The 127,058-nt window shown below is 38.6% G+C and overlaps 6 protein-coding genes and 1 long non-coding RNA gene across 10 annotated transcripts; 5 read left to right on the forward strand and 2 right to left on the reverse strand.

Annotated features, from left to right (window-relative positions):
* Positions 1-335: 335 nt before the first annotated feature.
* On the forward strand, positions 336-13,814 carry LOC143889387 (uncharacterized). 2 transcript variants are annotated; one of them, XR_013254827.1, is made up of 4 exons: positions 337-499; positions 893-923; positions 11,087-11,173; positions 12,484-13,814. It is a non-coding gene; the product is annotated as an uncharacterized LOC143889387 (long non-coding RNA). The 2 variants fall into 2 exon arrangements; XR_013254828.1 differs by lacking the exon at positions 893-923 and having other exon boundaries at positions 336-499.
* Positions 13,541-22,686, reverse strand: LOC143889385 (RING/FYVE/PHD zinc finger superfamily protein). Its single transcript, XM_077393558.1, has 5 exons — positions 22,010-22,686; positions 20,830-20,959; positions 17,732-17,947; positions 14,985-15,590; positions 13,541-14,536 (listed from the first exon to the last, which is right to left on the reverse strand). The coding sequence occupies exons 1-5, from the start codon at positions 22,344-22,346 to the stop codon at positions 13,690-13,692; spliced, it is 2,136 nt and encodes a 711-aa protein (XP_077249673.1). The 5' UTR covers positions 22,347-22,686; the 3' UTR covers positions 13,541-13,689.
* A 9,582-nt stretch (positions 22,687-32,268) lies between these two features.
* Positions 32,269-37,133, reverse strand: LOC143890658 (Major facilitator superfamily protein). The gene is made up of 5 exons (XM_077395343.1): positions 36,771-37,133; positions 36,084-36,301; positions 35,220-35,660; positions 34,320-34,474; positions 32,269-33,482 (listed from the first exon to the last, which is right to left on the reverse strand). Exons 1-5 carry the CDS (start codon positions 36,895-36,897, stop codon positions 32,597-32,599), a joined length of 1,827 nt encoding a protein of 608 aa, XP_077251458.1. The 5' UTR covers positions 36,898-37,133; the 3' UTR covers positions 32,269-32,596.
* Positions 37,134-53,943: 16,810 nt separating this feature from the next.
* On the forward strand, positions 53,944-58,977 carry LOC143890659 (GDSL esterase/lipase At1g71250-like). Its single transcript, XM_077395344.1, has 5 exons — positions 53,944-54,409; positions 54,704-54,831; positions 55,405-55,647; positions 57,382-57,637; positions 58,604-58,977. The coding sequence occupies exons 1-5, from the start codon at positions 54,142-54,144 to the stop codon at positions 58,822-58,824; spliced, it is 1,116 nt and encodes a 371-aa protein (XP_077251459.1). The 5' UTR covers positions 53,944-54,141; the 3' UTR covers positions 58,825-58,977.
* Positions 58,978-59,897: 920 nt separating this feature from the next.
* Positions 59,898-71,454, forward strand: RAD52-1 (cobalt ion binding protein). 2 transcript variants are annotated; one of them, XM_077393562.1, is made up of 5 exons: positions 59,898-60,302; positions 62,546-62,583; positions 62,717-62,811; positions 67,434-67,599; positions 71,158-71,454. In XM_077393562.1, exons 1-4 carry the CDS (start codon positions 60,010-60,012, stop codon positions 67,575-67,577), a joined length of 570 nt encoding a protein of 189 aa, XP_077249677.1. In that variant the 5' UTR covers positions 59,898-60,009; the 3' UTR covers positions 67,578-67,599; positions 71,158-71,454. The 2 variants fall into 2 exon arrangements, with proteins under 2 accessions (XP_077249677.1, XP_077249676.1); XM_077393561.1 differs by having other exon boundaries at positions 67,434-67,571.
* An 11,776-nt stretch (positions 71,455-83,230) lies between these two features.
* Positions 83,231-91,314, forward strand: LOC143889389 (uncharacterized). Of its 2 annotated transcripts, none has more exons than XM_077393565.1 (6): positions 83,231-83,708; positions 84,015-84,147; positions 86,175-86,304; positions 87,480-87,519; positions 88,504-88,777; positions 89,878-91,314. In XM_077393565.1, the coding sequence occupies exons 1-6, from the start codon at positions 83,526-83,528 to the stop codon at positions 89,901-89,903; spliced, it is 786 nt and encodes a 261-aa protein (XP_077249680.1). In that variant the 5' UTR covers positions 83,231-83,525; the 3' UTR covers positions 89,904-91,314. The 2 variants fall into 2 exon arrangements, with proteins under 2 accessions (XP_077249680.1, XP_077249679.1); XM_077393564.1 differs by having other exon boundaries at positions 89,898-91,314.
* A 6,758-nt stretch (positions 91,315-98,072) lies between these two features.
* On the forward strand, positions 98,073-110,392 carry LOC143889392 (protein SUPPRESSOR OF GENE SILENCING 3 homolog). Its single transcript, XM_077393573.1, has 6 exons — positions 98,073-98,204; positions 102,601-103,659; positions 106,720-107,014; positions 107,633-107,877; positions 109,061-109,218; positions 109,965-110,392. The coding sequence occupies exons 2-6, from the start codon at positions 102,622-102,624 to the stop codon at positions 110,188-110,190; spliced, it is 1,962 nt and encodes a 653-aa protein (XP_077249688.1). The 5' UTR covers positions 98,073-98,204; positions 102,601-102,621; the 3' UTR covers positions 110,191-110,392.
* The last annotated feature ends 16,666 nt before the right edge of the window (positions 110,393-127,058 follow it).

A 127,058-nucleotide genomic window follows, 5' to 3' on the forward strand; every position in this document is an offset into this window, starting at 1 on the left:
GGCTCAACCCGAACCTGTCGGGTTGGGTTGAATTCAGGTCGGGTTCGGGTCGAGGGCTTGGCAAACCAACCCGACATTTTAAATATTTTTTTCTTACTTTTTAAGCTTAAAATTTCGGATTGGGTTGGGTTGGGTCGGGTCGGGTTGGCAAAAAGGTTCCTCAGGTTGGGTCGGGTTGGAACTCACGTCGGGTCGGGTTTGGGCTGAGTAAATGGTTCCTCGGGGTTGGGAAGGTTCCTAACCCGATCCGAGTTGCACTCCCATTCGCGCAACTAGTTTTAAGTTTTAACAATATGTTGATGAGAAGGACATATTTGGTTTTCCATTTTTACCCCTCATTCCCGCGAAAATAACATTTTTCTTCGCGGTCGCTCGATGCCTCGATATCTCTTCTCCACCCACCAATCTAAATACAGAGAGAGAGAGAGAGAGAGAGAGAGAATTCTCGTCTTCTCCTCTTACTTTCTAGGGTTTTCTCGATCGAATTCGCCATCAAAAGGTCTGCAATTCTCTCTCTCTCTTCTCTTTTCTCGTCCTTTCATGGCGTCTTAACTTCTTTTTTTTCTTCTTCTTCTCTCATTTACCTTTTTATTAATGAAAACTCAATAGATTCTAAGGCTTATGTTCTGCTTATAGTCGATTTATTTGGATTTCGATAATTATCTTATTTGATTTGTTGTAATTTAGGATTTCACTTGACATGAATTTGCTCTTCTACTCTAGGGTTTCCAGGGTTTGTAGTTTTTTTTTTCTCTGGGGGGATTGCCGGATTGGTTTTCTATTTTTTCCTTCGTTTCATTATCGTTTTTGAGAATTAGGTTTTTTTTTCTTTTTTTTTTTTAATGTATGAGAATTAGGGTTTATCTGGTTCTTTTATTATTTGGATATGCAGGCGGTTACTTTTCACAAGTTTAAGCTTGTAGGTAATTCCTTTCCTCTCTTTTAGTTTTAGGTCAATGTGGTGAATAATGAATGCATCAAATCTGATTATGGTTTGTGATGCATTTTCGTTTTGGTTCTTGGTAATTTAGAACTTAAGTTCTTTTATTTATTTACCATTCAAAAAAAATAAAAATTCTTTCATTTATTTATTTATTTATTTTTGGTTTATAAGTTGGTTGTTTCAATCCTGAGATCCAATGATTAGTTGTTTGCTTATGATGGAATGAGCAGAAAAGAATAGATACTGTGTTAACTTCTCTATTATGGTGATGATACATATGGTTATAATAATGATGGCATAAGGTATATACAATCACAATGCTCTTTTACTTAGGTTGCTTTAGGAACTATTAGCTTGTTTTATCTGTTTGCTGCTGTTTTGGTAATTTGTTTGAGTTAGCATTCTTGCAATACGGTGACTGAGTGGGTGGAGAATCTTTTGGCTTTATGGAGATGGTAGTTTTTCCCCTCATCAATGTGGATTTGTCTTAGAAAGTGGCATTTTCTAAATTGAAAATTAAATAGATGCAAATTTTCAGGATGCTTTTTATAGATTTTGTTTAGATTGGAGTAGGTCTAGGTATCTTATTTATGGAAAGGAGGATTGCGATGGGGTTGAGTTTATAGGAGGCTGTCACTGTCTAAAGGGGCTGGATTAATATTTAGGATTATGAAAGATTTAGGGGCCGTTTGGATATGCGGATTTTAGAATCTTGGGTTTCCTCAAAATTGTAGTTGCGAGAAGACAGAAGAAGTAGACCGTCCGTTTCGCTTCTCTTTAGAATCTTGGATTTTAAGTAAGAAATCCAGGTGTTAGAAATCTCTCCCCCATCCTGAGATTTCTAAAACTTGGAAACATGGGATGATCTCCTGCTCTCTTGCTGATGGAAAGAAGGGCGAGAAATCAGAGAACGATGGCTGGTCTCCTTATTCTCTTGTCTCCCAACTACGATTTTGAGGAAATCCAAGATTCTAAAATTCGCGTATCCAAACGGCCCCTTAATGCGAACAACAATATCTAGAAATTTAATTCTTGAGATCAAGCATTATCCAATCCCCATTGCCTGGTAAAGGTTACATCATGAGTGAACAAGCATAAAACCGTTTCATAACTCCCACAAAAATAGCATAGTGATCAAAAGACAAAGCAAAAAATAATGGGAAATGATATTTTCACCCACTTTTTCGTCTTGGGCCACACCCCTTCCAGTGTATTTAGGACTACTCTTTTGACACTAGAAGGGGTGTGGCCCAAGGACGAAAAGGGGGTGAAAATATCACTTCCCAAAATAATTTAATTTTCATAAATGTTCTATTAAAGCATATAACGTCAAATCCGACATCCAACATATTTTACATGAGGTGTGAATGAACTCACCCCATGGTAAAATATGTTATTCAATCATTATAAAGACTGAGTTGGAATTATTGGCATACATTTCCCCCTACCAAAACCAAGACCATGAAGGATGGGTTATATGGTCTTTCCTCATTTGTCCAAGATACTTGTGTGTGATTTCTTGATCTTATTTTGCATAAGAACAAGTTCTTAGGCACTATATATCTTCATCCACCTAAGTGTCACCATCTCATTCTCAAGATGCTGCCACCTCATGTTGTTTTTCCATTCGAAAATCTTCTCTTGATTGACCTTTTGGTCTTCGGCATCTCTGATGTGTTCCGTGTGGTCATTGTTGTCACCATTCTTTCTAGCTTTCCATCAACCCTTCTTAGAACTCTCTCTGGTATCACTAGTAGGCTTGTGTTCTATAGTGACAATCATTTTGTGCCACTATAAATATCCGCCATTGTTGCAGATGTTGCAGCCATGTCCTTCGTAAGCGGTACTGGTCTCTTAGTTACTACCATATAAGATATTGCAAACCAAGGATAAACTTGAGGCCTTGTTCACCTTCAGAAAATGATGAAGCTTTTATCCTCATAAATTAGGAGGCTAGTGGTCTTCACCCCCCATTGAATTTCCTAAAATGTTTTCTCGGTTTCTCCTGCAAATTACCCAAAAAAGAAAATAAAATTCCTATGACCATGTCCGTCAATGCTGAGCTTTTGTTACCCCTTGAAATGCGATTTTTAATTCTTTGCTTTGTACTCCATATTTTTTGTTGTTTTCATGTAAATTCTGTTATGTATGAAATGGTGCATGCCTAGGGTTCGTAGATTACACTCTGGGAAATTTGGAGCATAAAATGGTTATTTTTTTTGAATGATATTAAATATGTTTTAATTCAATAAAAAGCAATTTGCAATCTCAAATCAGATTAAAAAACATAATAATCAAATTCACTAGGGTTTTCATTGAAAATAACATAATAATCAAAATCAGCTGGGTTGCTTTAGAATTTGTTTATCAACCAGGAATTAATTAAACCCAGACAGGTTTCATAAAATAATTGTTAAAAATAGCTAAATAAAAGAAAATAAAATCAGATCTCAACTAAATATGTGACAAAAATCGGATCTATAAAAATCTACTTAGCTATGAACCAAATGATATCCAATAGGGTAATGGAATTAATAGTGGATGATATGATTAGAGCTGGGTGTTAAGGGTGACAAGGGTTGGGTCTGATTACATCAAATAAAGGTGTAAAGATGATGGGAAAGGTTCAAAGGGTGGAATATGGGTAGCCTTCTGGGTCTTCTCTAAGATTACAAAGGTTAACCTTGAAAAGCTTGGATACCATGGCAACTTTAGCACCTATGCGTGAATGATAAAGGAAAGACACCAAAATGGAGGAATGAGAGAGCACAAGCCCACGACTTGTCTCTTGATGTCATATATTAAGAGTGCAAATGTTACGTGTAGAGAAGTACTGCTAGTGCAATATAAGAAAAAATTGGTATATTTGTGGGTATAAAAGGAAACTTCTATTCCTAAACACTTAAGTAATGTATAATACTAACACACAATAAGTATCTTACCACAATACCAACTAAAATTTATCTGTCTTTAAGATGGATCATATTTATTTGCATTGTTTCAAAACTCCCCGTGCCAATCATTGACTTCCCCAATTCGACTACTTTACCTTCGCCTAGTTCTTGTCGGAGTCTGTGTTTTGCCCTACCAAGTCAATCAAAACTCCTTTGACTTTCCTGAGTTATGTCCGCGTCAACTGACTACTAGGCCGTCACACCGAGCTAACTAGGATTTGCTTTGGCCGCATTGTGGCCCGCATGTGCGTTCTGAAACTCTAGTTTTTCATCAAACTCAAGGATATATGATAGAATGGCTTGATTAGAATTTCGTAGTGATTCTCCACACGTGAGCTATTCCAAAATCCTGCTTCGGAGAGCATAATATTACAACTTATGAAGGCACCAATGCAAATGCATCTCTTCAAGTCACACAAGGTTCTCACTACTAAAGCTAAATACCATAGGAACTAATGCGAATTTAGTGCTAAGTTTGAAAATAAGAACTATTAAGGCTAAATAACATAAGAAATTAATGCAATTTTAGTGGTAAGTTTGAAAATAAGTAGAGAAATTAGAGAAAACAAGAAAAACAACTGGTCATAGACCATGATCAAAGAGAAAGAACTCTCAATTTCTTCAATTCTCAAAACATAGCAACGTAATATCTAAGAGTCCCGCAAAATTCGATATATAATCTCTAAGCAACCCTAAACTCTTTAATCTCACTTTGTTATCATCTAATCTTTGTCTTTCAATTTAACCCAATTAACCCTTCCCTAAAACATAATAACTTCTACAAATAAAACTAGAAACTAAAACAATCAAAACTCTAATTTTCATCACTAATCTTATCACTAAATTTTGGGTTAATTCTAAGGATTGAAAAGATAGAATCTTAAAAAATATATTGAAATAATGTTTCTAGGCCTCAAAGAGATCTTCAAAGCAAGATATAAATTGCTTAATATGTATACTCATATACAATGTTAACACCCTCTTAGCCAAGGGATCTGGACATGTCTCGACTTGGATTTTATACTGCATTAGAACTCAGGTCTAGTGAACACAACAACTACATTAAACAAAATAGACATATCCCGGTGAAAAGAGTCAAGTATAAATATCATCTGTTCATGAACATTTTGCATAAAATTGATTCTAGTCAAGTAAAATATAACCAACCATCCCGGTGATATGAGTTTTTTCATTAAGGAGCATAAGGTCAAAAGGCCACATCAGATGTAAAACAAGTACATCCATGCTCATAGTTGAATAACATAGAATGACCAACCAGATGTGTAAGAATTTAATGGAAAAAACATGTATAATAGCATTATTGTAATACAAACGATGGCATGGGTAATAAAAATGATAGCTTCTAATAAGATTTTAGGATCGGAGATAACCCCATGCTAACTAGTAGATGACCTGTGCACTTTTTCTTGTGATTTCACCATACCTAATGAATGCAAATAAGGTGCAAATGGCATTTACTAGTCCTTGTAATCCTTGCATCATCGTAGATGCAGGCTTCTATAACATGTTACATATCCTATCTAATTTTGTCCTTTCATCTCTTTGCCTTGGGCCATTTCATCACTCTGCAAAGCAGCGTGCATTCATTTATTGAGTGAAAAGCAGTTAAAAACTTAATAGTTTTTATGTGGACCTTGGGCTATCAATGTCTAGGTATCAATGGGATTTTAAGGCCCATGGATGAGATTATAGATATGTGTTTGTATGGTGTTTGCTCTTTTTCTCTTATTCCTAGAAGTGCCAACGATTTGGCTGATTGCCCTGCCAAATCAGGAGCTTCTTGCGGATCCTTTTATATGGAGCAAACGGTACCCCCAAAAATGCACTTGTAATTCGTTATTATTGAATAAAATTGTTATCTTTATAAGTTTTTTAAGGCCCAATCCATTTTGGGTTGGATTTGGGCCTGAGCAGTCCATGGGGCAGGCATGGGTTTAGTAGCTTTGAAAGCCTAGGATAGACTGATCTAGAGGAATGAACTTAGATACATGAATCTTCCTCATGGGTGCTCCCGCGCTAGAACCGCAATTCGGCACTCCTTAACTAATTGTTATCTTTATAAAATATTTTTTTAATGACTAACCCATGTTGGGTTGGATTTGGGCCTGAGCAGCCCATGGGCCAGGCATGGGTTTAGTACCTTTGAAAGCTAAGGATAGACTGACTCCGAGGCATGAGCTTAGATACATGAATCTCCATCATGGGTGCCGTTCCCGCACTAGAACCGCAATTCGGCGCTCCTCAGTTACGAAACCGGTCTCAAAGCGTGTCTAACCTGCTCCTATTACTCCATCAGTCCCATCATCACCAACTTCCTTTCATCAAACTCTCCCAACTCTTCAAAGTACTTCATTGGAACAAGCACAAAGATGTCTTTAGAATACATGAGGAAAGAGGGCACGAAAATGAAGATGGCTAGAAATTACTATTTTTTGATATACTTAATTTTAAAAGATATATATGAAGATAGTTAGAAATTACTATATTTTGATGTACTTGAATTTTGAAAAACATATAAAGAAAATATTGCATAAACGCTCCCAAGCTTATACTCTTCTAGACCCCACGCTTCTCCGCCCCCGCAACTGCTCTGTGCTTCTAAGGCCATGAACCAAAATCACATTTTTTTTTTGTTATTATTAAGTTTAATTTTATTGTATCCATCTATTTGTATAATGAATGCATATTTATATTCTCACAGGCAGACGTTTTACATTGGTATAAAGTGAAAAATGTTGCCATCTTCATGGACCAAGTGTCTAGGAATGCAAAATCTAACTTAATTTTTTTATCTCTATCACCGTAAAACCATAAGCAACCAAAGTTGGATATGCTTATCATCTCATTCTCTTGTCTTCCTAACATTCTCATCTCTCTTACTTCACCTCACTGTCCCATCAGTAGCTGTCTCCTCTCTTCTCTATCTCTATATCACCTATGTTAAAGTAAAGCCAGTGAGTTTCTTAGGTACACCAGATTTTTCAGCAGTTGGATTTATAAAAAACTGTGTTCACTTGTGCAATGTTGAAAATTAAATAAAATGCTATCTGCACTAGTATATGCAAAGGGAGAAAACAGATGGCCTTAGGTTGAGAGATAAAGACTACTATAAAAAGGGTTTTTCTTCAATGGAAGAATTTATTGCATTTCTGTAATTTCAATAGTTAGATACTTATGCAGGCCCAACGTACTGTGTCTGACATGTTACGATACCGATACTCGTACTCACATAATAGGTATTTCTATTGGTGAAAATCACTATAATGTCTGAAACATGTCACTCCTAAATAATTATAATGCTTTTGGCTTGTTAGCGTCACATATTTGCACTCATGATTTTAAACATGCGAGTCCTTTTTTTTTTTTTTGGAAAATGATTAAACATGCGAGTCTTGTAGATGTTATTTTAAATCTATTATTAGTTCCATAAAATATAGTTTATGCATGTCTTATATCTTAGGTTCTTATCTCATGGTGTGGGGCACCCATATCCATATTCATGTCCTAGATCTGGCTTGCAATCTTTCCATATCGATACAAGACCTCTAAAACCCATACTTTTATCATTACCGATCTTGCAAAATTAAGCCTACAACCCTCACAACTCTATAAACACTTTTTATATACCTAGAGTCGTTTTCCCACTCCTTCAATCCGTTAAAGATCTGCGACCATTTCAGCCCTGTTTCTTTTGATTTACCATACCTGGAACTTACCTAAACCTGTCTTGGTATCCCTTGAATCCTTAGATTATTATATCTGTACTTTAAACATCTAAAAACATGCTACAATTATCATACTGATTGTTACCGTCCCTGCATAAACCTATAACTATCCCTATTTCTTTCACATAGAGCCCCACCCTATATATCTGTCCTATTATCTCAGAGATTTATAGACTTGACTTACCTAAAATAAACCCAATTGACCTATCATTAAATATCTGTCCAGAACCCTATCGGTCTACCTTTTCTCTGTTGAAAAAAGTTCCTGTTACAGAATTTTTGTCTGTTAAGCCATTCAAAAAAAAAAAGAAGAGAATTTTTGTCTGTTGTAGAATAATTTTTCTGCAACTATCTTTAAAACTTGTAACTCTTAGTCAAATTCACCAACCCAGAAACTTGCCTGAAACCTATGTCCTTTACCTTAGAATGATTCTTTATCCATACTCTTTAAAACTGTTTTCCTGAAACTTTCTACAACATTTTTTTTGAATGATAGCCAAGAATATATTAAGCATAAAAAGACTGAGATGGTCAAAAAACTTTCTACAACATTATAGTCCACTGTTTACCTTTCCTGTGCAACAGCTTATCCAGTACCCATTCCCTTTTGAGACTGATCTGTATCTCAATGATAGTCTGGTGTGTTAGTATCCGTCCTACATGATCTCTGTGGCATCAATGATTAAGTCGTCCGCATAGAGAGACTCTGTTCTACATTAAAGTCTGGACTTGTCAGGAATAAAATGTTTTTTCTACTGTTTCTTCTTTGTCTTCACATTGTAATTCTTGTTTCCTAGTTAAAAATAATTAGTTATCCTTTCCCATACGCACCTATGATACAATGCACTGTTTGATTTGGTTCACAGTGATGTATAGGGACTGACACTTGTGCCATCGCTCCAAGGAGATCGCTATTTTGCCACGTTTATTAGCGAGCATGCACGATTTACGTATGTGGCTATATCTCTTGCGAAAGATATCTGATGTTGTCAACTTTTCTAGAAAGTTTTTAGACAAAATGGTGAAAAGTTGATTCCAATCTGCCATTAAAATCCTATGTTTCGATTCAGGGGAAAAGTACCTTTCACACAACTTTCAAATCGTACTTCAAGATGAAGGAATTGTATCTAACAAAAGCTGTTTCGAACACCCCAACATAATGAGGTTGCTAACATGAAAAATTGTCAACTTTCCATATTTTACGCTCCCTTGATTGAATTCCATGCTCTAGATTTTCTTTGGAATAAAGCAGCTCTCACAATTGTCCGCATCATAAACTGTCAATTTTCTGATGTCCTAAACCAGTCATCCCACCATTGTCTCTTTTGAAAACCCCATACTATATATCTTTGGATGTGTTTTTTTCTTCTGTTCATCTTCTTCCACATGAGCGGTATAAACTTTTTTGAAGAATGATGGAATAAATGAATCTTTTGAAAGTCTTTTTCTCAATAACTTGCCATTCGAGGTGTGAAGCCTTCTCAGTGTGTTGCCCTGTCTCTAGATGTAAATCTTAGAACATACTAGAGTGATTCTAGTATACTTATCTGTTGTGATTCTTTGATTAAGGTATTTATTTCCTTCAATTTTTCTTTTATTTGACCTGAGATCCATTGATCAGCCTTGTTTTTCTTGATTTTAAAACCCTAAAAAATCCCCTCAACAGCCATAAATCAACATTAAAACCTCACAACAGTCCTTTCCCTTTGTTCCTTAATTATTCCCCAAGCCCATCCTACACCAGCATGAAAACAAGTGAAAAAAAACAGTGCTATCCAACACAGCTATCTAAGGCAGGGTCGCATCCGATGTTAATGCAATTATGCAAGAGTGGCACTATTAGCAGAAGCTTTATGAGTCTACATTCTGTTTGCTCATTTTCTTGCTGTGAAACAAAATTCAATGATTTTATTCAAGAGGCCGTTTCACATGCGTCGCGACGCAATATAAAGTCATTCGTCGCCCATATCATAGCCACACGATTAAATCTGCAGCTCAGATTTAATAAAGGTAAGAGACAGTATCAAAGGTATCCGGTTACCAACTCTTTCCCTTTCCTATTTTTTAGGAAGGAAATCATGGAATCATGATCTCCAATCCCGGGGAAAAATGGGTCCCAGTGCCTCGTCTCCTTCTCACTTAGTTCTTGGATTTTTCAACAGTTCTTCGATATTTCAATGGCCGATTGATGCCAAAAATTAAAAAAATCCTCATTCTGGCGTTCATGGAAACCCGTCCCTTTTCCTCCGAAAACAGGATCAGTTGGTGCCAAAAAATGTGATTTAAAACACCCAAATTCCACCAAAGTAAATTATTGAAGCTCTTCGTATGAAATCATCATCCGAAGGGTCTATCGCTCAATCTCTCTTCATCATAACTGCCAGATGGATAAATTGAAGCTGTAGGACAAAAAACCCAACAAAAAATACCCATAGAAACTAAGGGTTTATTATGACAAAATAAGAAGGAAAATTATCCAAAGGGGTTTTCATGTAGATTTTCAGCAGTCTGACTTTCCTTCCCTCAATTGATTGATAGAAAATTTGAAATCTCTCTCTATCACATTTTCTTCCGAGGCTTCGTCAAGATAGACATAGACAAAAGGGGTGAATCAAAACTTGGCGCTGTTATTTTGACGCAATTTACGTCCTGAAAAATCAGAAAAGGGGAAGAGAGGAGAAGAAGAGGGATTAGCAGAAATGGAAATGGCGCTGTTATTTTGACGCAATTTTCGTCCTGAAAAATCGGCAGAGGGGAAAAGAGGTACCAGATAGCCTTTTTGACGGGTTTTTTACCCTGACAAATCTCCACCGTTTAGTGCATCCAACGGCCGTGGGTGGGCGACGAAGGGCATTCTCCTGCGTCGCGACGCTTGTGAAACGGCCTCTTTATTCAAAGGAAAGCAAGGCCTTCCATCTTTCTATTTCTTTTGTTTGCTCTATCCTGATCCTTTGTTATATTTCATTTGGTTCTTTTGAGTACTAGTTAGGAATTGTGAGGGTTTTTAATCAGTTTTAATTTTCTTTTGAAAGTCATGACATTCAATAGGGAACACTGACTTCCATGAAATTTCAAACGACTTTCCATTTTAAAAACAAGACAACTCAATTGATGTTATTAGGCTATTCATATAGAGTATCCAAATGTATCCAATATATGACTCTACAACTGATGGGCTGAGCCATACTCAACTTGGCAACTAGTCACTCAATTCTTATTTCGACTCTCGAGTCAATGAAAAAATTGCTAATTTTCATTAAACAAAGGTCTGGAACTTAGTTTTCTTCTAAAACAAAGCACTTGGGAACTCAATCAACAATTTGTTGATCATCCTCTGAACTCTCTGCATATTATTTGACTGATGTCGTTTCAGTTGAATCATTTATTGTTGGCTTAGGTGCCAATTTTCTCTCCATTAATAAAAATGAGTTTCATCCTTTCAGGAGAGCATGCGAGTGCCAAGTCAGTGTTGTCTGCTGATCCAGCCTCCACCCTGAGAAGGCATGATGACAAGGATGCCAGTATAAGTGGTAAGTTCTTAAATGCCTGTATCATGAAAAATACCCAGAGTGCTTTTGTTATTTTCTTAAGATAACGACATGCATCCCTACCAAAGGAAAGAAACTAACAAGGCAATTGGGCTTCTTGCCAGTGTTATAATTATTCAAGGTTTCAATTTGTGGTAAATTGTCCTCAATGACCTGGTGCTGTGTTCATTATAACCCCTGAGCCATTATACCCTGGGGGGCTAAAGTCCATTTTAACAATTGTTATGCATTGCCGCCTTTAGAATCAGCACACATTTTTTAAACTCTCAAAAAAAGGTGCCAATACCAACCCCCATATGTATTAGCAAAGGAATGCTAAGAACAAGCAGATAACTATAATAGGCACCTTGTGCAGGCACTTTTATACATGAAACTGCCACATCACAGGCACACAAAATGGTTTCCTTATTAGCATGTCATATTAGCACTTACAATTAGCTTTTCTCATATCAGCATGTACAACTACTATGCATCATTATATGATGCCTTGACAGATGTGTGGTTTTGATGATATAGACCAACATAGATAAAAAAACTAGATAATGATAACCATTAGATCCATGATTTTTAGCCGTTAAATGTGCACATTGTTGCCCATGTTTTTTTTGGCTGTCAAATTGTGTTCTTTTTTTATTGGAGAGTTATGGTTTTGTTTGTTTGACTTGGGCAATTTTTTTGGGACATGAGCAATCATAGGTTGGGTCTGTAAATGGAAGGTCTAAATTATCATGGTGAGCTTTGCGCGTCCGGTAGGATGGACTGCTTGTGTTGCATCATATCATGACACACAAGAGCTGTATAGCTTGTATTGGACATTCATATGTTGTGGACCCCATTTAATGGTTTGTTTGGACCTTGGATACTGTGGGGTCTTCTTGTTACAAAGGGATTCCGTAGTTTCTAAGAGTGAGCGGGTGGACTACAATCCATAATATGAGCTTATAACTGTTGTATTGCGGATATCTTTGCTAGATAAATATACTGGCATGTAGAGTACAATATTAGTGTACACATTGTAGACACATTTAGCTGAAGTGCATCTATAGGTCGGCATGTATTCGTATTTTATTTTATTTGCACCATCACTCAAAGCCCAACATCTAGGGTAACTCTCTAATCGACTCTAGGAACATAGCCATAGCCAGACTTGTCTCAGTTTGACTAGGATTTTGTAACAAAATCATTTAGATTTTTTTCATTGGTTTAGACAAGTTGAATCCAAACAGCTATTCCCAGACTCAGCTATGTGATTTCCAAGTTTACTAACCCATCAATCATTATGAGTTGTGCAGATGAGAAGCATCCCTACGGGCGAGAGTAGTTAGTCAATGCTCTCTATTCTAAGGCAGTGAAAGGTGTATCTGTAGCCAAGAGTATGCATTGCCTCTTGTTTTTAAACAAAGACCCCATCTATTGTAGCAGAGTTTGTGGCCTTGAGCGCTGTCCAGCGTGAAAATTCCGGATCAAGTCAGTGAGTTAAAAGATGAAAACGTAAGTGCTTCACTGTCTATTGTAGTCTTCATAATCTTATAATCTCTTCTTTGTAATCTTTCTACACGATTTAACGCACACAGAAAACTAATACCAATGTTGGGGTTTTGTCACATTCTCGGGCCATCATAGAATGGTAAGTCAAGGCACCTTAGGGCATTTTGGATAACATCAAAGCCGGTCAGATTTTTATGTGCAAATGAAGTCTTCATAAAATAATTTTATTAGGAAATGAGAGATGAAAGCTACTTTGTAGAACATTAATAACAACATAGATAAGAAACTTCTATAAGATAATGATATACAAATTACTGCATATAAACCTATTTGTAAATAATTTATGAGTATCAGAAAGACCCCTTATGCTCTGTATGGTTGCCGGGTTTTTTTTTGTTCCTGGGAGTTATGTGGGAGAAAAAAAACCCTGGGAGATAGGTGGGAAAAAAAAAGTCTTAGAAGTATCCTGGTAAAATAAAAATCCCATGTTTGGTTATGTAGGAGAAAAAAATACCCTGGGAGATATGGTGGGAAAAAAAAAACCTTTGTTTGGTTGCTTGAACTGTTAGGTAGAAAAAAATTCTTCTCAAGCTTATTTTTGGTTCCTGAGTTTATTTTTGTTCCTAGGGCTATCTTGGGATGGGATGAAAAGGCAATCATTACAAAAGTGGGATTAAAAAATTCACCCCACAAGTAATCATTACAAGAGTGGGATTAAAAAAAACCTAATGCTAAAAGGCAACCAAACATGGGATGGGACCAAAATTTAACTTACTCTCCCACATAACTCCCAGGAACAAAAAAAAAACCCGGCAACCAAACAAAGTTTTAAGGATTCAGACCAAGAATTAGATTTGGAGAACCGATTATGAGTCCACAAAAAAAAAAAAACTTTTATAAACTGCTTCCTCTGAACTCTCCAGACAGTTACAACTATACAACCTTTTCAAGGCCAAAAAAAAACCCTAAAAAACAAAACAAACACTATACAGGTACAAAACAACCCCTCCTCATCCAACACTGAATGATGCCGTCATTTCATTGCTGCTGGGAGCCATCAGTGACATTTCATCCTTACAGCAGCCCCCTCCTCTTGACCCCCTTCCTTGTAAAACATCACACCTACGGCAAACAAATCGGAGCGGTACCGGTTCAAAATCATGGATACCAACACATCTAGTGTGTTGCCAGACGCCACACAAGTCACACGCCAGCATCTTCTCCCCATCATCATCCCTCGCTCCACACAGACAGTCCACCGTCCAGTTCTCTGTCCCCCTCTCCATTCGAAACTCGTTTAGCCACCCATCATGGTTCTCAGCCCCACACTGGCCACGGATCCTAACCCATCCTTGTAATCCGACCAGCAACGTGACCAACATCGAGTCCTTTACATCTTCATAGTCAACTAGTTTCTCAACTTGGAACCTTTTGAAGAGAACATATGCTTCCTGGAAGGCTTTCTCCGCTTCCAGCTTGAGGTCATACACAGTGGCATTGATGGGCAGGACTACAAGCTCCGGCGGTGGGGCCGTGTAGCCTTCCGGTTGGTCGTCCAGCTCAACCTGGCACAACACATGAACTGCAATTGGGTTTGGGTTCAAGACCTTGAGATGGGTTGACTCGTAGTCCTTCACAAACTGCTTACAGTCCAGGAGTTTTGCTGCCGAGCTGTGGGCAAGTTCCCGGACCAACCGTGATCTATATTTTAGCATTGTTTCAGGGTTGAGAATTGCATCGTATAACAGTTTGAGATCACGGAGAAGGTGATCTTCAGATGGATAGTTCAAACTCATCGCCAGCCCTCGGTTCTCGCAAGAACCTGCATCTTCTGAAACTGATTTTCCCGTCTCCAACCTGGAGGAAAGAATGTAAATACAATGAGCCAGGATTCTCTACTTTATGTTAAAAATAATTCTCTACTTTCTTTTAAAATTAATTTAAAAAATATTTGAAGCTTTACTGAGGCAATTATTTTTCTGAAAATACGATGAGTCCGGATTCTCCACTTACCAAAAAATTTCACACTAAAAGATTATTTTAGCCTATTATCCCTAGGTTTGATTAATGGGTTCTTTTGTACTTGTTTAAATGCATATTGGATAAGGATTGATTATTAAAGTAGGTTGTGTGTCATTCAAAGGTGATCACGGGCTTGGTCGACCTCAATAACCATACATATAACGATGAATGGTTGATTTATGTGTTTGAATATTTTAAATTGTTGTTTGCTATTACTACTGTCCATGGGTTGTGAAAAATCTAAAATGAAACAAGTTATGATAATATGATATTGATTACAAACCTGTATTCAAGCACATCTGTTTCGGGGTTGCATCGGACGTGCACAATCATACCATCAACAGGCACCCTACCCAAATCCTTCAGGCAGTAATCTAGTAGCTTTGGCAGTCCGGTCCGATAGACAGCACCCCTGAGTGTTCGCCATGAGACCCACTGGGACTCGCCAACGGCTCGGAGTACCTTGATCATGGCACACTCCACAGGCCTAACGTCATCCTCCGGCCATGGAGAGGACACCACGGCAGCATAGTTGCCGGGCTTCTTCTGGACAGATCCTCCGGCAAGGCTATGGATGTCATGGAGCAAAGCCATGATGAAGCGAAAGAGATCTCTCACAGTGGCAATTCGGCGCTCTGAGAGGGACCAATACAATGCAACAGCATCTTGGAGGTTCGTCCTGGGGGCACGCATGTGGGTAAAGAAGCGTGAGAGTGGCATATCGGAGAGTACATTGACCGCCGTCTTGTAAGCATCTGCAGTGAGCGCAAAACTTCCGGCACCAAACTCATAGCCCCAATCACCGTACCACGGGCGGCCATTGGTAACGGCATGTAATAGCCGATATTCTAAGCCATATTTCTTTGATACATCCATCACAGTAACCTTCCTGTAAATCAGAAAAACTAATCATTTTATGAAGTATACAAGAAAAAAAAAAAGGAGGGAAAAAAAGGTCATGCATGCCATAAACATCAACTAACACACATCCAAAACTTGAAAACCTTAGATCTATAGACGTTTCCATAAGTAACAAAGTATTTTAAAGAAATAAATTTCTCTATTCCAGATTATTTCAATGAAAGCTTGCATGCATGCATGCATGCAGCAGGCACTTGATAAAGTCACAAACGTTAATCGTAAAGAAAAACTGAAACAAATGAGAAACCTATAACGTTTAAATTTTAATAACACGAATTTCCGATCACATATTCACAATCTATTTTTAAGTGCCAATAAAAGAAAACCCTAGTCTGAGTCAGCATGTCACGATCGAGTACTCGGTTGTTGATAAGGTCATGATTCGAGAGGGAGTTTTGAAACTAGGGGCAAAACATTACAAACTCTTTTGTTACTATTAAAACCGAACAAAGGGCTACAACCCAACAGATAAGAGATACAAACACAAGTTTTGCCCAAGGAGTCCGCCAAAGAGTTAGCAGTATGGAGAACCTGAAAATTTCCCATTGAAGGGAGAAAATCACGGGTAATGGAGACAATAACGTTGATGACACAGATTCCCTTCAGGAACTAATTCAATTTGATGGGGCGGCAAGAATATTTGTAAATGAGATAAACCTAATATTGTATATGTATGTCGGGGTTCGCTGGGGACTTTAACAGAAAGGCATTCCGCAGCCGACCGTTACATCATAGAACAGCCACCTTAGATGAATTAAATGATCACCACAAACCTGCTGAAAAGTGAGCTTGTGCCCGTTCTCTCACGCAACACTCAGCCACGAAATGCTTTTCTGCAAAATTCCCAAGCAAATCCCATGAATACATTACATTATATATAGGGAAATGATTTCAGTGCTCCAATGTTTTGATAAACATGCGCTCACTTGTTTGTCGTGTAGTATTTAAAGGGTTTTAAGAGCTTTTGAGAACACATCCCTTTAAATAAATATTACACGACAAACAAGTGGAGCGCAAGTTTATCAAAACATTGGAGCGCATAAATCATTTCCCTATATATAATGTAGTCAGGTCAGTTCCAGTAGGGGTTTTGGGATGTCAAAAAAGCTCAACCAGGACCAAAGAAAGTTAGGCCTGCGTCGTATTTTGACCAGCGGAACCCAGAACCTGCATGCCTTCATGAGTCTCTCTCTCCCTCTCTCTCAATATCCCATTCTCTCCTAAGCTCCTCTTTCCCGCTCACTGTCCATATCCCTCCCTCCCTCTCAATATCCCACTCTCCTAAGCTCTCTCTCTCTCTCTCTCTCAATATCCCACTCTCCTAAGCTCTCTCTCTCTCTCTCTCTCTCTCTCTCTCTCTCTCTCTCAATATCCCACTCTCCTAAGCTCTCTCTGTCTCAACATATTCCTCTCTCAGTATCCCCCACTTTCCTACGCTCTCTCACTCTCTCTCCCTCTCAATATCCCACTCTCCATGTTCTCGACACAGTGCATTGCTTAAGAAATCTTGGTTTGACATCTGACAAACAAGCACCATGGTAGACCTTCACACATTTGAGCTACCAGCTACAAATACTCCATCTGACCAAGCCATACTCCATTTAAGCCTCAAAAAGGTTTAGGACATTTTAGAGGATGCAGGATGAAGAACCGAAACTTATATGGAGTATGGCTAAAATGCCCTTGATTTCAAATGCCAACCTTGGAAATGACAGACACTTGAAGCTAAAGCATAATATCTAGATGTTATTTACTAATGCGGATGACTTGGGCATTCTTTTTTTCCACGACTAGAGCCCTCACCCATGAAACTAAACATCCTGTAATAGCAACTGAACTGAATGCCCTGCAAATGTGGATCAATTCTTGGTTCAAACTTCAAAATCGAAACATATATTTGCTAATATCTGAAATAGATATGAACAATAAAAAAAAAAAAACAATGCAAGATGATATCAAATGTTTAGTAGCATAGCAGATGAACATCTCAATGATAATTTAGATACAGAAAAGAACTAACAAATCAAGTTTTCACATCTAGTGATCACCACCATATACAAATAAGTAACCTAACAAAATGGGTGTAGTATGTGCAAACAAGATCCTTACCTGACTCTGAGTGCTTTACATAGCCGATCCCAGAAATCCATAATATCACAACCAGAGAGAAACTTCGAGCCACCTTCCCTCCCATTAACTCTAAGAAGGTGGCCATAGCCATTTGTGTGCACAACACCATGCAACAGATGAGTAGTGTCTTCCAACTGGAGATACACCCAATCTTCTATATCATCTGCAGTAATCTCATAGTTGCATGTCTTGCACCTGTAAAATAGCCATCATCAGAGGAGGAAATATGAGTACTCAAAACCATCAATTAGTTACAGAGGAGGCATCTTTATTGGAGGAAGGCAAGTTACTTCTGGAAATGCTTGCACATCAAACATGATACCATACAAACAAAGTTATGATTCAATGGTCTTTTCCAAATACCGTATCAACATCCAGAAATTCCTAGCCAGCACCACCATATATCATCACAAAGCAAAACGAGAAACATACCACTTGATGTAAATAAGATGCAACCAAAAATTAAAGCTGCTTCCTAGATTTCTTCCATATTTCTCTGAACTAAGTCCTTGCTCTAGAATTGTAATGACTATCAACTATAAAGACTGCCAAGCATTAAATAGAACTTCTACAATTATATGGCTAACATGCCTAGCCAATAACAAGAGTCGACCTGAGAGATCCTTTTTAATTATATCATTACATCGTAGTTTGATCAATGCTGATTTACAGTTTCCTACATCAGTAAAATTTTATTAACATAATAACGATCACAAAGACAGAGGACAAGGAGTCCCCCACAATGTAAAACTGAACAAAACATGTGCAAAAATTACCCAACTAGATACTTAAGAACCACAATTCTTCCCTTTCTAACCCTTCTTTTGCCAATCTATCCACGATAGAATTTGCTGTCCGCTTCACATGATTGAACTTAAGTTGAACTATCCAACAAAGGTCGTGAATCTCCATGATTATGCTGGCCAAATTCTGTGGTACAGTTTCCTACAATGCTTCTTGTGTTCACAAGGTAACAAGTCATTTGAGCCGGAAGATTTGTTCCACGCATTGACGCATACGCACAGAGATGCTGCCAGTTCTGCCCACAACCAAATATACAATATGCACAGATGGTGATCTAGCTTTAGAGGCTATTGAATTTGAAACACAAAACTGGAACACACTTTGTTGGTAAGCTGCAATTCCGAATCAACGTAATCAAGAAATTATAAACCATTAAGATTACTCAATATTAATATATATGAAATGCTAAAGGCAAGTAGTACATGTAACACAAAGATGAATATGCCTGGAGGGCATTCACTGTTGGGAGTAAACGTTACACACCTGGCTCTCAGTCAATCAAGAAATGCTGGGGCATTTTCTCTAGGAAACATTTCATAATCTCTACGAATGATTAGTTTTGATGTCCAATATATTTCTTGCACAATGCGACCAGGTTCTGAGCCCCATACTGTAATGCAACCAAAATCGTCCTTGAAGAAAAAACCCTGCCAGACAGAAATCCCTGGGGCTAAAGTCATAAGCTGCCCAGTAGCTATAAAACATAACCTTGCAAAAGATGGCCACGAAATTGCTTTCTTTACAGCAGCCTATAATCCTTTTCTGTTGGATTGGAACTGAAAAATCTTTCAAAACAGGCCCACCATATTACACCCAGAAAGCTTGCTACATCTGTCACTACAGATCGCAAACTAAGGGTGTTTGGTTGCCAAAAGGCCAGGATAGTTTAGGGGTTTTGCTTTGCATTTGAGTGGCATATCAGCAAAATCTCTTGGTTGGTTGCCAATGTAGCATCCAAATCCTTGGAGACCACTTGACAAATTTCATAGGTAATTATTGCATGTCTATATTGGCAATGACACCGCCTCCCACTACTCTATGAGGTTGGCAACCAAACCTAACTTATCACTATTCTACAAGGTAAATTCTAGGTAAATCAAATGTTTGTCTCCTTACTATTAACAATATACATAGTAAGAAAAATTTGAAAGTGAATCGGTAAAGATGATTTAGATAAATCCTAACCTTCCCATGTAGAATGGACACAGTGTATTAAGTCTCTCAGACAGATCCATTAGTTATATAATCACGCAAGTTTCTGGTTTCCCCTGATTTTGGATATCTTTATTTCACAATTTTGTACATTTTTACTCCAGCCTCTCTGTATAGCCACCTCAGAATACAAGCATCTACGAATCACCACATCTAACACCCCCAACATCCATGCTGAACAGCAACCAAATGGCCACATTCATATCGCATAGCTTTTCAAAGCATGTCCAACGAAGAAACTTCATAGGAGCAACACCATATACTAACGGAAGAAACAAGGAGGATTTGAAAGGCATTACCGAATTAATCTTTCCAAGGTAAAGCGAAGGTTTGCTCAGGACGCCTCTACTCTTTGTATTTAGTTTGGTATTACTACCACACATTCTTTGGGGACTCATGATGATATTACAGGGGAACGTCTTTATCACAACATTTTTTTTGCTTTCACTTCGGGCAGTGAACAATAATCTTTTTGCAGACTTCTGGAAATACGTTTCATGTAACCTGGCAAGGAATTTTTGAGTCATGGGTACATGACCCTTTACATATAAGACCTATTGATCATGCTATTTGGGAATTGGGATCCTCACTTTTGTCGCAACGGGATCCAACAAGGCATAAAAACTGCATACAATGAGGCAACCATCCTCCTACTGATTTTGGACAAGTGAGTGGACAATGCAAACATCCTCCTATGTAATACAGAAGGTGCTTGAAAAGATACACTTGTCCTAAAAATTCTTACGCAAATCAAGTCACTCATACTGTAAAATATGCACAATATAACAGACATGCTTTACTGCTGTCATGAAATCCTACATAGTTTCTTCCATTTCAATATAATCAATTTCAGCATTTCCAACTTAGGAAATCTGTAAACCTATTATCTGTACCCAACATAGACACACATCCATATCCATGTACCATAGAAGACAATCAATACCAAGTATTTTTATTTATTTTTTATTTTTTGAATGATCAATACAAGTATTTTAAATAGAAAACATTTACATGTATACAATGAAAAAAGGAAAACCCGAACATAAGTACTATGTTATCACCTAGAATCTGATGAATGGAACAACGTTCCACAACTTGTACATGTTTGATGATGCCCATCGATAGAAGAGTAGTTGTCTGCTCGAATTATGAAGTGGTAACGCTTCCCACATACAGGATGACCACTCCAACCTGGAGAAAATATAAATCAATCATATTCTTAGGATCGTATACAAGGGCAGTGTAATGAAATATCGAGTTATCCAAAAACATAGTATAACATTTCACCATCTAAAAAGGAACTGATAAATACCCATTTGACAAAAATTGCCCAGTTTGATAATAATAAGAATATGATAACTAAAAGAGCCCAGTTATCATTAATAAAATCTCAGCTTCTCTCATAAAATTGAAGGCACACACAAGTGGAATGTACAACTGACATTTTGACAAAGCAAGCAAGAAATGCCTTCTGTAGGTGCCGCCAATTGTAAAAATAAAAACATCAATAATTCTTAAGGCATTAATCTTTGCAAAACCATCAAAATAATTTTGAGTGCAATAATCAGTTTTGGACTCACAATCGGTTCTCAAAATCAAAACAAACAGAGCCTTAGGAACTTCCACTATGTTAGTTTCTCCTATTTAATATGCTTTTAGTTTTTTTTTTTTTTAGATAATACCAACTGACATAGGTAGAAGTCCCTGGTTATAAGAGCTGCAATACCTGGATGAGAATGTCTCCTTGTTGAACATCAAAAACTGACATAGGTGGAAGTGACTAATTACGAAGGATGGCAAAAGCCACCTCCTCCCTTAGGATAAAAAGTAAATCCATGTTCAGTAGCCATTGGAACACTGTTTTAAAACTCGGGATAGAACCAAGAACTCAGTCCAGGTTAAACATAAAAAAGGAGTCAACTCGGTCGAGTCCAATATTGACTCGTTCCATTTATTATAACTCGGGTGAGTCAAATGGAGTTTTGATTGACTTGACTCGGACTCGGACTCGGACTCTGACTAGGCCAGGTTAATAATTCAGCTAGTGGGAACGAGAAATTCAATATCTCACGAAAAAAAAGTTTTCTTTGGTTTTACCATCAGACGCTACAGAATCTTATATATGGCGGGATCTGATCCGTCCATTCAGATACCAGCGACCAGATCTGACGCCGATCTTACTCAAAACAATTTATTAAAAGGGAAAGAGAGAGAGAGAGAGAGAGAGATCGGGAAACTCACCGACGACTCGGCAGTGGTCGCAATAGACGGATCTGGACCTTGTCACGTCCTCTTCCACTATATCGAGGGAGACGACGGAGGAATCGCCGGCGTCAGGATCGCCGATCCGGAAAGAGATCTGCCAGGTGAGCAGGTGAGGGAAGGAGGTGGGCGAGAAGAGGGAGGAGGGCGGGGGAAGGCACGCGTGCTTCCCGAGGAACGATCGGATGTTAGATCGGAACGGACCGTCGAGATCAACGGTGGATCCGTCTCCGATCGCCGGAAAAGTAAGGAAATCGTATAGATCGGCTGTCACTCGCCTCTTCATCCTCTTCAACGGCCGTCCGTTCACTACCATGGCCCCCAGATCTTGCTTGGATATAAACAGACAGAAGCAGAAAATGGAATCTATAGCTTTCAGATCTTAGGGCTAGGGCTATGGTTAGTGTCTGACGGTGGTACAGATCCGGCCACTTTTTTCCGGCTTCTTTCTTCGTTGCAGAGAGAGAGAGAGAGAGAGAGAGAGAGAGATCGATCTAGGGTTAGGGTTAGGGTTTGGTTTCGATAAAGAAGCGGCGTGCCCTAATTAGGGATTGATTTCTTTCTTTTATTATTATCTTTCCTATTTTCAGGGTTTCTTCTTTTTTTAGATTTGGAAGAGAAAGGCGGTTTCTGAGTTAAAGAGGGAAAGTGAAATCCTTCGCCTTCTCTCTCGCTCGTTTTGAACCGCTTTCCAAAAATATTCAAAGTTACAAAACTACCCTTGTCATCTATGGAAACTATGCTACGTGTTACAGTTCCTGCCTGTAATTTAAATTAAAGATACGGGCTTCTTTGACAAAGAAAAAGTAATAAAGGTCTCTCGTTGAGATTACGAAAATACCCTTACCATTCGGATAGAATTACATAGGCACCCTTTCAGAGTGTTTAAGGTGAAATTTATTTTTACGAAAATACCCTCAAGATAATAGAATGTTTCCAAGAGTTGAATGGGTAAAAGCGTCAAACGAAGGATTCTCGGCGGGTAATTCTGCAGAATTCGAATCCGTCCTGCTTTCCTTTCCTTAGCCATAAAAAGTGGAATTTTACGGTAATAACCTCACCGAGTTACGAATTTGGAACGTCTCTTTCGTAAAGAGTTGAATGGGTAAAAAAGTCCGAGGACTGCTTAGATAGCTGGCCCGACCACCTAAATTTCGTAGCTCGATGCAAGTGTTGGGACCCATACTAAATTTCTCCATAAGCGGTTGTTATCAATGCCCAGTAATCCATTGCCTCTAATCGTTACTAGACCTGGCAAACGGGTGGGTCGGGCCGGGTCAACCCGCTGGTGGTGCGGGTCACACGGGTCAGAATTTTGGTGACCTGCATTTTCGCGGGTCAGAAATTTAGTGACCCGGGCGGCCCGCGGGTGGGCCGGGTCAACCCGCGGGTCACCCGCAAATATAATATGGGATTGTAATTCTCCTGATTTGACGTGATTTGACCGCACCCTAGTTTTTCCCGTAATTGTAATAACTCTATACATGTTTTTCGTATTTTTCTCGTAATTTTATAACTTTATAACCATTTATTCGTAATTTTTTTCATTTAAAACTTTATAACTCAGTTATTTTACTTTGATAGCTCGCAGTCCGCACCCAAAGCTCCCTCAGGGCACGCCTACGAGTTGAGGTATGATTTCCTACTGTGTGCAACAGATGCACAAGCAAGTCCTCTTGCAACCCATGAGCAAGCCACCAAGGCTCCTGCCCACACCTGCTGGGCCTAACGGGGGAGGAGTCAGCAAGTCACGGGGTCAACTCTTCCTATAGAGTTTGGCCAACCAACCAGCTTAGCGGCGAGTGGCGACCAAAGGTGCTATAAACAACGCATTTCCAAGACGCAACGAGACGAGACGAGATGGATTTTAATACCGGTTGTGTCCTGAACTGTTTCCCCGTGACTGTAATGATTACTTTTTTTTACTTTTTGCTTTTGCTAGAAACCTTCGCCTCTGTGCGCATCTTTGCACAGAGTATTACCACCTATTAAAAAAAAAATGAAATGTTACCAACACTACTGAGGGCACTCTCACTTTATTAAAAGTATGGTATGGCCCACACCATCGGATGATCCAAACCGTCCATTAGATGGGCCATAGCCAAAATAGGTTATACTCCAAAAATCATTTCCATCTGATGATTTCTCAAGTGCGGATAACATTCTCCAATAAATTCTTAAAAATTACTTTAAAAATGCAGGTGCCCGCGGGTTTACCCGGCCCAACCCATGTTTTTGTGGGTTGGGTTGCCCGCGGGTCAAATTTTGGCGGGTCACTAAAACCCAGACCCGTGCCCGCAAATTTGCGGGTGGGCCGGGTCGACCCGCGGGCATGGGTCGGTTTTGCCAGGTCTAATCGTTACATATGGATTAGATGAGATTTTTATATGATGGCCGATCGTACATACACGAGCGGCCCAAGAAAAATTGTAGGGCCCACATTGTTTGGGTGATCTAAACTGTTCATTTGTTAGGCCCTGATGTAGATAGGGTTTGCCCATAAAATCCTCCCCGTAGGATGATCCTATTGCTCCGATCAATGGAAGTTTTTATACTGTGCTATTCATTTTAAACCTCAACAAATCAAAGGGTTTGTAACATCCTCAACTCAACTCAACTCAATAAAGCCTTTGTCCCAAACTAGTTGGGGTCAATTAAATGAATCCTTAAGAAAAATTTCATTAAGAAGGTAAAAGGAATCTATTCTGCTCTAATCGTAGGTTCTTCTGCTTGGATCATTTTCTTCCATTCTATCCTATACAAGGTCATGTTCTCTGTTATGCTCCTAGATATCAAGTCTTTCCTCGTTTCTACCCAAGCTGTTTTCAGTCTGCCCCTACCTCTTTTTACTTCATCAACTTGGCACGAATCGCCTCTTCTCACTAGAGCATCCAAAGGCCTACGTTGGATATGTCCAAGCTATCTTAAGCGGTGCTCTCTCTTATCTTCTCCTCGATTGGTGCAGCCCCCACCTTTTTACGAATGTCTTCATTTTTAATTTTATCTAATCTTGTGTGGCCGCACATCAATCTAAGCATTTGCATCTCCGCTACACTCATCTTATGCACATGTTGCTTCTTGGTGGCTTAACATTATGAGCCGTACAGCATGGCTGGCCTCACAGCTGTCTTATAAAACTTTCCCTTCAACTTGATAGGGATTTACGGTCGCACAGAACTCCTGAGGCAAGCTTCCACTTCAACCAACCTGCTCATATTCTATGGTTAAGGTAAGAAACATCCTACATAGAAGATTTTCGAGGCACACCCTATCTACATCAGGGCCCAACAAATGAACGATCTAGATCACCCAAAAATGTGGGCCCCACTCTTTTTGGGGGTTGCACGTGCATGTGCGGCCTTCCACCATATAATTTACTAGGATTAGAGTTTATAGAAAATTATTATTTTTTTATGAAAAGAAAACAAAAAATAAATATAGGCTATTGATATTAGCACCGCCATGTTTTGATAATTGCACAAACTCAGCTTGTATTTTATTACTTAAATGGCTCCCGATGGTTATTACAGTTCCCAAAAGGCTCTTAAAAGCCAAATATTAAAAAAGGACAAGTTGAGTTTGTGCAATTATCAAGCATGGCGTGCCAATATCAGCAGAGGTGAGTTTTCCTTTTGTGAGCCTTTTTTCCACGGAAAATTTTTGTTGAGATTTTTTAAGAGAAATTAATATTAGAAAATTTTCAGTGGTAAATATTTATTGGAAATTTTTCCAAAAGAAAATTTATTTTCTAGCATTTTCTATATTCATTTTACATGGCAATTATTTTTCAAAATTAATATTTTCCCTATTTTCAAGAAAAATCACAAACTTACTAGACTTTGGATTTTTCCAAGTAATATTGTCTACTATGAAATTTTTGGGCAATGATAAATTCTCCTCCTCTTCTAGGATAATTCCTGCCACCCCCATAGGTTGTGGTTGTACCCCCACAACACCACTACAAGCCTCTCTTGCTCCAACATGAACCGCTGGTGGGCCCAACAATTAATTTGTTTAAATCTTTCAACAAGGTAGGCCCAACCCATATTTTTCAAAATGGATTCTGGGGACCACACCAAAGGAAGATCCAAACCATCCATTTGATGGGTCAGGATGTAAATAGGTTGCGTCCTAAAATATCATTCCAGTAGGATGATCCCAACCCTCTGATCTAAAGAGAAATTGCATAATATTAAAACTGATGCAGAACATGTGGTGTGGATCAAATCTTTTATTTTTTATTTTTTATTTTCGTCATTTTATTTGTAGTATTTTTTAGGGCATCAAATCTTGTTCTTTTTTTTTTGAAATGGTATTTTAAAAAGCTTTTTCAATTACCTATCTAAACAGCCTAAGATTACGCGATTTGGATAAGTTATAGGCGATTTACGAATATGGTATAGGGTCATTACGGGATTACTATTTTAGGAATATATTAGTCATATTTCTACCTTTTATTTGTGTTACTTTAGATAAAAGATTAAGATTAATTATTTAGGTAAGTAGTATTTAGGGTTTCTATTCTTAGGTTTTGACTCTCTACATTATGTACTGTCATGAGGAAAGAAAGACAGATTGAATAAAGTTTATTTTTGGAACATCACTTGTGAAGAGAGCATTGGCTATTTCACATGGGTGAAGGAGCTTCGCTCCTTTCACATGTTATATTGGAGTTTTTCTCCAAACCGTTTCATGGGTTTTCAAACTCCCATGAGATTATTTTAGTTGTTGCTTGTGTTGATCTCCATCTTGTGTTGCAGCTCCATGCTCCATGCGTCAGTTGGTATCATAGCATAAGGGATCTCTGACGAATGCCCGATGGAATGAAGAAGTCGTTGCACCTAATGTCGGCCAGCCTGATTAGCTGCGGAGAACGAAGAACTCCAACAACAAGTGAAGACTTTCACACAAAGTTAGCACTACTCGAAGCCCACATCCATGAGAAGACGGCCATGGATCTGCGAGTGCCTTCAAGAGCCCTTTTCATGGCTAAGCGTCATGTAAGGGATCACAAAAAATAAAAATAAAAATAAAGGGGGAATGAAGAATAGAAGATTGATGCGGCGCCAAAAATCAAAATTTGAGAACGATGGCCTAAACTCGAGTATGAGTTTTCTTCAAGCGGGGGTGACTGATGCAGAACGTGTGGTGTGGATCAAATATTTTATTTTTTATTTTCGTCATTTTATTTGTAGTATTTTTTATGGCATCAAATCTTGTTCTTTTAGCATAATTTTGGTATTTTTAGAAAGGTTTTTCAATTACCTATCTAAAGAGCCCAAGATTACGCGATTTGGATTTGATTTGGGTAAGTTATAGGCGTTTTACGGATATGGTACAGGGCTATTACGGGATTACTATTTTAGGAATATTTTAGTCATGTTTCTACCTTTTATTTGTGCTACTTTAGATAAAAGATTAAGATTAATTGTTTAGGTAAGTAGTATTTAGGGTTTCTATTCTTAGGTTTTGACTCTCTATATTATGTAATGTCATGAGGAAACAAAGACAGATTGAATAAAGTTTATTTTTGGGATATCACTTATGAAGAGAGCATTGGCTCTTTCACGTGGGGAAAAGAGCTTCGCTCCTTTCACGTGTTATATTAGAGTTTTTCTCCAACCCGTGGCATGGGTTTTCAAGCCCCCACGAGATTATTTTAGTTGCTGCTTGTGTTGATCGCCATCTTGTGTTGTGGCTCCACGCTCCCTATGTCAGAAACCTCTATAGATTGGAGGGTTACTGTAAGAACCGGTAAAATTACTATGCAAGAAATACTATGCAAGTTTACTATTGAGATGTACTATTTAAAACTACTATTCACAGTAGGACCCACCGAGACTATTCACAGACGGGTCCCACCCTAGGGTTTCTTATCGTCTAATTCTCTTTTGCTATATTTGAAGTAAGGGTCCTCTATTATTGATTCTCTTTTGTTGATGTAAGGGTCCCCTATCATTGATTCTCTTTTGCTGACGTAAGGGTCGTAAGGGTTTTCTTCCATTGATTCTCTTTTGTTGAAGTAAGGGTCCCCTATCATTGATTCTCTTTTGCTGACGTAAGGGTCCCCTATCTTTGATTATGTTTTTGAGGTAAGGATTGCCTATCTTTTGATTCTCTTTTGCTGATGTAAGGGTCCCCTATCTTTGATTATGTTTTTGAGGTAAGGTTTGCCTATCTATTGATTCTCTTTTGCTGAAGTAAGGGTTTCAAGGGTTTCTTATCCATTGATTCTCTTTTATGTAAGGGTTGCCTATCTATTGATTCTCTTTTGCTGATATAAGGGTTTTCTTCCCCGAAACTTGTTTCAATGAGATATGTTTATGTTTAGGGTTTATCTTGTGATACCCTAATTCTGAATATGGACTGAGTTATGATATGATGACGGATGGACGCGTTATAGTCCTCCATGTGCACGTGGGTAATGACGACTCTAGAGAGTGTAAATCTAGAGGATTATGAGCCGAGATATGGCTATGAATGAAAGCATCTATGCTTAATGAAGTCTATATATCATTCTTGATATCAAGTTCTATAAGTTTTCTCTATACGTTTGCAAAGCATGTTGTGCTTATTCTTTCTTTCCATGTGAGATGTCATATCTGCAAAATATCATGTTCTTATGAGCTTGACAATTCTACATCACTTGTTGTTTATACCCTACTGGGCTATTTGAGCTCACCCCTTTTCCCTTGTTTTATGGTTACAAACCCCAGGTGAAGTATAGATGGAAGATGAGGAATGCTAGAGTTGAATGCAGAACTGTTCTAACGGACATTTATGTTTTAAATGTGTATCAACTATGTCTTGAATTACGATGTAATAAGTTAGACCTAATTTCTGTAAATCCTCTAAACGTATTTGAGATCTTGGGAATAATGAAAGTTTTTGAGAATAATGAAAGTTTTTGAGAAAGATGATGTCATATTATTCTACGCACCGAGTTGGTATTTTCAAGAAAAACCGGGGCGTTACAGTTACGATCATCCTATGGAAATGATTTTTGGGGCATAACCTATTTACATTGTGGCCCATCAAATGGATGGTTTGGATCATGCTATGGTGTGGATCGTAGAGTCCATTTTATAAAAACATTTTGATGGGCCAATAAAAAAGGCATTTCCTTGAAAATCATCGCTATATTGAAATATGAGGAAAAAGATTATACGCTTGAAGCGCATTTGGTTATATACGCTTGAAGAGAGAGAAGGCTTGTGATTGGCTGAAATGGTGGGCCAATTAATTTTTTTTTTTAAAAGGAAGCGGCGTTACGGAGGGTGCGTCTTAGACGTAAGACGCACCCTCCAAAAAAAAATTAAAACAAAAACTCATCTCTCTCACTCGTTCTCTCTCTCTTCACTGTGTTTTTTGTTTTAAAAAAAACCCAAACCCATATGGTTCTCTCTCTCTCTCTCTCTCTCTCTCTCTCAACCATATTAGAAAACCCATCGGCTCTTCATCTCTCTCACTCGTTCCGTATTATGTAGAAGAAACCCATTGGAAGCCTGTTCAAATTGAGATATTCCTTCTTTCAGAAATTCTCCCCATTTTTCAAATAACCATGATTTTGTTCAAGACTCCTCCTTCCCATGAATGATCACCATGTAAAAATAGCTTATCTTCTAAATACTTATTAAATCAGGACTGTAGAGATACCTCAGAAAGCCAGTAAATTTGACATCAGAGATAGTTCATAATCAAATGAACCCACATCAGCCGGTAATTCCAACACGTATTTCATCACAGGTTTCCTCTTTTTTTCAACCCCTATTCCATTTTTCCCTAAAAAACCAATCACGAAGAACAAAGAAAGAAAGAAAGAAAGAAAAAAATGTAATCGCAAGAATCGGCTCTGTAGATCTACGGTGTTGTAGATCTACAGATGGGTTTTCTCATATGGTTGAGACAGAGAGAACGAGTGAGAGAGATGAAGAGCCGATGGGTTTTCTCATATGGTTGAGAGAGAGAGAGAGAGAGAGAGAGAGAGAGAGAGAGAGAGAGAGAGAGAGAGGGGTAGGAGAACCATATGGGTTTGGGTTTTTTTTAAAACAAAAAACACAGTGAAGAGAGAGAGAGAACGAGTGAGAGAGATGACTTTTTGTTTTAATTTTTTTTTCGAGGGTACGTCTAAGACGCACCCTCCGTAACGCCGCTTCTTTTAAAAAAAAAAAATTAATTGGGCCCACCATTTCAGCCAATCACAAGGCTTCTCTCTCTTCAAGCATATATAACCAAATGCGCTTCAAGCGTATAATCTTTTTCCTCATTGAAATATATATACGGAAGTGCACATCTTATTTTAAAAAATAAAATGGGCTCCACCTTGTTCAAATATATAAACCATTCAATTCGTAGGTCCCAACGTAAACACTTTGTACCATGAAAATCATCTTCACTCGATGATTTTAACTCTTCAATCTATAGAGATTTCTATGCGGTGTAGTTTATCTGTAGGTCAAAGGGTTAGAATCGGAGCTGATTTTAGGGGCAAAGTCTAGTAACATGAAGGCCCAATTGTAGGCCCCACCCATATTTTCCAAAATGAAGTGTTCGGCCCACACCATAGGATGATTAAGCTGTCTATTTGATGGGCCACAATGTAAATAGGTTGTGCCCCCAAAATCATTTCCATAGGATGATCGCAACCCTCCGATCTATAGAGGTTTCCATAATTTGCATTTTCTCTTTAGATTGGAGGGCTAGGATCATCGTGTGGAAATGATTTTTTGGGACAAAACCTATTTATGATTTGGCCCATGGACACTTTGGATCATCCTATGGTGTGGTCGTACAGTTCATTTTTAAAAATCCAAGGGTGTACATGTGGGTTTTTAATGTCAAGGAGTTGTTGGGTTCTGTCTTTTTAATATCAAGGAGTTGTTGGTTTCTGAACCCAAAACATGCCGTGAGGCAATAGCTCTAACGCCATGTGAAACAACCAATTACTCTGGAAGCTTAAGCTTTTAGAGTTGAAGTTATTTAATTATTTATACTTCAACAAAATTTGTAGAATGTATGATAACTGAATTTTTTCTTTTGCATATTTAGTGTGATTTTAGGGCTATAGGAGATCCTAAGCAAGCTGATGATTTAGATTAATGGAGTTCCTGTACTTAAAAACCGTATTAGCAGTGCGTATATCAATAAAAAAAACAGAATGCCAGCGACAAACATTCGATTTGAAACAAGTGTGCAAGATCAAAGCTCTCTAAGAGGGAGAAGAATTCAAGAGATGTTCCGAAGCTTGGCTTAAATTCTACTGTTCTATGATAAAAGGTGCAGGTGACTTTGGGTCTCCTTGCTATGGTTGATGAACAAAGCCTCCTCTGATCGCCTTCTAATGGATAAGGCTCCTCAGGATAACTGTGCAGTGTTGGGATGACAGTCCTGCCTTTACCCGTACCAAGCAGATCCGTCGACAGAATCTTGATGAATTCCATTGGACTTACAGTAAGCAAACAAGTCTGAGTTAGATCCCACTTCGACGTGAAGTAGACCCAAAAAGGAATCGCAGAACAATTGAACCCTTTTTCTTTTTTCATTTTGTTAAAAAGTTGAGTTGGGTGTGAACCACTGACCTTAAGGCTGCAAAATTGAGCCCTATTGAATGGAGACACGTGCCTGTTCCTTGTTTAAAACTTCCGAGTCAATCATTGACTTAAGTTGACTCTGTTTTACCTTGGCCGAGTTCCCATTGATTTGCCCGAGTTGATTCCTTTTTACTTTGGTCGAGTGCTAGTCCGATTCTGACCCCTTTTAAACATTGTCCTCAACTATAAGAGTACAGATGACTCCATCTTACAGACAAACATATTGCTCATGGTCCATCTTTCTTCCTAATGGCAAACACACTTTCAGTCTAGAGGTGTTAGGTGGATAAAGGTGGTGAGAGGGATCTTGTGAGGGGAGGGCCTAGTTTCAACTTGAAACATGTATGAGACATGTTTTTTTCTGTAAGATAAATGACAGTGAAAGGAAAGAGAACAGGGGAACATTTACAGTAGGAGGCCTTGGAACCATAGCACATTTCCTTTTTCTTTTTTGTTTTTTGCAGAAGTAGGCTCATTCAATTAATCTCCCCAGACATGCATCATATCACAATACACATGGATTTGCTTTTAGAGAGACCTTTCTTTTAACTAACTATGGAAAAAAGCATCACCCCACCACTTCCACCTTCCTCTAATTAAATGATGAGGTCCTCACACATAAAAGAGAATGACATGGCATGAAAAAAATGTATAAAGAACAAGAAACAAGCCAAATGCATTTAATCTTTTATAGATGGGATTAGGCCTAACACCCGTATAGACTTTTACAAATGTAAGGGTCTGATCTAGATCCTTGGAATCAAATCAAAGAGCATGAGACCCTTAAATTCTTCTCCTGAGAGACAGTCAATTATTAAAGAAAGGGGTATTGAGAAAAGAAAGATATAAAAGTTTATCAACCTAGCATTACACTAAAGTGGGTCCAAGACTAACAGGGTATTTTCATGCATTTTTTTTTCCTTTATACAATAGTCAAGATAAAGGTGAAAAAAATCATTAAAGTGATAATATTTCTTTAAGGTATATTGTCAACTTCAATATGCTTTGAAGAGCTAAAGTTGTAGTGGTCTTCTCCATAAGAATCATGTGGTGGAGTAGTTGATAGAGATGGGTTGTAAGAATACCACCCTGACCAAAAGAGATAGTTGAAGAAATTGAGAAGGCTAAGGGCAGCAAGCATCCAATAGAAAAGGTCTAGCCTATCCTTGTTGAGGTCATTGTCACTGAGCCACCCACCAGTAGAAGAATTTGAGGTGATTTTGTTGACTAAAGAGACAAGGAGAGAGCTCAAAAAGAACCCAAAAGAGTATGAGCAATAGGTCATGGCTGTTAGGAAGGATTGCATCCCTGCTAATGACTGTTTGTAGAAAAATTCAATGAGACCAACAGCTGTGAACATCTCTGAGAGCCCAAATATGAGAAATTGTGGTGCAATCCAAAAGATGGATATTTTCTCATTTAAGTCTCTGGATAATTTCTTTCTCTTGTTCTCTACCAGTGCTGCTGAGACCATTGAGAAGGTCACGACGAATAGGCCGACCCCAATTCGTTGAAGGGGAGAAATACCGGACTCCTTGCCAGTGACTTTCCGTGCGAGTGGGACAAAGACGGTCTCATAGAGTGGGACTAGGAAGATGAGGAGGATATAAGGGATGGACTGAAGTGAGGCTGGTGGGATTTGGAAGCTTTTAGTTAGTTGGTTGTTCATGGCACTTCCTTGTTGAACTGAGAATGTTTGGAGCTGAGCTAAGATGGTGTTGAAGATGATGGTGCAGGCAAAAATAGGAATGACAGAGATTATTATTTTCACTTGCTCCACTTGGGTCACAGTGCATAGTCTCCATGGGCTTTCCTTCATGTGATCTCCATCTTGAATTTTGATACAGGCCTTGTCTAAGAACCTGAAAAACAATATATTCTCAGCATCATTAAAATTGAAATGTATATTGAGAGGTTCAAGTTGTAGAAAGCACCACTATCTTTGTGAAACAACCAATTATGCCTGAAGCTTAGGCTGTTAGAGATGGTGCTATTTAATCATTTATACTTCAACTCTCCCCTCAAGTGTGGCCCCTCTTTTTGGGGTTGGCCATACACGTGGCACATGTGGCCCCTCTTTTGGGTTGACCTTACATGTGGACTTTTAAAATCAAGGAGTTGTGAGTTTTGAACCCAGAACCTTTAGCTCTGATACCATGTGAAACAACCAATTACTCCAAAAGCTTAAGCTGTTAGAGTTGGTGTTATTTAATCATTTATACTTCAACAATCTTTATAGTCAGATGTGGCAATCTCGAAAAACCCACTGAAAAATCTTTATATATATATATATATATATATATATATAAGTGTGTGTGTGCAAAAGGGTATTTGAAAGATTCTTTTGAGATGGGCCACACAGATTCAAATCCATTAAAATCTGCAAGGTGGAAGCTGTAATGATTTTAATTAGAACCCACAATCTGTTTTAGTGTGGTCTCTGTGCATAAAACATCACTAAGTTGGGTTTAAAGGGAACTTTTACTCAGAAGCCATGATCTCTTCCGTTGATAGATCTTCAAAATTATTTGGAACATTAATGAGGTTGAGAATTTACAAAACTTGAACACATGCCCATGATTTTTCGTGGTTGATTAGTTTGTGAAATCGTCAACATAAATTTGAAAAATTCAAGAAGAACCTACAGTCTATCAATTCTAAATCTTGTTCAAATCACTCCATAGGGAACACAAACTCACCTAAACTTTTCGGTATGGATGAGGTCTCTGGCATTGGATGAGGGATCAACGCCATGAGCAACGATGTGGTTGGGGACACTGTTTCGGCTTCCATGAAGCATCTCTGAATTAGATGGGCAGACTTGCTTTCTCTTTGAAATTGCAGCTACAAAAACCTTCCAAGGGAAAAGAAAGATACAATCCAATTAGTCATTACAGTAGAACGCTTTTATATCTTAAGAAAGATAAATGGACAAGAAAGGCTATGATACATCAGAAGTCAACTTTTTATATGGCCATGAATCAGTTGCCACTGAAGACCTCATATTAATTAAGCATATGTATGTATGCATATACATATATATTCATTTATAATTATAATTAAATAAACATAAACATCACCCAAAGAAGCAAGACACCAAACGCCAAAAGATAAAAACTAATTTATAAAAAAAAAGGTTAGGGGATATCAGAATAGAATAATTGAAAACAATTCCTAATTTCAATAAAAGAAACCAAAAACTATTTGTATTCATCATAGAATGATCCAGTATCAATTCTTAATTCACCACAAACACAACCCAAGAAGAAAAGAAAAGAATAATCAGCATAACCATAACCAAGAAACCCCATATAGAAGATTCTGAAAGATTTGAGATTAAGTACTTTTAAATATTAAAATAAAAGAAATAAGAAAAGGAATTGTCTCATAATTTCCATAAAAATAACCAAAAAAGTATTTCTAATCAGCATGAAATTACTCCAAAAGAGTTCCCAATGAGCAGAACCATAGCCCGTGGGAAAGCTAGCTAGTCTTAACCAGCATTAAAAAAAATATCCAGAAGTCTACTTTTTTCATAAAACTGAATGTAAGAAAGCCTTCAAACTTTTAATAAGGAGAAAAAAGACTGCTCTTCTTACTTGTGCAATTGGGGTGAAAATGCTGCCTTGGGGAGGCATGTTCCTGTAAAAAAGTGTACCGCAAATCAAGCTTATCAGTCCCATAGCCATGGCTGCAGCCGACACTCCAAACCCGACGTCCATCCCCGACTGAGTCTGGACCCACACGAGAAGGGTGAGGGCGATGAGCTCTCCAGTGCAAAAGCTAAAGTATGCAGTGTTGAAATAGCTAGAGAGCTTCTTAGATTGTTTGGGGTCATCCTTTCTGAATTGATCACCCCCATGAGATATCAAGTTTGGCTTTAGACAACCACTCCCCAAAGCCACCAAGTAGAGAGCTGTGAAGAATATCAATGCCTTGAAGCCCTTAGCCTCAATACATTGCTCCCCTTCAGTTACCATATTGCACTCTGGTGGCCTTAGTTGAGGGAGATGGGCTTGGACTGAGAGTAGTATGAAACCCTGAAAAATCAGATAGAACACCATGTGAGAGATACTCCTGTTAATTTCACACTTTTTCATTTTGTTTGGGTTATATGAATTGACCAAAATCCACAAATCCTTTACTATACATGGTCCTTTTTACTTGTACCTTTTCTCTTTTCCATGTATGAGTTTGATCTCTCTCTCTCTCTCTCTCTCTCTCTCTCTCTCTCTCTCTCTCTCACACACACACACACACACACACACACACACACACACACACACACACACACACACTAACACTAAGAAGAAAAGCTGTCATCTTTTTGGGTATTCTCTCATGGTTTTATTTCTTTCTATGGTTTACTAAAGTGACATCAATTTAAACCCCAGAATTCAAATAATCTTATGGTAAATGGGATTTGAATGACGAGTAGTAGAAAAGGAGAGGAAGAGACTTACTGAGAGCTCCACAAACCCAAATATTAACATAGTCCAAAAGCTCCCAAGATAAGAATCTGAGAGGAACCCACCAACCAGAGACAAGAGAAATACAGTCCCTATAAAGTTGGTCACTATGTTTGCAGATTTTGACAAAGAGAAGTGCATCTCATTGAAGACATATGTTATGAGGTTGTTCCCAACTGCAGCAATTGCCATGATTTCAAATGCTTGAAGGCCTGAAACACCCAGACAAGTAAAAGGAGAAATAATCAAAACCCATGTCAAATCTTCACTCAAAACTAAAAACAATAATCAAATTCCACCGTATGACACTTTCCAAAAAAGATGAGAATTCAGTTTAAAATTCAGTTGACTCATTAAAGCATGAAGTTTCCACCACAATCCAGTTGTTGTTGTTGATGGAAATATGCTCCAAACTGACAAATTAAAAGGCTTAAATAACTCCCTCAAACCACTAGAAAAATGGCAAACAGAGGAGAAACTAAAAGTAAATGAACATCAATTAAGACTAATAAGGATATAAGTTAGAATAATTTGCTATAAACAAGTTTTATATGAAGTATTAAAATTGGTATAGCTCTTCAAACAGAAGTTCAAAAGAATTTCATCCATTTAGCACAATACAGAGAGAGAGAGAGAGAGAGAGAGAGCGAGAGAGAGAGAGAGAGAGAGAGAGAGAGAGACCCAATACAAAGGCTGCAGCTCTCATCCCTCCATGCTTGTTGGGCTTGCAGGGTCTGCCTCTCCAATCAACTGAGACCTCAATTGGCATGGATTCTCCTTTAAAATTCTGTCTTGTCTGAATATCCATTTCCTCTCTCCTCTCCTCTCCTCTCTCTTTCTTTAGAGAAAGAATCTCTTAGAAATACTCAAAAACAAACTAAGCTCTCCTCCCAAGTCCCAAGAGCCCTTTGATGAATATCATACAAGTTGATGGACTTATTTATAATATTTTCACAAGTAGAGAGAGAGGGAGAGGGTTGGTGTGGTGTGCACTTTGGTGAAAGAAATGATGGGTTTTGAACAGTTGTGGATAGTGCAGGTCACTGCTGAGGGGTCAGAGTCTGTTGTGCTCTTAAGTAAACAGAAAGGGGAAGGAAACAGAAAGCTGGTCTCCCACACTGAAAACCATGGACATAGACCATTTTATTCATTTGATTACAACAATTATCATTCATCTATTTACAATCTAAAGCTGCTGATGCAAATAATATGAATAAAAAAATGTCACAAAGCATAAAAGCTGGTCTACCAATGCATCCATGCATACATGTTAGATGGTTATATTTACACATCCATGCACATCTTGTCTAAATATTTATTGTAAAAGACCAAAACAGTGTGCCAACTCTGCACTTTGTAAGAGTATTAGGGCGAGGATAGACATTAATATAAGAGTTTTATAGAAATGAAAAAAGTTAGAGATGATATTTTCACCTACTTTTGTTTGTCTTTCTTACAAATGAAACCATTAATTTCCACCCCTTTTGCTTGTCTTTTCCTAGAAATGAAGTCGTGTATTAGAAAAAAGGCAAATGAAAGGGTCTGGAAATTTCGGAAAATCGGAGAGTCCAAGTACCTTGCATTTTTTATTTTGTACCCTTACCTTTATAGGTGAGATACTACCCGTCTTCAAAAATGATTTTTTATGTGTTGCTTTCTAATTTCTATATGTAAAGGTGGAGACAAAAATGCGAATGGTGGTTAGTCTCTCTCTCTCTCTCTCTCTCTCTCTCTCTCTCTCTCTCTCTCTCTCTCTCTCACTGTGTGTGTGCTGCTTTCTAATTTCCATATGTAAAGGTGAAGAAGGCCAGTCAAAAAGTGAGCTGTTGTTAGATCAAATATCAATGGGATGATGGGTACGTGTTCATATGGCCCTTCATCAGATAATTTCTCCTCTTTACATGTATACATATAAACGCAAAAAGGTATTCCGGGGATGGTATGTTGCGTGTTAGAGAAGCCACCTCGTGAATGAAGACAGAATCTACTGTAAAGAGAGCCTGTGTGGCTGCTCTCACGTGCAACAGACCATCCGTGAAATGCCTTTTGCGATGGACGCTAGCAAATCCATATCTATAATATATATTTATATTTATATAGGGATTTGCTAGCCTCCTTCGCAGAAGCACCTTCGCGCTCAGATGAATTAAATGAATAAAGAAAAAGTCAACATATGAGGCTGTCATTACTTGCAAAGGATGGAGCGTGAATGTGCTTCTGCGAAAGAGGTTAGTAAATCCTCTCCCTCCCACCCAACTCACCCACGCACACACACACACACATATGTGTGAGAAATGATAGATGCAAGGGCTAAAGAAGGGCCGTTGAATAGATCACATCATTCAGTGCAGCCGAATTCAGTTTCTCAACCGACTTTTAAAATGACGTGAATCTATTCAAGGGCCCTTCTCCGGCCCTTGCATCTATCGTTCCTCACACACACACAGGCTACTAGTATTTACACGGCCATATTTTGATAATGAGGCAAACTCATCTTGTCTTTCTTTTTTTAATTGGTTGCTAAGAGCCTTTAGTGAATTGTAATAACTCTTGACAGTTGGTTCCTAAAAAGCTCTTAACAACCAAGAAAGAAGAAACAGACAAGGTGAGTTTGTCTCATTATCAAAACATTGTAGGGCAAATACTAGTAGCTTATATATACATATATAGACACACAGGCGTAGTATCAAGTTTACACAAACTATGAATAGCAAAAGGAAAATATCAAAAGGGTCATCTTATTCAAAACCCCGACATATATTTCTTAGCAGGATCAAGGGAGAAAAGGAGGAAGAAGAATATGAGGAGCGAGGAAGGGGAAGAAGAAGAGGAGGGGAAAGAAAAGATGACGAAGAAGAAGGGAAAAAGAAGAACTAACATCGAAAAAATTGAAGACACAGAAAAAACGAATAAAAAAATGAAGAAGAAAAAAGGAAAGTTAGGATTGACTAGGAAAAATTCGAAAAATTTGGGGACATTTGGGGTCAAGTCGGGAGAAAGATCGGTTGTCTCGGTAAAATAGAGAGTTGTACCACTATATGGAGTTGACCCCCCACAATTTCCGACACGACCCACCATTCTATTGAGACTACTCACCATTTTACTGAGTTAGACCTCCGTCTTACCAAGTTGACCCCCCAAATGTCACCAATTCAACATCAAATCTTACCAACTTTTCCTAATCAACCCTAACTTTCCCTTCTTCATCATTCTTTTTTCATTTTTTCCAGTGTTGATTCTTCTTTTTCCTTCTTTGTTCTCATTTTTTCAGCGTTTTTAATTTTTTCGTCAATGATTCTACTCTGACCTTCTTCCTCTTAGCTTCTTCTTCTTCTCTGTCTTTTTTTGGCCGGCATCTTCATTTATTGGGGGGTCGATTCCTTTTTCTCCTCTTTTCTTCATCTTCCGCTTCCTTCTCTTCCGAATCACATATGGTAGCGGATGGTGGTGGTGGGCTGTGGTGGAGATGAAAAAGCTGAGAAACCTAGTGAAGGAGAAGAGGTTATTTTGGTCTTTTTATTGTACATCGCCAAACCGTTGTGAAATCAATTAAAATGTCATTCTGCCGTAATTTCTGTGTTTTTTAGACAAGGCGATTTAGTGCAATTATCAAAACATGGCAGTGACATACAGACGACGAAGTCTTTGCTGAAGGTATTGGCTTGGGAGATGGGTCCCACGCCAAAAGTACAAAACATTTGTCTTATCATAACTTTGGATGATTACATCTCCATTCATCATCGTAACCGTACGAATAAATGATTTCAAAGGGGGAAGTGATATATTCACCCCTCTCAATTGGGTGTGTATCCCTTGTTTTTACTCGGCACATCCCCATCTAGCGTATCCATGGCTGCTCTTTTACACTAGCGGGGGGCTGTCCCAATCAACAAAAATAGGCGAATATATCATTCTCCTAATTCCCTTTCAGAGATGCGAGAACCGAGAATAGTGTTGGCCACAATAGTTGATGCTCAAGGAGTTGGAAGTCCAGCAATGGGAATGGGGTGAGGAATCAGGATCATCCATCAATGCAAAAACATCGAGAAGATATGTTCTTCTATTTCTATCCGAGTTGACTCTATGGCGATCCGGGTCAACCCGGAAAAATTTCCAAGATTGCAAATTTACTCGTTCCCTATTGGATTGTATATGCCATGCAAGGTAGAAAGATATAGATATCTTTATACCTTTTTATGTTATATTGATATTGTACCAAAAAAACATTAAAATATATAAATCAGAATATAATATTTTATACCTTTTTAGCATAGAAAAGTGTCATTGATGATGTTGGAGAGTCGGTAAAGAGAAGGTTGGTGATCTAAGAGACACTCTGAGACAGGAATTTTAAGAGGGAAATTAAATACTATTTTATTTCTATGCTTATTTAATCTAAGTAGAAGCGTGTGGGACCCACTGCTCCCAAAAACATTAAGAGGAGAATAAAATAATCATTTATCCCCAATGTAATTTAATTTAACTACAAACGTGTGGGGCCACTGCTCACAAAATTTAAGAGGAGAATAAAATAATAATTTATCCCAAGATTTTATAATAGTACTGTCCGGAACACACTGTAGGATGATCCAAACCGTCCATGTGATGGGCCATAACGTAAATAGGTTGTGCCTTAAAAATTATTTCCATAGGATGATCCCAACCCTACGATCTATGGAGGAACTGTATATTATGAAAACCTCTATAGATCAGAGGGCTAGGTCATCCTATGGAGATGAGTTTTGGGGAACAACCTCTTACACTGTGTTCCATCACATGGACGGTTTGGATCATCCTAGAGTGTGCTCCGTACAGTACTTTTTTGAAAAAATACGGGACTGTAAGGGCTTACACTATATAAAATCTCATTTATTTAATTTAACAAGAAGATTGTGGGGCCCACTCCACTTTAGCTTTCTTCTCTTTCTTACTCTTCAAATGAATTTTCCAAACCCCAACACCAAGCATCTACATTCTCTTCTCAAAATTAACACTCAAACCCTAAAATATATGAGATCCTCTTCTTCCTTTTAAAACAAAGGCAGAGAGAGAGAGAGAGAGAGAGAGAGAGGGGTGGTGGGATGGATGGGGTTTGTAGTGGTCTTTGGGTTTTGTTTTTTTGTGTATATGATGGAATATGTCTGGGCTATTTTGAACAGGGGAAGTGGGAGTGCCAATAGTGGAAGATAAAGAGAAATGGGGATGGGGATGGAGATGGAGATTGGGTTAGAGATGGAGGTGACTGGCGGTGCTAGAGGTAGCCGTGAGAAGGTGGAGAGAGGTGGCGGTGGATTTGGGTGGGGGTTGGGAGCACCAAGGAATGCCGGAGGTGATATCTCGGCCTCCTCCTTTCTCCTCTCTCTTGTTTCTCCTTGCAAACCTTAGAAGTCCCATCTTTTAATTGCATTTTGGGTTTTTATATAACCCTGAGTTGGAAAATTGATCCGAGCTGTCCATTTACTATCAATGACCTAGATGGCCTTTTTACTTTAGAATTCTCTAGAAGCTATGCCATGTTCTTTCAATCACCATCATCCATTTGTCTCTTTGATCCTACATCCCACATTTGTTGCTTCATAAAGAAGCCATGTCAAACTCCAAGAATGCCCTTAAAATGAGAGATTACTCCATTTTCCACCCAAAACACTTTTTATTTTTGTTTTTTTTCTAGACAAGAAAATTCACTTTTCTTTTAGAAACAAAAGATAGTGTGTCATTACTAAAAATAAATATTAAGGATATTATTAATAATAAATAAAAAGGATGTACTTCTTGGATTCGGATGTTAAATTGATCGGATATACCATTTACCAAATTCGCATTCGCTAAGAGCCGGATATCTCATAAATGGATTCAGATAATATCCTCTTGAAACGGATTCGGATAATATTCGCTTTAAACGGATTCGGATGCGGACGGTAATCAAATTTTCGAATATCCATTTACACCCCTATTTATACTTCACATGGAAAAATGACCATTTTGCCCTCGAAATGGGTGGAGCATGTGGACACTCTTATTGCTACCTAATTAAACTTTGTCAGATCAGAACTAATCCTCTGTGTAAGTCTTAGTCTATGATAAGTAGGCTCCATTTCTTTCGACGTAAAATGGGCGTAAAACAAATTCTACACACATTTTTTTACTCATTTTACATTGAAATAAACAGATCAAGCCTTAGTTAATCGGTTTGCTTGATTTGGGATCGAGTTCACTGATCAGTCTTATTCGGTGATACCCGATTCATAAGTTCTCTTGATTTGGTTTTTACTACAACTTTTGTTTTGAGAGCATATTCAGTTCTAATTGAGATATGGCTCTGTGGACTTTACTGCTTAGTTATTGTATTTGCACCAAGTACCTCATGTGTAGCTTTTGTCATCTCCATTTATCTATTGACTCTCCCTATGTAAGCATGTTGTTGACCTCACTTTTGTGGTGCGTCATTATGTACTGAACTTTTCAGCTGACTGTGGTTTATCATTTTCAGACATTGACCATCGGGGAACGGACGAGGGAGTGCAGGCGTGACCTTTCAGTTTTAAGCTTTAGTCGATTCTTTTAGTTCCATTAGACAGTGAGTATTTGTTCAGGTATTATTGAGACTATGCTATTTTATTTCATTATTCATTATAAGGGAGAGTGAGAGAAAAGTTAAACATTTGATTATTTGGATCATTTATGCAAATGTGGACCTTATGGATGTTATGATATGACTGGTTTTGTTATCGCTTTGTTAGCCTTGTATGCTTGTAATGTTTCCTTGCAGGAGTAGGGCGTTGTTGTGTTCCCAAGCCTTATGTGTGCGGCTTGGGGGCGTGACACTATTAATGCTTTTTTTTTAAGAAACAAAAGGACTTAAATTTGCCAAAATATATGCCAAATTGAGAGGAATGCATGAGTGCAAGCGGCAATATTCAAGCAATAACCAATCGACATATGACAATGAGGACGAACAACAACCAATGTGTAAATGGTAAGTAAGAAGCTAAAAGGAAACACTCACCATCAGAAATGATCATTTTGTTAGTCTATATGCCCAAAAAGCAAGTATTTATGTAATGAAACTTTATTAATTAATTGATTTCATGACATATATTGGCTAAATTAAAGGAATGTGTAACATGCTTTTTACATCGAACATATATTTCCCTAGATAGCAAAGTAGGAATGCCAAGATTATGAATTCACAGATCCTAAGGTGTAGGGAGATATCATATTCCAGTCCTTTGCAGGCCTAAAACGTTCCTAGTTGGGGTTAATCGACATATTTTGATAATGGGACAAATTCACTTTTGTTTTAAAGTTGGTTGAATAACTTTATCACTCAACATTAAACTTTATTTTTTCTTTGATGCAACTAATATTTATATATTATAATTTTGGGTTTTGCTTAGGGAGCATGAAAATGCTGTTGGAAACATGTTTTTTGATTAAAAAAACTGTCTAAAAACATATTTAAATTGATGTTTGGAAGGGCATTTAAATGTCTTGTTAGCAAGAACCCTTTAATCTTAGCCTTTAACAAAAAGTGAGAGACTGATTTTTGAGCAACAAAGTTCTTCACGACCTCTTATTTTACATTCTCTGGTTGGTTGTTGATAACTTTTTGGGAATTGTAATTGCCTTTGACAGCTAGTTAAACATGTAAAATAGTGTGAGTTTGTCCCATTATCAAAACATGGTCGTGCCTATATTAGCAGCCTTTTAAATTTTGGGAATAATCCTACGCAACCTAGATGCATTGTATTAATTGTAGATAGTAGTACTAAACTTGCTGAGTCAATCTAAATCTTGTCCGAGTTGACACGACTAGCTAGGAAAACGAGTTACTAGCGAGTCAACTCGTCAAGCATGAAAAGTGTAAAATCCGACAAGATATAATTTTCTATCTTGAATTTCAGCCCCTGTTTTCTAAAAAGAACAAAATTTAAAGAATTTGTGTATCTCATTTTTAATGTAACATATAGATAAGGGGGGTGGAAAAGATAATAACGAAATAGTGGCCGACACGGAAATTGGTGGCGAAGAAAACGGCTTTGAACGCCGTAAAAATCGGCATTTGAATCGCCACTAAGTCTCTCTCTCTCTCTCTCTCTCTCTCTCTCTCTCTCTCTCTCTCTCTGTCATGGGTCCCACCTCAATCTCCTTTTATAGGAAACGAAGCTTTTATTAGGAAATGATATATTCACTCCCCTTTTCTTCACCGAGCCAACCCCTTGTAGTGTAAAAAGAGCAGTCACAGACACACTAGGGGAGGAGGTGGCCCAGGGAAGGAACTAGGAAGGATGAATACATCACGTTCTCAAATATTCTACTCATAAAAGTGGCTCCCGGAGGGATGTGGTTTAAGGACTATTCGAATGGACCTCTTTCAATGTAGAAAACTAACAGTAAACCAGTCTTATTTTAAAATTGGAAATGATATTTCCAGCCCTTTTTTTCTACAGTTTTACCTTATTCTGTTTGTCTTTTCTTGAAGGCTCTGTTTCTTTTGATGAAAAAATGGACGTAAAATTTGTCTTATGTTAATTTTTACAACATAAAACATATTTTACATCCATTTTTACGTTGAAAGAATCGGAGCCAAAATGAGTAGGCGTGGGGTGCCAGTCTGATGGATCCAAAGGATCCGAACATTAACGAATAGTATGTGTCTATTGGACCACATCCGACAATCCGAAATAACCAAATGCAGTCACAATCCGAAGGATGGTTAGAAAAAAGGGTGACCCACTGCACGAGGCTCCCGCCATTGCTGGATCTGGGGAGGGCTAGATGTACGCAGCCTTATCCCTACTTTGCAAAGAGGCTGTTTCCGTGACTCGAACCCGTAACCACCAGGTCACAAATGGAGCAACCTTACCGTTGCGTCAAGGCTCGCCCTCTACTTCGATGGATGCTTGAATAGAAAAATTAAGATAAAAGCACTCTGAAAAGGATCTGACCTATAAGAAATCTGAATGGATCGTGACCAAGATCTAGGTGGATCCGATCAAATGTAGACCCATTGACCCTGCTAAAACTGACTATATTTTCACTCCTTTTGTATGACTTTTGTTGAATTATTTTATTTTTATTTTTCAACTGAATCATGATTTACATTTTTGACATTAAGATATTCATCGCCATACATTGATAGTGTGATGATCAATCTTGAACATCGTAAATGATAATAATTAAGGGGTTGATTGGATGTAAAATAAATATATTTTTTATTCTAATACATTTTTTTATTGTAGAGTCAAAGTATAAAAAAAAAATTCATTGTGCATGTTTTGGATGAGAAAATATGTCAAAATAAAGATTTGCCTCCCTTACATTATAATGTGTAATAAAAAATATTTTAGTATGCTTTCAATCAGGCCTTCACTATTTCTTTAATGCCATAAAATCAAATATTGATATTTAAACATCTGCCTATTGAAATTCAAAACGTTTTGGATTAGCAGCATTATATTAATTTAAAAAAATTTATTCAAAATTTGGAGAATGAGAACAAGGGATATGGTGCTAGGTAGTACTGATTATCTTTTCTTTTTTTCTTTTGAGAATGATAACACAATGTAAAACTTTTTTCTCTTAAATTTCTTTTATATGAGAACATTTTACCTTAAAAAGCTTTTACCTAAAGGCATGTTTGGCAACCACGAAAAATTATGGAATATTCATAGAATCAATAGTAAAAGAGGAGCTGAGGAAGGAGGAAGAGAGACTTTTTAGAAGGCACAGGTGGAGAGAGCAGGGATAGAGATGAGAATTACCCTAAAAAACAGTGAAAACAAATACACTACAAATTGGGTTTTTTTTTTCCCTATTTTTTATGGGCTTTTCATGCTCCTTTCACTCCTACTGTGTCAAGTTTCTCCCTGTCCGCCCATCTCTGACAACTTCCCCACTAATATTCCAAAATAATTTTTCATGGTTGCCAAACATGTCCTAGAAGGTGGTTTAATATATCTTGGAAAATTAGTTTAAAAAGGTAAAAATATTTCAAGTTGGAAGTTATATTATATGGTTTAGGGTTGGTCCATCCATTAAATGGACAAACTGTTAAAAAGTTAGAAGTTATATTATATGGTTGACCGTTGGTCGATTTAATGAAATTAAAACTTACTTATTTCCATTGTATCTGATGAAGAAGAAGAAGAAGAAGAAGAATAATAATAATAATAAGAGGGGGCTCATTGAATGGGAGCGTTTTATGGGTTATGAGCACTCGTAAGTGGGCCTCATCATATAACAGGATATCAATATATGCAAAATATACATTGGATTATTCCTTGAAAGATAACCATGAAAAGGGGACTTCACCTTCTTTTTCTTTTTCTTTTTAGTAACGCTTGTATTTGGGTTCTGGGTTGAGCCTAAACTTATAATCAGGCTTAGTTGTGATTGAATCCAATTCAATCATTCTTTCTTTTTTCAATTATAGTTAGGCTGCCCCCTAAACCACCTCTAATCTTGTGATTGTCTTGCAGTTCGTTAATTTTGTTCCTGTAAATTTAGTTCGACAAATGTTGTATATTGTTAACACACAAAATTAAAAATAAATACTTTTATGTTTGGATTGTTAACGGGTCACCTGTCTAAACTGCTAAGCGCCTAAACTTTGGTATTTCCTTGTTATTTGCTGTTAACTTTAGGAATTTCACTAAACTTTAGGATGGATTGCAAAGACAATCAATCGGTGCTCATATAAAGAGCACTGACAAATCTTAACATTTGCCAAACTAAAAAAAGGGAGGGGTTCAATTTATAAATAGTATAGATTAGGATCATCGAATGAGAGCATTTCATGCGTCACGAAAGGGGGCTCCATCACACAACAAGGGAGCAAGATGGAGCCCACATGCATGGTATTCATTGGATCATTCCTAGAAAGATTATAATTAAAAAAAAGGGAATTCACCTTTTCCCTTTTCTTCTTCCTATAGTGATGTAAGCATTCGGGTTCTCATCGAGTCTAAACCTTATAATCAGGCTTAGTCGTGGTTGAACCGGTTAATTTTTCAGCAAAAGTTGGGCTGCCGACTCAACGACCCTGAACCCTAACTCTCTCGCTTTCTCGCTCTTTCTTTTAAGAAAAATAAATAAAAAAGAGTTTTTATATGGTGCCAGAGCATGAGATATTTGATCCAACAGCAGCCCACTTATTTTGTTGGATCAAATATCAAGGGTGGTACGTTTGGTGTACCACCTTCACGGGACTTCATGGGCGGGCACCATATAATTTCTCTAAATAAAAATATTTTGCGTGGCGGCAAGGGAACCATGATTACATTTTAAACCCTCATAGTCAATCCTAGTTTGAATTTTAGTGACCACACACTAGGGTTTGAAAGTCCACCAAGCACAATCATCACCATCCACATTGAAAAGCAAACCTTGGAAATATAAGAATATGTAAGATTAGCCCCCCCCTACCACCATCATACAAACCGACCAAACACTTTCAAAACCCCCTTTCTTGTCCATAAAAATCGGCCAAAACTCCCTTTAGTTGGTCGTTGCACACACACAAGTGTAACATTTTTTCACATTATTTTAACCCCCCCCCTCTTTCTTCTACTAGACAATTGCATTTTATGTTGTTCAACAAAAAGGAACCTCATGCCCCCTTTTGACTTTTGGTTAGGGCATTATTTTCATAAGGAAATAATGCGCTAAAATAAAAATAAATAAAGAAATGTGGCAAGGTGTAGGGTGAGCCACGTACCATGTCTATGACATATTTTTATCCATGGAGTGCGATCCACGTGTCCATTTTTCGTTCATTAACATTTGATTGATGAACTCCCAATCAGTTGAGTGGTCGATATGTGTAATAGAAGCATGAAATATGTATCAATTTAATCTAAAGAAATTACATTGCCAAATTATTTCTTCGGTTGGCCCTCAAGCTATTATCTTTGGACCCCGACACCGATATTGTTTTTAAATCAATAAGTAATCGTATACAGGTCTCTTTGGATGCAGATAATCTTATTACATATACTCATATTTGTGTACGGTATTATACACAAATAATATTTTTTTGATAGGTAAGCTGGGATCGATCTAGGACGTCAAGGTTGAGAAACAAAGCTTCAACCATTGAGCTACAGGTCCGACGACCCCTGTGCAAATATTAGTTAACAGGAAGACACTTACAAAACGGAACTCCCTTTGAAAAATAAGAACAAAAGCGAATTTGATCGATGATTTGGTCATTTCCACAATGATTTTAGCGGTTCATGAGATTTCGAGCTCTCTTCATCGTCTTTGATACCTGTCGTGATAAATAAAAACCTGGTCGTTTTCTTTTACAAAATGGATTTCCGTTTTGCTAGGAGTCCTCTAGCTAATATTTTAAAAATTAATGTGCCACGCCTTGACCCCACTTTGTAAATATTGTCCAGTTCGGGGTCTGATAGCCCCTCCGGTTTAGTTTTCCAACATCACTAACCTAACCGTATCTGACCCACTCCACAAGGCCCGCATAGTTCACATATATATATAGCCTAGGAACTTAATTTCTCTCCCTTTCCAATGTGGGATCTTACAATCCACCCCTCTTATAATATGGGATTTCCTAGGTAAATTTGTAGAAAGCCATTTTGCATCCTACTTTTGCAAGAGACAACAGCCACTTCTGATGAATTAAATGAATAAGACAAAATCTACCAAACGTGAGCCCATGTGTCTGTTGTCTAATGCAAATGTGAGCTGCAAAATGGCTTTCCATGAAATTGACTAGCAAATCCCTTTTCATATTTATCTAGCCGACTTACTCTTATGTGGTCACTAATTATGTGGCGTGCCTTGAAAGCCCACATACGGCATTGTACATATCATGAAATATAGCACCGTCACGTCAAAACATTCTTGTACAAATTTAAATGCTCTCTCTCTCTCTCCCTCTCTCTCCCTCTCCTAGGTTCTTAGCAATTGCAAAAGAAGTCAAAACAAATCAATATGAAAGAAACGTATATGGTGCAAAATGTTGTATGGGGACACAGATTTTGACATTTTTCCAGCTTAAATAGTGCTCTTTCGATAGAAGTTAGAAGTCAAGAGAATAGTCAATATGGGGTTTGGTAAAATGGAAAATGAATATGATAAGTCAATTGGTTTGCAAAAGTCATGTAAGAGGGAGAATATGATGAAAATGGAGGGAGCTTTTGACTGTGACCAAAGATGATGTATCTAGAGTACTCCTGTCTTCAAGGAAACTAATGGGTGATCGAAAGTAGCATTATAGTACTTTGCTCATTTTCATTGTGGGGGAATGGAAAGATTGAAAAAAAAATAATCCTAGGCATGGCATTCGTCAAACCCAGCCCATTCTACTTGTTTCCCTCAATCCTTGATTTTTGATGGGGGTAAATCTGAACGCTTCACAAGATAATGACATGTGACAAAGGGCCGGTGAGCACCCGGGATGACCACTCTCACTCGGAAGAGCTCTGGCTAGGGGATTCCTAAGGCCGAGTGAACGACAACGTTGTACCATATTTACTGCCACCGCTTGTCACAGATCTTGTTAGTTACCAACCATTGTGTTGTCACCATCAAGTACAACGCCTGCACCATACTATATCACATCGCTATTGACCTGCCACACTTTACTCCGCCTCGATATCCCCACTAGCGATAATCACGGTGCCAGATCGCGCCCAGAGCACGGAACCTCTACAAAGGTGAACCCTCCCCGCCACGCCAGAGGATTGGCTTCCCACGGGACTGCTTCCTATGCGAAGCTCTCATTCTGTTGATCTCAAAGCTAACTTGAGCGTCGGAGGGTTCCCCAGGGGATGGATATTTCCCCTATGATTGCAAAGAAGGAGTCCCAACTCCAGGTGGTCTCTAACCAGTTGTCTGTGAGCACAGGTAGCAGGTTGAGCTCCGGACGACGGGCGTGATCGATACCTTCATACGTGTTCGCTCACTCAATTGGATTTGAGCATCAATAGATTGGCGCTCACCATGGGGCCCGACAGAGCCTCTCCAGTAAAGGAGAATGCCATGACTTCTAGCACTAGAAGACGTAGTCGATCCAAACAGAATTACGGGTGCAACTCGCGCGGGTCGGGTTCGGGTTGAGTCCAACCCGAACCCAACCCGAGCAACCATTTACTCAACCCGAACTCGACCCGAGTTCCAACCTGACGAGGTTCAACCTGACTCGATCCGAGCAGCCCTTTTTGCCAACCCGAACCCGACCCGACCCAACCCGAGTTCAACCCGACCCAACCCGAGATTTTAAGCTTAAAAACTAAAAAAATTATTAAAAATTTAGGGTTGAACTCAGGTCGGGTTGCCCAAGCCCTCAACCTGAACCCGACCCGAACTCTACCCGGGTTGAGAAAACCCAACCCTAACCCGAACCTGAAACCGACTTGAACTCAACCCAACCCGAGTTTTTTCCGGGTTGAACCCGTTGGGTTCAGGTTGAGCCCACCCGAGTTGCACCCCTAGACAGAATACACCTGGATCGTACTAAGCGTTTACATGAGCCTAGAAACCATCCTCTGATACCCTACCACGAAAACCTTGACGTTGAAAGTGATTTGAATTCAAATTTGTGCCAATTTATTGATTATTATACATCAATAATCCTTTGCCCCTGTAGCAAATATCTGGCTTTGTCCTTGCTCGCATGTCATTGTTTTTATCAATGATTTTAACACAATCTTAGCCATCAAAATGCGGAAAAAAATTATAAATTTGAACTAAATTCTGACGTAATTTGTGCATGGAATACGGAGACTGTAACACTCTTCTGGTAGGTGGAGCACTCCTCTATGCTTCCTTTTGTTTTGTATATAACCAACCGATAGCCAAACCCAACATCCATGGGAACTAAACAAAGATGGAGCACTCCTCTACCAGATAAAAATAAACTCGTAAAAACTAGTCTACTAGCTACTAGTTAGGTAACAACCCAGCCTCTATTCTTTTGCTGCCAGGACTTCAAAAGCATGAGATAATGTTATATCACATATTAAATCCCTTGTTATGCGATAATGCACAGAGCAATTTCTATGATCTCCAAGTAGAAAGGCTATTCCTTTTAGGACTTGCATCCTATCCATCATCTACAACTAACTTTGTTGGTGTGTTTATCTTTAATCGACACTTCTTTCAAAGTGAGTAGATAAATTCTCTCCAAATCCACTCCACATCATCACCCCTATGCCAAAATAGGCCACCTCATTATGGCCAAAAGGACATATGGCCTTCCTCTGGTTGGCATCTGTGGCCCCCTCAAATTGTGCCCACATCTAGTGGCACTGCCAGTCTTTTAGAGTAAATGGTTGTTTCATAAAAACCACTTGTACATAAGATCATATGCCAATAATTTTTAGAGGTACCCAAATACGGCTGGCAACGGGGCAGGTCGGGGCCGGATGTTGGGGTCCCCTACCCCTTCCCCGCTGCGGGGAATTTTCCCCTCCTCGCCCCTCCCCACTGCGGGGATGGTGGGGAATCCCCCTCCCCTCCTCGCCGGGAATATCTATTCCCCATCTCCTCCCCTTCACCGCCTGGCATCCTTCGGGGACAAAATCCCCGCCCCGCCCGACCCATGCTCTTTAGTCACTGATACACTATTGTTGGGTGTCCCTAATCAAAAGGGGCAGATATATCACTTCCCTTAGACGCTGCTGCTGGGTGTCCCTAATCTATGGATGTTTCTCTTTCTAATCCAACAAATGAAATTTAAGTGAAAACATAACCATGAGATGCATGAACATCATGATACAAAAGGACACACTACAAGAAAAGTGACATTCACCGACGTTTTTGTAGCTGCATGAACATCATGATACAAAAGGACACACTACAAGAAAAGTGACATTCACCGACGTTTTTGTAGCGACATTCCATTAAACCGTGGTTAATAACATATATGCACCGACGTTCATAGAAGAAACGTCGGTGTATGGATGTTACCTCACGAAAGCCTTCACCCGCCTTAAAAGCTCAGAAAATAATGCAATGCCGCATATTAAGCAAGTGACCAAGCTAACATTCTATAGCACAAAGTATTGACTCTCTAGAGCTAAAATTTAAAAACCCAATCCCTTGTTATTTGTTAGCTATAAAACTTAAAAGGTAAAGTTAAAAAGCCCTAAGAAGTTGTTGGCACTCCCATGTTTTGATATCTTCCACTAACTCATCTTGTCTTATTGTCTATTAAGTTTTAATTTTTAATCAGACTTTGTTTGTGCAATTATCAAAATATGGTGGTTCCAAAATCACTTACCTAAAAGAAAGAAATGCAAATGTGAAAATGAAATGTTTAACATTATATTCCTAAGAAAGTTCTCACCAAAAAAAAAAAAAAAAAACACTTAAAAATACTAAAATAAATAATATTGATTAATGGGGCTAGGGCAGGTTGGAGACAACTACATCCCCTTGCCTGCACCGGGTAATTTTTTAAACCCCCGTCCCCTTCCCCATGCCCGCTCAAATTGGGGAATCCCGGCTTTCTCGGGTGAAATTGCCAGCAAGAACACGCGACCCCACATATCACCACTTATGCGACAAGTGGCATTACACTACTAGTGGCACACTGCCAGTCTTTTCAAGTACTAGCTCAAAGGTCTATGTACACTGCATTTCTTGTGTCTATTTGAAGTGAACTTAGTTGTCATTGATCCACATGCAACCTCAGCCATTCAAACCTTCCCCAAACTTCCCCCAACTTGAGTATTATGCCCCCTTTCTTTCAGTAAGATGATTGAAGAAAATATCATTTTCATTGGGAAAAGAGGTGCACCATACTTATCTTGAGACTTTCTTTCCCATGTGAGACAATTGTGCAATTGGGGTTTTGCTGAAAATTTGGGATGCCCTTTTCTTTTGTTATGGGTTCCTTGTGAGAATCCACAATCAGAGGTTCATCTATATCCTCACCTCAAATGGACTTGGGCCCCTTCTCTTCTTTGGTTTTTCTGTTGAAAAATAGAAAACAAGCCTCTATCCTTTGTCATTCATGAATTCTAGAACAATGTTTGTCTTGTTTCAGCCAATCTGATATTAATGGTTTTAGATAGATTTGCTCTGTTTTAGAAACAATAATTGTAAGTCGCAGCATGAAATAGAACCTCAAAGGAGAAGAAACTAGCTCTCTATGGCTACTGTGTTCATCTAATTTAATGCAAGTCTACAATTAAAAGACGGAAATGATAAATGCTCCCCTTCTCATCACTTGGGACACCCAGCAATGGTGCATCAGCAGAGGGGCTGATGTACTTCACGTTTAAAGGATTCAACGGATTTGATTGCCATGTACACTGCAGTTGGGTGTCCCATCTGATTAAAAGGGGCACATTTATCATTTCCCTTAAAAAATAAGAATGACATTTCCACCTTCTTTTGTTAGTCTTTTCCTGATATTAAATTCATTTTAAGGAAATGGCAAACAAAAGGAGGGGTGGAAATGCTACTTTCATTTTTTAGGAAGTGAAGAACCGAAGGGGGTGGAAATATTATTCTCCAATAAAAAAAGGTTTCACACTTGCATTGGTACAAATATTTAGTAGGGAATTGCTAGCATCTATCGCAAAAGGCATTTCGCTGTTGGTCTGTTGCACGTCAGACCAGCCACCTCATGAATGAAGACAACCGCTTTAGTCTCCATTCACGAAGTGGCTGGTCTGACGTGCAACAGACCACCTTCGAGAAGCCTTTTGCAATGGACCTTAGCAAATCCCTATTTAGTATGTCATCTACATTTGCATTGATACAAATATTTAGTACGTCATCTTTCATCTTATAGAAACTGCACCAAACAAAAAGACACACAAAAGGGAAAAATAGTGTAACAAAACAACCCAAAACCTGCAAGAAAATAAGGAAAAAGAGCAACAAAAAAAATAAATTAAACCAGCAATAAAATATGGAAAAAGAGAATAACAAAGCAAGATTTCATGGGTTTACATGCTAGCCGTTTCAAAAGCCTCATCTCTTTCAGGTTCACCACATATATATTCACAACTCAACATCAATTTTTTTTTTGCAAATTAATTAGTCCAAGTCCTTTCTTGATTTAGTATAAAAAATGGAAAAACTAAGATCCGGGCATGCCAATGGAGCTCGTTTTTCCTGCTGGGTTGTTGTCATTTTCGTGTTCCTCCAATGCTCTATCATGGGGGTTGGATCAACTCAAATTCCAGCCATATTTGTGTTTGGAGACTCTTTAGTTGATGATGGAAATAATAACTACTTAAATTCCTTAGCAAAGGCTAATTATCCTCCTTATGGGATTGATTTCTTTCGAGGGCCTACTGGGAGATTCTGCAATGGACGAACTGCAGTAGATTGGTTATGTAAGTTTATATGTATCAATCATCTTGTCTTAGTGGATCATACCCATCTTCTTCTTTTTTTCACCTCATCTCATTAAGATTTTTATTATTATAAAATCTGCATTGCTTTCTCTTTTTTACATTTTTAATGTGATAGATCTTTTAATGCAACCATTTTTTATGTAAATTTGAAATTGATATCTCCCCTCTCCCTTCTATTTATCTACCATTTTTTTTTTTTTTTGTATGGTTTGTTACCAACTTAATTTTTACTTAAATATTTTTTAATTTTACTGTTTTAACTTTATTCTTCAGGTGAGATGTTGGGCCTTCCTTATCCTCCACCTTATGCAGATCCTAACAGTAACGGAAAAAGAATTCTTAGTGGTGTGAATTATGCTTCAGCAGCTGGAGGAATCCTTGAAGAGACAGGCCGATACTTTGTATTTACTCCTCACAGTCCTATTTATAGAAATTAATGTATATTTATCTTTAAAACAACTGAAATCCTAAACTAATAAAATGTCTTTAAAAAGGGAACTTTACCTATAAGTCCATAATATGTAAAGCTTTCCCCAAGTAGTCATCTAAAATTATGAAATATACAAAAAGTTTAATTCTTTGGGGAAAAAATGCTTAAAAGGCCTTGAATTCTCTACCACTAAATTTAAGGGGGGCAACTCATGTTGAGTTGGGCCAAATCCTTAATAAGCCCAACTCAATTGGGGCCAGCCACCCTTAAAATTTGAATGACTGCCCCCCTTATGTACAAGCCTGCATAAGCTTGTCCCCCTTATGCATAAATCCTGGCTCTGCCACTGAACACACAGGTCATGAGACTTGGCGGACTTTAGTGTAGGATGAACTTGACTCGCACTTGAATCGATTTCTGCACAAGACTAGTTAGCCTATGATGGAGGTGGATGAGTGGACATATTCATGCATATATCAGCATTAGAAGGAAAAAAATTATATCTATATCTAATATTGGTATCTTCTATTTGATTTAATGCTAGGTAGAACGTTTCAGCCTAAACCAGCAGGTACTTAATTTCGAAAGCAACTTAGATGACTTGAGAAATCAGATGGGTGGAAGGAACCTAAGTGAGTACCTTGCAAAATCCATTGCTGTGATGGTCCTTGGGAGCAATGACTACATCAACAACTACCTTGTTTTGCCCTTGTATAATACAAGCTTGGTATACACCCCTCAGGCGTATGCTAACCTTCTCCTCAACCATTACTCCAGGCAGTTATCGGTAAAAACCCACATCTAGCTTCTTTTCTGCATACATGAATGCACATGCATACACATACATACATAGATACACGTATATGCATGCATACATACATTCATATAGACATACATACATACAACACATGAGTTTTCCCTTTTGGCTCTGTTTCTTTTGAGGTAAAATGGGTGTAAAACAAATTTTGCTTACAAATTAACAACTGAGCATTTTAGGCCGAAAGATCGTCGCCTTTGTCTCTCATTTTTATTTTTTTTTTTTAGTGGAAATTTTTATATAGAAAATAAATTTTGTCGCATTTTCTAAACTCATTTGAGCTATGAAAGTTTTTTCCAATGAATATTAGTTTATCCGGTGGTGGGAAAAGGGAAGGAGGGTGGGACAGGGAGCGAATTGAGAGAGCATGAATGAGAAGAGGATGACAAGGGGCTGAAAAAACAGGGGGAAGAAAAATTCTACTCAAAATAGAGTTTTTGTTTTCCTTATTTTTCAACCACTCTGGGGTGAACTCTATTCAAAATAGAGTTTTTTTTTGTTTTCCTTATTTTTTCAGCCACTTTGCATCACCTCCTCTCTCATGCCCTCTCAATTCTCTCCCTCTCCCCTTCTGTACCCTTCACTCATCACTTACTTGTAAGCTAATATTCCGTGGAAAAAAAAATTCACGGTTACCAAACATGGCTCAAAATACATATTTTTCCAAGATAAATTCATAGGGCGATGATATTTTCACTCCCCCAGCATGACGCATTATAATGTGATTTGTCGTCAAAAAGCGTTAAAGTTACCCACTTTTCATGTCAAATCATGTTATTAGGGGAGCGTGCGCGTAATGCATGCTTCGTTTGGTTGCACACAAGCTCGGCAGCCGTCGGAATTTAGTTTGGACTTTCATGCCATTCCACGTTTGGTTGCCAAAATGCATTGGAATCCCTTGGATTCCCTTGGATGTCCCTCATGTAATAATTACTTGTCTCTTTCTTGTCCCCTTCTTCCAAAAGCAAAGAATTTGAGTTGAATTTTCTAGGGAATGATGCTCTCTCTTCCCTCTCTCTCCTCTCTCCCTATATTGGTAATGTGCCCCCTACTTTTTCTCCTACTCTCCGAGAAAATGCCACGCAACCAAACGCTACAACACAATTTTCGGAGGTACTTCTTCTAGGCATATCAAAATGCTTGTCTCCTCCCTTTGAGTTCCTATTCCACCACTCTCCGAGCCAATCCAAGCAACCAAACATAGCACTCTAGGGGGAGTGAAAATATCATCTCCCAATTCATATTGTATGTTAGTTGGAAGGGATGGGAAAGATATTAGCCACATGGAGCGCATGTTAGCAAATCCCCAGTTAAATGTTGCTTATCCTTTGAACATCCAACAGTCAAAATAAACCAGAAAATTTTCTTGTGGTTCACTCCAATTTCCTTTAGAAAGATGTAAGCCACCACCCACGGTGCACTGTAGCAACTCTCAGTTTAGCCTTTCCAAGCACTTCACATCTAGTACGAAGGAAGATTTTACTTGAAGGGGTAGGCAGAGATGATACTCCCACGGCGCATGTTATCAAAACCCTAGTTTTGTCTAGTCAATAAACCTAATCTCAAAACTCTTTTATGTACGTACATCTACAGTAGATCATACACCCATGGTGCATGTTAGCAAAACCCTAGTTTTATCCAGTCAAGAACCCTAATCTCAAACTCTCTTATGTACATCTAACAATGTATCTATACCTCTTACAGGCACTTTTCAGTGTAGGGCTAAGGAAATTTGTGTTGGCAGGGGTGGGCCCACTAGGTTGCATCCCCAACCAATTAGCGAGAGGTCTGGCCCCACCGGGCCAATGTGTTGATTATGTGAACCAGATCGTTGGATTATTCAACGTAGGGCTGAGATCGCTCGTTGATAAACTGAACCACAACCACCCCGGGGCGATGTTCGTTTATGGCAACACTTATGGGGTCTTTGGAGACATACTGAATAACCCTTCTGCTTATGGTGAGTTATAATAATTAGTTCTCACAGCAAGGTTAGGGTTTTCAAATTTCAAAGAATGACAACTTTGCCATTGGAATTCAGTAATCACAGGTGCAATATGCTTGGTATGCCAAAAAATCTGTAGTGGCAAAGTAGTCATTTCACCATTCATCCAGTGAATGATAATCTTGCTCTTCATTCAAACTGAGCATTATATGTCACATAGGCAGTGTTTAAAAAAAAAACAGTAGTCATAAATATACTATAGGGCCCGGGAAGAGAAATGGGCGACTATTTCATTTCCCATGTGTTTGCTAGGCAATTTTGCATAAAACCATATCGCGACTTGACTTGCAGAAGAGAACAACCACCTCAGTTGAATTAGCAGATTTTGCCTTGTTCATTTAATTCTAATTTATATGAGGCGACTGTTCTCACCTGCAAAACTGACCCAAAAAAAGCTTTTCGTGAAATTGCCTAGCAAATCTAAGCCCTCTTCGTTTAAGATTCTGACAACCGATTGTAACTCCAATACCGATTATTAGATGTTTTAGACTATGACAACCGATTGTGGAGTCCCCAGCTGATTATTGGACTCAAATTCAGTGCAATTTCCGGTCCAACAATCAGTTGGGGGCTCCACAGTCGGTTATCATAATCGAAAACAAACAGGTCCTAATTGTAATTTTGAGTCCAATAATTGGTATTGGAGTTACAATCGGTTTGACGGAATCTTACACGAATAGGGCCTTAGAAAGTTAATAGAATTTTTTAAAAAAAAGAAAATTTTGTAAAAAATCATGATTTTCAATGAATAATAAAATGCATTTCTATAGATTAGGAATATGTTGGTAAATTCCATTTAAACAAATAGAAGAAGTTAAAATGAGACAGAGACAATCGAAGTCAGAGGATCTGAGTTATTCTAAGGCAATTTGTGATGAAGATGAATCCAACGGCTCAAATCATCCGGATGTGATGTGGCAGGTTTTAGCGTGAGCGATCGAGGGTGTTGTGGGCTAGGAAGAAATGAAGGGCAGATAACATGCCTTCCCCTCTCACTTCCTTGTCCGGACAGGAATCAATACGTTTTCTGGGATGCCTTCCACCCAACACAAGCTGCAAATGCAATACTTGCTCGGAGAGCTTTCTCAGGAGGGCCCAAAGATTGTTATCCAATCAACGTGCAACAGATGGCTCTTATATAGCTCTACACGTCTCCTTTATCTATACATGTGTATGTGCATGCATACGTATATGGATTATGTATGTATGGGTATGAAATCGAAGTCGCATTATCATGGCATTACATCATTTTCCTTTCTGTTTTTACTAAAATTGAAGGAGATCGAAATAAATAATTTCCCTTTTTTTATATATTTTCCTGTTATTATACCCACAAATGAATGTATGCACATGTTATGTATGGAGGTATACTATGCATGTGTGGTATATTTTTCTAAAAAAAAAAAAAAAAGGAATTGAAGAAGCAAAATCTGATTTTTCCTTTTTCTCCTTTATGTTGAGGCGGGATTTAAACCCTGGAAAAATAAATAATAAATAACAACTATTTTTTAATTGGGAATTTATCTAGGAACTTCGCCGGCAGCTTAAATTTTATAAAAATAAACCCTAAAATAATAAATATTTAGTATTTACACTTTCATACACACCTCCGGCATCGATACATGCACATATGTCCAATTTTTTTGGAACAGAGCTAGCTGGTTTTCTCCGAAATGTGTTGAGGCGCAACAGTTGACTGGATATCTAGGGGTAAAGCATTGTTTCGATGCGGGCCGCGAATTTTTCCAATATTTCATATTTTTCTATTTATTTGATTACAAATGAAAATAGTAATTTGTCCCCCCTTCAGTTAAGGATGATGATATACCTAAAAATTTTCATTTTTTCTCTAAATTGTGAATTTGGAAAAAGTTTTCTTAAAAAATATTTGGTAGGCCTAATGGTGGAGAACCAAAATCATAAATTCCATATTAAGGGCCTGTGATTAGTCTGTTTAAACAAAGAAAGAAATGCTTAAGTAGGAGATGGACGAGGGTTCAGATCATTCAAAGGTGGGACCCACTATGCGTCCTCAGCATGCCTCATTGTGTTACCCTAACTACATAAGTTGTTTATGATACACCATCCGTGGGCTAAAGATCAATTGCTTGGACGGACGGATACGATTGCTTGATTGTGCCGATAGTAGTAGTCCCAGCACTTTAGAACCGTTGGATCAAAGAGCGAGAGAGCTATAATTAGAAAACTCCAGCCGGCTCTCGTTTTCTTTTCATTTCTTTCTGACACAAAATACGAGAAAACAGAGAAAGCTCTTAAAACCCTAAACCCTGGAGAGAGGAGAAAAAAGGATCAAAACCCTTCCTTCAATGGCATCTCTGAAGACTCTCTTGCGAACTTCTTCTTCTTGTTCCCCTCGAAATCTTCTTTTGAGCTCTCGTTCTTTCTCTAATAGAGTGTCTGCTTCAGTGCCGAAAAAGACCATCCCGGAATCGGAGTCGGAATCGGAATCGGAGGCTGCTGCTGCTGATATAAATATAATACCTACCTCTGGAATCAGTCGCCCTCTCTCGGAAATCCTGAAAGAACTCAACAGGAAGGTTCCTGATTCATTCATCAGAACTCGAATGGAAGATGGGTTTTCCATCAAATACGTCCCTTGGTGAGAGATTTCTACCTTTCTTCTAAAGTTTCCATCTTTTTTTTATTTAGCTTATCTTTCATCCAATTAATATTATAAGCACTCAGTTGATGAAGATTCCAGTCCTGATTAGTTGCAAGTTGCTTTAACTGCGATCCCCAACCACAATACCCATGCACAGTCCTCATAACACTACACTTGTTGACAACTTTGCCACGAAAATCCAATCTCATCCTACTCAAAGAAATGGAAAAGTAGAAATAAACAAGCCATAAAATGCACACAATGAGATTCACATGGTTCTGCCAAGATGCCGCGAAATCCTCGGGTGGGTGAGAACACAATCTTCACTGTGAGAAAGCAAAATTACAAAGATTACAATTGATTAAACCGAAACCCACAAAGTCGCAACCAAGACACTTCACATAGTGACACAAGTGAAAAAACCCCAAGAGGAGACACACACTCTCTCTCTTTTTGTCTCTCTTTCTCTTACCTCCACCAACAGACAAAACCCTCCCCTCTTAGCCTTCACTGTTTTTCCTCTCTTTAGTCGTATGTTAAAAGGAGACTCTTGTTTCTAATTTGGTTCCCCGCCACAACTATGAAACTTAGTCGTACGAAACAAGAAAATTTTCCTAACAATATCCGCATTGGCTTGTTTCCTAGCCTCCAGAAGATTTTTCATTGACCCTTATATTTTGTTCACGGGACACAGTCTAACACAACCAATTCTTAAGGATGATAGTCACTTTCTGAATCCTTAAGAAATATGAGTGGGCCACATACTGTCGAATTCGTCGTTGGCTGATGAGTACAGTATGTAGCTTGACGTCGAACACTTTCCTTGTTATCAATCCTTGCACACAAGTATGTATTTGAATGGCTAAAGTAACTTGTCTCTTGAGAATATAAAGGCATTTTCCCTCTCTTTCTAGAGGAGTACATAAGATGCAAAAAAGGTCCAGAGAAAAAGATATCTCAAGAGGAAAAAAGCCCTCTCTTCAACAAGGCAATCAAGTACCTAGAGACATCTTCCTAGAAGATCAAGCCAACACACAAGGCCCTTCATCAGAGGAAAGTCACACATCTATTCTTCACAACCGATAAAGCTCGAAGCCCGGAGTGAAGCTCACACATCTTCAAACACCGCGGAACGAGAAATATGCTACAAAAGCCCTCGCATGATGAGTTCAACTATGAGTCTATGACTGCTCGCCCTTAATCTCAGGCATGTTGAACACTGCCAGCATAAAAGCATGCTCATCTGCAATGTGCCTTGATGTTATGATCTATGTAGATTTAAGTGATCAGTACCTCTTCTTTTTTTTATGGAGCAATGGTACCTCTTATGTTCATCACTCTACCAGTCTACCCACAACCATATTGGTACTTGCTTGGATGAGGATTAATCTCATATACAGCCATATGTAATGCCTCTGTCTATGGATGCTGAGGAGCACTATATGGAATAGCATGGAGAGCCCAGAGTCTGTGATATGAAGATATGTTCATTCTGTAACGTTATTTAGGATTGGTGTAACATTATTTGAAGTGAAGATGTTAGGCATGTCACCATTCAAAATAAATTAAAAAAAAGAAGATATTAGGCATGTTCTCCATATCTTCCTCTTCATGCTTTTGCTTCTGGAGTGTTTGTCATTGTGATTCTAGTGCAGCATGGTATTAATGTTCTGATCTACTTCTGCTTAGTTCCGTGTGTCATTTATGTTGGTTTTCATTTGAGGTGGAACTTGACATGCACTGCAGAACAAAACTGATCAGGAGGCTTACAAGGTTTGTTGTTTCTAAGAATGTCCTTGCAATTTTTTTGAATGGTAATATTGTTGCATTTTTGCAACATTTGGAAACGTAGGGCCTGCTAATTTTTGAATTTTCATATTTTTTTCTGCATAATTTCCACAATTTTTTTATTTACTTTAAAAAATTTCTTTACCATCATCCTGTTAACTTACCAACTTCTCCAATAGCTCAAGCTTTTGGAGATAGGCAATATTTAATCTTTTATATTTAACACTCCCCCTCACGTGTGGCCCCACTTTCTAGGGTTGGCCTACACGTGGCACATGTGGCCCCACTTTTGGGTTTAGCCATTGCATGTGGATTTTGCTATCAAGGAGGTTTGAACCCATGCATTTGCTCTGATACCATGTTAACTTACCAACTTCTCCAATAGCTCAAGCTTTTGGAGATAGGCAATATTTAATCTTTTATATTTAACACATCCGATCTGTTACTTGCAGGCATATCGTCAATCGGATTATGAATTTACATGCTCCAGGTCTACGCACTTTCTTTTTCATTTAAATAGCCAGATATGCTACTATGGTTGGCTTTTGAAGTGCTATTTCTCTGATGCACTTAAAATCTTGGAACATTCAAAATGCTTTATTTGCTCCCACTTTTTGTTGTAGAATGGTCTGGCGAGGTTAGAAGCGTCACATATTCTGCTGATGGGAAGTCTGTATCCGTTGTTTATCGTGTAACACTCTACGGCACCGATGCAGAGGTACAGTCTCACTTGAAAATCTCACAGGATTCTGAATCATTATATAATTGGGAAGATAAAAAATAGTACACAAAACTCTGTTACGCATGGGGCATGCTTGCATGTATATATGTCTAAGATTGTGATGTAACAAATATGAGGTTTATATGCATTAATGAATCTTACTAAGATTTTGTTATCATGATCTATATATGCTCTTAAATACGTGTTACTACTTATTGCTATATTTAGCTTTATATATATATCTGTGTGTGTGTGTGTATCTTGAGTCTTTCTTACATTTTCTTTGTGTCTTAGAACCCAAAATTTGAGATTTCTTAGCTGCTCTACTTTACTTCTTTTTTGGTCGATATACATGCATGTATATCTTGCAAGGGTAATTACCTAGGAAGCACGGGTACTCTCCCGGGGCTCCCGTACCCGTACCCGACACGTATGGGGTGCGGGTACGTTCGGGTACACCCCAGGTACGTACGTCCTGGGTACGTACCCCAATTTTTTTTTTAAAAAAACCCAATTTTGGTTCCTGGGTGCGTGTCGGGTGCGTTTAGGGTGCGCACCCACGCGTACCCGACACCTCCTGCTTCTCTTATTGTCAATTTACTATTTTATTGTCCATTTACTTAAGATTTACATGTAAATAACAGAATACCCCTCATTTGGATTTATTAAAAATAGTTTCAAGACCCAAATCTAAAAGGAAAAAAAGTCAACTCTCCTGTTCTAGTACAAAATCCGAAGAAAAAGGGTCGGGTCAAAATTTGAACTTTCTTAACTTCCAAACGGTGGGGTATTTTTCAAATTTTAAAAATTCATAAAATCTATCATGTCCAAACATTATTAAATCCCAAAAGTCCGGTATAAAATATCTCATAATTTGATCTCTAAAAATAATTCATCTTGTCAGGCACTGGTCAACACACCGGTCAACACACTGGCGATAGACTTTTTTTCTAATGAATGATGTATTGATGCCTCATGTTATGAAATATGGAACTTAATCACTTATGAAATGAAAAGTAATATTAGAATTTTCCATTTTGGTGATGTTATTGTTATTTGATTGCTCTCCAATTATTTTTTTTTAAAATTTTTATAAATATATAATAAAATAGTAAAATATATTATTATATTCGGCGTACCCGCAGCCGGTTTTTTGGGAAAATCACGTACCCACGGTACGGGTACGGGGTGCGGGTACCCGTACCCGTACCCATGCTTCATAGGTGACTAATTACTATTAGGTCTTTTGCTCGTTTAGGTTAGTTTAGGTATTTCATTCATTTTATGTATATATTTGATTGTAATGTTGTCATTGATTGTAAGATTGAGTGCAATACAGCAATCACTACATTGAGAATTTTTTTTTTTTGGATGGTGAAGATTTATTAGACAAGAGGGGTGGAGGTGGGGGCAGCATAAGCCCTATGAACAAGATTGTCAAGCTCTACCAAAACAAAAAAGAGGACAAGAAAGAGAAATGCAAAAAAAGTCAATCACAACGAACAAGAAACATCACAAGAGGAGAAAGAAAATCCATACGGAGTTGATCAAACGTTAGAATCACATCTTTGTCAATTCCCAATGGCAAGAAGATCGTCATCACTGTATGAGATCTCTAAAAATGTCTAATCTATATGATGTGGCCCTCAATCATGTCAAGAATCTGCTCGGTAGTGTCTGCCACGGATAGCAAGCCCTGTCTCTCACCCAAGTATTGATGGAGTCACCCTCAATGATAATGTGATCCAACTGCGTCTGATCCATGAGACCGGTTCCATAAAGAAGTGCTTGGATCTTCGCCTCATAAGAATCTCTTCTCACCAATAGGCCCCCCAAAAGTCCATATAACCTTTCTATATGTGCTCCTAAGATATCTGATGCCAGGCAAGCCGGGGCTTTCGAGATTCGAGCCGTTGAATCTTAACTTCAAAATCCCAGAAGGAGGACATTCTGAGGGGGGCAAGGATACTCCTTGCTACATCTGATCAACCGAATCTCCTCCCAAGACCTGTGGAAAGAAGTAACTGAAATACCTTTGAAAATATGATGGTTTGTTGCCCATTGGATAACGACATAGAAGATTTGCTTCTGAATACTTCTCATACACCTAGTTACACCTTTGGAAAACTCTCCTATTCTTTTTCTTCCAAACCAGAAAAGAGAAGCATTAAAGAAAAGGTTTCAGAGCACTCTGCGTGAAGAAGGCCACAGGGCAAAAACTCACAGCTCAAAATTGTCAACAATATATGATCATGAAGAACTCAACCCACTATGAAAAGACCAAGAATGACGTAATAAATCTCACCCATGAAGCTGCAGTGAAACAGAAGGCGATCAACAAACTCAGCATTAGCTATACATAAAGTATAATGATTAACAATGATCTTCTAGTTTGGCAAAGATGATAAACTATGAGAATCTTATCAAGACACGTAGTCCAGTAGAAAGTACTAACTCTATTGGAGTCATAAGAGCTACGATCTCTCTAAGAGGGCAAATGGTTTGCCTAATGTACCGGCTGAGCAAAGCCTTATTCATCAAATCAGCCTAACTTCTCCAAACTTCCACATCCATTTCCTGAGCAAAGCCTTATTCATCAAATTCAGCCTTCTTATGCCAAGGCCTCCCAGCTTTTCATTAGAATTTACATGCTTTTAGAGCCCTCTCTGGGATTTTCTTTTTTGATTATCTTCAATTCTTGGCACTATTCATGGCACTGTTCATGTCAGGCCATTATTTACACAACCTTGTTGAAACCATACGGTTTTGGATTATTTGTTTGTTTTTTAAAGAATTTTGATTAATTTTCTCAGATTTTTAAGGTTGCTCCATTGTGATCTGGTGGTCACAGATTCGAGTCACGGAATGGCCGGAGCCTCGTGCACTGGGCCACCCTTTTTTCTCAGATTTTTAAGCTATTTCTAGTGATTTTTAAAGCCCTTAAAGTTTTCAAGTTCTTCAATCATATCCCGGTTCTTTTTTTTTTTTGAAGCTTGGTTTGTGTACGTGAGTGATGCTCAGGGCTGTATTTAAACTTTGAAGTACCTCTTTTCTTTTTCTTTTGGTCTTTAATTTAGTTTACATTTTAAAGTATTTTCTTATAGTTTTTTGTTGCCAATCCTCATTGAGATGGTTCAATCTTTTCATCTCATCTCTTCTGTGATTGAGACCTATTTGGAAGTGCCGTTTGGGGCCCACAGATTGACCTTGCTCTCGCAGCTTGGTCTACTTGCTTGTTCATATGGCTTCTGACCCATTCAGTCTATTCATGTTAAAATAGACGGAACACACTTAACCCTTTGGTCATTCCTAATGGGGAATTCTCCGGCTGGTCGAATCTTGCGTTGATGGTTTGGTCTCTGCACCTTTCTCTGGTGACAATGATGATGAATATGCTTAATTGATTGATGAATGGGGTGTGGAAAACCGGCAATACTAAGATTTTGTCATGGGTTGCTAATTTTGTGGATCCATCAATTGGAATGGTTTAGCTAAGCGTAAGACTGCCAAGGAAGCGTATGATAATCTCGACAGCCTATACTTGCAACCTAACTGTGTTACGCTTACTAATTGGAGAAATATAATCCAATTAGGAGGATCTTTCTATTCAGAATTGTTATTCTATAATGACTTGTTCCAATGATTGGCTGATAGTGCTCTCAATAGTGCTCTCATCTTTTAGGAGTATAGGAGTCAAACATAACCCTAGCAAATTTTTTTTTTTGAAATGGGACAAACCCTATCAATTTCTCTGACTGCTTATTTCTGCTGTACAGTACAACCACTCTTACAGTCATTAGCTGTGGCCTGTGATGACCCAAACTAGTATTTCGGCTCTCCGCGTCCTCTGATTGATATGTGATTAGTCCAGCATATGAAACTTTAGACAAATCAAGACGTACACTTTATATGTCATGACATCTTTACAGTGATACAATATTTGGGATTTACAATGTGGTTGTCTCCAGGGTCTTTATGATTGCTGGTCAATTAATCTAAGTTGAATAATAACCTCACTTAAAAGGACAACCACGGGTATAAGTAACAACTAGACAGGCCATTCAAAAAAAAAGGTAACAACTGGACCATGTAATAATAGGGCACTTGAGGTGACTTGCTTAGTTTTGTAGGGATGGACATAGCTGACTGATATATTTCAACATAAAAATACCAAGTCATATATAAGAATTTGAAAATACTGAAATTTTAATAAAGTAAAGTAAGCAAAAAAAAAAAAAAAACATCTACATCAACATTTGTGCCTGTGTCAATAGGTATTTGAACAGCTAAAACCTTGTTATGTTGCCAGCATTTGCGGCCAATCTTCCTAACCGTGCACGGGCCGGGCTTAGAACGCGTGGAACTCATCACTGGAAACATTGCAGGAATTTATCAGTCTTTCTTTGTTTCATTTATCACCATATAATTATACTGGAGTTCAAATAAATATAATGACAGAGCTGGGGAAAGTTGACTATGTCTATTTTACATTTATATGCTGGATATGTAGTTTTGGTGAGCTTGGTTCTCACTTGAACTTATGGTTGCAAGTTTTTTTTTATTTCCACAATAAGTTAAAGATGAGAAACTTCCTTACTTAAAAGGCTTGGAGTACATAGATTTACAGGGAATCAACGGGAACTGCCTCAGTTGAAGATACAAATTTTGGAGATCCTGTACAGAAGGCCGAGGCAATGGCATTCCGTCGAGCTTGCGCACGTCTTGGGCTTGGGCTTCACCTTTATCACGAAGATATGGTATAGAAATATGTCAAACCCTTCCGTGGTATGCAATTTTGGCTGCTTTCTTCTTCGTCTTATCAGAAATGCCTTTACGGAATTTAATTTCAGCTCCTGGTTTTTGCCTGTAAACTTAGTGTAAGCATCTATCATTGTATTTATGCCCGCACATATATTATTCACAGTAATGGAACTTAACTTCAGTGTTGAATATGCTTCAATATCTAGATTCATGCGTGCTAATATCCCTTTTGTTGTTTTAATCAAATAATAGAGCTACCCATACATTTTAAGATCCATGCAACTTAGTGCTAATATCCCTACTTGATTAAAATGTCGATATATACATGAGTACATGCACATTTAGGTTATGAACAAGCTTAGAAAATTCTACGCTCAACTGGATTTCTTTGAGGGCTTCCAGTGAAAATCGTTGTAGCACTGGAATCATCGTTTTAAATTTTGGCCGAAATACCGAAGTTTCGGATTTCGGCCGGGACCGAAATTTTAAATCAAAACAGAAATTTAAAAATTTCGGCCGAAATAAGATTTTCACCGAAATTTCCACCGAAACTGAAATTCTAATCCTTGACTGGAATTCATTGCGGGCTTGCGGTGAAAATCGATATCAGTACTCTCAGTCTCTCATGTCTGCTTTCCTTCAAATTGCAGATTTTTTTTTGTTGTTAACCTTTGTTTGTTTCTTCATTGAAATTATTTGTACTCTTCAGGGATTGCATTTTGAACGTCTCTACAATATCAATATCCACTTTGTCAGCTTGCATTTTATATCTGAAAGTCATCCAAATTGCTCATCAGTGGAAATAATTAGCTCCATCTTGCCATCTATGCTGGCTAAAATATTTTGTGAATCCATTGTCTTCACATAGTGAAAAGCCTTATCTTTATAAAATTGTTGTTCCCTATCTTTTCCTTCCTTTTAGTTAGGGGTGCAAGTTTGGCCCTGTCAGCCCTGACCTGCCCTGAGCCCGAACAGGGTCTGGGCTGGATTTTCTAACCCTGAGGGCTGGTCAGGGTTCATTTTTTAGGCCCTGACTCAGGGTCGGGTCGGGTTCAGGGTTAATACCTCGGGTCGGCCTGACCCAGCCCGACCCTAAGTTTTCTATTATAGAATTGAACCATCTGTGCATGTTTCTTTTGCTAATGTTTTCTATTATCTTGGATTGATGTTTCTTTAGATTATTATTAATTTTCTCTGCTACCTGTCATTTTGTTGAATTCATATTGTCTTATTTTGATCCCTTTCTCTGTTTATTGATTATTTTGTTCCATATGATATGTGGTTGCTTTATTTTTGGCACTTTTAACAGGTATTTGCACTAGGCTCAATCAGGGCCGGCCCGGCCCAATCAGGGCCAATCAGGGCGGGCCAGGGCCACGCTGAGCCCTGTAGGGCGGGCAATGGGTTGAGGTTTTTCGGGTCAGGGCGGGTCAAGACCGAGATAATGGGATCCAGGGTTGGGCTAGGGTTTTGAAAAACCCGATCCAACCCGACCTTGTTGCATCCCTATTTTTTGTATTCAGATGACTTTAGGAATTAGTAGACTTGAACTGAGATGGGTAATAGAGGGGGTTATGCTACATATGCACAATATAGATTATGATTATTTCACATCACACTTCTAACCTTGACTATAAAGTGGAAGCCAAGTATTAATGAGGGGTTATGGGATATTGCAGTATTTTTAGTAATGTCAAGGCCACCAGAATAGAATGTAATCAGTTTCTTATAGTATAACTGATTTACATGGCAAAGCAATGGACAACGAACAGATGTGAGTATACACTAGTCTGACCATAATAATCTCAAATTGGATTCCAGGAGAGTTAGCTTGTGAACTAAGAGGCATGAGGGCTACCGTAGGGTTTAAACTTAGACTTCAATCACCGTAGATGCGGAACTAAGCTCGTTTAGTAGTTAACCATAACAATAATGTATGATCAAGTATAATTGAGTTTGATTATGACCAAAGGTGGTCCTGCTTTAGTCCATTAAACTTTGAATTCACCGCTCTAGTCCATTGAATTTTCAAAGTTCGGTTATTTAAAAATGGCTGTGGCTGTCACCGCTGAGCAGTGTTTTAAAACTCGAACATGAGTAGCTTGGCCGAGATTTAAAAAAAAAAGTGAATTGGGGAGAGCCAATGATTGATATTTGTCATTTTTTCCTTAACCTAGGCAAATCAAAGGCATTTTTGAGTTTTGACTGACTTGGTAGGACAACTCATACTCGCTCCGGTGTAAAACTGAGTTGATTCCAGCTAGTCGATGATTGGCTTGTGGATTTTTTTGTAACTGCGTCATTCTCATTTAACGGTGGTTGTAGGCTAATTTTTTAAATTTCGGTATAGGTTTTGATCGCCACGGAAACAGAAACATTTCAGTTTCGGTTGGGAATTTTGGTAGAGATAAACTCGTTAGCGGGAAGAACAATGACTAGCAGTACGAGGAGGCGATTCAGCAAGAGAGGCACACCTCCGCTATTGACCCGATCAACTTGTTTTACCTTCAAACTCTAGTTCCTTGTTTATCCCACAATGTCGGAATACTGCCAAATTTTCTCCCTTAACTGATTCTGAAATCCAACCTGTAAAGTCATGAAAACATATGCAAATGATAGAATTTTATGATTAAACTTCATGAAATGCTTGAATAATATCAAATGCCCAATTAATACATACCACATGTTTGTGGTATGTAGTGGTTCAAAACACGGATGCGGCGTGGAACGCGGCCGAAGAAAATCCTAGTCGACACGGTCGAGTACTCGGTTGATGCGGCTGAGTACTTCGTTGACACGGTCATAATTCGAGACAGTCAAAGGAGTTTTTATTTACCCTGTAGGGCAAAACGCAGAATGCGTCCAAGGTTAAAGGGTCCACAGTGACGCGCGAGAGTTTTAAAACTATGGTGGTATGAACTATCGCGCATGTCTGATAGTATAATACATGCCGCATATCACATGTAATTCATAAATATATCTATGCATGATACATGTGCCACCTTTCACTTGCAATTTATATAACTATAATTATGTAACACATACTAGTGCACTTACAATTTTTTGGTGGGGATACAAATGGAAACATTCTGGTTGTTTCATATTTGTTTCAGTGGGAATTTAGAACCATGGTTGTATGCTCTTAGGTTCTAATGACTTTCTTCCCAAGTCCATTGCCCTTAGAAAGATTTTGGTTATTCAACTATAGGCTCATGTTCTGATGACTTTCCCTATAATCCACTGCCGTTTACCGATAAACGGCTCTTTCAATCATAAAATAAATGCAACAAGAGGGAGTTTTCGTTATTTTTGTTCAGATTATCTTGACTCGATGACTCGAGTGTAATGTTTATGAAAATGGTGCAAGATCTAACTTAAAACAGAAATGATTTTATGAAACACAAAACATAAGAGACATGATCTGAGACCGACCTCAACGAAATAGAGTAGCTAAAGGCAAAAATAATTGTTTTCTTGTAGTTCCACTGTCAATATCTAAAGTCTCCTACTTTTGAGTAAATTAGAAGCTTGGGAAGTCTGAGAGATAAGAGCCCGCACTAAATTTCTCTCCTCTGTAACTAGATTTACGAACTGTAGCTGCTTGGAATGCGACATGATGCTTGCTGGGTGCATTAATGGCGTTTATTAGTAAGAAATCAAACACAGTTGTACCTTATTTTGTGTCTTGCCATGTGGCACCTCTTTTGGAAGAATATGTACAATGGTTACCTGGTTATGTTGAGCAACAACTTGAGGAATTTTCTGTGTATTTCCTCTTATTAAAAGCTCGGTTGTGTTATGACTCGAGGTTTGTTGCAGAATCTAGGCTTTGGACATGTGTTTGCCATTATCAAAATAAGGGGGTATAGTTATCATTTTCTTAAGCTAATGCAGCAGCATTAGTTGCAATGAAGGCTCAACTATATCTTAACCCGAGTTATGGTAGTCTCTTCAATCAATTGTAAATTTGTAATACCAATATCATAAATCCAAGAAATTATACCCACACTCTTGTTTTAGTAGTGGCACGCCCTTTCTAAGTATCTGTTAAGAGGCAGTTGCAACCCCATGAAGGTATAAAAATGGCAGATGTTATCAGCACAGCCATATTTTGATATTTGCACAAACCCACCTGTCTTTTCTTTAATTAGCTCCTTGGAGCTTTTTGACGAGTTTTTATACGTTTCCTTGTTTAATTAGCTCCTTAGTCCCGTATTTTTCAAAAAGCACTGTACGGACCACATCATAGAATGATCCAAACCATCACTATTCCCCAAAGTAATTTCTAAAGCATGATCCTAGCCCTCCGATCTAGAGGTTTCCATAATGAGGTGGAATTTCATGTTCCCCTCTATACGTAGGAGGGGCAAAAGAAAAAAAAACATATTTACACAGGGGCTCCGCTCAACAAATGAATGGTTTGTGTCTTCGAAGTTGGAAGAAGATGGTGGTGAAGTATATTTTTTGAAAAATATGTACAACGCTGGCGCCTTGTAAAATATGGAGAGTTTATATGGTGTGTGGCCATAAAGTGGTAATTTCCAAAACAAAATATTGTGGGGGTCACTTCATAGGATTATTCATTTCTTGGGCCACCGTGTAAATCATTTCCATAGGATGATCATCTGCACATTGCACCCAATATGCATGTCTTATATTTAAAATAAGGCTCAGTTTAGTATGTTTTACAACATAAAACAAATTTTACGTCCGTTTTTACTTTGAAAGAAATGGAGCCTAAGAAAATTTTATGATACTCTAATGAACAACGCAATTCAAAATGACATCAACATTAGGATCCAAAGTGAGTATGACCCTGATACAGGGGGATCAAATCCAAATTCTATGGCTACGTTTGGATACCAACAAGATTTAGATTTAGATTTAGTTGATATTTTGAACTGGATCTAGGGGTGTAAACGAGCCTGGCTTTCGGCTAGGCTCGGCTCGGGCTCGAACCAGGCTCGGGTTATATTATGTTCACACCCCTCATCTTCCCTGGACAGCCCTACTAGTGTAATTTGACTACTTTTTTTACACTATGGGGGATGGTCCTAGTAACAAATGGGGTTCAAAAAATGAAGTGACATATTTTGCCCCCCCCCCCTTTCACTCCCTAGACAACCCTTTTAATGTATAAATTAATATATAATATATATATTTAAATATATTAAATTCTTAACGAGCCTTAACAAGCCGAGCCTGGCCTAAATTAGGCTCGGCTCGTAAAGGATTCGAGACGAGCTTTTTTCGAGCCGAGCTCGAGCGAGCCTCCGAGCCCGAGCCAAAATTGACACCCTTAACTGGATCAGATCCTTAGATTTCTAAATCAGCTACAACAGTACAAAAAATTCTGATTTTCAAATCTGTTCTGCGAGACATTATTTGGAAATCAATATTTGTGGCAACTTCCTTCACCATCACTGCTCCTCGACGTTGCTCCGGCAACAGTGAGACATCCCTCCCTCCCTCTCTCTCTCTCTCTCTTAAAACATGATCATGAAGATGATTGATATGTTTTGTATCCAAAACTCAAATCCAAATCAAAATACAAATGATGAGGTATCCAAACGGCCCTATATGTTATAGCAATTTGGATGGTGCATTTTTGTCCCGAATGGATCTAGTTTGGTGAATTTGTTAGAAATAGAGATACTAGTTCGGCTGAAATCCAGGCCTTTGCAAGTCAAGTAGGTTTAGTTGGGCGAGTCCCGAGTTAGTGCAATGACTTTAATATCAAATATATTTTATTTATTTCTTTTTTGGATTCTAAATATTGTCTTATTTACGTAGGCCCTGTTCGTCTAAGATTATATCAACCGATTGTGAGTCCAAACCACTTATTGGACTCACAATCGGTTGACAATCTTAGACGAACATGGCCTTACCAATGAAAAGCAGCGGATTAATAATTGTTTTAAATATATTTTTTAAAATTTAAAATATGTTCTGTGATAAAGAATAAAACAGTAGGATTTGGGCTTAAACTTGAGCTCATGTAGTTACCGTGTAGATTAGTGGTATCATGGTTTTTAATTTTGACCGTTCTGTGGAGAACGAAACCGCAATTGTATAAACCTGAAATTTATGGAAAATCCTAAAAAAATCTGGAATTTTAAATTTATTTAATATCCTTTCGAAATTTCAGTAATTTCGCCCGAAATTTTAGGACGAGATAAAATACTATTTTATTGGTTTCGTCTGATTTCGGCCGAAATTTCGGTGAGGACCGAAACACATTCCGAAACCGAAATTTAAAACCTTGAGTGGTATAAGTAGTCAATAGGGAGCAGCCAAACATTTGATTTACCTAGAATTTACCTCATAGAATAGTTATAAGTGTTTGGCTGCAACCTCGTAGAGTAGTGAGAGGGGGTGTCATTACCAATATAGAAAGAGGGGGTTGGCATCCTCAAGGATTTCCCAACCCAAAAAATGCACTTTTTGGTAACTTTATGGTATATGATTGCCGATTTAGCATCGAAATCCCTTGAGACTACAGACCAAGTTTTAGAGGTAATAATTGCATATCTGATGATGTGGCATCATTGTCCCCTCCTTATACTTTCCAAGCAAAATTTCTCTCTAAAAAAAAGAGAAATTTGGGGTGGAAAATTTTGCTCTCTCTCTCTCTCTCTCTCTCTCTCTCTATATATATATATATATATATATATATATATATATATATATATATATATATATATATATGAGAAAACAGTTCATACACATATGTGTAGAGAGTTCTCTACACACTAGCTTAAAATACAGTGGGGGTCCACATTGTTTGGGTGATCCAAGCCATCCATTTTAAAGGCCCTCACATAGATAGGGTGTCTACAAAAAATCAGATCCATAGGATCATCCCAACCCTACGATTTGTGGAGGTAAAATGGATGTCTTTAAACCTTCACAAATTAGTCCATTTTTTGCCTCCACAGTTCGAATGGTTAGGATGATCCTATGGATCTAATTTTTTGTAGACACCCTATCTATGTGAGGGCCTTAAAAATGAATGGTTTAGATCACCCAAATAATGTGGCCCCCACTGTATTTTAAGCTAGTATGTAGATAACTTATCTACACATGTGTGTATGAACCGTTTTCTCTCTCTCTCTCTCTCTCTCTCTCTCTCTCTCTCTCTCTATATATATATATATATATATATATATATATATATATATATATATATGAGGAAAAAGATTGTACGCTCGAGTGTACCTAACCTTAGGTACGCTCGAGTGCCAAATCACACGGGTCCCACATTTTTTTGGTCAAAAAAACTAAACCATTCATTTGCAAGGCCCCATCATAGATAGCGTGCATACCAAAAATCAGCTCCATAGGATCATCCTAACCCATCAATTTGTGGAGGTCAAAAGGGACAGACACTGTTCGTCCACAAATCTGCCCATTTTGCCCTCCAGTTTTGGAGGGGTTAAGATGATTCAATGGTGCTGATTTTTGGTACACACCCTATCTATGATGGGACCTTGCAAATGAATGGTTTAGATGACCAAAACAAATGTGGGACCCATGTGATTTGGCACTCGAGCGTACAATCCTTTTCCTCTCTCTCTCTCTCTCTCTCTCTATATATATATATATATATATATATATATATATATATAATGACACCCTCTCCGACTCTTCTAGAGGTTGGCAACAAAACACTAATTATCACTACCCTACAAGGTAAATCATATGTAGATAAAATGTTTGTCTCCTCCCCAATTTACAAGGTAAGGTAACTAGTATCCAAACAGAGTCGAGAAATTTTGCTTGGAAGGTATAAGGAGGAGACATGGGTGTCATGTCATCCAACATGCAATAATTACTAATGAAACATGTTTGGTAGTCTCCAGTGATTGTGATGCTACATTGGCCACCAAACAAAAAAATTTGCTGACGTAGCACCCAAATGCAAAGCAAAACTCTAAACTATCTTGGCTTTTGTGCCACAAAACACACAATCTAGTTGGGCCTACTTTTGAGTAGTTGATGTAGAAAGCCTGAGTTAGCCGGACAGTATCTGACAATCTATTGGCCCATTAGAATGAGGCAACTCCAGATCCGGCCCATTCACAATCTTACACAAAAGGATGGAAGAACCAAACCAAGAACCTACCCTCACCTTAAAACCCAATGCCTCATTTGATAAAATCACCCCACCCCCTTTTAATTCACCCCTCTTTAACGTGTTGCTTTGCCTTTTAAATTTTAATTCACCCCCATTTGAAAATCACCCTACCCCCTTTCATATGTAACTGTTATATAATTGTTTACATAAGTGTTTATATAAACCTTGCTCTTATATAACTGTTTGTAGTTTATCATGGAGCATAAAACCACATGATTAGGTAAAATATCTACATTTGGTGAAGGTTGGGTAAACCCAGAACCGAACCGAACCGAACCCATCAATTTCGGTTCTGGTTCGGCTCCAAACATATATGGTTCAGTTCTGATTCAAATTTCCGGAAACAGATTATATATGGTTCGGTTCGGGTATCCCCAAAACCGAACCGAACCATCTCCACCCACGGGGCCGTATCACTAATTCAGCTATAAAAGGCTGCACACGCCTACAAAAAGTTTGGGCAGTATCGTCATTTGAGCTTTTCTGATACTCCGTGCTGTCAGTGGGGCCTTTTTTTCTAATTTTCTTTATTCTGACGAAGATGCCCCTTCGAACAACAAAAACATCTCCAACCTCATCGTAAAAGAGGCGATCTGTCGGGGGTTTTTTAGTCAAAGGGAAATATAAAGAGCTGTTACAGATAGGCTTGGGAGAACAGATTCCAAAAAACAGTTTTTCTGTTAACGACGAAATTAGCCTTCTCTGTTTGTTGAAAGGCTTCTGACAGTTGGGGGTATTATGGGTATTTGAGGGGGTGTCAGGAATGGAATGGGGCCCACTTAGATGAAAGGTCGGCACCCCATGTTACTGTTAGACTGTTAGTAGCTTTCTAGTCAAAGGATAAAGTTGGAGACAGCTGGCATGCAGGAAAAATAGATTTTTTTATTACCTAAAAATGGATTTTGGCTTTTGTTTTTTCAGAATCTGTGGCAGAACCGAGAGGAGAGAGAGATGAGAGTATATTTCACTCAGGATTTCCGAAAATACCCTGGTGGTTTCTGTAATATGTCGTAAGACCCTCGCGGCCTCTAACTTGTTCAAATCGTTAGTGGTGTAGGCCCGTATGGTACTGTGGTTCAGTAGTACGTTTGAAAAAACCAGTACTGTACTGCCTGTACCATTGGATGATCCAAACCGTCCAATTGGATTTTAGGGGCACCACCTATTTATTGTGGTTCTTCAATTGGACAGCTTAGATCATCTAATGGTGTATGCTGTGCAATTCTTTTTTTAAAAAACACAGGACTATACAGGCTTACACCATATAAAAATCTAGTTTGATCTAATCCCTTCATTTGTTGGGGGACGACGTTGATAGGAAAACCTCCCTAGATTGGAGGGTTAGGATCAACCTATGTCCTATCTACGCGGACCCCCCCTAAAAATAACGGTTTGAAGGGAAGTGATATACTGACCCCCTTGTCTTCCCTGGGCAGCCATTCATTTGTTGGGGGGGTCACGTAGATAGGAAGACCTCCTTAGATTGGACAGTTATGATCGTTCTATTTCCTATCTACGTGCGGCCCCAACAAAAGAATGGTTAAAACTTTAAAAGGAGGTTATATATTCGCCCCTATTTCTTCGCTGGGCCACCACCACCCACCGCCCTGTGGTGTGTTTACGACTACTCTTTTTAGATTACAAGGGGTTGCCCTGGAGAAGAAAAGGGGGTGAATCGTCAAATTATATGGGCCCCATGGTATTTTTATCAACACGTGCATTCACGGCCGTTCACCTTAAAAAGGCTCCGAGAACAGAAATGCTAACGTCATTAAGCCCGAGTATCCTTCACGGTCCTTTGTTGGCCCCACCATACATGTGAAATGTGGGCGGGTAGATCGTAACCGTTCATCTTGAAGTCTTTTCTGCTGTGTTTTTGCAATTGCGGCTATCATATCTTTGGGTATTTTAGTACTTTAATTATAAATAAATTTCTTTATAATTATTTTCCTATTTTGAGATTGAAACCTAGCGGAAGATCACTATAACGGATCAATCCTAAGTTCCTAACAATCAACATTGGGTTCCACATGGAGACATATGTGCTAATCAGGACTGTTGATCTCGTCGAACATCTTAAGGCGACCCATATGTTCTTGGTTCCAGGCCAATTATACATCCAATGCCTCCTCTTAAGGAACCCTAAATTAGGCCGAATAGATCAAGGGGCTAGATCATCCGATCAGGGTGAATTAAAGGAAATAGAGGCAAAGATCCGTGGATCAAATGGGCCCAGCATATGAATGGTTTGGATCATAGGGATGTTCTCCACTCGTACTATTATTCTATGTGTCTCTCGTACCGATGGGCACCGCCTTCGATCTTGTAAGGCAGAAGCGTAACTAGATGAAGAGCAATTGGTTGGCCTTCGTGCCCTGCGCTCATAGAAAGAAGGGTAGGGACACCCGGAGTTGGAACTCCAGGAGAACCCTTCAACACTCAAGTCAGACAAAGGCAGCAGAATGAGAACTGAACACTAAGGGGCCATTTGGATATGCAGATTTTAGAATCTTGGATTTCCTAAAAATCCTGGATGGGAGACTGAGAGAAGGAGACCGTCCGTCATTTTTTGATTTCTCACCCTTCTTTCCGTCGAGCAAGAGAGTAGGAGATCGTCCAATGTTTCCAGTTCTTAGAAATCTCATGATGGGTGAAGATTACTAAAACCTGGATTTCTTACTCAAAATCCAGGATTCTAAAGAGAAGCGAAACTAAGAGTGCAGAGGACTCACATGGCTTTCAAACTAAAACCTAGATTCTAAAATCCACTTATTCAAACAGCTCCGAAAGGAAGAGTGGTTTTTTATTGTTCAAGTGGGGTGTTGCGGAGGGTTTCCTTTTATAGGTGGAGGTTCCATGTTGCGGGACAATGATGTGACGAAGATGCGACACCGATGTAATCACGGGTGCCGGCACTGGGACTGTTCGGTTGGCCAAAGCTGACCGCCAATAGAAGGATGGGTGATTGGACTTCATGCAATGAGGTGGTGTTCGGTACAGCCAATCAGAACTGATATGCCAATAGGATGAGTTGGACTTTATGCAACCAGGAAGCATGTTGTATGGTTGACTACTTGACTACAATCGATGGGCCAATAGGATGAGAGGTGATTGAACTTTATGCGACCATTATACATTGGCTGGAACCAGCAGGCCAATAGGATGACTGGTGATTGGACTTTGTACAATCAGGAGGCCGCAAGTTAGACGCTTGTAAGTGAAGGGGACTCAATGCAGTCCCAAGAGGTAGCGATGTGCAAGTGATTGGTTTCTACCTCCGCTGAGGGCTCCTACTTGGCTGAGGGCCCGAGGGACGGGGGGGGGGGGGGGGGGGGGGGGTACTCAGCCATCACTGATCATGTGCCTCGCCGCGTGGAGGCACTAGAGTGAGGGCTCTTGGCTCCGAGGGTTTCCAATCGGTTGAGGACCCTCCTCTCGAGAGGGAGCCTAGCACCGGGCTCCTCGTAGTGGGGTGATCGACGGCGCTCAGTTTCTTGCTCAACCAAGTGCCTTTGCCTTGGTCAGAGCCGTGAGGCGGCTTGGCTGCTTCGTGTTTCCGTGTGCCCTCTGCCACGTGTCGTCACATCATTGGCGATATGGTTTTACCCCTAACATAGAGTTTGTTTCCTATCCTTTCATAATTTGACTAAAAACTGCTTCTTTTGTGAACAATAAACCAGCCAAACCGATAAACTGAACTGAACCAATGGGAAATTGTAGACACCCCACTTTGGCCACCCTCTGTAGATGCCCATTTTTGGCCGTCCCCCTCCTTTAACTCAAAATTGCACCTCCTTCCTTTTGTCTTCTTATTAGAGGGCATTTTTGCCATTTTTGGTAGTCTATGGGTAATTCTGTTAAGGGTATCAACCCTAGATATAAATACAACATAAAGCATCATTTGAGGAATAAACCGTGAGCAGAACCGAACCGGTCAAAACCGTTTTGTTTTGGTTTGGTTATACCCCCCTACCCCCCATCGGTTCGGTTACCGTTTGGATTTCCTCCAAGCCGATGGGATCGATTCGATTCAAAAAACCTCCCTAAATCGAACCAGACTGAATCGTGTGCAGCCCTAGACCTAGTAAATCTTAACACAAGTAGATTTAATACCGAAGATTAAACATTATTTTAATGTGAGCATCATGCATGTACTTACACACCTCTATGAGTGTTGATTTTTTATCATATCTGCGAGGTCTTTTGAGGGAAAAATTGTTTACCAAGATGTATTCCAACAAGATGTATTCCAAATATATAAGTTCAATCATTAGATTGGAATAGATCATGCACCATAGATTCAACCATTGGAACATAAAATATAGTGCATGTATCGAGAAAGTAGAAAAAACTCGACCCGACCCAACCCGAGAAACTATCATGGGTAGGGTCGGGTTTAGAAATCTTGGGTTTAAAAAAACAAAAAGAACCAACCCGACCTGACCTGAGATAGTTTCTCGGACAAGGTAGGGTTTTGGAAAACCCGACTAGCCCAACCCGAGTTGCAACCCTACTACAAGGGGTTGCCTGGAGAAGAAAATGTGGCAAATATATCATTTTCCCATTCTTACGCATAAAATTAAAATTGAAAATGAAGTTATAAAATTCAAATAGTAAAAAAAGAGAAAAGACCGTTAATAAATGTTACAAACAATATGTACATATAATTACAACATTGGAAATGATATTTTTACCCCCTTTTCTAGCATTTCCACCACTTTTGTTTACCCTTTTCTAGCATTTCTGCCCTTTTTGTTTTCTTTTATTTCTTAGAATAATTTTATATTGAAGATAAATCTAACAAAAGGAGGTGAAAATGTACTCGTTTCAAGAAAAGGATAAACAGAAGTGGTGGGAAGGCTAGGAAAGCAGGAAATATCATTTCCCAAATAATTTAGAAATTTATAACATGTGTTGGATGTCTTGAATTCAAATTCGATTGGGTCCGAATATTGTTCGTGACCCGATAAGGCCCATTCGGCAATGTGTGGGCTTTGCCCGCTTGTCCTGGTTCGTTCTATGTGTTTTTCGGCCTGATAAGACTAACTTATGGCCCGCTTTATATAAATGGACTTTCATAACTTATTTGGAAGCAAGTCTTGTAAAGAGGGTTGAGGCCTTAAAACAAAGGGAAAAAGGGTATGCTAGGATTTTTAGTGGGTTTGGTGAGAGAGACATTGATCTTCTCTTGTAGTGGATTTTTCTCATCGCCTCTGCCGTTGAGTAGGCTTTGCCGAACCATGTAAATCTTTGTGTCTTTTGTGCGTTTGCTTGTGTTTGTTGTTTCGTTTTGCTTTGCCATGAAAATCGCAAACCACGTAAGAAGAGGGGTTTCACAACAAAAATGTAAACACAAAAATGAGAACAACTATGAAGAAAGTTACTTTCAAGTTTCAAGGCCTATCATAAATGGCAAGTTTTGGGTCCTACAAGGGACTATGTACTTCAAGACCGTTGATCTTTCACAATATCATGAGGCGACCCACATGGTCTTGGGTTCCATCTCGAAATGACTTCCCGTGCGTAATATAAAGAATTATAAAAATGAAGGGTTAACATTTTCTAAGCCAAACATCTAAACTGGATTAAATGTATCAATGCCCTAGGATCATCCAATCAAGGTGTTCTAAATGACATTTGGTCCGGCTTATGCATGGTTGCCATTTGGATCAAGGATCATATCATGTACACAAGGCATAAGTGGCGCCCGCTCTTTTAGGAGACCTTTTCTTTTATATCATTTTCCAACTTAAAAGTAGAGGCTTTAGGGGGCCAAATCCAGGTATAAGGATAGGATTAACTCATGTATGACCGAGTTGACTCAGAGAGTCCCAAGTGAATTGTGTATGTTTTATTATTAAGTAGATAATTTTCTTAAAAAAAACTATTTAAAAACTCACTGAGTCGATGGTCAACTTGCCCAAGACGGACTCCCTTTTACCTTGGCCAAGTTCTCTTCCAAATCTGAGTTTTACCTTACCAAGTCTATCAAAACTCCTTGACTCTTCCGAGTTAATAAAAATTTGACCTGCCCAAGTCAACTCGGCCGAGTTCTCCTCCGAGTTTGAGTTTTGAAACACCGAACAAATCATTTCATTATGATATATTAGAGAACTAGACTGTTGTACTCACCAGGCATCCTAAGACTGATTTAGAGACATTTAATGCTAAACTAGTACTCTGTCCCATGCTATGAATGGGTGTAAAATGATGTGCCCCACACCGTCAAAACATGAGGTGCAAAATGGTGGGGCCCGCCCTAGTAAGTAGGTTTGGATAGAGATGAAGGACCCCTTCATCAATAACATTCGGGGTAAAATGAAGGACTCCGGTCCTACGAATATGTTTTGGTAGAGACGTTGGAGCCCACCCACCAAGACTTCAGTTGTAAAATGGCAAGCCTCGTCCCATAAAAAACATGAGGTGTAAGAAGTTGGAACCATCCCATCAACAACATGAGATGTAAAATGGCAGACCCCAACCTATACATGGGTTTGGGCGGAGACGGTGGTGGGCCCACCACATCAAAACATGAGGTGTAGAATTAATGGTGGGCGCAACCTGCCAACCTTGCTATGCATGGTTATAAAATGTTGGGGCACACCCCTGTCAAAACAAAACATAAGATATAAAGAAAAGGATTTTCAATAAAAAGATTTCTTGGAAAGAAAGCGAATGACAACGGAAAGAAACATGCTTAGGATGGGATTTGCGAGGAACCATCCCATTTCGAGGCTAGGCTGTTGCATATGAGAGCATCCACCACAAATGAATCAAATGAATAAGACAAAATCTATGCCTGTGTGGCTGCACTCACATGCAATAACCAATCCGCGAAATGCCTTATCCGATCGTCCCTAGCAAATCCCACCTAGTATATGTTATAGGTGGAACGGTTGTTAGCATTCAATGTATACAGGTCTTTCAATTGGATGGTTAAGATTGTCTGATGAGTACATCTTTCAGACCCTGACCACACATATATTGATAAAAAGAAAGATACAACAATGAAAGAGCAAAGAACAACAGCCTCTAAGGCACAATGGGGGACAACAGATATTTTTTATTATTATTGGTAAGCTGGAAATCTGACCCGGGATGAAATGACCACATGACCCTTGATTTTTCATCAGACCAAAATACCCCCTTGTTGGCGCAGACTCACTCCTTGCCGCCTGACATGTCAAACTTGATACCAACTTGCCACACGTGTCTTCCAAGTGTCATATATCATCCCCCTTTTGTTCTTTATTTTCTTTTGCAAAACAAAAAGAAAACCTTATTTTTAATACAAAAAATGGGAACTTTCCCCCGCGATTTGGGCTCTCCCGTTCCCCGTTCCGTTTTTGCCACTATGGATCCAAATGTTTCTCCTCAACCGGTTTGTTGGGCACTTTTGTAATTGATTGAAATATGAAGGGTAAGTTTGTAATTGAATTATATTTTATATTCCATTTCCTTATGAGATGACAACGAAGACAATAATAATATGTGATAAAGTAAAGAGTATATAAAACATGTCCCCATGGTCTCAGGGCTTTCCTTTTCCACCTTTTCCTTTCTTCCCTCCTCTCTCTCCACAATCCTCCCTAACCTAATTGGCTGATCTTCATCTTCTCATCTTCTCACCCAATTCACCTCTAAACTTAGAGAAGATCCTGTAAATTTACTGGGGTTTTTCTTCTGATTACATAGATATCATTTTGTGACTTAGGAGATCGAACTTGCTGACTTTGGAGGTAAGGATTATAAGAGGAGGGTGGAGCTGAGAAAAAGAAGGTAGAGGAAGAATAAGAATAAGTAAGAGGTGAAGATGACTCCAGCTAATTTGGCAGGTCAATTTGGAGACACTACTTACACTAAGGTATTTGTTGGGGGGCTTGCTTGGGAGACCCAAAGGGAGACCATGAGAAAATACTTTGAGCAGTTTGGAGAGATTTTGGAGGCTGTGGTCATCACAGATAAGAACACAGGAAGGTCCAAAGGCTATGGATTTGTAAGTTATTTTCCTCTCTTTTATTATACACATGCAGTACATATATGTTCTTTTTTAGGTCTTGATTCTATTATTCTTATGTTTTTCTCAATGTTATTTCATCAAAAGCTGAAAATTTGGGTTATATAATATATCCAATATCTAGAGGTGGGTATTGCTTGGAAGGAATCAGGATCTATAATTATCAGAAAAGAAAGGAAAACAAAAAGAGCATAGGATCCACTTTATCATTTTTACCTTTTCCTTTTTTGATGGATTATAAGAGAAAATTCAGTTTTTTTTTTTTTCCACAATTTTCCATTTTAGGTAACTTTTTCTGAGCCCGAGGCTGCCATGAGAGCTTGTGTGGATGCTTCACCTGTGATCGATGGAAGGAGGACTAATTGCAACCTTGCTTCTTTGCGTGTTCAAAGATCCAGACCTACAACACCACAACATGGTAATATATGATTTCTTTCTTTTCTTTCGTTTCCTTTTCTTTTTTTCTTCTATTTTTATTTGATTCTTTCTCTTCTATCCACCTTTTGAACTTTCACTGTTGGATTATCTTTATTATAATAATTTTTTTACATTGGGCTTTTAGCATTGATTAGATCCAACAGTGCAGGAGATGAATTTAGTTATCTTATGATAAATTTGTATTTCCTTTTGTTATTTTGGGAGAGTTATGATGGTCTTACACTATCTAAATCCAACTATTATTTGATATCTTATACATTATAAACATATACAATTTTTAAGTGTGTCTTTAGAGAATTTATTTATATTATTTGATGTAATTTGTGTATGATTGAAGAGTATTTTGCAACCTAAGGTCATGTTTGGAAACCATGAAACTTTTTTCCATGGAATGTTAGTTTATCAAGTGGTAACGAGGGCGAGAGAAGGGTAGACTTGAGAGAGCATGAATGAGGACAGGGTGAGAAGTGGTTTTTTTCCCTTGTTTGTCAACCCTTTCTAGCCCTCAGGTATTTCCCTCTATCACTCACCATCCATCACCATTGGATAAGCTAATATTCCATGAAAAAAACTCATGGTTACCAAACATGGCCTAAATGTTCAGAGAGATAGCAATGTTCTTTTCCTAATGCAAGAAAAATATGTTTTAAGTATGTTAGTTTACTTCAACACACAAATGAGGTACTGATAACAGGAAAGACACCACGATACAAAGCTAGAAAATGTAGACATATTGAGTAAATGATCTCAAATTCCTAGTTTTATCAGATGTTATTTTATTGTTTCTTTGACTAGTCAATGGAATAACTACCTTAGGCAGTGAATGTTAGTTATTCCTACTCATTGGTATTTGTGACAAGGTTTGTAGCTTTGAACGGAAAGTAGTAGAATAAAATATTATATCTTTTTACATCAAATTAAGAAGGAAAAAAATACATTAATTTCGGAAATGGGTTCTGTTCTTCATCTGATTTTGGTTGGTCAATTACCTCTCTTTAGATCAAAGGAGAATGATAGAGTGAGATTAGTTTCTCAAATGTGTTTGCTTCTTAATCTGATTATGGTAAAATTATTCATTTTGCATCTAGAAAGAAGAAAAGAGATTAGTGTCTCAAATTAGAGGGTTTTGTTCTTAATCTGATTGTGGTTAGTCTATTCTCACATTTTCCATCAAGAAAGTAAAAAAGAGATTAGTTTCTCAAATGGGTTTTGTTCTTAATCCAATTGTGGTTAGTTTATTCTCTCATTTTGCATCAAATAAGCGAAAAAGAGATTTGTTTCTCAAATGAGTTTTCTTCTTAACCTAATTGTAGGTCTCATTTTACATCAAATAAGAGAAAAAAGAGATTAGTTTCTCAAATGGGTTATGTTCATAATCTAATTGGGGTTAGTCTATGTCTCATTTTGCATCAAATAAGAGAAAAAGAGATCAGTTTCTCAAATGGGTTTTGTACTTAATATAATTGGGGTTAGTCGATGTCTCATTTTGTTAAATAATGCCATCTCCAATGGCTTAAACTTTTGGATTAATTGGTTGTTTCATACAGTAGCAAAGGTCCTGAGTTCAAAACTCGTTGATATTAAAAATCCAAATGTACTAATGGCCAACCCAAAAGAGCTAGGTTGGGGCCACATGTTCCATGTGAAGGCCCTAAAAAGAGGGCTCACACGTGTTACATCTCCAATGGCTTAAGATTTTGGAGTAATTGGCTGTTTCACACATTTACTTCAAAAAAGAGAAAGAGATTAGTTTTTGTTCTTAATCTAACTGTTGTGGATCTAACTGTTGTGGCTAGTTTATTGTCCCATTTTGCATCAAATTGGAGAAAACGAGATTAATTAGTTTCTCAAATGGGTTTTGCTCTTAATCTAATTGTTCGTAGTCTCTTGTATCCTGTTGCATCGAAGAATGAAAAGAAGATATTAGTTTTTCAAATGGGTTTTGTACTTAAATCTGATTGTGGTTAGCCTCTTAGTGCTTCTTTGTTTATATATTTTTTTTAACAGGAGGGGGAAGGAACTTTAGGGTGATGAATTATCATACAAACGTTCAAGGTGGAGTGGGAGCAGCTTTTCCTTCAGCTGCCACATTCCCTCATTATGCCGTCCAACAAGGGATTCCTTACAACGTATATGGGTAAGATTTAGATGAATTATATATAGGAAGAAGGCACGTGCATTGCCAGGGCCACATACATTTCCACTTGGGCATCCCATGATACATCCAAGATCATGGATGCTCTCTCTCTCTCTCTATATTATTATTGCCATTTCAAAAAAAATGGATGCTCTCTCTCTCTCTCTCTCTTTCTCTCTCTCTCTCTCTCTCTCTCTCTCTCTCTCTCTCTCTCTCTCTATATATATATATATATATATATATATATATATATATATATATATATAGTGCATGAACATGCATGACACCTAACCATGGATGTATGTGCACTTGAACATCCATGAAACAAGACCATGGTCATGTTTCTCTCTACCCCCCTCTCGCCTATGCATATTAAAATCCATGATGTATATGAGCATCCATGGCACATGACAATTAATGATCATTGATGCTCCCCTCTCTCCCTCTCTACATAAAGGTAGTCATGTGTAGTTGCTTGAGCGTGTATGACACCTAGCCATGAAACATGTCCTTGAGCATGGATACTATATCTTCTCCCCCTCTCTACATAAAGGTGGTCATGTGTCGTTCCATGACCATGCATGACACCTAGCCATGAAACAGAAGCATGGATGCTCCCTCTCTCTCGAGTCAATGTGAACATGCACGTATGCTTGGATGCATCTATGGGGAGATGGGTGCATGCATGCTTGGATGCATCTATGGTGAGATGGGTGCATGCACCCACATGAAGGTGACGCATTTACACGCGCATACACTGATGCATGTGTAAGTGCGCACGTGAAGAAGCAAAAAGGAACATATTGGACGTGCGCGTGCGAAGTGTGCAGACACACATGCATGTGTGTATGGCACTAAAAATAGGTACACAATAAAGCTACACTCAGCACTTTCTTGGGGAATGAATGATACGTCGAGATCATAAATTGCTGGAGAGTATGCCCCACCCAATCTCCATCAGTGCCATCACAATCCTCTATCAACTAGGCCCCACCCTATATTGTCACTATCGTTTGATCTCCACAGCCCATTTTAGCTCAGGCCCTCCAAATGAATTGATATTTCCACCTCCTTATCCAGCATTTAACACTTTTGTCTTTGTCTTTTTACCTAATTCCCATCCTCTATTTTCTCTAATCAGATGGCTATAACAAGCTTTATTTTATCTTTTCCAGGTACTCTCCATATTCCGCGGATTATAATACGTATGCTATGGTTCGTATAACAAACTTTTTTTACCTCTTCTTTTTTGCATTAATTTACTCATGATGGGAACTGATTTAAAGTAAAAATATTTATCATTCATATTTCATCTTTTTTGAATTATACAATGCTTCTACATATCTGGAAAATTAATGAAAAGAAGAAGATGTTTTTATGTGTTCTTTAGTGTACACTCTTGATGGAAAGTATATTTGTTTCTAAAATGGGCATAAAATTTGTCTGAATGAAAAAATAAATTTGTATTTTGCATCTTTTAATTTATTTCTCTTGCAATATACAATATTTCTTCATACCATGTAAAACAGAAATATTATATTGCATGCGCGTTGAATCAAGGCCTAAGAAACAATATACTATTATTTCCCAACATTTGAAGTGAGTACACTGAAATGGTGAGAAAACAAACCATTAAAAGCAAAGAAAAATGGAAATTAATTTAGAAGCTTTGAATATATAATAGAAGTGGGGTGAAGTTTAATATTCTTCCATGCTTTTACTCACACTATTTTTATTGATTTTTTTACTATTTTTGGTAGTTTTTTCATTTTCATATTTTCTTTTTTATATCATACCATTATCAATAAACTTTTACAACACGGAGATTATATTTATTTCTATTATTATTTATTAGGGATTTGCTAGGGATAATCGCAGAAGGCATTTCGAGGCTGGGCTGTTGCATGTGAGAGCAGCCACACAGGCTCAGATGTAATAGCCCAGCCGCGAAATGCCTTCTGTGATATATGGTCCTAGCAGGAATGCTAAACTTAGGGGCGCCCTTGCAAAATGGGCGCCCCCGTTGGTGGAAAGTCACCAGAGTGCATTTACAAAAATGCACTTTGGAATGGTGACTTTCCACCAATGCATGAGGACCCCCTTTCATCCTATTTTTGCAAGAAGGCCCTTCATTTTAGCATTCCCCTTGTTATTATTAATAAGTTGGTAAGATTAACATGTGGAGATAGTGTTGTGCAGAGCTATTATAATGGGTATGGAGGAGGGGCAAGTGCCCAATATCCAATGTATGGAGGGGCAACAGGGATTGTAACAGGTTCAACCAGTTTCTATCCATATTTCCAGCAGTTGGCGCATGGCAGCGGGACAGGTGCGGCCTACACCCCTGGGCAGGGTTATGGAGTGCAGTACCCACATCTCTTTCAATACTCCGCCATGAATTCAACGGGAGCAACATCTTTTCCCCAACACTATGGACCAATATCTGTTGCACCAACACCGGCAGCTCACACAGGTCTGGTTATCTTCTATTTTGTGTGATTTTCTTCCCTTCAATATCTAGGGTTAAACATATAAATCACACACATATCAAATTTAAAAATTAAGTTCTGGTTTTGAAAACAAACCTTTCCATTGTTTTTTATCTTATACATTACATGGTTTTTATTTTTATTTTTATTATTGTACTGACTACTGAATATATATTTGTGTGCGCGCTCTCGTATTTTAATTTTCAAAATTATTTTGTGGTTTTGAAAACACACCTTTTTCATGGTTTTTTTTATTTCATCTTATACATTTTTATTTGGGTGATGATAAATTCGCACCCTGTAGGATAATTCGCACCCTTTAATGTGAATTGACATAAAAAAGCATTAAAGTCTGCCTCATATCCATCTTTAAAGGGGTATGAATTATCCTACAAGGGGTGCGAATTTATCATCGCCCTTTTATTTTTATTATTTTACTGAATATATATGTGTGTGTGCAAGCGCATTTTAATTGCCAAAATTAATTTGTAGTTTTGAAAACACACCTTTTCCTGGTTTTTATCTTATGAGTTATCAGGGTTTTATTTTTATTTTGATTATTGTAGTAAATACATGTCAGGGAAAAAAATCCTTTTAGTTTTTTGAAGAAAAGAATATTTTGCTTCTAAGATTTCTTCTTCTTTTAGAGTATCCACCCACGTATTTACAGTGATAATGATAGAAAAAAAAGAAATTTCCACACCATTTTGTTTCTATTTTCTTGAAAATGACTGCATTTTCACACATTTTAATTATTTGACTTTAATCTAAAAATAAAGTCATTCTCAGGAAAAGACAAACAACAGCGGGTGAAAATATCATTTCCCTGATTATAACATAAAACATTAATCTTTGGCATCATCATCATCATCTTCACCATTTCCCTAGTGATAATATGGCAACACAGTTTTAAAATTTAAAATTACACTATTTTCTATGTCATATTTTCTGAAAATATTATAGAAAGTATAGAGAAATAATGGTTTTTTTTCATTATACTAATTGGATTTTATTATATATATATATATATATATAGTTTGTGGTTAATATTCTTTTCCATCATTGATACTAATATCTTTAACAGTGTGTTTTGCTTTACAACAGGCGTGACCATGGCTCTTCCAGCTCCAACTCTTCATCCTCCATTACCTCATCACTACAGAATCATCCCAACCCCCTTCCCTCCAACTGCATCTGAACAACCTTCGGCCTAACCATGGTTTTTTCTCTCTCCTCATTCTTTCTCTTTCTCTCTCTCTCTCTAACTAACAAAATCCCAAGGGTAGACCTTAGGGTGGTCTTCCCGCCACATTTAGTCCTAAAGGGGCTAAAACCCACCTCTAAATTTGGAGGAGAGCCCTCCAAATTTCACTAGTGCATGTAGTATAGGAAATGTAGTGTACTTCTCCTTCCTGTTGATTTAGCCTCAGATGGGCTAAAAACATCACCACCTAATTCTGTGTGGTTTCTCCCAAAACAAACTTAGCTATCATATGAGCTAAGGCCAGAAGAAACCCTCTAACCATTAGCCCTGGGAGGGCTAAATTCAAAGCAACTGCTTAACTTAGGCTTGCAGAAAATGTAAATTCAACAATGCTTATGGCGGCAATCACCCCTAAAAAACCTACATTTGCCTTTAGAGATTGACTAATCCCTCCAACTTAGCATCTCTAAATGTAGAGGTGCTTCTTACTAAGTCATGGGGCATGGCATGCCCTAAAATCCATGTTCTAACATTAGTCCTAGATGTGGGGAAATTGACCCATGAAGTTTGGGGCACATGTACCCTTTAATCACTTCACCAACCTCAGACACTGTCACGTAATCTTTTGTGTAATCACCAATCTTCCCTAGGCAAAGGGAAGGTAAACTCACTAACCCCTTTTGGCATCTGTTTTGTATAGTCATCATGGCTGAACTTATGGAAGTTTTAGCCTGATTGAGGCAGCTTTAGAGAGGGGGGCTAAGGTTTGTTTTTGGCATTTAGCTCTACCTCCTGTCTCCCAACTTAGAAGAAGCTCCATTAATGGCTCTGGAGTTCGACCTAACATAGGAACTTTTTTTTGCTTCTTCCTTTTTCTTCCCTTTTATCTTTCTCTTTCCCCCTTTGTCTAGTTACACCCAACTAGACCATGGAGGTAACCCTAGGGAGATGTTTTTGGCCTCTTGGGTTCACTTCCTCTAACATTCCTTCAAATCATGGTTAGGACCAAGGTCATCTTCTACTCAATCTCAAACCACCTTCCACTGCATTACCACCCACTTCCTCTTTTCTATTTAATCTTGTACTGATGCTTTCACATTTAAGACCTTTGATACTTTCACATGTATTATTCTGAGCTTTGGATTGTCATAAGTAGGTCTATTTACTTTGAGACAGACTGATATTAATTCCCCATCCGTGTCATTTGATAATACACTTAGATGATACTCTAGAAGTAAATTAGTGTTGGGTTTTGCATATTTATAGATGTTAATAATCCCATGCTGATGCAATTGTTGATTATTATTTCTCATTAATCTACATGGTACATGATATGTATATGTGTATGTATAAAATTACAATTCCATGCCACCAGAATAGGGTTCTATTTGCAAATAAGTTTATTTTAATTTTGTCTTATATGCAAATGGGACATTAAAGCCTCTTTAAAACCCATTACTTAATCATTTCTAAAATAATTATAACTATGATTTGGAAATAAGGCCATTAATTAATCATTTCTAAAATTATTATAACCATGATTTGGAAATAAGAATGTTTTAACTCCAAAACCATTTGCATATAAGATTAAATGCAAATGATTTTTAGAGGTATCCAATGATGCCCTAATTAGATGGTTAGTATCTTCTATTAATGAGATTTAAGACTATATCATAGGTCATGATGTGAGCCCATTGAATCGCGCATGACAATGATTGTTTTGGGACTCTCTAAACATGTGTTAAGGGGTCCAGATCATTCTATTTGTACGCTATGTTATGCCTATTTGGATCCAATGTGGCTTGTTGTCAACCTCAGGCTGTACGTGTTTCCATCGGTGGAATTAGTGGGATCTCCACCACGGCCTATTTACATTGGAGCCCAACCAATGAATGGTTTAGATTATCGAAAAATCAGCCATTTTGGGGCACAACCCATTTTCATTGTGGTCCGACAAATGAATGGCATTAAAAAATGTGAACCTAATCAGTTTTGCACTCAATCTATTCTGAAAATCCAAAACGATCAAGGCTAACAACCTTTTTTATTTTCGATTATGAGAACCGATTGTCAGTCCAAAACTGATTATTAGACTCAAAATTAATAGTCCAATAGTCTGTATTGGACACAATATCGGTTCTCAAAATCCCAAACAAACAGGGCCTAAGTAATGGTTGGAGGCTTGATTTTGCCTTCCGACCTTATTTCTAACTTTTTGTGTTAGGAAAGTTGCCTTGTTTCGCATGGCGTGATTGAAGAAAAATAGGAAGGTGTTTCTTTTTTAGGTTTTTGTAAAAACCTAGACATAAAAGGCCTTCCTTCTAAGGGTGTCAATTTTGGCTCGGGCTCGGAGGCTCGCTCGAGCTCGGCTCGAAAAAAGCTCGGCTCGAATCCTTAACTAGCCGAGCCGAGCCTAATTTAGGCCAGGCTCGGCTCGGCTCGGCTCGTTAAGAATTTAATATATTTAAATATATATATATATATATATATATATATATATATATATATATATATATATTATATTAATTTATACATTAAAAGGGTTGTCCAGGGAGTGAAAGGGGGGGGCAAAATATGTCACTTCATTTTTGGAACCCCATTTGTTATTAGGACCACCCCCCATAGTGTAAAAAAAGTAGTCAAATTACACTAGTAGGGCTGTCCAGGGAAGATGAGGGGTGTGAACATAATATAACCCGAGCTCGGTAAGGCTCGCGAGCCTGGCCGAGCCTGACCGAGCCAAGCCGAGCCCGAGCCTGGTTCGAGCCCGAGCCGAGCTTTTGAGCTTAACGAGCCGAGCCGAGCCTGGCTAAGCTCGGCTCGGCTCGGCTCGTTTACACCCCTACTTCCTTCTGAGGACCAAAAATCATGAGAGGCGGTCTTGGTTGAGAAGCAAGGGAAAGAGTTGCGGTTCTGTGGGTTTCGGGTTAATTCATTGTATTCCTTGTAATTTTGCTTTCTCATAGTGAAGATTTTGTTCTCGCCGTAGACGTAAGCATCTTGGCTGAACCACGTAAAATCTCGGGGTTCGTCTTTCTAATCTTCTTGGGGAAGTTAGCGTTCTTTGAGGTCAGCTCTTTTGAAAGGGCCATTCTAGGATTTGTTCATGCTAACTTGTTGGGACTTGAGACGGAATCCGACTGACTGTTTGCATTCCTCGTGGAGGGCGCTTGGTCATCCTGGTTCTGCTCGGAATCCTTGTGTTTCGAAAGTTTTCCCTTTTCTTTCCACGATAGCTTTTTAACGGCCATGTCAATTAGGGTCGCGACCTGCCTGGCTAACTTGTTGACTTGGCCTATTGTTGCTACGGCCTCCTGTGTTGGGCTGAATGGAAGGCTAGTGGATGACCGTCGGTAGGCTGATGCCAGTTTTGGGAATCAAGCCTGGAGATAGATGACGCCTCACGCTTGAAGTGCGAGTCCTAATTAGTGTTGCGGTTGCTACTCTTTGGTGCCTTTCTCAATCTCTTCTTTGTCTTTCGTTCTCACAGATGACGCCAATATGTTGTCACTAAAATTTGGACTAGCTCTAAAAAATGGCCCCGCGCAAAGCTGGCTCTGAAGGAATGACCCGTGCTCATAGAAACACGGCAGAAAGGTGATCGGAGTTGGGCTTCCGAGAGGGGGGGGGGGACTTTCTGATGCTGTCAGATAGGGCAATAGTACAAGTTGAGCTTAGCAAGGAAGAGAAAGAGAAGTGATTGTGACTTGCGTAGCTCGAAGTCTAATGTTTCTTTGAGATCACAATAAGTACATAGATTGGATTATCTTTAGTAGCCTCCTCATTAGGTGCACATCCCTTGTTGGGAAAACTAATGTTTCTCTCTAGGGCTGCACACGGTTCGGTTTAGGGGGATTTCTGGAACCGAACCGATGTTATCGAACCGAACCAAATCGGTCTTGACCGGATCGGTTCGGTTCGGTTCACGGTTTATTTGAATCCAAAACACAAGGCAAAAAGGGCTGCAAATGTGACAAATCCAAATCAAAATCTTCTTGGAAACCAAACGATTTCTGAACAGTGTAAATGTAAAGGGCTGCAATGCATAGTTGCATACCTTATTACCCAAGGCTTGAAGACGAAGATGCTTTTGATCCCCCTTGAATGAAACCCTAATAAACCAAAACCAAAACCAAAACCTAGTGAGATAATGGAAGAACCCTAATCAAAATCAAATGAAATAGAAATAGACAGAAAAGAACAAACAAAATGAAGAAAATGCACCCAATCTTCTTCTTCTTCGGCTAAGGTTTTTTATAGGAGAAAAAATTCGAGATTTTGTGCAGCCCTATACCCCTATCCCAATCAGATTTTGTATAGCGGGAGAGAGTAGAGAAGTCGTCGTCTGCTAGGCCACTAGGGTTTTGGACTTTTGGTCGAGAGGGAGTGGAGAGTGGAGACAAAGAGAAAGAGTAGAGATTTCAGATTTGAGACAAATCGCGTCAGCTAGGGTTTTCAGCGTGAAATTCATGATGTTTTATATTTTTTGCCCCTTTATTTAGTTGGGACACCCATTTGGTCCTCTTTCCAGTCAAAGATACACTAGATTTGGGTGTGCCAAGTAAAGAAAAGGGGTTGATATATGTGAGTTATATTTTTCGCCCCTTTACTTACTTGGACACCCATTTGGTCATCTTTCCAGTCATAGATACACTAGATTTGGGTGTGCCAAGTAAAGAAAAGGGGATATATAAATGATTAAATAAATAAAACAAAAATGGCAAAAATGCCATCAGTTCGGTTTGGTTTTTCCGGTTCAAAATTTTTCTAAACCGTGACCAAACCGATCCAATCGGTTTATGAATAACGGAAACCGCGACCGAACCAATGGCACTAAAAACCGAACCGAACCAAACCGAAATGCCTGGTTCGGTTTGGTTTATCGGTTTAGACGGTTAAATGTGCAGCCCTATTTCCCTCTATGTTTACCTTTGCAAAACAAAACAAAACAAAAACGAAAACAACTTTAAATCACAAACTATAATATTCAATGATGATAAAAAACAAAGCAAATAGGTAAAGTAACACACAGTTTTATGTGAAAAAAATTTCAACACAAAGTGAAAAACCACAGTGCAAGGTCAACTTCACTGATCAAATAATCCTTAAAAGGGATTTGCTAGGGAATTTCGTGGAAAAGCTTTTGGGAAAAAATTTTCAACACAAAGTGAAAAACCACAGTGCAAGGTCAACTTCACTGATAGGTGGGAGATATGGTTGCCGGGTTTTTTTTGTTCCTGGGAGTTATGTGGGAGAAAAAAATACCCTGGGAGATAGGTGGGAAAAAAAGAAGTCCTAGAAGTATCCTGGTAAAATAAAAATTCCATGTTTGGTTATGTGGGAGAAAAAAATACCCTGGGAGATATGGTGGGAAAAAAAAAACCTTTGTTTGGTTGCTTGAACTGTTGGGTAGAAAAAAATTCTTCTCAAGTTTATTTTTGGTTCTTAGAGTTTATTTTTGTTCCTGGGGTTATCTTGGGATGGGATGAAAAGGCAATCATTACAAAAGTGGGATTAAAAAATTCACCCCACAAGTAATCATTACAAGAGTGGGATTAAAAAAAACCTAGTGCTAAAAGGCAACCACACATGGGATGGGATCAAAATTTAACTTACTCTCCCACATAACTCCCAGGAACAAAAAATACCCGGCAACCAAAGAGAGCGGGATTTGCTAGGGAATTTCGTGGAAAAGCATTTGGGCTCACTTTTGAAAGCTAGAACAACCACCTCAGATGATTTAAATGAATAAAGACCAAATCTGCTGAAACGCCTCAAAATGATTGTCTTATTTATTGAATTCATCTGTGGTGTCTGTTCTCTTGAGCAAAAGTTAGCTGTGAAATGCCATTCCGCAAAATTCCCTAGCAAATCCTTAAAAATATTATTTTTCCAAGCCCTTGTGCTAATTAGCTTGAAGATGGGATTGAACCTCTAGGTCAATGGTCAAGCCTTTTTTCCTCATGAAAAAAAGGAGAGGAATGAAAGGCTAAAGGGAGCCCTTGCAAAAGCCAGTTACAAGGGCACCCCCCATTGTTCCATCTGCAAAAAAGTGCATTTATAAGGGCACAAAAAAACATGGAAATGGCTACAAAGACAAAATTTTATTAACAATAAATGCACTCTATTGACAATGACCAATGGGAACGCCCTTGTATATAGTTTTTTTTTTTGCAAAGGCGCTCTTCAGTCTATCATTCCTCAAGAAAGCTAAGTGATTTTACCGATTCTTAAGCCCCTATAATTTACAGTTTATCTATATAGATCTGCCGTCAGGGATCATCCTATGAAAATGATTTTTGAGGCACAACCTATATCCCTTGTGGCTCACCAAATGGACGGTTTGGATCATCCTACAATACTTTTTGAAAAGTATTGCAATTGCATTAAATAAAAATGCAAATACTGCTATGAAATGATATCCACACCCACTTATTTTAATGAGAAGTATGCTAAAATAAACAAACCAGCCCTCTTTAAATCCACATCACTCACCTGCAGTTGTGATGATTGCAGAGTTAAATGCAGAATGAATGACTTAGATCCAATGGGGGCGACTGATCTTTTGCAAAGGCATCCTTCAATTTATTATTCCTATTTTAATAATATGACTTTATTTACACTTTTCTAATCAGTTTAATTTCCCTAAAATTAGAGGCGCAACTCGTGCCGATATTTTGGAATTTGGGTTGAGCTTTAACCTTAAAATCAGGTCCAGTTAGGGTTGATTCCGATTCTTTTTTCACCAAAGCTCATTCCGAACCGACCCAAGTTGCATCCCTGCCCCAAATCTTATCAACAACCAATAAAAAATGTATGAAGTTATCAAAAAGTGGTCAACAAACAATTGAATATGTTTCATAAAGTGGAGTCACAGTACAAAAAAAAACTATAGAGACTTCATTCAGGGTGTCAATTTTGGCTCAGGCTCGGAAGCTCACTCGAGCTCGGCTCGAATCCTTAACGAGCCGAGCCGAGCCGAGCCTGGCCTAAATCGGGCTCGGCTCGTTAAGGCTCGTTAAGAATTTAATATATTTAAATATATATATTATATATTAATATATACACTAAAAGGGTTATCTAGGGAGTGAAAGGGGGAGGTAAAATATGTCACTTCATTTTTGGAACCCCATTTGTTACTTGGACCATCCCCCCATAGTGTAGAAAAAGTAGTCAAATTACACTAGATAGGGCTGTCCAGGGAAGATGAGGGATGTGAACTTAATATAATCCGAGCGAGCCTGACCAAGCCGAGCCTGGTTCGAGCCCGAGCCCGAGCCGAGCTTTTGAGCTTAACGAACCGAGCCGACCCTGGCCAAGCACGGCTCGGCTCAGCTCGTTTACACCCCTAAACTTCATTTATCATTCTCCATACTTTAATTATTATTGTTGGGAAAGTTGCCTTGTTCCTTAAGAAACCCAATTACCTTGGGAAGCAAAAATAGAAGGTGTGTTTTTAGGTTTTCCTTAAGACCTAAGATAGAAAGCCTCTACCTAATATAACCAAGGGGTGGTAGTAGAAGGTGATTGGGTTTAATCTATTGTATTTCTTGTATATTTTTCTTGTCGTAGTGGAAGATCGTGTTCTCACCTGTGGATGTAGGGATCCTGGGGAATCGCGTAAATCTCCGTGTTCATCTTGTGGCTTGTTTTCTTATTTGTACTTTTGCTGCACGATCGGATCGGATCAGATTTGCCTGGTGCTCAACAATTATCAACAAAAGTATTTTGTGCTGTGATTTGGCATTGCTACTAATAAATTTCATTACTTTAATCGGCAGCTACATGGGAGAAAAATGAGAGGAAATGCCTAGTAGCAGCCCACTTGATGAATGGTGAGATCACATTGCACATGAAGCTCCCGTGTCTAATTAAGTCTCATCTTGGTTCATGTCACAGTAATCCATCCTCCCAAAGTAAAAATAAATAAATATAATTTAAAATTCAGATACTTATCTTCACTGGTACGGTACGTGCCCCTTTACGTCTTTCCACTCTCTTTCCTCAGTTAATCTTACCCTTTGTCCTTTCACCTTAACATTAAAATCGAGTTAAATCGGTTTTGAAATCCGGAGTCAGGCCCCTTATAAATAAGGCTGTCAGTCGGTCTCTAAGAAAACCCCTCTTTCTCGTCTGGTTTTGTTAGATTTGATTTGATCGATTCCTTCTCCTCTAAGCAGATCATCTGTGCAGCGGCTTAGACACAGGTCGATTTTGATTATCATGCTCACTAGTTCCCTTCTTTTTTATTTCATATGTTAATTCTCTTTGCAACTTAGGGTCTTAGTATTTTTGTGTGAAATGAGTTACTACATGTTCAGATGTTGTGAATTTGTTTTCTATTATTAGAGATGTTGGTGGGAAACCAAAATGGAAAGGGCTGCTTTATTTGGGTTTTACGAAAACCTTGGTATAAAGAGCAATGTTACTCACACGATCAGTGTGGGAGTGGCCCTTTGTGTGTGTGTGTGTGTAGGCTGCTCAAAAGAGGGGTTTCAGGGTTGTCTCTTCACTTTTTCTTGTGTTTTCTCTTGGGTTTTTTCTCTTGGGTTTTTTCTCGGGGTTATCTCTCGTGTACGGTCTTGGTTGATAAGAAAGGAATGGGTCGTGGGTTTGTGGGTTAATCCATTGTAATCATATTGTTTTCTCAAAGTGAAGATCGTGTTTACGGTGTAAGAATCCATTGCTAACCACGTATATCTCGTGCTTGTGTGTCATTGAATATTTATACTTTCTTTCTATTACTTTGCGGCCTATTCAGACACACAAGCACGAGATATATGTGGTTCTTGAAGATGCCTACACCTGTGGTGTGAGATCCGATCTTTCACTATGAGAGAAATAATCCGATGGCCTAAAACCCTTAAACCCTAACCTTCTCCCTCTATTCTCAACCAAGACTTACACAAAAGCTATGAGAAAACCAACTCTCATTTTTTCTCCACATGAGAAATCCCAAGAATCTCTCTCTCACCACCATCCACTAATATGGTCGTCTGGTTTCTCTCCATAATAAAACCTAAGGTATTCTAATACCGTAAAAAAGCTAGATCTCTAGATCTCTCTCCCTCTCCCTCTCCCTCTCTCTCTCTCTCAAAGTTCAACTAGAAAACCTAATTAAAGAGTGGTCTCCTCTTTCTACTTACATCATAACAAGGCACTCATCCCAACAATCTCCACATTGGCTTGTTTCTCAATCAACTTGAAGATTTTTTGTTGGATTATCCACTGGTCCGCTGTCACCCCAAACTACATTAGTCTTCTGAAGTGCCAACTTGCCATTAAATCATTCTGGTTTTTTACTCTACCTAATTCGATTAACATTGTCGATGCACATGTTTAGCTCTACTGAGTCAACTCTAGAGAAGGGCCTAGATTCGCCTTCCCCTCCAGCAGGAACAGCCACCTCACCTTCCGTAGCTTGAAAACCCGTCTCTACATAAACTATGAAAGAGACCCTCTATGCGCACACTTAGCTTTGTTTCCAATCAACTATTTGAGGTTCTAGAAATACCATCTTTCACCATGTTCCTCACTAGACAATAACAAACCCCCCAGCCTTCTCCCCTTTCATCAGAATCATATGGCCTTGTGCGATTTCCATGAATCCGTATGCAACCAAGGTTTAAATTTTGGTTTCGGTTTTGATCGCCGTGGAAATGGAAACGTTTCGGTGTAGGTTGGAAATTTCAGTGGAAATCTTGTCAAATCATAGAAACATATAGAAACACTAGCATTTGTGACCCATGCTATGCATGGGTGTAATATGATGGCTCCACCACATGCCCTTATTATTTTCCTCTCTTACATCTTCCATTCAACACCCAATTGATCTTTCTCTTGTGTGTTATTCATGATAGTGTTCATATAATAGTCCACGGACCACTTCCCAACTTCACAAATCAGGTAGCATCGTGTCTTCTTCCAGTCAATGAAGCAAAAAATAGTAATAATAAAAATAAAGCAAATTACATATTTATATATAAGGATTTGCTATCGTCCATTGCCAAAGGCATTTCACAGGTGGTCTGTTGCATCTGACAGCAGCCACCTCGTGAATGAAGACAAAATCTGCCGAAAAGTGAGCCTCTGTGTCTGCTGTAAGATGCAACAGACTATCAGCGGAATGGTTTCTGCGATGGACGCTAGCAAATCTCTTGTGTGTGTGTATGTGTATATATATATATATATATATATATATATATATATATATATATATATATATATCACTTTCTTTGAATCCGGATTTATTTGCAAAAAATTACACATGCAAATGCAAACGATGAAAGAAAAAAAAAAGTAAACTCCCTCTCTCAATCTGTGACTACCAGTAGAGCCCGAAGAAAGAACGGAAATTACCTTATTGTTTTGGTGTGCACTCTTTGATGTGTAGAAATTTCTGAGTTTCCTTCTAAGAGGGAATTGCGCCAACCAAGTTTCTATCAAATGCGGACAATTCCAAGAACACAGTGGTGTGCAATTTAGATGGCGGCATCGTCAGAGAGTGGATGTATCCTGTCCTTGGCGACACCGCGACACCGGAGACTCCTGAGTGTTCCTGAGTGTGTAGAGATCAGCCTGTAGATAGAGAAATATGTTTCTCAAATTTACACGGATACAAGAGAGAGAGAGAGAGAGAGAGAGAGAGAGAGAGAGAGAGAGAGAGAGAGAGAGAGAGATTTGCTGATTAAATTCCATATAGGCGAATATACTACTTCCTATGAAATCGGATTTATTTGCCAAAAATTGAAGGTTATGGGAAAAGTGAATGTTAGCTCCAAAATCTAATTAGTAAGCAGGAAAACAGTTATATTAACTGAATTTGTGGGTGTTGAATTAGTAATGGTAAATAAAAACCAAATTAGTAAGGAAATCTTTCGATTATCCTCAACACCCAATTAATAGCTACAAAACAAATTTAATTTTGTAGAGCGGAAATTAAAAGCGGCAAATGATTTAGTAGGGGAAATTAACCCAAATTAAAAGCAGCTAATGATATTGTAGGGGGAATAACTTTTCCAAAAAATTATTTTCTTGCAAAAAAGACGAATGACAATGGAAACACACATTCTTAGTAGATATTATAGATTAAAGATAGATGGATATGCAAATGGTAGAATTTAAAGAAGAAATTTCAGAAAATGCTAGAATAATCATAAAACCATCACATAACCAAAAGGATAACCATCCATAATAGTTTAAAAATATCGAACACTTAGTGACATGCACTGTCGTGCAGATTTGATAATTTAGTTCTTGGCAAATTGCACATCTAATTCATCTGAATATTTCTTTACCCATAATACATGAACCACATTTCAAATGCAATTCATATAAATATGATTATGTTATACATATTGATATAGTTTGGTACTATAACATTTGAGATCTTGGTTTATGCATTGTTGTCGTTTCAGTTTCAGTTTCGATGGGTATGGAAACTAAAGCATTTCGGTCGTTTCGTTCTTGTTTCGGTAGAAAGTTAAAACCATGTCTGTAGCTAAATACTTATAAGTCTTGGAGTCTAACTGGCCCAATGACACTAGATTACTCTGTATCTTTGAGTCATACGTCACACCACTCGAAGTGTGCGTCACTCCATGGAACATTCTGATCTTCACAGTAACAATTACCGTCATGTCACAAGTCGACCCGTCACCCAAAGACATAATATCTGCCCTTCTCGTGGAATATATCAAAATATTACCTATTGGAGTATACATGAACAATCCATTCTAAATCTAGAATTCACTCATCATGAGAAGTGTGATTGCTTGTTGAGACTGTGAGAGCACCTCTAACTATTTTGCACTGCTAATCCGTTAGTGCCACCACTGTGTTTCCAGCTCCATTGTCCAACTTGTCTACCCGCTTTGAATGGCATGATTATAACCTTTGCAATGATAACATTGCAGGCCTTTTTTTTTGTTGGCCGTAGATCTCATCTTGTTGTTTTTAGATCCCTTGTCAAGCACCCTTCCTTTTTGATATGTTGGGTTGCCATTCGTTTCTTTCAACACATACTCTAATTAACATCAAACGAGTGTTGATCAACAGTCACTGATCACTATAGGACTCCAACATGTCGTCGTCGACTTTGAGTACTGATCATAGAAGCCACTTGCTGATCTCAAAGGGATCAACTAAAACCTGATAGTGCCCATCGCCCATCAAATCCCACCAATCGTCTACTCATGCCGATCCACACTGATTGGAATCGCTTATCGCAACCCATGCCCTTTTCATGTTCCACTTACAACTACTCCACCCTAAATCATTCATCAAGTTGATTATGATACATACAGATTACTCTGCATGATTTGGATCGAGTGAGTATTGTATATCTGTAGGCTGCATTCTCAATCTAAGCTTATATTATTTCCTAAATGGGTTCTGCTTAACCATGATGCATAAAATTTGGTTAGAATGGTACATTGTGTATGATATGAGATTGTGCGTCATGATTATTTGTAAGTGAAATATTAGAGATTCTTTATTAGATCTATTTGATCCTGTATTAATGCAGCAATAATTTCAATTTGTGTTTGTAGGGTTTGTGCGGTTCTATTAGTTTTTTACTAACTGTTCATATTAACGATGCAGGAGGGAGGCTTACATACTGCAATGAATTCAAGAAAAGGTGGTGGCAAGTCCTCGGTTCCTTCCTCTAGTTCATCGCCTAAGGGGAAAGGCATTGCTCCCCAGTACAGACATTCTGACAGCAACAGCCCCAAAAATGATCAGCCGAATCATAATGCGGCACTTCCAAATATAGACACCGTCCAAGATGATGAATGGCAAGTCTATGGAAAAAAATCGAGGAACCGATCTGGCAATAGTGCTACGAAACAGCAGGGAGCCTCGAATGCTTCCCCTAAAGCCCGTGGTCCTCAGGATTTAATGCAGAGGCCAAGCATGGCTAGTAATGGAAATAATTGGAATGCACAATCAGTTGATCCCAAGAAACAAAATGGTAGAGGAAACACGAGGTCACAGGGTTCTAGTGGGGGTTGGGAGTCGTCCTACATGGCGCCATCACCTGCTATACCTCCACCTCTTCAGCAAGGGTGGCAGTGGGCTGCTAGAACTGGGTCCTCCAATCCTTCTCAATCTACGGCTTCGGAAGATACCGGAAATGAAAATGAGACCGGAGGATCTGTAGGAGAATATTTTGGATCTGACACTGGACGCCATCCTTCTGATGATGAAGACCTTGAAGTAGACAGTGATGATGATCTGCTAAATGACGACTATGATTCTGATGCCAGTCAAAAGAGCTACGAAACTCGAAAGAAGAACAAGTGGTTCAAGACACTTTTTGAAGCATTGGATAATTTGACGATTGATCAGATAAATGAGACATCGAGGCAGTGGCACTGCCCGGCTTGCCATTCCGGTCCAGGTAGTATTGACTGGTTTAGAGGGTTGCAGCCTTTGATTACGCATGCAAAGACAAAAGGTACCACCAGGGTCAAGCTACACCGAGAACTTGCGGAACTTTTGGATGAGGAAGTTCAACGAAGGGGGGCTTGTATAATACCGGCTGGTGAAGCATTTGGTAAATGGAAGGGTCTGCATTCTGAGAAGCGGGATCATGAGATAGTTTGGCCTCCCATGGTTATTATTATGAATACTAAACTTGAGAAAGACGAAAATGACAAGGTACTTTTGAATTTTTTCCCCATCATGGCAAATTATTTAACCTTAATTTTTCTTCTAGTGTGGAATTTCTAATACATCTATCCATGGCATTTTAGTATAGTTAAATTTGATCAGTTATAAGAAGCTACATTCTCAGAAAAATAGAAGTTATAATTATAGTATTACTATCCTGTAAATTTCGTCGTTGAAAAGCCTGATGGGAGCTCAAAGCCCATCCTCACTAGCCAAGTTTAATAAACTTGTAACCCAACCTGGACTTGATGAGAACCCAAGTGTGAGTTGTGAACTCAGTCAAGTGCCTGAAGTTATTTCTTTTTTTCCAACTTTGTAAAGCTTTTTCTTTAGACCTGTAGTGTGGCGATTGGCGTATGAAGTGGTAGATGCACTTTCTAAGGATGGATCCTCCAGACCGTTTTTGTCTGAGGGCTCATTGTGTCATTGTTTCGGCTATGTGAATGTTGTGACTCTCCTGTTCTTGGAAGTAAGGAAAAGTAATTATAGTGTACATGACTTTCCAAATTACGTTCTTACTCTCATTTTCTGGAGTACTCAGTATAGATTCTTGATACACCTGATGAAGTTTCCCCATCACACAAATACTTCAGAAACAGTAAATATCCACGGCCGTTTCTTAAAAGTTAGAATCTGTTCTCATTCCATCTCTCAGTATTATAGTTTTCTTTCGCTTGAAATAAACCCAGTTACCTTTTTAATTTTTTTAATTGAACCCAAGCTGACAGGCAAATCAATTTACTGAATCTCTCAGGTGCTTATTGGTAAGAAAAATAGATGGGTTAAGGGGTATCTGAGGTACTATTTTACTGCCCCCAATTGAATGGGAAGGATTGAGATGCATCAAAGCCTTATTTGTTAGGTGGACATCACATTTCTTCTATTCACCCTCTTCTTCTAAAAGGCTGTTTTGGGGCTAGGGTTGATTACATCGTTGCTTTCGAACCAAGTGATTTGAAGGAGGTACAATTTGGTGCTAATCTATGATTTGTGGCCACAGACACAAGTGTCGCGTGTCGACACGGACACGGCAAAGCCCCAGAATTCAGAAACAGGGACACGGCTAAATTAGAAAGCATGCATGATGCAACAACAAATATTCGTTAAAGAAGTGCTAAAAAAGAGTTTATAATAAAAGTCGCAAACACAATATACAATAATAAAATAGAATGGCACACTTGACGTGGCACTAAAATGTGTCCACACCCCCATATTAAATCTAATAAAAGATTCAAACACAATATACAGTAATAAACTAGAATGGCACACTTGACATGGCACAAACATATGTCCGCATCCCCACATTAAATCTAATAAAAGATGCAAACACAATATACAGTAATAAAATAGAATGTCACACTTGACATGGCACAAAAATGTGTCGACACCCCCACATTAACACTTATAGCAGTACATTTAAAAGTGTCCAACGGAGTGTTGACACGGGTGGACACGCTGTGTCAGCAATAAATTCGAAGTGTCGGCTAAATCATAGGTGCTAATAGATTCAGTAGATCAGTTAACTTCAACCTATTGCCCTCCCCCCCCCCCCCCCCCCCCCTCACAAAAATGTGTCCACACCCCCACATTAAGTCTAACACTTATAGCAATACATTTAAGAGTGTCCAACGGAGTGTCGATGTGGGTGGACACGCGTGTCAGCTGTAAATTCAAAGTGTCGGCTAAATCATAGGTGCTAATAGATTCAGTAGATCATTTAACTTCAACCTAATGCCCCCCCCCCCGGTGCGCCCCAACCCCTTCCTCTCCTCTCTCTCTCTCTCTCTCTATATATATATATATATATGTGTGTGTGTGTGTGTGTGTGTGTGTGTGTGTGTGTGTGTGTGTGTGCTTTGATATTTTCACTAACACATCTTTTCTTTAATTAGAGATATTGCTGTTTGGAAATTATAGTACTTTTAGACTTTTGAACTTGTAATAAATTGGTTCTCTAGCAAAAGCTATGTTGCATGGATTCTTTGTCCCCCTATGCCGAATCCGTGTCGACACGTCTTCGCATCCGAATCGGACTTGGATTCACGTGGGACACACCCGGATTCTTGTCATAGCCATGTCACTCACGAATCCTGTTTTTTTTTTTGGCGAATCCGATTCATTGTTGTTTCTTTTGAAATGCGAATCTTTTATATTTTCCCTTTAAACATATTTTCTTCTTAACTTTTTTTATATGAAAGCACAACCTGTACTCTTTTAATAAAAACCATAGCGCCTTGACCCTCAAACATCCACCCCCTTCCTCCTTCTACTCTCTTAATACAAAACTCGCCTTAACCTTCTACCCTCAAAATTTTCATGTATATATATATATATATATATATATATTGAATTTTGAAAATTTTATTTTATTTAAAAATTCCCGAATCCGAATCCTACTTTTGGGGGTTTGCCGAATCCGACACCTCGAATCCATGTCGGATCCCAACACCAATCCGAATCCATTCAACACTGAGCAAAAGTCACCTCTGGATCTTAGAATGCAGTAAAAAATGGAATGAGGCACGATTTCATGAATCTTGATCATTTTTTTTGAATAGTATGAATTTTGATCATTTTAGGTAGTTTTATAGTATATAACTATAATGCATTACTAGCATCTCACTTATGTCGTATACACATTTCATTCTCTTCGTCTTACATATCAGACTGCAAGAGTTTTTACCTAGTTCCTTAAAAATGTAGAAATAAACTGAAATTTGTTGTGACAGAATGTGGCTTTTTTCATATTTTTAATATCTTTTGTAATTTTATGTTAAATTTCGAAAAGGATTAGGAAATCATTCGAATTCAACTATACAACTCTGGTGACGGCCTATTGATTGCACAGTTGAATTTGTTAACTAGGAACTTGGTTTCTCAGTCAAGTCCAAATTTTTGTTTGCTACCACAAAGGCTGGAATAAGCTTTTATGTTTCTATACTAGGGTATTGAGAATGCGTAAGTACTTATTTTAATATTTTTTTTGAAATGGAGTACTTATTTTAATATTGTAACTCCATTGTGTTCTGTGTTGGACATCAATTTCAGTGGACAGGGATGGGGAATCAAGAACTTCTTGACTATTTTAGCTCATATGAGGCAGTAAAGCCTCGACATTCATATGGCCCGCAAGGGCACCGTGGGATGAGCATTCTGATATTTGAGGGTTCAGTGATTGGCTATTTAGAGGCAGAACGACTCGACAAACATTTTGCGGAACAAGGAATGCATAGAGATGCTTGGGAACGTCGGCCAGCCCTATTTTACCAAGGTGGAAAACGTCAATTATATGGATATATGGCTTCTAAAGACGACATGGATATTTTCAATCACCATTCTCAAGGTATGATTTTTCTTTTCTTTGCAAATTTGATCATTTGGAGGTTATGTAACTTACACATGAACACACCTATGTTGGACACTGCCATGGTGGTGTCTGACCGACAATATAGATCAAAAGCTTCTTTTCACATTCAACAGAGAGGAAAATCATCAGATTGGAATTGGGTAGTTAGGATTGATTGATTGATTTGGATGTGGGCCATGGCTCATCCAATGAATGGCCCCGAGACATGGCTGATTTGAATTGATGATTGAATCATCCACTTGTATGCTCAGATGCTTTTTTATTGAATGATATGTATGCTCAGATGATTAACTCACCCTTACTCTGATGGGTTGCGTCCCATTGGATTGTTATGTGTGGAGGATCTAAATGTCATCGTCTTGTATGGGCAATGGGAACGATAACATATTTCCATGTTTTAGAGTAAATCTGATTTAAAAGCTGAAATGACCAAAAAATAGCGCTTGCTGTTTCAGAAAGATATCTAAATTGTGGAAATAAGGTATCTTATTATTATTGTTATTTTCAAATTTACTTTTGAAAGGTACTGGCTATCTTATTTGTTCTTTTATTTCTAAGAGTGGATCTTGCTATTGTTTGTTAATTGATTCTTAGGCAAATCGAAGCTGAAATTCGAGATGAGATCGTACCAGCAAATGGTTGTGGGCCCAATGAAAAAAATGAGCGAAGACAACCAGCTATTAACATACTACAAGAATAAGGTTTCTCGACAACAACAACGTTCGAAAGCCCTTGAGGAAACTGTGGGGATGATGAGCAAAAAACTACGTATAGCCAATGAGGAAAACAGAATTGTTAGGCAGAGGACACAGACCCAACACGAAGAAAACAAGGAAGAGGTATTATCATAAGCTAAAGATAAATTTCAGTAATATAAATAACTCAAAAACTTAAATCAGCCCTCCTTAAGATAATGACACGCTTCACTTCAAATACTTATCTGATGGACTGTTGATAATTGTTTGGGAGTTGTAGTAGGGCTGCAACTCGGGTCGGGTCGGGTTTTTTTCGGAAAACCCACGATTCCCAAACCCGGCCCTACCCATGATAAATCTCGGGTCGGGTCGGGTTTTTTCACGTTGACGCAATTTTTTAAGGAAAATTCTTGTTTGGCAAGGCAACTCAACTCAACTCATAGAAGAAGAAATTACACTCACATTACACTTGAATCAAACAATCATGTAATTACACTCACATTACACTTGAATCAAACAATGCTGTAATCAAACAATGTTGTAATTACAATCAAACAATGCTGAATCAAAGTATCAAACACTTGAATCAACTCAACTCATAGAAGCAGAAATTACACTCACATACAATAACAGTGGGTGCGTGGGTTTTCACTTTTAACTTTTAACTAACAATAGAAAAAAATGTACATACTATAACTTATGTAACTCAGGTCGGGTCGGGCCCCTTCAAACCCGGCTCGACCCGAAACCCATGAAACCTGAACCCAACCCAGGCTATTTTCGGGTCGGGTCGATGCGGGTCGGGTAAAACCCGGCTCGAGTTGCAGCCCTAAGTTGTAGCATCCTTGAATGGCTAATTAGAGAGAGAAGTTACAAAGTAAAAGAACAGTGCCATTATTAAAACAAGGGATTGTAGATATCATTTTCCATAATTTATAGTATGTAATTGTCACTGTTATAAGAATGTTCAAAAGTTTAAGTTCTGAAACTTATTTTTCCTCTGAATTTCTATAACATCCTTCAATACCTAATTGGGGAGGTGTCTAATTAAAGAAGCAGCACCATGATTAAATAAGGGGAGTGCAGATATCATTTCCTCTTAATTCATACTTCACACTATGGAAATGTCACTATTATAAATTATAAGAATGTTAAAAAATTTAAGCTGGGGAGCTTCTTTTTCATTTAAATTTCTATTTTTACCACAGCTTATTGAGTCCATCACCTAATATGGCCTATTATATATATTTTTTTGTTGTCCATTCTTGAGCTCTCTCCTTTATCTTTAATTGTTTTATCAGATTCTTTTTTTTGTCCTCCTTGTTAGATGGATTCCATGGAGCAATTTTTCAAGGAGCAAGTGGCTCTTATTCATGAAGGTTTGGAAGAAAAAGAGGACGAGTTCGAGAAATCGTTTCAGGAACAACGTGAAAAAGCAAAGCAGTCAAATGCCGATTCTGGAAGCAAAGAAGAGCGCGAGCACAGGTAACTAAACAACCATTCCCCACTTTCATTTCAATGCATTTTGGAAATAATATGCACATATATCAATTAGTCTGTTAACTTGAATCACAGCTTAGATGTCTGCTGCAATGCAGCTTATCAGAAAATATAAAATAAAAATTAAAACACTTCCTACATGACTAGTGCCCTAGTGTGGTGTGTAGGATAATGCCAGAAAAAAATTCCCTCGTTATTCACTGGGATTTTGGCCCACTTGGATTTCTTTGAAATTTTTTATTTTGAGGATTTCTTTAAAAAATTTTTATGGTTTTGGCTTGGGTTTGGGCTATAGAAACCATGGTTTTAAATTTCGGTTTCGATATGCGTTTCGTACCCATGCGAAATTGAAATTTCGACTTCGAAATCTGGTGGGCAATTTAAAAGGTTCATTGTATTTGTTAATTGAAATCCCTGAAATTTCGGTCGAAATTTAGGGATAACTATTAAATAATTAAAAATTAGAAAAAATTAGTCGAAATCCCTAAAATTAATTTCGCACAAAATAAAGCCTCATTTCAGTTTCATTCTCCACAGAAACCCGAATTTCGGTCGAAAATTAAAACCATGATAGAAACTAGGCACCTGAAGAATCAAAATCAGATCAAGTTTCAAAATATTTGGCAGTCTGAGCTGTTCCAACTATTAGACCCAAGTTAGAAATGCCCTGAATGTGGGTACTTTAATATGTGTTTCTTATATTTAATAGTCTTGTGAATTGCTGTTTGCAGGCAAGAAGAGGTTGAGAAGATAATCGTTACTCAATCTAAAGATGTTGAAAAGTTTGAAGCAGAGAGAGAGAAGTTGATGTTGGCACACGAAAAGAAAATGACGGAACTGAAGCGGAAGTATTTGGAGAAAGAAGTGGAATTGGAGAAAGACTTCAAGGATACACTCACTCTACTCATGGAAAAGTACGTTTGTCGCGCCTCGGAGCCTTCTCTGAAAAATGGTTAGATAAACAAAATATTAAGAAAAGAAGTGCTTTTTATTGTGATTGCAATGATATCTGAAAACTCAACACATTTTCTTCTCCGACGCTGGTAACTAGACTTTTAATAATTGTAAGTTATTAGTTATGTAGGGAAGAATGTTATTATCTTACTTTTTTTGGTTTTTCGCACTTGAGATTTTCTAAATGTTAAATTTAAGTTCTCAATCATAAGCTTCTAATTGCTCACAAGAAAATGAAGAGAAAGCCAAGATTATGTGTCAGTAGACACTTTATAGCCGTTTGGTGTAATCCTGGATTTTATAAGCTAACACTTGGATTTTATAAGCTAAAACCTTGATTTTATAAGTTGAAAATGGATTTTACAGTCTTCAACATTTACAATACGGGTTTTTAGCCTGTAAAATCCAGGATTTTACAATCTCGAGTTAGGCTAGGGTTGGCCTCAAGACGGCCTAACTGGGCCCGAGACCCACCCCAACATTTAAGAAGAGAGTTGATTTGAGTAGGGTTTTTGAATGTCATCAAAATATCCCTCATGAAAAAGACAAATGAATGAAAATAAGAAGGGTATTTTCGTAGCAGGATGCTCGTTTTTGTAGCAGACCTGATGATAGGTGTGTATTTTCAAAAAAGTGTGGGAGCACCCTATTTTCAAAGTTCCAGACCATTCATTTGTTGGGCCCCAGCGTAAATTGGATTTGCCTAAAAAAATCATCTCTATAGGATTGATCCCAACCCTCCAATATGCAGAATTTTCTATATTTTGAGTCTCTTTAATTGAGAAAGACCCAAGCCCTCTAAATTCTAATAGAAGGGTTTGTTGGACCCTAACGTAAATAATAGGTAGTAAACATATAGAAAATTTAGGTATATATATATATATATAAAAGAAGGCAAAGAAGAAGAGAAAAGCATTCTATACAGAAGATCACAACAAAAGCAATTTTATTCATCAATTATTCTTTACTACTGGATAAGTATTTCTATGCCAAGGGAGGACCACCTCTACACCCGGTGATGGGATCACAACCCCTCTGATAGGGTGCGGTGTGTCGCATGTGTGCAGCTGCCTTGCTTGCACTTGGGACTGTCTCCCCCCATGCCTGGGTAAGAGATAACGGCGTCAATGATCGGAATGTATTTCCAACTCCTCGCACTCACTGCGCCCGTCATATGCTTTCTACTGTGTATACACTTTCTTGGATTAAAACAGTATTTATAGACTCTTTTTTATCCAATTCTAGACGTTGTTATTAAAAACCTAGGCATGCTTCAATCTTCTTCATGATATTGTGGGATTCCGAATCCACCGTGCACTTATCTGGCCTGAAAATTGTTTTACTATGTTTGGATTGCATTAAATCTTTGGGGGATTTGCAAAATTCTATGTTTGGATTGCATTAATCTTTCGAGGATTTGCTAGGGACCATCATCGCACAAGGCATTTCGCGAGCCTGGTGTATCATGAGAGAGCGACCAAATAGCCTCATATTTTGTCTTATTCATTTAATTCATCTGCGTGGCTGCACGAATGCAACAGCCAGCCCACGAAATGCCTTCTACTGTGGTCCTAGCAAATCCCTTTAATCCTTCTGACTAACCTATAACCATACCATTTCTCTCTAAATTGAGAAGACGGACAAAGAAATGTACGAAAAACACCATTAAACACTGATTTTTAAACGCCAAAATTAAGTTTTGCACCGGCGTTTATTGAAACCGATGGTGTTTATTAACTTACACCGACATGAACACCATAAAACACTGATTTTTAAACGCTAAAATTAAGTTTTTCACCGGCGTTTATTGAAACTGATGGTGTTTATCAACATACACCGACGTTTCCGATGGTGTTTATTGACATACACCGACTTTTATGCAACCGCCGGACCACCGACGGTTACTGACCGTCGCTAAAGTATAACTAAATGGCGTTTTGATCATATGATGAACTGGCATTTTTCGACCGTCGGTGTTTTTTTTTTTTTTTTTGTGAACTTTGAATTTTGAAATTTGATATTTGAATTCATCGTAAGAAGGATTACATGGACCTGTCAGTAGTAAGAGGACATTTCTCTCTCTATCAAGACATGTTAACATTTACATTATCTTTCCCTCAATAAAATAACAATTAAATAAATAATGGCCAAGAGTTCAAAAAAAACTTCAGTAGTGAGGCACAATGGGAGGTTTTAATTAAGAGAAATCAATAAATACAAAATAATTGAAATCAAAGCATAAGCAAATTGATTGGGCCGCGAAAGCAATACCACACTTGTTTCCATAGTCTCTGTATATTTCAGCACGATACCTCGATCAAATTTGAGACGGGGAAGGCTGGAGAACTTCTTATAGCTAATTGGTGGCCATATGTGGATTGCCCCATGATGGCTCCACCTTCAATTCAAATTACTTGAACCAATGCCCGAACCCTTTGTCCTACATACATCTTCAACAGCTCTGCATTGACAAAAACTGCAGGGCTTGACGTATCTGATAAATTCTAGAGATTTCACTAAACTTGGATGCATTTACAAGAGGATCAATGTGTGTTTATATAGAGCACTTACATGATAAACATGGAATGGAATTAAGATAATTCTGGAAGGAAATAATCCCTAATCAAATCTACTTTCCTAATCTCTATTGCTTGCCTCTTCTAATCCACTTGCCTAATTCATCTAGTTGCCTCATTTACCCAACTTACCTAATCTACCTCCAAGATGATCCAACGGTGAGATCTTAACTCAATCTAACCGTTGGATCCCACATATTCTAACATGCCCCCTCAAACGTATATGGATTGAAAATCGATATACGTTTGACAACAATTAAAAAAAAAAATCCCAATACAATAGAATTCCCCAAATTACAAATGCAATCAAAATCAACCGATTTGAGAGAATTATATTAATCTTGGATACTTACAAAGAGAATCCATTTGTGCTTTTATAAAGCACTTACATAATAAACATAGAAATAAATCAAGACAACTATGGAAAGAGATAACACTAGAATATTCTAATCTAACCTAATCAGATCTACTTTCCTAATCTCTCTTGCTTGCCTCTTCTAATCCACCTGGCTAATTTATCTAGTTGCTTCATTTAGCCACTTACCCAATCTACCTCCAAGATGATCCAACGGTGAGATCTTAACCAATCCAACCGTTTGATCCCACATATTCTAACATGCCCCCTCAAACGTATATGGATTGAAAATCGATTGTGTTTGACAATAATGAAAAAAATTCCCAATACAACATAATTCCCCAAATTACAAATGTAATCAAAATCAATCGATTTGATACACACTTCCAAAAGTCTATGATGAAGATCCGTTGATGGAGAGTAATGTTGATGCCAATGATCATTGATGATGGTGAAGATGCCGCTTGTTAATGAGTCACGAAGAGGGCTTAAAAGCCAATAAATCATAGCCTCAATAAGACTAGATGATACTCAAGCCTCAATGGGTGAGTAAGAATGGGTCACTATGGACCAATGCCGGAATGGGCAAGAGATGGGTCACTATGGACCAATGCCGGAATGGGCATGAAAAGGGTCACTATGGACCAATGCTGGAATAGGCAACAAAGATAAAAAAAACAAAGAGATAGGCGGCAATGAATGACACGCGGCAACAAACAGCGGAAGATTTTAATGACAAATTAGGCGACAACACGCAATTTGTAAAACATAGGGCAATAGCAAGAAGGTTTATAAAAGATGGGATTTGCAAGATGGGAGTTGGGATTACGAAACCCAAGAGAAACTATTCTCATCCCCCATAACAGAGACAGCATTACCATTTCCTATGCAGAACCAAGAGAATCACCCTGTCTAAAATTAGAATGAAAGGGAATAAGGAAAAGAACGCAGAGAGCACATGGCCGTTTGGTGAGAGATGGAGGTCCGGCGTGGGAGATTGTAGGAGGCCCGGCGAACGGCTAGATTGGCCGTCTGCCGGAAAACGGTGTAGCAAACTTCGCGGTCCAGGCACCTTAGGACCGAATTGCTTTGATACCATGTAAAATTTGAGAGAGTTAAATTAATCTTGGACACTTACAAAGAGAATCCATTGGTGCTTTTATAGAGCACTTACATAATAAACATAGAAATAAATCAAGACAACTATGGAAAGAGATAACACTAGAATATTCTAATCTAACCTAATCAGATCTACTTTCCTAATCTCTCTTGCTTGCCTCTTCTAATCCACTTGGCTAATTTATCTAGTTGCTTCATTTAGCCACTTATCCAATTTACCTCCAAGATGATCCAATGGTGAGATCTTAACCCAATCCAAGCGTTGGATCCCACATATTCTAACATCCATATCCTGAAAAATGCCATCGATCAGGAGAAAAAAATGGCTTCAAAAATCTAGAAGAAAATATCCAAATACACTTTGTAAGGCATTCATATCAATTGAAGAATGACAAGTCAATTATTCGAATTTGAGTAGTACCTTCTGCACTTAACTTAAAAGCTGCGAGGTTATAATTGATGGTCACAAAATCAACAACCATAGATAGCTCAGCCATAACCACTGAATGAGGAGGCTCTTATGCTAGGTTATTGTGAGAAAACCTGCCAGGGTTACCAAAGCATTTATACTCTTACTCAGCAACATATGCACAAACATACTGAATCACCCTGCAAAAAGAAATAGCGTTCAACATGCGGAGATCGTGAATGCTCTGGCTGACGATCTAGCCAAAGCGGAGGTGGATCGGGCTTCTATGGTCGTCGACATTCCTGCTCTGTAACTTCTCTTTTTATTATCTTTTTGGTCCTCTTAGCGTTTGGGGTTGGACCTTATGCATTTGTCTTTGTTGTTCTTGGGGATGCCTCGTCCCTATGTTTCGACTTTGATCTAATGCAAAATATTTCGTTACCTTTTCAAAAAAAAAAAAGAATAAAAAAAAAAGAAATAGCATTCAATAACAAACATCATTGAAGAGGGCTTGAGGTTAATTTTGTTAGATCGAGCCAAAATTTGGCTGATCTGCTAAGAAAAAGTCTTGTAAGAGATTTGGTATTAAAAACATCAATATTGATGGGTCTAAAGCTAGTAACAAATGATCACCAGTGAAGGGAACTAAGTCAACGTTTGAAGCGACGTCAGGTCTTGAGTTCAACGAGTAAGTACATCTTACGGAGTGATTGCAAGCACTATAATATTATATAAATATCATTCCAAGAGAAAGTGCTTAGTACGTGTAACATATAACAGAGGAGCTTGAGCATATGTTCACTTAATAGGCTTATAATAGCGTTGTTATAGTGCTATAATTACAGAGGCACTCTTAATGAGCCTACGTATGTGAGTGTGGAAGTAGTGCCGCATCCTATGTGACTTAGCTAGTCTCTAGAGGACTTACGAAATCGAGATATAAACGCATGGCCAGTACACATATCAGCTTATTAGAATCACTTGAGGGGATAAATTTCTTATGTGTGAAATGTATTAAGTTCAAAGACATGCCTATTATGCCATTCCGGTCAACTTTGGTATATTCTCTCTACGTGAAGGTTCAAATCGTAAGATACCTTCATTTATACATAAGAGCTACAATTGTGATGAGATAATATTTTGATTTTGAAAATGGTGGATATTGCTAGTGTATCTTCAAAACAAAATGACTTTTAAAAAGGTTGTATAAAAAAAGAAGGGAAATGATAAATGCGCCCCTTTTCATCACTAGGGACACCCAGCAGCGTATCAATGCGCCCCTTTTCTTCATTTCACGTCAGAAGGATTCAACGGATTTGATTGCCACGTATACTTCAGTTGGGTCTCCCATGTGATGAAAAGGGGTGCATTTATCATTTCCCAAAAAAAAAAGTGTATTTTATTTGGAAAATGAGTGGTTTATTATAGGCGAATTCGTGATTCCCCTTGCACACAATTGATAGGGAGTGAACATCGACTTAAGAAGAATGAGAACGCACCTCCGTTACTATTCTCTAATCATCTCCACCATCAATTCTTGAACGGTTGATAGGCTGGGTTTTGCCTATTGAATGTGGGCGTTGATCATTTTTCAAACAATCCGTTTTAGGCCCTACTGTGGGTGTGGTCAATTAGTTCGGTGATCAAAACCGGTCATTCGTTACGCCCTAGTCCCTACCATGGATGGGTTATGCACTAAAACACTAATCTTCACCCCTCAATCTCTTTTTGCTCTTTTAATAAACTCTTTTTAACTTTACATGGACCTTATGAATGGCCTAGGAACATCCTATCGAGAAGATTTTCAAGAATGGTTTGGAGAAGATTTACGTTGGGGCCCAACAGATGAACGGATTGGATCATCGGAAAAGCTGGGCCCTACTTTTTTTAAACAGCCCCATCCCATATAATTATCAAAAAAGCGAATTATAATTTCAATGATCCAAGCCGTTCAAATGTGAAGACTCCACTCCAGAAGGACCATGCCCCAAAAATATCCTGCATAGGACGATTCTAACCTTCCACCTGTGGCCTTTAAAATGGATAGTTCAGAACATCCAAATGCAATGGAATAAAAATCCGGATATAGTATAGCTAATAATAAAAGTCAACACGTGTTCACTACAGGCATCTTTAATTAATCTGAACCATTCATTTGATAGGCGTTGATTTAGATCTCTCATGACACAAAAAATGAGCCACTCATCTTAAAATTGGATGATTGGGGTGACTTTTGAGCCCTAGATCCGAAGAAAAGAATATCAAGCCAACGGTTCAGATCAATCAAAGGTGGGGACCCTCAATGCCATTATTGCTGGGGTAGCTCAGTGTATTATTACAGTCAGGGCGTGCCATACTGAAACATTCCTCTTCCCTAAATATCCAATTACAGAGTTTGCGCCTCTCCACCAATTGTGATCGGATGATCCTAAGCCGTTGATCAATACGATAATCAAGCCATAATTAAGGATCTGAAAGATTTTGAAAATATACTCCTTTTATTGGGAAGTGATATATCCGCCTCTTTTGATTACTTGGGACACCCGAGGCCAGTGTACGTGGCAATCAGCCCCATTGAATCCTTCTTATGTGAAGTACATCAGCCCCTCTGCAGTCATTGATACACTGTTGCTGCTGGATGTCCCAAGTAATCAAAAGCGGCCGACATATCACTTCCCCTTTTATTAACTCTGGGTCAGTCGTAGGAGACTCAGGTTTATCAAAAGAAAAAATGAATCAACTCGAACTAAAAGATACTCGGCAAGATAAATGAGAGTTGACTCTGGCAAATCAATGATCGATAAGATTAACTTGAAAAGTTTGTAGATAATTTGATTGGATTATTAGGAAAAAAAATTGGTCCTAACCATATGATGATCGGGTCGTTAGGATAATCCTATGGAGATGATTCATAGGGGTATAGCCTATTTACATTGTGGCCCAACAAATGAACGTTTGGATCATTGTATGAAATGGGACACTTTACTGATTTTATGTGGCACCGCCGTTGATGTCTGATCTGATGGCAGCCCACTTTTTAAGAGGGTGCTGTTGGATCAAATATAAAGGGCAGTGCTTCTATCGTACCCCTGCACTGGACTTCACGCTAGGGCACCATATAATTTCACATAAAATCTCTATGTGTACATATAAGCAAGCACTATAAGAGAAAATAGAGATGAAGAGTAATACATTCCATATCGAAGAACTATTAACATATATAATTTTATTCAACAACTATTCTTAACTGTTCTATAATTATTTCCTTCACCCATTGCTCGGCTTTCATGTCCTACGCGGCCGGGAAGGACCACTTCTACACCCCGTGCTCGGATCACAACCCCTCTGGTAGGGTGCCCCCAGTACTGGCTGGCAGCTTCCTCCTGAGCACTTGGGCGGGTCGCCTTCCTCTATGGGCGGATAAGGGATGACGGTATCGTCGAGCGGAATGTATTTCCGACTCGACGCGCTCACAGCTCCAATGGAGAGCAAGCATGCAAGGAGAACAATGGACATCACGCGAGGAGTGGCCATTGCCATTGGGTCTTCACAAGCTTTCTACTGTGTGTACTCTTGGATTAAACAGTAGAACTTCAATGCACTTATTTATAGACTTGTGAGATTTCTACATGTTATTAAAAACCTTAGCATGCTTAAATCCATGAGCGGATATTGTGGGATTCCAAATCTATACTTCAATCTTCTACATCATATTGCGGGATTTCCAATTTACCACACTCTTATTATGTTGAAAATTCTTTTACCCTGTTTGGATTGCAGAAATTTTATGGAAAAGAAAAACTTTTCCTGAAATTCCTATTTTTCCTTTGTTTGATTACAATGGAAAAGGCAAGCATTATCTAGAGAGACCTTCAATTTGTAACTATATCCTTAAGTAAGACATAATCATATCAATTCCCTCTAAAATGTCGATACGAAGAAGATTTTCTTTGGAATAAATTTCTGTGTGAGATATTTTTCCTGCAATCCAAATAGGGCTTTATGGAAATCATTTTTCCCTTGAAAATCTTTTAGTAAAAAATTTTCCGCAGAGAAAATAAAATAAAATAGTAGCATGAATTATTTGTAAATTAGGCCTTGTTTGTATTGCATGAATTTTCTACAAAAGTTTGGAAAAGAAAATCTTTTCCAAAATTACCTCAATTCCTATTGTTTGTGTAAAGCCCAATTGTTCAACCCTTGGCATACTTCTACCTTGTTTTGATAATTCCAAAATAGGCAGAATATGGTAAGGAAAACAAGCGGACCAAGTCCCATTGGTAAAAGAAAACGAAAAATATCAAAATGCCAAAATTCAGGGGTTGATGGTTGATCGAAACCTTGCCAACCGTCCGGCTGAGATCAGAGAATAAAAAAAGGCAGAGAATACGCCGCGGGCGATCAGTCCTTCCTAGTCGACCGGCTCGGTTGACCGAGGAACAACCAACGAGCATACATCATATAACAAGTATTTTTTAGAAAATTCACCTGTCCACTTTGTTCGAAGATCCAAACTGTTATTGTGCCTAAAATCGATAACAGATATGGCAGTGACGTCAGAGCTGAGCTGGAGGACCCGAGGAGCCGAAGTGAAGGAGCTGAACGCTGCACAAGAGTAAACGAGGTCAGAAGACCAACCCGGAGTCGTTACTCCGGACATGCCCTTCGACACTCAAGTCAATACGAGCAGGAGTGCAGAGCGAGTTTTTAAGAGTGGTAGTTCAGAAGTTATTACCCTCTATTTCAAGCCTTAAGAGGCCTTTTATAGAGAGAGGCCTGGGGTGGTTGGATTACCTACCCCAGGACAGGTGTCGGTCCTCCTGTGGGTTTAGGTTTACCTACTTTTAGGTAATTACCGGATTGCCCCTGAGCCGACGCTGGATTTGTGGTGGGCCATCCTGGGGCCACGTGTCGACAGCCAATTAGCTGTTGTTTTTCATACCCCATCACAAACCATTCATTTGTTGAGCTTTAACGTAAATAGTTTGTGCCCCCAAAACCATCTGACCCTGGCCATCCGATCTAATATGACTACACTATATTTGAATCTCCATGGATCGAAGAGTTAAAGATGATCCCAGAGAGATGTTTTTTGGAGCAAGGCCTATTTACATTAGGTCACAACAAATTAATGGTGAGGATCTTCGATCAAAGAAAGCCCAATTAATTTTTTTTTAATAAAAAATGATTGCTTATGTGAAGAGTAAAACTTTATATAACTCCTTACATAAAACCCATCAACCTAGCTAGATCAATTTTATTCAGCAATTATTCTTAATTATTGCAACGAAATTTCATCGGTCTATGAAGCTGATGGCTCCCGCTGAATAGATCCACGTCCTTTTTAAAGTCAGTTGAGAAACTGAATTAGGTTGCACTTAATGCCGTGATCTATTGAAGGGCCCTTCTTTAGCCCTTGCATCTATCTATCGTTCGAATATATTTAGGGATATAAAAGAATGCAAAGAAGAAGAGAAAAGCATTCAATATAGGAGATCACAACAAAAGTAATTTTATTCATCAATTTTTCTTTACTATCGGATAAGTATCTCTATGCCGAGGGAGGACCACCTCTACACCCGGTGATGGGATCACAACCCCTCTGATAGGGTGCGGCTGGTGTCGGATGTGTGCAGCTGTGTTGCTTACACCCGGGATGATCTCCCCCTATGGCTGGGTATGAGATGACCGCGTCCATGATCGGAATGTATTTCCTACTCGTCGCACTCACGGAGAGCAAGCAAACCACAAGAACAATGGTGAAAACGGACATCACACGAGGGGTAGCCATCATATATGCTCTTTCTACTTTGTATACACTCTTGGGTTAAATCAGTATTTATAGACCTGTTTGTGAGAATTCTAGACGTTGTTATTAAAAACCTAAGCATGCTTCAATCTTCTACATGATATTGTGGGATTCCAAATCCACCGTGCACTCATCTGGCTGAAGATTGTTTTACCATGTTTGGATTGCATTAATTTTTTTGGGAATTTGCTAGTGACCATCGCAGAAGGCATTTCGCAGGACGGCTGTTGCATGAGAGAGAGGCCACATAGGATTAAATTTTGTCTTATTCATTTAATTCATCCTATGTGCCTCCACTCATGCGACTCAGCCTTCTGTGAATGAGTTAGAGAGTCTACTCATTAGCCACGAGATGGTGCTCGTCAAAACCGGATCGTTCAAGATTAAAGACAAGGATGAGGCCATGTTCTCCAAAGGAGCCAAAGGGAGGCGGCAAGCAAGTCTAAGCCAACGAACAAGAAAGGCGGATCCAGGGAAGACTACAACAGCAAATAGAAAGACAACACGAAGATGCAGGGTAAGCAAACAAAGAAAGCTTGCTAGCGCTATAGAAAGCCGGGTCACTTTGCACATGATTTCAAAATGAAACTTGTTCATGTTGAAGGTAATTCGGCTATGGAGGACTCACGGCGTGCTAGAGCTAGTGAGCGAGGGGGAGCCAGTGATGAGGCGGACTGGGAACCCCAACCCAATTACACTTATATTGCTGATGTCATAAAGAAAACGATAAAGGTGCCTGAAGAGCTAGCCTTTCGGAGCTGTCGAAGTTCAGTTTACAACGAAAGAAACGAAGGTGAAACATTGCTAGTATTTTGAGAGTTGTGAGGGAAACAATGAGACTCGCACGCTTTCGGCGAGCTGATATCAGACCTACCTCTGATTGAACAACCATAACTCACTCAATTCAACTCGAAAATTCAGTGACATATGTGCCCAGTCAAAGCTGACGAAGTCTAGTTTACAACGAAAGAAACGGAGGTGAAAATTTCCAAGTATTTTGAGAGCTGTGAGGGAAACAGTGAGACTCACACGCTTTCGATGAGCTGATTTCAAAATTCTGATTGAACGACCATAACTCACTCAACTCACCTGGAATTCAATGAAATTTCAGCCCAATCAAAGCTGTTGAAGTCTAGTTTATAACGAAAGAAACGACAGTGAAAAAATCCAAGTATTTTGAGAGTTCTGAGGGAAACATCGACGAACTAATTTCAAACCTACCTCTGATTGAACGACCATAACTCACTGTATTCAACTCGGAATTCAATGAAATTAGCACCCAATCGAAGTTGTCGAAGTCTAGTTTACGATGAAAGAAACAAAGGTGAAAATTCTAAATATTTTGGGAGTTATGAGGGAAATAATGAGAGTCGCATGCTTTCGGCGAGTTGATTTCAGACCTACCTCTTATTGAACGACTATAACTCACTCAATTCAACTCGGAATTTAGTGAAATTTGAGCCCAATCGAAGCTGTCGAAGACTAGCTTGCACCATGATGAAGCCACTACAGTATTCACATGTTGCATGATTGGAAAGGGAGCAACTGTTGACTATGAGAACGACTGGATTGTTAATTTAGCTTGTTCAAACCACATGGCGAGCAATGAGAAGAAGTTCTGAAACATCCATCCGTATCATGGAAGCCAGGTGGTTGTGACAGTGGACAACTCACAACACCCTGTAAAGCACATGGGTGATGCGGAGATTGCGGCGAGATTCAGCGAAGACCTCATACTATGTGGAGTCTACCATATCTTCAGCATGGCAAATAATTTGTTATTTATCTCACAGATAAAATAAACGAGACATTATGTCTTGTCCGGACAAGGTTTATCAAAAGATCAAAGTTGATGGGATTCCTGTGATGGCTGGGAAGAGGGTGAAGTCCATGTACGTGATGTCTGGATAAGAAGCGTACATGAAGAAGACACGAAAGAATGAAACTTCAAATCTTTGGCATGCTCATCTAGGATATGCTGGATACAAGAAGCTTCACAAGATGGCAAAGCATGAAGTTATGAATGAATTTTCGAAGGTAGAGTTTTGTCCTGATGCATTGTGTAGTGGATGTCAATCCGGCAAGGCGCACAGACTACCATTCGAAGCATCAAAGTTCTGTTGTGGATTTAGGGAATAATACGACCTACCAGATTTCTGTCCTCAACAGAAATCTGGTTAGTAAAATCTTTTCCGATGCGGCGAGAAGAGGCACTGACTATGTCGCTCTCTTTAAGGTGAATTTGCGTCTCTACGGAAACTAATTCCGATGCAGCAGATTACTGGCCGCAATCACCCCCAGGATACAACAGCCCGACGCACCATCGATCTCCAAGAACTGCACGATCTCAGAGATTCGAACCCCCGAACACTCCGATTACCCAATAAAATACGTAAAATAAAAGAAGAAGAATAAAATCTCTGTTTACAGTAAAGTAGATAACGCAAGAAGAAAAAACAGTAGTTTTTGTTGTTCTGTTGTGCATAGAAAAAACTAAAGAACTTCCTCTTTTATAAACCAAAATATGTTCGTTCAATGCACCATTTAATGGAGTAAGGACGACATTTAAGAAAATAGCTGTTAAAAAAGGTTACAGATGCGAAGAGATACTTCCCCAACAGTCACAAAGATTAGTTACGCCGGCGGTCCGCCGGCTTACCCGATAACTGCGCCGTTATTTACCCAGTTAATTGATGATCCAGTAAGCCGGCTTCCTTCAGGTACGCCGGCTTACCTTATCAATAACGGCAAAGGTAACAGCGAAGGTAAAGGAAAGTTAAACGGACAGAAATAAAAATTAAAATGTAGGGGAAGGAAAAACTTTGACTCACACGCGCAACCGGCCGAGCCGGGCCGGGCGGCGCACATGTGGTATATCGGAAAGCCCACAGGGTCCACTTGGTGGCTCATGGGCGTAGGCCCCGTTTCTCCTCTTCTCATTCACAAAGCTAAGGAAGTGAAAAGTTATATAATCACATGAAGCTTTTCTCCACTTTCCAATACGGGACTATTCGCTTTTGTGAAGGAAGTGAGCAAACCATTGTTCAAAACAAAGTGGCTTCTTTTTGTAAACAAAAAAACTTTGTAAAATACCAACAAGGGTTATTTTGTATTAAAATACCAACAAGTTCTAGTCAAAGGTACCCTTGGAATTGTTGCACACTGATGTATTCGAGTGAGTAAAGACCCGTCGGTTGGAGGCAAGCCTTACATGATTACCTTCATCGATGGCTTCTCAAGGTAGGTATGGGTGTATTTCATGAAGAAAAAATATGAGGCACTCGAGAAGTTTAAAACATTTCGTGCTAAAGCAAAGACATTGGTCGGACAAAATTTATTGTGCTTTCGGTCAGACAACGGAAGAGAATACACATCACATGATTTTGAGAAATATTTGCAAGAGCACAAAATCAAGAGGCAACTCACTTGTCCCGAAACACCACAACATAACGGCTTCGCTCGAAAAGGACATGTTTTCTGGTGATCAAGTCAAAAATTTCTCGTTCACCATTGAAAACTTTTGAAAAGGTTAAAAATCAAGCAGCTAGTTGGTTCTGTGAATTTTTGGCTTTCTTTTGGTTTTGTTTTATGCAATAAGATTGATACTGATCGATGGGTAAAGATGAATTGACAGTCAAAGTCAACGGGCCGTTAAAATATCTTTCACTGAGCCCATTGACATCTAGAGATGAGACTGATTGTGAATGGCTAAGGCTAACAAATCTTTACAGAATCTTTCACCGAGCCTATCGACTCCTAGAACCTAATTGAAATGGTTAGGAGCAGTCAAGATTTTAAATTTTGGTTTCAGATTGCGTTTCGGTCCTCAACGAAGCCGAAATCTGCCGAAATCAAATAAAATAATATTTTATCTCCTGCTAAAATTTCGGCCAAAATTTCAAGAATTTCGGCTAAAATTTCGAGAAAATATATAATAATAAATAAAATCAAGATTTTTTGGGTGAAATTCCTTAAATTTTGCGAAAATATGAAATTTTGACAAATTTGGTAACATTTCGAGTATACCTGATTTCGATTTCGGTCTCAACCGAAACCCCGAAACCCGAAATTTCATATTTCTGTCGACATTTAAAACCTTGGGACCAGTGGGTATTTATAGGTTCATTTACCAAGCTTATAAGCATCCTAAACCATATTAGAAATTGAATGCTTAACGCTGATGGGTCGTTAGTAGATCTTTCACCTAACTCATTGACACCTTGAGCCAAATTGAAATGGTTGGGACCAACAGGTCATTACAAGATCTTTCACCAAGCCCTTGACATCTTGAACCAGATAGGATATGTCATCAAGCCTATTGACAGCTTGAGCCAGATTGAAATGGTTAGGAAACAGATTATTACAGGTTCTTTCACTAAGCCCCTTAACAACCTAAACAAGATTTGAATTTGAATGGCTAGGTGTAGGGTCTGACCCGTGGGGCTTCACCACCCATATGGTGGTGGTGTATCGTGTTGGCTAGTGGTCCTTGGTTGTTTTGTGGACCCTTGCTGGACAAAGAAGGGGCCGACGTGGCATTGGTTTGGATTTTCCCATGGAATCAGGGGAACCGGGTTCCAGGGGAAAATTGGTAGAGTCTTGGTGCAACGGAATCTGTCCGATTGTGACCGATCTTGTTTGTATGTTATCTTTAAAAAGTTGGATGTAGATTCAGCAATGGGATGCCAAATCGATTATCTTAATAGAAATCCTTGCTTAACAAGGAAGAATGTCCTGGAATCTTATGAGAAAAGCTAGAAATTCATCTTACAATCCTCCATCTCCATAAAAATACAAAGAATCTCCTTCTTGCAAGAGGAAAGATATAGAGAGCACTTACATGATAAACATAGAAAGATATTGTGATAAACATGGAACGGGATAAAAGCAGAATATTCTAATCCAGCCTAATCACTAATTTATTCTTACTACCTAATCTAGCTAGGTTGCCTTATTGGATCAACTTGCCTAATCCACCACCATGACGATCCAATGGTTCATATCAACTCGATCCAACGGTGATTCTTACATATTCTAACAGAATCTGAATGCCTAAATGGGAGTCAACTGGTAGATAAGATTAATGTTTCATTAATTAAGGAGGTGGTTGGAGTTTGGATTAAATTGTTAGGAAAAAAAATTGGGGACCGATGTAGACACCGCTAAAATTCCATGCGTCGACCCTCAGACAAGAAATCAACCAGAGTAAAACAATGTCAACTCAAGAGAGACGCGAATTAACTTGGGAAGTTATTAAACAATAATCACAATACGTTTACTAACATATAAGCAAGCATAACCATATTCAGCTATATAAGAGAAGGCCAAGAAGAAGAGTAAAACATTCCATATAGAAGAACCCCCTACCATTATTAAAAACATTACAATAGCTAAGGTAATTTTATTCAGCACACAATGATAAAGTACTGCTTTGGTCGACCATTGGCGGGGTCTCTACTTTCATGTCCTACGCTGAGGGAGGACGACGTCTACACCCGAAAATCGGTTGACAACCCCTCGAATAGGGTGCGGCCGGTATCCGCGGTGGGCAGACGCCTCCGACACACTGGGGGGGCGGACCCGGAAAAGTGATCCAGCGTTTGTCAGACCCAATGTATTTCCGACTTGATGCGCTCACCGCTACAATGGAGATCATCAAGCATGCAAAGAGAACAATGGTGGAAGCAGAGATTACACGAGGGATAGCCATACTCACTCGGTCTTCTCACGCTGTGTATACACTCTTTTCTTAAACGAGGGGTTGAACCTCAATTTATAGACTTGTTTTTGAGAATTCTAAATGTTGCTATTAAAAACCTACGCATGGTTCAATCCCTCAGAAGATATTGCGGGATTTCAAATTAATGCCTCGACCTTCCATATTAAATTGTGGGATTCCACATTCACCGTACCCTTAATTGTGTTGGAAAATCATTAAAATCGTTTGGATTACAGAAACTTTTTAAAAACATTTCCTAAACTTTATGCTTTTCCTCTAAGCAAGCTAGAATCTTACCATTTAATTTCCTTAAGGGCTCATTGGGATACCTCATTCATTTGTATTTTGATTTGGATTTGAGTTTTGGATACAAAACACATCAATCATCTTCATTATCATGTTTTAAGAGGGAGGGAGGGAGGGATGTCTCGCTGCTGCCGGAACAACATCGAGGAGCAGTGATGGTTAAGGAAGTTGACATAAATATTGATTTCCAAATAATGTCTCACAGAAAAGATTTGAAAATCATAATTTTTTGCACTGTTGTAGTTGATTTGGAAATCTAAGGATCTGATCCAGTTCAAAATATTAACTAAATCCAAATCTTATTAGTATCCAAACGTGGCCTAAATTACATAATCGAACAAGATTTTCTTAGGTAGCACTCTCTTTTTACTAACATTCCCACTAACAGGTTTCATTGACTCCCTTTTTCTACCATAAAAACCAAGGCCAACCCAGGTCTTAATGGGATTGACTCTAACTAGGGAGTTCCGGGGAAAGGCAATTCTCGGCTGACTTTTGCACCAGAGAACAGTCACGCATGCCCACTTTTCAGCAGATTTTGTCTTATTCGTTTAATTCATCTGAGGTGGCTGCTCTCT

This window comes from Tasmannia lanceolata, unplaced genomic scaffold, assembly GCF_043159265.1.
Source record: "Tasmannia lanceolata isolate RefF3 unplaced genomic scaffold, GAP_Taslan_0.1 ptg000013l, whole genome shotgun sequence".
NCBI classification, from domain to species: Eukaryota; Viridiplantae; Streptophyta; class Magnoliopsida; order Canellales; family Winteraceae; genus Tasmannia; species Tasmannia lanceolata.

What these genes read in the sequence shown, in the direction of transcription:
- LOC143889389 (XM_077393564.1), top strand. Translation starts at nt 83,526, where the DNA reads ATGACTCCAGCTAATTTGGCAGGTCAATTTGGAGACACTACTTACACT. An exon ending in ACCTACAACACCACAACATG is followed by an intron (nt 84,148 to 86,174) that starts GTAATATATGAT and finishes TTTTTTTAACAG; the next exon opens with GAGGGGGAAGGAACTTTAGG. An exon ending in ATTCCTTACAACGTATATGG is followed by an intron (nt 86,305 to 87,479) that starts GTAAGATTTAGA and finishes TATCTTTTCCAG; the next exon opens with GTACTCTCCATATTCCGCGG.
- LOC143889385 (XM_077393558.1), bottom strand. Translation starts at nt 22,346, where the DNA reads ATGGTAGTGAACGGACGGCCGTTGAAGAGGATGAAGAGGCGAGTGACA. An exon ending in TGTAAAGCACTCAGAGTCAG is followed by an intron (nt 15,591 to 17,731) that starts GTAAGGATCTTG and finishes TCTGATTTACAG; the next exon opens with GAAGGTTACTGTGATGGATG. An exon ending in ACAGATGTGCTTGAATACAG is followed by an intron (nt 14,537 to 14,984) that starts GTTTGTAATCAA and finishes TCTTTCCTCCAG; the next exon opens with GTTGGAGACGGGAAAATCAG.
- LOC143890659 (XM_077395344.1), top strand. Translation starts at nt 54,142, where the DNA reads ATGGAAAAACTAAGATCCGGGCATGCCAATGGAGCTCGTTTTTCCTGC. An exon ending in AAGAGACAGGCCGATACTTT is followed by an intron (nt 54,832 to 55,404) that starts GTATTTACTCCT and finishes ATTTAATGCTAG; the next exon opens with GTAGAACGTTTCAGCCTAAA. An exon ending in GAATAACCCTTCTGCTTATG is followed by an intron (nt 57,638 to 58,603) that starts GTGAGTTATAAT and finishes GTGATGTGGCAG; the next exon opens with GTTTTAGCGTGAGCGATCGA.
- RAD52-1 (XM_077393561.1), top strand. Translation starts at nt 60,010, where the DNA reads ATGGCATCTCTGAAGACTCTCTTGCGAACTTCTTCTTCTTGTTCCCCT. An exon ending in TCCATCAAATACGTCCCTTG is followed by an intron (nt 60,303 to 62,545) that starts GTGAGAGATTTC and finishes TGTTACTTGCAG; the next exon opens with GCATATCGTCAATCGGATTA. An exon ending in TATGAATTTACATGCTCCAG is followed by an intron (nt 62,584 to 62,716) that starts GTCTACGCACTT and finishes TTTTTGTTGTAG; the next exon opens with AATGGTCTGGCGAGGTTAGA.
- LOC143889392 (XM_077393573.1), top strand. Translation starts at nt 102,622, where the DNA reads ATGAATTCAAGAAAAGGTGGTGGCAAGTCCTCGGTTCCTTCCTCTAGT. An exon ending in AGAAAGACGAAAATGACAAG is followed by an intron (nt 103,660 to 106,719) that starts GTACTTTTGAAT and finishes CATCAATTTCAG; the next exon opens with TGGACAGGGATGGGGAATCA. An exon ending in TTTCAATCACCATTCTCAAG is followed by an intron (nt 107,015 to 107,632) that starts GTATGATTTTTC and finishes ATTGATTCTTAG; the next exon opens with GCAAATCGAAGCTGAAATTC.
- LOC143890658 (XM_077395343.1), bottom strand. Translation starts at nt 36,897, where the DNA reads ATGGATATTCAGACAAGACAGAATTTTAAAGGAGAATCCATGCCAATT. An exon ending in TTGGGTTTGTGGAGCTCTCA is followed by an intron (nt 35,661 to 36,083) that starts GTAAGTCTCTTC and finishes CTGATTTTTCAG; the next exon opens with GGTTTCATACTACTCTCAGT. An exon ending in TTTTCACCCCAATTGCACAA is followed by an intron (nt 34,475 to 35,219) that starts GTAAGAAGAGCA and finishes TTCCCTTGGAAG; the next exon opens with GTTTTTGTAGCTGCAATTTC.